This window comes from Phyllostomus discolor, chromosome 5 (assembly GCF_004126475.2).
Source record: "Phyllostomus discolor isolate MPI-MPIP mPhyDis1 chromosome 5, mPhyDis1.pri.v3, whole genome shotgun sequence".
Taxonomy (NCBI): Eukaryota; Metazoa; Chordata; class Mammalia; order Chiroptera; family Phyllostomidae; genus Phyllostomus; species Phyllostomus discolor.
Genome location: NC_040907.2, coordinates 25160713 through 25296272, shown reverse-complemented (window position 1 = coordinate 25296272; position 135560 = coordinate 25160713). Strand labels below are relative to the sequence as shown.

The following is a 135560-nucleotide window of genomic DNA, read 5'->3' as shown; positions in this document are numbered from 1 at the left end:
CATTCTGAAGGAATACCTCGCAGGGAGACGTGCACACCCAGAAGTGCACCAACATATGGGCACAGCCACCCACTGGCACATGTCCATGGACAGACGTACACATGTGCACGACACACAGGCAGGCACAGAGGCTCTGGAAAGAGCACATAGGCTGCACAGTGGTGCTGTGCGAGGCCAGCAGAAACATGTGGACCCAGGTCCACAGATGCAGAGATGTAAAGACATGCGCCAACATGGACGGGCCCATGCAGATATTGAGAGATGCATACGAATGGGCATCCGCAGAAACAGGCAGAAAGGTACCGACACGCATACATGGACACTGACAGATGTGTGCATGCAAGAAGTTCACTTATACACAGATGTGTGGGCACACACACATAGGTATACACTGACATACTTGCCCACAGCAGACATACCTTGGCACACAGATGTGCACAACTGCATGGATGCACCTATTCTTGTACTGATATGTGATGCATATACACACATTCATAAGGACGCATGTTCCCAGATGTACCCTCAGTCACACGCATGTGCACAGAAGCACATTCAGGCAGGCACGTGAACATGACTGGGCTCTCTCTGGACCTCAGGCTCCAGTTCTCAGCATCCCCTAGCTTGCTGCCCTCAAGCCAGGTCCTCTCCTGCCCTGCTCCTGCCAGCTGCCAGGCTTTGGCTAGCTCCCTGGTGCTCAGGCCCTCCCACCTTCCCTGTATCTGCCCACTGGCCCTGGCCCAGGCCCCAGGCTCTTAGGATGGCAATTGCCCCATTCTCCCAGGTGCTGACTCAGCCAAATTTGACACCCAGGAGTCGAGCCAGGCCAGCAGGGCTTGTTGCAGCCCGCTTGGGGCACCAGCAAGGGGGTGGCGTGGAGGGAGCCAGGATCCCGTAGTGGCAGAGAGAAGAGCAACCCCAGCTGCCGTGCAGGACTGCCTGGTAAGGCTGCAGGCTCCCTCTTCCCAAGTCCCCCACCCTCGGCATTCCTCAGGCCCCTCACCTCTGAAATGGGACCACATGCCTGCCCCGTGACGTGTCAATTCAATACACACATCATCTCCCAGATGACACAGGGATGTTGCCTAGCCTTCCCTTGCTTTATTTTTATTTTCCCCTGTTTTAGACTTACGCACCTGATTTCTGGAAGGGTAAGATGCTTACCTAAGGGAGCAGACATGACTGGAACCCAGGTCCTTGCTCCATCTTTCACGGTCAGCAAATACGTAGCACATAAGCTTCCTGGGTCCAATCACTTGCCCACAGCAGACATCACTAATCGATCATGGTCTCCTCTTTGGGGATCCAGACTTGGCCTCAGAATCCTTCTCAACATCGCGTTCCAGGCAGACACCGATAATTGGCCGGAGTTGGCACGCAGGATGAAGCCTGCTGCCATCTTTTCACTGCAACTAATTCATCTGATTCAGAGGGTGGATGTGACAATTCAGTGAAATCAAGGGCAGAAAGGACAAGTGATGTGCCTGTCGGAGGAATTTAGTACAGTTTCCAAAGGCTGTTCGCATCCAAGGCCTCCCGAGTCCCCACTACACTGGGGAGAAGATCAGGGACACGACAGTCACTTGTCATTGCTCCCTGTTGCAGAGGAAGAAAGAGACCGAGGGCTCGAGCAAGTGAGTCCAGAGCCACACAGCCAAGAGTCAGAGGTGGGGCCAGGATGCAGGCGCGGCTCCAGTTTCAGTGCTCCTCGAAAGTCCCCGACTGCAGCCAGACAGGCCAGGCCAGGCCAGAGCCTGTGGGCACGGGGAGCCAGGGCTGGGAGGGGAGCAGGAGGGTCCAGTCTCTTCCCAGCAGAAAGGAATTGACCCTACAACTAATTGGTTCAGAGTGCTTCTTTTGACCCTAATTAGCTATTTGTCATGTCTCCATTTGCATACCAGAAAAGATGTAAATTTGCATATTTGTAAATGAGGCCGGGCCTGGATGTGGGTTCTGGAAGAGCTTGGCAGTTGCTGGCAGGCAGGGAGGCAGCTGGCTCTTGCCACTGAAGCATGGGCCGCAGAACGAGATTTGGAAGACAGCTCCTTGGCTCAGAGCTGAAGGGGCTTTCAAAGGGGGTCAGACAAGACCGGCCTGCCTCCCCCGACTCCCCTGGGGCCGAGCGGTGGGCACGGAGGAAGGGTGAGCCTAATGCTGCTATTTTGATTAGATGAAACAAGGAGGGGGGAATATAAAGTAATTTCAGGACGCTCTGTGCTGGGAAGCCTTCTGTTCCCGTCCTTGGATAGAATCTGTAACACTTGCAAAGGAGGGGATGTCCCCCTCCACCTCGGAAGAGAGGAAAAGGTTTGGGAGTGAGTGAAGGTCAGGAGGAATTGCACCCTAACTCCCTCTCGCCCCCCCAGCATCTCAGAGGCACATACACGCTTTACACAAGTCAACTCACACATGCACAGTCACACACACACACACACACAGAGAAACCTTCACCCCCCCCCCCAAGGAGCACCCTCACTCACAGCACCCCCAGACCCACAGAGAGACACACACATGCAACTCTAACTGGAGAGGCGCATTCGCATATGCAGGCATTCCCAGACTTCCCGCCACATACACATTCACGCCCTTACACATGCAGACACACACTCAAACACTTGAACATAGATGTAGGCATACAGACTCACTTAAGCTGTGCGTAAATATTTACATACACACACACACATAAGCCATACACCAGCACATCCTTGCTAAGACCCAATTCCCAGGCAGATTCTGGAAATTCTGACCCCTCTGCCAGAGTTCCAGGTGCCTCTGTGGGAAGAGACAAAGGAAGTTAGGTAGTTGTCCTCTCTAGAAAGGGAGCGGGTGTCTCCCCAAGGGATGGGACCTCGAGTAAGGATTGGTTTCTTCTCTAGGAAAGCCATGACCGGGGAACGCCCCAGTGCCTTCTGGGCTTTGGTCTAGGGCTCGGAGCAGGGTCTGGTGGGCTTTGACAAACAGGAGAGCATGGGAGGCAGGGGGCAGGCGAGGGTGGCCCGGCCCAGGCATCGAGCAGGAAAGCCTCATCAGTGCCTCAGAATGTCCACATTGACCTCAGGGGCCAGACTGGAACGGGCGGCACTGGCTGCTGCGCCTTCAGGCATGAGGGCACCAACGTGACAAGCTCCAAGGGAGTCCCACACCCATGAGGCTTCCCGAGATGGGGGTCCAGGTGTTGACTCTGGGGCCTGGCCACTCAGGGTCAGGGACCACATGCCTGAGCCACTGTTCCCATCGCCAGCACCTCCTCCCCAATGCCTGCATCTCAAAAGGCAAGCTAAACAGCTCCGTATTTGTAAATTAAATATAGCTGCACTCCAGCTTTCCAAGGAGCTGGGAAGGAGAGAAGGAGAGAGAAAAAGAGAGGGAGGAAGAGAAGAAAAGCTGCCGCCCTCAGGAAAGTCTGGCCGCTACAGATTGCCTGAGTCATGAATATTCATCTGGTGAATAAGGAGAGCGGGAGTTTGCATAACAGCTCCACCCACCCAACTGAAAGAAATGTCACCGCCTTTGCCAATAAAGTGCCAAAGGAAGCCGGTGGAGGCTGCCAGCCAGACGGTGCCAAACTGCTGACTTCCACTCCCAGGCATGGAGAAAGCACATTGTTTCCGGCCCAGGGAGCCGCCACTTGGGGCTGAGGGAATGGAGCTGGCTGCTGGGAGGGAACCAGAAGGAAAAGTTTCACTCGCCACCCACGGGCAGCCTGGTGGTTAGGGCGCCTGGGCCACAGCCTCTCCAAAGAGAGCGCACACCCGACTGATCGAGGTCACCCACTCTGGCCAGCCCCCAAGCGCCTGGGTCCCAGTGGCAAGAGCTTGGGAGACCTTTAAAGAAACCTCAGGAGGGTCCTCGTGCGTCCTGAGCGGTTACTAGAGGCCCAGAGGCAAGGGAACACACTAGATGTCACTTTGGGGGCCTAGAGCTCCGCAGTAGCCTTGGCGCCGATCTGCAGAAGGGAATACCCCAACCGGAGAAGGCTCCTGCCTCTCTGGGTCACGGTCACTTCCAAGGCCCAGTCCTCCTGTGTCTTATTCCAGCGAGTGTCTGAGGACCTTCCCCAAGACAGGGTCCATCTCTCTGTCCTCAGTCCCTCTGTCCCCAAAGTTTGCCCTGACGTGAGTCCTTTCCCTGCCCGTGGCTGTGCCTGCCTCTGGGGGCTGTGAGGTGGAGAGCTGTGCCCAGCTCAAGATTCAGAGAAGGCAGTGTGTTTGATGGAGCGCTTCTCTCCCATTCGTTTCCATCCCCGTGCCTGTACCTGGTCCTGGGTCCTTCGCTGCCTTGAATCCTGTGTGCAAGTCCCTGGGCGGTGATAATCCTGACCCAGCAGCTCAGCCGGGGCCCCTTGGGATCAGGGCGGGTTCTCCGCAGCTGGCCTCCCGTCCTCAGGCCGCACTCCCCGTGAGGACAGCTGAGAGGTTCCAGCTCCCCGTGGCGTCCCTGCTCACGGTGGCACCCACTCGGTGGTGTTACAAACCCGCCTGCCCACCCGTCTGCCGCAGCTGGCTCCTTCCAGTAATTACCTAAATGAATGGAAGAAGCCGAGCTGGAGAGAGGATGTTCTCTTAGCACAGAAAAGCAATTAGGGCTGTGGGCGTCTCCAGCTGCTGCTCCTGTTATGTAAAGTTTGGGATGTGTATTTGGGACTTAATGAGGATATTTATGTGTTCACATCTTACCTTCACAGGCTGTTCATTTCAAGCATCCCAAGTATTCTTGGGCCAAGTACGCAGCAGTAGAAGCCATGCGACAGGCTCCAAGGAAACAGTTCCACCTCTGGGTAGCCAAAGAGCCCCCTCCCAGGGCTCACAGCACCCCAGCAAACAGTGGTGACACCCACGCAGAGCCTGGCCCCCTCTGCAGTACCCTGACAAGCCCACACTCTGCCTGAGGTCTCCAGGGCCTAGAAATCCTTCCCCTAAGGCACCTGCAACTGTTGCAAAGTCCCTTCTTGACCTGAGCCAAAATTTGACTCTTTGCAACATCCCACATCAGGGCAAACACTGCCTTTTGGGACCACATGGTACATGCCGCTCCCTCGGCCCCAGCTCAGCCAATAGCCCTGCAGGAGCTAAACTGGTATGAAATGGTAAAAGTTTCTGGGGCTAAGTTTGAAAAAACTCTATGTCAAATTTCCTCTGCTGCAGGACTTCTCAGAGCCTCTACTGAGCTCACGAGCACTGGGCTGCGGGTGCTACAGTTCATGCACGAATTTGCTCGCAGAACCCTCTTCTGTAGAACAACCTCAAGAAACTAGGATTCCACGGAGCTGCTTGAGGAAACATGGCTTCAGCAGGTTAAAAGCAAACGTCGAAACCTTGGCCTGAGCTGCTTCAAGCATCCCTCCCTCCTAGACCAGAGGGGATGCCTGGGCCCCTTTCCGTCTAGGCCACTTTCTGCAGGCGACCTCTGCCCACGTGTCAGTGCTGCTCCGCTGCTTCTGACGGGCGCTGGCTACCGGAGCGCAGAAGAGCCTTCACCTCCTCTACCCAGACCCCACGCTCCCACTGAGGCGATCAAAACACCAGAGGGGACACGGCAGCTGAATCACACTGAGTGTCTTTCCTGAAAGGCCTCCCAGCAGGCCACAGTGGAGCTTCAGTTCTTTACTCTGCTCTCCAGCCCGCCTCGGGACCCTCCAGCAGACCCCCTCTGTGCCAGGGGTTCCACACAATGGGGTTCCTGCTCGGCCTTCCCCGGGCAGCCAGATGGTGGGCCACACTGAGCCGCCAAATATCTGACCACCAACTAGAAACTGACACACAGTGGGGCTGTTTTCACAGCATTGCCTGAAGCATACATTTGTTCTTAACATCTCATCGCCTCAGACTCAGACAGAACACTCCAGTAATCCTGGGCTCTGGGCCCAGAAGTCTTCTGGGACCGAGGCCATTGTCCACACCTGCACCGGGAGGCCCCGGATCCACCAGGCCTCCTCTCTGCTGCGCCTGTAATCACCCCTCCATGCCTGCCTTCTCGTCATCCTTCAATTATGTGTTCAAGCCCAGGCATGGGAAGCAGGTTCATCTCCCTGGCCAAGTCCATCAGACTGCTGTGGCTCCCTGGCCTGGCTGTTGGGAAAAACGGTTTGAGGCTTCCTCTGGGCTTGGCAGAATGATTAGTGATGCCCGCCCGTGCTGGGGAGCGGGCAGGGTGCCTCCTGTGCCAGCTTTTGCCATCCCTGATCAGGGCTCAGTCCCTTTCCCTCAAATCGGCCCCCCAAGCTTGAACCCTCTTTTCTCCCATGACAAACTGTCCCCCACTTCTCCACACACACTCTCCCTCCAAAACTGCTCTCTCTGAAGTCACCAAACAAACTCCTATTTGTCAAGTCCTGTGCCCCCTCCTTGGTCTCCGTGCCTTGGCAGCATTAGCTATGGTTGACCTTTCTCTGGAAATTCGCCCCCGCCCCCACAGAATTCTGAGACGGGGGATTTCTATGTCCCTGGCTGTCCCTCGCCTTCCGACCCCTCATCCTGTTACTTCTCCCATCCCAAAAATGTGTCCGAGATCCAGGGCCCAGTTCAACCTACTCCTCAACCTACTCCTGCAGTCCGAAGCACTCCCGCCCTCCGAGGTCTCACCGCAGTGTGGTCTGTGGGAAAAGACCGCCCTGCCCCGAGCCTCTGTGCTCCGTCTCCTACGCGGCAACCCTGGCTGCCCGCAGGCCCGGCGGCCACAAGCCAACACCCTGAACACCCAGCGCCTCCCCGCTCCTCCAGGACCAGCTCCTGCTGGGCTTTCCACCACGCATAAGGATCAAACCCTCGGCTTTCCTCTCGGCTCCTTCTCCACGTCTATTAAATCACCACGTGCTGATTCCTCTTATTTAATATTTATCAGATTTCCAAAATGAAAAGGGCTTTATTATTTGTTCTGATTGAACAACACATCCTCATTATCTTAAGAAATCAAATCAATACTGAAAAAGAAAGTAAAAATCACCCCAAAACCCCCTCCCAGACAGAAGCACTGCGCGCATTTTGGTGCACAGCCCCCAGACATATCTGCATGCAGACATACGCACAGAAATCTATGTGTATAATTTTGTCGACGAGGGATCGTATTATACATACTGTTCTCACTGACACCTACTTTTCCTCTCAACAATATGTCATAGGCATCTTTCTATGTCAATAAATAGAGCTTTACAAAATTATTTTAATTCCTTCGTAGTATTTCATTGTATTTATGTATCATACTTGAACTGGGTCTTTATTGATCGTTTAGAATGTTGTCAAGATTTTATTCTCCTAAACGGCGTTGCGATAAACAGCCATGTGCACGTCTCCTTGCTCATTTTTGCAATTGTCTCCTTGGAATGAAGGCCCACCGGAGAGAAGACCGGGGTGAGGGTGTGCCGCTCCTCACGCTCCTCACTCGTGTCCGTCTGCCCTTCGGAAAACACACAGCAGCGTGCTTCCCACCGCGGTGGCCCGGCACCTGTCCGCCCACACCCTCGCCAACCCTGGGGGGGTGTTCGTGTTTGGGCCGATCGACAGAAGGCAAACGACACCCATGTTTATTGGCATTGCTGAGATCAGTGAGAGTAAAGGAATAGCTCTTCATGTGTCTGGGCCCCCTGTCGTGACTTTCTTTGTGAACGGCCCGTTCGTGTCCTTTACCCGTGTCTCTGGGATCATCACATTTTTCTGAATGAGCCATGAGAGGTCTCTGGACATTCCAGAGCAGAGTCAACATCTGCCTGCCATGTATGTTTCCTCTCTCTCTCTCTCTCTCTCTCTCTTTTTTACTTTCATTTTAATGGTCTTTCAAGCATTACATTTTTAATTTTGATATATCTGAATCTGTCAGTCTTTTATGGTTTCTAGATATCACATCATACTTAAAAGGACCTTTCCCATCTTAAGATGACCAGAATATTCACTCTTATTTATATCTCTGTGGTCTCTGTGGCTCAGTGTTACTGGATACGGTGGAAAACCAGCTTGTGTTGTGATGCGGGCCCATCCTCCCAACATCGTTTACAAAATAGGCCCTATTTCCCCAGCTCAACAGGAACCCCACTTTATCCTGTCTGAAGTTCCCTTAAATGCTTGGATCCATTTCCAGGACTCTGTTTTGTCCCAATGATCTGCCATTCTTACACAGAATTTTAATTAGTGTCCCTTTATAAAACATTTTACTATCTGATAGAGTAAATATTCATCACTTTTTTCAGAATTTTCCTGATTACTCTCATTTTTTATTCTTCCAGATTAGTTTTATAATAATTTTGTCAAATTCAAAAAAAAAAAAAAGAATCCTGTTGGGTCTTGATTGGATTGCTTAATTTTGTACATTCATTTAAGGAGAATTGACATACTTATAGTATTCAATCTTTCCACCCAAGAACTGGGTATGTGTCAGATTTATTCAAGTCCTTCACATACCTCAGAAAAACTTTCTGGTTTTCTTCATGCAAATTTTATACATTTATTATAAAATGTATTTCTGGGTATTTTGTGCTATTCATTGTTTTACTTTTGATATTATGGATGAAGCCCTTTATTCTACCATTTAGAGAATTGTTTTATAAATAAAAAAGCTATTTGTTTTTGTTCATTGCTTTGTTACTGGCCATTTTATAAAACTATTTTTTAATTGTTTTGGGGAAATTGGGTTTTCCAGGTAAATAACCACCTTATCAAAAACCTATGATTATTTGCTCTCCTCCCCCCAATATTTACACCTTCCATGTCATCCTCTTATCTAATTGCAACATCTACCCTTTAGGAAAAGTCTTTTTTAAGTATCGATAACAACAGTGACCCTGGTCTAGTTTCTTACTCTAATAATAACATATCTAGGGCTTCTCCAGCCTACTGTCTATTGTCCACCTTTCCATTCCTGTGACCGCTATTCTAACCTAGCCCATGACGGTTTGTCGCCTGTTTTATCACCGACGTGAGGAGTAGGAGTGCAGGCATTTGAGGTCAGAGGACCTGTGTTTACTGGTCCTGACTGGCATTTACTAATTGTGTGATCTAGTCACGTTACTCAAGGTCTTTGAAACACAGTTTTAAAAAATAAGAAGCAGAGTTGTTGTAAGGATTGAGATAATGCATACACTCTGCACAGTCTCAGTAAATGATAATATTTAAGTTTCAGCCCCCAATTCTCCTTCCAATCTAATCTATATCCTACTCCCAGGTTGATCTTCCCAAAATACCTCTGTTCACATTGCTCTATCACTCCCTCTCTGCTGCCCACCATCTTCGATTATCCCCCATGGCCAACAGAATCAAGTCCAAATTCTTAAACTTATGTCTGAGCCCTTCCATCACTCAACCACAAACTTCCTTTGACCCTTACTTCCTGTAGCCGCCTGCTGCCCCTGCCCATCACACACCCCTACCTGCCCCTTACTGTAGCCAAGATATTCTCTGCTCGCTAATGGCTGCCTGATACCATGCAGGTCTCCTCCCCAGCTCACGGTCACAGAGCCCTTCATCAGTCCTTTTACCAGCTTTTTATTGCAAAGAATACAAAAATGAAGTCCTAACTGGTTTTAAAACTAGATTCACTGACTCCCTTAACTAAATAGTCCAGATGCAACGGGCTTCAGGCACAGTTTGAACAGGGCTGGGATGCCATGTTTCTGTGGTTTTCCAGGCTCTTCCTGCCTCCCTGTGTTGACAATAATCTTCTGTTGCATCCTCGTCACCAAACACCTGCCGGGAATTAGGACCACATGCTCCTTCACTCAGCTATAGACAGAGATTGGATGTCTTTCTCCAGCCATCTAACGGAAGTTCTGAGGTTCTCTCTGATTGGGCCGATCTAAACCAATCCCTATGACCAAGGGAATATGCATGCTGATTGGTTTACAATCATGTGCCAAGGTGGAGGGGGGTGGATTATTTTGACAGGCTGAACCAATCAAGATTCCTCTCCAGAGCCACACACGCTCACAACTGGGGTTGGATGGGACACTGACAACCTCAGTTACACTACAGTCACTTCTGCTTCACTTTCCTGGGAGTGAGGCTTCCTCTAAGACCCAAGTCAGGCCCCACACCTCCAATAATGTATTTTCTCCCTTTAGCTCCAGAGATCTTACTCTCTGCTCAACACATGGTAACCTCGGCCATATGTAACTTCTTTACATAATAATTTGTCTATTCTGCCCAATTAGTAATCACAGAACTGACTAAAACACTTTACACAAGCCAGTCCTTTTGACCTTCACAACAATTGTCTGAGATTCAGAGAGGTTAAGTGACTCACCCTGTGTCACACAGCCAGAGACAACATGATGACTTTGCCCCAGAGGCCTCTACAAGTTCCCTCTAGTTCTCTCTCTCTCTCACACACACACACCTTACTCCTCCTCCACTCCCCAGCTCGGGCCTGACCTGAAGATGCAGAAACCCCCTGGCACCACCTCCTTTTTCCTACTTCACCTCAATTTCTAGAGCTCTGATACTTCCTCCAAAAAGTACAAAGTTTTCTTGCCAGACAGCAGTTTCTAAGATTTGTGTGACAAGGCCGGGTAAAATTCAAATGACTCTGGGTGATTTAATCTGCCTGGGGCTGGGGTGGTAAATCAGCTCGGCCCAGGCTGCCACCGCCGCCCCAGAAAGCCACAAGCCGAGCTGAGGAGAGGAGTCTATCTGCTGATCTGCAGGTGAACTGCGGCCTGGGGAGTTCCCCTCCACTGCACTCGGAATACATTTGGAGGGTCCTATAGCCCACAGCCTCTCCCGGCCTACATGTTCCACCAGGACGCATCTCTCCCAAGGATGCAGCCCTAATTTCTCCCTCCCCCGCACCCTCCCCACCGCCGCATTGCCAGAGCTGTCTCCCAAGTCCACACTGGACTTTTTAGGAGGAGGAGGCCAGCATTGGTCAAGCTTTCACTGAAACTGCCACCTCGATGCCAGGTCCTTGCCCACCCACACACCCATTACCTCATTTCACCTTCACAGCAACTTAATGAGAGAGGCATGGCCAGCCTCAGTTTACAGGTGGCTTAATTGAGGCTCAGAGTGATTAAATAACTTGCCCAGGGTTATTACATAGGTAGCAGGGAGCAGAGCCAAGATTCAAGCCAGCATTCGTAAGACTCCAAAATCCTCGTGCTTTTGACTTCAGCCCTCTGTGAAGGCCAAGGAAAGTGAGAAGATGGCAGCTTTCACTGGAACCACGTCATCTGAGAAAAGAGAGGGGACAGTCCCTGGCTGAAGGGAAGTTGTTACTCTGAACAAATGAAACAATAGTTTTTTGCATACAAGGGAAATGTCAAAGGAGAAGGTGGTCATACTATGATGTACCTACTGTGTGTGCATATGCAGGTGCCATCTGCCAGGCACTCAGCACCCGATGTGCTAACCTAGTTAAGGTGCACACGGCGGCATGCCGGCCAATGTTCACCAACCAGAATCTGGAGGAAGCAGCGGGCCCTGACGGACAGCACTTGCCGGCGTCTGTGGTGTCAATACTCCCACCTCGGCCAACCGTGAGCTACTGCTGGGATGTCACTGGACACGGAGTCGGGAAGGGATGCCCTCAGTCAGTTCCACAGGAGCACAGCGAGGGAGTGTAGTTAATAGCACAGTAATCGCGATGTACGGTGCCGGGTGGGTACGAGACTTAACAGGGAATCACCCTGTAGGCGATATCATGTCTAACCGCTATGCCGTATACCTGAAACTAATGTTAACATTGAATGTCCAAACAAAAAGCCAGTAGGAACCAACTCCAGCACACTACTGTCTGGAAGAGAGGTTTTATTAAGCCCACTTATAAATACGACCATACGGAAAGGCACTCGGGTGGAATTGCATTTCTTTATAATTTTCTAAAGCCCACATTCCCTCCAGAGCTCCACATTCCCTGAACCGGAGGCGATGTGGGGGGCCACGATCACTGATCTCTAATCTCTGAAGGCCGGTAGACTCCTGAGAGGTCCTAAAGGGCAGAAGAAAACCAGTGGGTAGGAATTCAGCAGACTGGGGTTCAGTTTAGGGAGACTTTCTGAACGCCCTCTAAATGGACAGCTCTAGGAGGGCAGGGTCCAGCTATGCATGGCACATAGTAGGTGCTCAATAAGTAATGAATAAATAAATGAAAGAAAAAAACCATTACATCCATGTTCCACTGATGCCTCAAACTCACCAAATCCATAACTGAATTCACCAGTTTGCTCCCCAAAAAACCTAGCCCTCCTCCTGTGTGTCTTGTCTTGGTGAATATCACCAAGCCAGGAACCTGGGAGTCCTTGACTCCCCCTGCCCCTCACCTCCCAAATGGACTCCATCACCAGGTGCTAGCTATCCCACTTCCTGGCTCCTCTGAACGGATGCTGTCCTCCGCATACCCGCTCTGCTGCCTGCCTCGGATGGTCACCAGCTCTCGCCGTGCTGACACCAGAGCTGCCTAACTGGCCTTCCCCTGGACGGGGACCCATCTCTAGCCCCTGTCAAGTTCATCATCAAGGATGCTGCCAAAGGCATCTTTCAAAACTGCCCCTCTGAGTGTGCCCCACCCCTTCAATGGCTTCCCATGCCCCAGAGGATGGCATCGAAGCCCCTTGGTCCTCCCAGGTCTGGCTGCACCTCCCTCGCCTGTTCGATCACCTAGCTCTTCCTCCACCCGCGTTATTTATTCTTCAGCACCAGCAAACAAGCATCTGGCCTCCACTTGTGCCTTTGCTCATGCTGTAGCCTTTGCCTGAAATGCCTTTCCTTCCCTCTCCCATCTCCCTTCCCTACATATCCTATAAGACGCCAATTAAGATGGTTCAATAGATGATTCCTTTTAGCACTAACATTTCATTGTTCTAATGCTAAGGCGGCCTTCTGGACTTGACAGTCACCTTCTCTCTTCATGGGACCCTGTAAGGATTATCAGGGATCCTCCAGTTCAAGTCCATCATTCTACAGACAGAAAATCTAAAGCCCAGAGAGGGAAAGGGACCTGCCCCAGATCGCGCAGCAAGTCAGCGGCAGAGCCAGGACAAGACCCAGACAGCTGCCTTCCAGCTCAGGGCTCTTTCTCTGCAACACACTCTCCAACCTGACCCCCCCTCCCGCCCACCCACTTCCACACTTACATCCTCACCGCAACCAGCCCTGCCCTCCCTGACTTATCTCCTCGCACGCAAGCCAGGCTCTCGCCTTTCCTGCCTTCGCCGCAGCTGCAGCAAGGCCATTCCCTCCCCTTCATTCGACTGCCAGGGCCCTCCGGCTCCAGAGAGCCCCTCCTGGTTATCAAACCAAACCCATCCACATCCCACACCTTCCCCCAAACCCCCCATGTTTATCAGAACCCAGCAACTGGGGCTCAGTTCACTCACAGGGTCAGGGCCTTGTTTCATCTCTCCAAGTAGAATGTCCACTCCTCAGAGCTGGCTGATGTCTCCGCATCTTCTTTCTTCTCCTCGGCTGCCTCCTCCTCCTTTCACGGCCCCAGCTCCATACACAACTGCTCAGGGTAACAAAGTATAGCGAAAAGAGGGTGACGTCTGAGGCCAGGTAGATAGATGGAGGTTCAAATCCCAGCCCTATACAGCCCAGACTGGTTGACCTGAATCCATTTGAGCCTCAACTTTCCTTATCTAGAAAAATGGGTCCTATCCCCTGCAGCGTTGTTATGGGGACTGAATGAGTTCACCTATATCACAGGCCCAGCACTTAGTAGGCTCTTGATAAACATATATCGTTCCCTTCCCAAGAGCACCCCCAACACGCTTGGAGGAGACAGCTGCTGTGGGCTGGGAGGTGACAGAGGCGTGACCACTGCCCTTACTCCCATCCCCGACGGGCTGTGAGCAGCCTGCGTGCAGAAACGGGGGGTCTATCCAACCCCACTCCCCACCCCCAGCAATATGCTTTAACCTTCCCATCACAAATGCCTCGCTTATTTCAATATCATCCGTTTACTTCTCTGTTCATGCAAAAAAAAAAAAATTGCGAAAACAGATTTAAGAGGAAAGGAAGTATTTAACGAGTAAAACTGTCTGCAGCCCTGCGTCTTTCTCGGGGAAAAAGTGGCTGTGATGCTGGCATGAGAGGGAAGCTCAACGGCATCACTTCACCGCAGCTGCCAGAAGTGCGTTTCAGAGGGAAGAGAACCTCCCAATTAAACAGCACACCTTTGAGCCGGGCGCTCGCTTCCTGTGCCGGATTCAGCTTGGCAGGTGACACCGCGGCTCCTGTGGGGATCCAGCCGCGCTGTGAGCAACTGCAAGGCTCTCTGTGCCTGCCGGCCTCCAACACAGGAGAAGCAGCCCTGCCAGGCCTTGGCGAACCACTGACCACCAGGATGAGGGCACCGAGATGGAGGGGGCGGGGGCGTGAGGCACACCCGGCCAGTGGCCAAGGGGACCAGGACCTCTCCAAGTTTCAGAATATTCAGGGACCAGGACTTCCATCTCCCCCAAATAAGGGCAGTGTGGCAAAGGTCAGATCCAGGACTTGCTACTCAAACAAGAGTTCAGAAGATGTGCAACCTCTTTCTCTCCTTCGATGATGTCATTTTAGAGGGCTGCTCTGGATGGAATCCAAGGGTCAAATTCCAGAAGGGCTCTGCTCCTCTAAGAACCACCCCCCCACCAAAAAGAGGGGAAAAAAAAACAGAGGAAGAACTGAAAAAAAAAAACATAAGTGCACATGACCTTTAAATACAAACAACATGGCAGAGAGCAGGCCATGGCAGAGAGCAGGCCAGGTCAGGATGGTGGCCTCCCCTCCTTTGTGGAAAACCTCATACCTCTATTGATGTATCCTGCTAACTCATGCTGAACTTGATGGGCCATGACTACTAAATCTTTTTCTTATGAGCTGCTGCTCCTCTGCACAATTTTTCCTGTAGCCGAGATGGGTCCCAGCATTTATCCCTGTGACATTTCAGCAACTTGTCACTCCAGCCCATTGAGATCCTTCTGGGTCCTCATTTTGCTCTTTGACCTTTTCTCTGTTCTTTTTCTCTGTTCTACCACATCCTACTATTATAGGCCTGCGCCCACCCCTTATGTCTTCTCCTGGACCCTTGGCACGTATTGGTCAGAGCAGGGTAGAAGGCAGAGCCCCACAGCAGCTGCTAAAGCCCTTCACAGACTGACCTGGCTCCACTTATATGAACACTCCGTGGCTACTGTTCAGCCAGATGGGAGGCCCCTCTGTGCCCTAACAGCCACTATCATGTCCTCAGGAGTCATGAGAGACCCTGTCCTGTGTCTTAGGAGGCAGTGTGGTATCACAGAGAGGACCCAATAGGTCCAGGCTCGAATCCCAGCTCCACTGGTCTTGGGCCAGTCACTTGACTCCCGGGAGATTCAGCGACTCATCTGCAAAATGAAGACAGTCAGGTCTAGTGCAAAAGTAGAAGATTAATCTTCACTTAATCTGTGAAGATTAAGACAGTGTATTACAGTATATCCAGCACACAGTAGGTGCTTAATAAATCAATTTTACGCCACTCCACTCAAGCTCAGTTTCTTCATCCACCACCCATGGCTGTTGGGGATGAAGGAAGGGTGCCTGGCCTGGTGAGCCCGTGCTGGCTCCAGGGGCCACTGCCTTCTCCTCTAAGTGACACGGATGCCACACGACTTCGACATCAGCCACAACCCTGGGTCCTTATTGTGTGAATTCCCGTCAAGGCAGTCTTCCCTCCCTGGATCAGTGCGGGTTTTTTTTTTTTTAAGTAAAATAATAACAATAGTAATAGCAATTCAATCCTTTCAGTCCCACTATGAAATAAAAAGTAGCCCCATTTTGCCTATGAGGACACTGGGATTCAAAGGCTAAATGGCCTTTCCAAGGTCACGCCGCTGGCAAGGTGAAAGCTAAGCAGAGCTCTGTCTGACCCTGAGCACCAGACTCTCAGCATTAAGCATCATTTCCTAAATATTGGCCTTGAGGGGCCTCTGTCTCTGGCCCTCCTGCACTTGCCTCACGGACCTCAGCCCGAAGTCCACTTGGTTGAGTGCCTTTTGGGTCCCGATACTGTGATCCGCAGGGATGGCCACTCCCCATCTCCCAGCAGCTCCGTGGCCACCACCTCCACATAGAAAGGGACTGGACTGAGGCACAGGCCCCACTGCTCCCTGAAGATTGGGATCAGTGGGTTGACCTCCACATGCACGTCCTAAGCTTCTTGACACCTGGGCCCTTGACTCCTGAGCACCAAGCCAGCCGGGACCCAGCCCTTCCTCAGGACCCAGGCACCTGCTGCAGGCCCTGATGCCTCTGAACCGCCCGCTGCCTCCTAGACCCCCAATTGCCAGGATCCCCACCCACCCAAGGGGCACCCCAAAGCCTCTTCTCCCAGTCAATGCTGTGTGTCCAAACTATTTGGAGTATGCGTCCAGCCACCCAGCATGGCTGCCCACCACTGACCACCGGTCTTCACCCTTGCCTAAGCCTGGGGCCCAGGTCTGCCCATGGGGTAAGGAGAGAGTGAACCCAGGAAGCTGCCAGGGCTGGGGCTCAGGCCCGTGGCCACCAAGGGGGCAGCCAGCCAAGGCAAGGATTCCTAACGACTCCGAAGGAAGCCCCCCGTGGATCTGTGTGCAAACCCTCAGCCATGTCCAGGCAGGGAGCCCCGTCCCTGAGGCCCCGAACAGAGGACTGCTCCCCAGGCCTCAGAGGACAGGGCTTCGGAGCACGCTCACTCTCTTCCCAAACGCGGTCGCCCCACCATCAAAACAGCCCTTGCCAGTCACACCACCACGAGCACTCGCTTTACGAGGCCGTTCATTAAAAAATAAAAACTTACTTACAAGTCCACTCATACCCTCACTCCGCAGACAGAAACCCATCCACTCATTCAGTAAATATTGATTAAGCACCTGGTACATGCCAGGCATGCTTCTAGGCAGGTGGGGCTCACCAGTGGCCAAACCAGACGATGGCTCGACCCCTGGTGAGGCCTTTCATTCCGACAGGGAGAACACAGCACAAAACAGACGTGAATTACTAAATCATTCAGTGCGCTGAGGGAGGTGAGGGCAAAAGGAACAATACAACAAAATAGGGGGACAGAGCGCATGGGAGCGGCAGGCAGCAATTTGAAGTGGGGCAGCTGGAGCCTCACTAAGTGTGTTGTGCACACTCAGGGTGTGCGACAGCCTCGGGGTCGTGGCCGACGGCCCCCGTGTGGGGCAGCCCAGCTCTAGACAACTTTCCACGAACACTGATTCCCACATCAAGTCAGATACTCCCTGTCGTAAACACCCAAACACCTACTGAAGATTCCGAATGCCGTGAACCCAGAACACTCCTGACAGGAAGGCTGATACATGGCACCAAGTCAGAGGAGTGATCGCGGGACCCCACCGCCTCTCCCAACCCGTGTGATTTTTCCTTCCTCCTGCTAGTACCGTCTGCCCCTCCAGGCTCTACTCCATCTTCTCCACCTCCCTTCCTGACACGCTGAAACCTGCCCCCATCCTCAGACCCCATCAGAGCGAATCAACACTCTCTTGCTTTAAAGGTCACTTTCCCTTTCGCCTTGCTTTCCATACTTCTGCACTCCGGTGGTACCGGCTCCCGCTGATCCACAAATGGTGTTTTATGAGTAACCGCATTTTTTTAGGGGGAAAAAGTGGCACTTAGGGGAACTCTTAAAGAAGGTGCTAAAGTTACTCACTCATTCATTCATTCGCTCACTCACTCAGTATTTCTTGAACACCCACAATGCCACTGTGTGCCGGAGATGGTTCCCATGGCGAGGGCCAGGCACGAGCAACACAGCCGCAGGTCCTGCCTGCACAGAGCTCACCTCCTGGCAGGGAGAAGAGAAACCATGAACAAAATAAATACAGCAGCCCCCCTTAGCTGAGGTTTTCCTTTCCACAGGTTCAGTTATCCGTGGTCAATCATGGCCTGAAAATATGTAACGGAAAATTCCGGAACTAAACAACTTATACGTTTCAAATTGCGTGCTGTTTGGAATCACCCCTTGCTCTGTCCAGCATGCCCACACTGCACACAACCGCTGCCAGCAGCTGCGGCCAGCAGACCGACGGTCGCGGTTACCGCAGTGCTTGTGTTCGTGCAACCCTCATTTTACCTACTGGCGGTCCCAAAGCGGAAGAGTGGCGATGCTGGCAGTTCAGACAGGCCAAGGAGAAGCCATAATAATGTGCATGCACGTGTAGGGAAAGACACAGTACACACAGGCTTCGGTACTATCCCGGGCGTCGGGTGCCCACTGGGGACCTTGGAATGTGTCCCCCATGGATAAGGGGGTCTACTCTGAGTAAATACAGTGTGTTCCATGGTGGTCAATGTTATGGAGAAGGTTAAAGCAGAGAAGGAGTAAGAACGGGGGAGGGGTGCAATTTTAAGCAAGGATGGCCTCCTGCCTTCACCTCAAATGTTGCCACTAAGCAAACACACACACAGGGTGTTCCCCACACATTCCCTCACACACTCACACTGGACTCAACACCAACCTCGGCACAACCATGTGTGTGCACGTGGACATCCTCTCTGCTATGAAGAGTGCACTCACACAAACACACCCATACCTGTGCGCACAAATACACACACCACGCCTCGGCAGGAACATGTGCGTAGGCACACTCGGCACAAACACACACATACACATACACACCCCCAAGCCCAGCTCACTCAGACGTAAGAGAAACACACCCTCCAGATCACACAAAGAGACTGGAGAGTCAGAACTGGCAGGACCCCTGGAAGCAAGCCAGAAGGAACTGTACCGGAGAGACACCAGCTCCCCCAAGGCCAGTGGCAGGCCACTGACACAGTGGGCATGACTCCAGGCCTACCCTGGCCACACACCATCACCCTTGGCACCCAGCAAAGGCACCTACACTTGTGAACACCCACAGATAAGCACACAGCCTTGTGCACAGGAACACGCATGCAGACACACACATTCGCTCATTCACTCATTCCCCTCTTCCAGGCAACACAGAGGGGTGAGATTTGGAGATCTTCTTCAAATTTCGGCATTGCTTGTCCACGTCGCCCTCCCCGACCCATCCCGCAGATCCCAGCTGCTCCGGCCACCACCACGTTTTCCTCCTGCCCTAACCTGCGGCCAGGAGCTCCTTGGATGGCATGTGCACGCACGCAAAAAGATCATATGTGTACACATGTGGTTTGCAGATGGGGCGGACGCGCTCGTGTGTGAGTATTCACACAGGGGACTTTGCCATGTGTGAGCACCTCCACGTGTGTATGCAGGTGTGTGTCTGCGCGTGTGTGTGCGTGCTCCCAGGAAGACAGAGAAATTTATAATCTAAATCTGGCTTCTCCAGGGGATGAAAGCAAAGTTCTGGTTTAAATCACGCCAGCACGGGCAGGAGGGGTTCCCTGGCCTTACATGATTATCTGCGGTGTGCAGCCAGCAGCCCGTCAGCGGGGAGTCGTTTGCTGTCTCCGGGCCCCTGGGACCCACGATGACTGCTCCAGGAGCTGGAGACCTCGGAGTGCAGCGGCGGCGGCAGTCACATGCGCCTCCCAGCACTGGGGGGCGGGGGCAGGGGCAGGGAGGGGGCTGGCATCCAGCTCGGCTTCCTTGTCTATAGACAAGCAGAGGAACCCACAGGCCAGAAAGGAGCCCAAGCACTTCTCGGCCTGGATAGAGACAGAGGGTCCAGGCAAGAGGCAGCCCTGGCCCCGAGGCAGACCCTGCCCTGCCAAGCTATTCAGTGACCAGGGGAAAATCCTCAGGACTCAGGAAGTCAGAGCCTTTGGCTCCCCGAGTTTGCCTGACTCCTCTCCCTGCGACAGTTACCTCCGCCCTCCTCTCCGTCTCTCTTCCTTTCTTCCTTTCTCTGTGTGTTTGCTCTTTGTCTCTCCCTATCCCTCTGTCTGGGGTTCTTTTGTGTCTTTGTGTCTGACTGTCTGGCCTTCTCTCTCCATCTGTCTGTCTTGCACTCTTCAAGTTCCTTTATCCACCCTAACCTCAAGACTTCCCTTTGCCGCCCCGTCACCTGTAACCTTGCTTGTAACACATCACACACCTCCCAGACACGTTATCACCTCTGAGCCTCTCATCATTTTGAGAGGGAGGGGAGAGCCTGGGAGAGCAGGGAACAGAAATCCCATTTTACAGATGAGGAAACTGAGCCCCTAGGAGAGTTGCACAAGTCTACACAGCTGGCATGGAATTAAAACTCTGGGTGTGTTTCCCCTGCAATGACCAGCCTCCCACAACTCCATGTCACCTAGAAGCAGGAGCAGTTCTCCCCAGGACCCCCTTCCAAAGGGAAGAGAATGGAAGAACCCAGTGCCACAAAACAGCGCATCCCATTCCCACCACTAAAACTGCCTTCAATTCAAGGTCCTAGAAAACACAAGGACTGAGACAGGACTCGGTATGTCCTCCTAAGGATGCCCCGTCCCAACCCCACCCTCCCCCAAGTCTGAAGCATCTACACATTCCACATGCCCCAGGTCCACTGGGCGAGTGGGCTTCCTGCTTCCTCAGTAGTTGCCTCTTGAGGTCTCAGTCTTCCCATCTGCACAATGGGGATGAGAAGGTTACAATGCTCACACTGCTGAGCTAGGCTCCTGCTCCAACAAACACAGCAGCTCCTCTCCCTCCCTAGGACCCTGACCCCTAAAAGACCTCTGGCTTCAGCCACTAAGAGCCCTTGGCCACCTCTGGAGATGCCTGTGGTTCCCTGGGCCCAAACCGGCTTTGCCCATGTGCACTGCCGGGCAGCAGCTGGGAAGCCACAGGCCCAGAGACGGAGCCCCACCTGCAGCAAGGTCCCACAGCGTCCCAAAGCCCCCACGGCTGCCTCCAGCCCCCGCGCGAGAGGCGTCAGCACCAACGACCCGCCAGGGCCTGCCCATTTTCCTTTCTTTTCATTGCCGGCTCCGCACAGTTATAGAACCAGGTCTCCACAGAGTAATTTACTGGCAGAATCTCTCCCAGAATCCAGCTTGAAACCAAGCTGTAAAAACAGCTTCGAGTGTAAATAATTCATGCAGACAATATGACTTTTTTATGTAAATTCGGTGCATTAACCCTCTATTATAATGATGGACGACAGATAGGGGCGACGTTGCCTTGGTAAGAGCTAATGGATGGCCGCCATAAATTCACTGCACATTTTATTGTGTTGCTGGAAATTGTGCCTTCAGGCAATGCTGTTTACTTTTATGTAAAACTCTAGGTTCCCTAAATATTACAAATATTTTACATCCAGCTCCTCAGCATTTGGGCTCGGCCCACAAATCAAGCTTTCTCCATGTGAGTTGTAATTAAAGGTTTGTTGTTTTTTTTTTTTTTCCTGGGACAATTATCTCCTACTATAAAGAGAAATATTTTTCCCCTTTAGATGTTCCGTCATTGACTTATTAACAAACCCTTTGAAGGAGGAGGCTGTGAGCGACTCGCCGCAGCACTTGGGACGAGCGGGTCGGCAGGAGAAGGGGCGCTGTGGGCACGGGAGCTTGGTGGCTGGCTGCTGTGTCTGGCCGCCACTCCGGTTTATTTACACATATGATATTCTGGGCCTTCCTCCCCCCTCTCCCTTTCTATAATTCATGACCACTTTAGCAGGGTAATTCCTCCAGCCACCTTTGCGGGAGATTGGCCCCTTGCAAGCCCCCTCCACACTCCATTGGGGATGTAAACGGCTGGGCCTTATGCCCAAGAGGGAGGGTCAGAAGTGGAGTCTTCACAGCTGGCTGCCCATACACAAGCCGATTCATCCCTCCTTGCGCCCTACCGCTCACAGGGCCCAGAGCACCTTGCACGGGTCGGGGTCTTCTGCACTGATTCTCCGTCAATCCAAAGTGCCGGAAGTGCCCTTTGGTGCAGTCCCTGCCCAAGCGGAGGTCACGAAGATGCCACTGAGTCTTGCACACGGTCTGGGGAGAGGAAGGCAGAGAACCTCAGAAGCTTTTTAATGAAGGGAGGCAACAGCTGGAGCAGCAGCCCTCTTTAAAAATAATCCTCACACTTGTTTATTATTGTCATTAATATTAATGGCTGTGCTGTTAATATTCATATAGCCGCATTAATATCGTCCAGGAGCACCTGGGATCTCTAAACACCCCTAATGGCATGTGGATTCTGCTTCCAGGGCCCCCACCTCTCCGTAGGTCCTTCCCCACAGGCAGGACGCCCATCTTACACAGATTGTTAAGCCACCGGACTTGCTGATTGGCAGCTGCCTTCGGAGACCCAGAGCCGTGCAGGATTAGGAGCCACCTCTAAGTCCCAGGGCTTTTGCTGGGCGGATGGGACCGCCAGTGAGGGACGCTGGACATTTCCTCCCTCTGCAAGGGGCACAGGAAGGCGTCTGACAAAGGCGACTTAAGAAAGAAAGATGGGCAGTTCATTTCCCCGCAACAGCTCAATTTCCTGCAGAGTCGAAAAGAGACACGCTGGTTAAAAACAAAGATGAGATATCATTTTTCACCAATTAGATTGGCAAAGATAATTATAATAATAATGGCAACAGCAGCGACCAGCCCTCCGCACGACTCTTACTGAATCTTCGAGACAACCCCCCATCCATCCCTTATGGAATCGTAAATTCATAAAACATTTCTGGAGAGCAATTTACAATACATGACTGAGTGCGAACTCTGCTTACCCTGGCCCAACAATTTCATTTTTAGGAATTTTCTGTATGTTCGTAATCGAAATACTTCTCCCTCTAAGTGAAATCCACTTTCAGTCCCTCTTTGTGCCTGCCCCCTCTTTCCCCCTCCATCCCCTGCCTCTGGTACACCCACCTGTCAACCCGAGTGTCACCTCCTGGGGGAAGTCCTCCTTGCCTCCCAAGTCTAAGATACCTTCCCTTTTCTTACTCTCATAGCCTATACATGTCTTTCATACCGTGGGTAGTTTTCCTTTGGTGTCCATGTCCCTGTTCATTGGATGGTTATTTGGGTAAATGCTTCAGCCATAAACCCACTGCATAAAGTTGCTGTCTGCCCTGCTGGCGGGGGCTGGATGTCCTGTCTTCCCACTACATCATAAACTCCATAAAAGCAGGGACCGACCATGTTGTTTTATTCATCATTTCTATCGCCAGCCTGGCAATGGGCTGGTGTGTAGAATACACTCTGTAAGCATTTGTCACATGAAGGAAGGAAGGAAGGAAGGAAGGAAGGAAGGAAGGAAGGAAGGAAGGAAGGAATGTACAAAGATATATGTACACTGACATTGACCGCAGGGATGTTTACAAGAGCAAAGCAATTAGGAAAACATGCACTGCCATCAGCGGGGGACTGGGCAGGTAAAGTGAGGGTCCGCCACACGTGTACCACGGGCATTAAAACCACAAGGTGGGTCTATGTGCATTGACAGAAGGGGGCCCGTGACACACTGCTGAGGAGGGGAAAGACAGGTGACGGCGCAGCAGGGGCCGGCTGCCCCCGCTCAGGGGGGCGTTGCGTGCATGGAGTCTGTCTGTGCATCTTTACACATGGAGAGGAGTCTGGAAGGACGTTCACCAAAGTGGTACGTGGTTAGCTCTGGATGCACAATCTGAGGTGATTTTCACATTTTTCTTTGAACTTTTCCACATTGTCTGAATTTTTTGCAATGAGCATATGTATCCTTTTCGACAAAATGGTAAAGCTGCTTTCAAAAGAAAAAAAAATAGACGTACATTGGGAAAAGATGGGGATGCCAGATGACCAGGACAGAAGCTGAGCTCCGGGGGCTGCAGGGCCCTCTCCCCTCTGCATGGGCTGGGAACCCCTCCCCCCACACACACAACAGGGAAGGGACATTCCGGGCTGTGGCCCCGTCTCATCCTTTCTCCAGGCACCTCATGCCCTGTCCAGAGTGCAGCTTCTAAACAGGGATTTCCGCATTTGATTCTTCTGACAAGTTTTACCGCCTCTGAGCTGTTTTGCAAAATTCATAGCAGTTTTCGCAGGCTCCAAGCTTCCTGGGACCAATTCCATTTTGAACAATAGCGGAGTGTCTGCTTGCGGGCGAGGTCAGCCCACCCCAGAGCAGCCTCCCAGCCTCTGTGAGCTGGGACTGTGGGGCCGAGCATGAAAATACATGAGCTCGTCCTTGTCCTCGTCCTCACCCTCCCAACAAGGAGAGGGAAGGAGGGAGGATGTTGCCCCCCTTCCTGGCCCTCCCGTGCCCTGAGGGGACTCTCCCCCACAGAGGTGAGTGAAGCAAAGTCCTTCCCAACATCCCCCTTTCCTTTCTGGATCACATCCTGCGGGTCTCCTTGCCCAAGCACCACCTAAAGCCCTGGAAACTCACTGACTTGGCCAAGCCAAGGTCACAGAGCAAGATACAGCAGGGCACAGGGTGGAATCCAGGGCCCCTGCTGCCTGCTCTGTGCATGCCTGAGTTTAAAAAGGCTCGGTACCCCTTCCTTAAGATACATCGGAGAGGTATCTGCGGCACAGTCGCTACCCCAGACTGAGCCACAAGAGACCACATCCCTGGCCTCTCTTAGCCCTGGCCTCCCTTGGTCAGGATCCAGTATTCAGCACCCAGGGGGATTTCTATAAAACACAAAATTCACAGCCGTGCCTCTGCTTAAAAGCCATATTCTGTGGCTCCATGTCACCTCTGGGGGAATCTGTGCTCCTGAGCCTGACACTCAGAGTCTTCTGTGATGCAGCCTCTGTCCAGCCTCCGTCCCTCGTCCTCCCTCCCTGCAGGAGACAGAGTGATGCTTCTGCTCTGACGCTGACCCTCCCCTCCGTAAGGGCCTTCACTGGCTCCCCACTGCCCTGGGTACACACAGACGACCCACTCCAGCTCCCCGCTTCCCAGCAGCTCCCTCCCGGTCTCCTGCCACTTCGCACGGGCCGTGTCACAACTCCATGTCTGCGCCCCCTCGCTGGCTCACTCTCCTCGGCTTCTCATCTGCTCAACTGCCCTACTCATCCTCCAAGACTCCGTTCAAACTTCACCTCCTTAGAGACACTGTCCCTAGCTCCTCCCCCCTCCATCAACTCCTCGGAGCTGAACGACAGTCCCCGAAACACCCTGTGCTTTTGCCCTGTTAACCTTGCTGTCCACTGCCTGTCTGTGGGTCCATCTCTCCCCCCGCACTGGGAGCTCCTCAAGCACAGGGCATCCAGTGCCCAGTGAACATTTATATTGTCATTACAGGAAAGGCAGGTTTCACCAGTCCCATCTCACAGATGGGTGAACTGAGGGGCCGAGACGTAGAGAGATTGTCCCAAGGTCGCAGAGCTGGCAAAGGGTGGAGGCAAGGTTTAACCCGGATGTCACTGATGTCACTGTTTCCAGCGGGCTGTTCTTTCCACTGCGTCACAACTTCATTTCAGAACCACCTGAGCAAGCACTTCATACAACACACACACACACACACACACACACACACACACTTCAACATCTGTAAGAATAAGCATGAAAATATCCAAACCTGTATAGAAACGAATATCACCCCACTAACACACAGATGCACACACACAAATAGCTGACCCCACAGGGCACCTAATGACTCACATGTAAACGCTTACATATGAGCGTCCATGGGGTACACATATGAGCATGAACTTAAATAATTGTGTGTGCACACACGTGCATAACCCATGTGGGGGCACACCAACACACATGAACATGTACCCAGGCATGCATACGCAAGTGTATACAGGCATGCACAGACACATAGATCCATGCACACGCCCCAGTCACAAATACACACATCCACCCACATGCACGCAGACACACAGAAATGCACACACGCACAGCGCAGAGATGTACGTGTACAAAACCACGCTCCTACGCAGCCGCACCCAGACTAACACGCAGGAACGCAGGCGCAGGCACGCACTCATCTGAACACAGGCAGCACATGGGTGTGAACACACAAGGACACAGAGGCATACCCACCGACCCTCACAAGCAGCACACGCACCGGCCGGCGTGCACAGGCACACACATGCAGACGCCTTCCCCGAGACATGCTAGAGAACGGAGCAGGTCAAACGGAGCTGTCTGCTAGGGGCGGGGGCTTGTCTGAGGTACCTTGGGGCGCTCACATTTTTGCAGCTCAGGAAGGCAGCTGACATACCAGCCCGGCTGTGATGGTATTTTGCATAAATGCTAATGTATTAATTACCATGTACAGTACACAGAGCTGCCATTTAAAAGAAAAAGTTAAGACTTTCTAATTCAAAAGCCCCATGTGGGGTGGGGGTGGGGGGCCTGCCCTGCACTGGTGAGAGCTGGCAGGGCAGCCAGGCCCACGCCCACTGTCCCTGCGCTCGGGCCCCTACCTGCGGGCTTCCAGCCCAGCCTGCCTGGGTCAGCCAGCAGGACCTCGGCCTCAGGGGTCTGGGTGCTCTCTGGGGGCCGCAGTGCACAGGAACCCCTGGCCTGGTCGAGGGATGGGGCACATGGAGAGCAGGTAATGCCTAAGCTGATGAGGGGTGGTCCCCAGGGCGATGGTGGGAGTGGTAACTGGGGCAGAAGTGGGAGCCGGGGTGGATGGACAGCCACCGCGATTCTTTTCCCCATTCAGTCCATTCTCTGCACGCAGCTCAGTAACCTTTTAAACCAGCGCACCGGATTATGTCATGCCCTGACTTTAATCCTTTCAAAGGCTTCCCATCGCTCTTAAAGTAAAGTTCACACTCCTTAAAAGGGCCTGCAAAGCCCAACAAGAGCTGGCCTTCCTCCCACCTCTCCCTGCCTCTGCTACCACACTCCACCTTCCCCGAGAGCCACCTCCGCTGGCCAGTGGTCCCTCAGCTTCTCTAGGCTGGCTTCTTCTCATCGGCCAGGTCTCACCTGTCGCGGTGTTTAGGGGGACCCCCTGGACTGCCCTGGACACCCCATCTAAAGAAGCCCCCTCCCCATCACTCTCTCACGTCACTGGGGGTTTTGTCTCCATAGCACACCTTGCCACAGCCTTCTTTGTTAATTCATGTTACTTGGTACTACACCCTCAGCCCCCACTGTGAAGTGAGCTTTGGGGGGACTTTGCAGACCTTGTTCCATCACTATATTGCAGCCCCCCGGCAGGGTCTGGCACTTAGTAGATGTTCAGTTAAACATTTGTTAAGTGAGAGAGAGAACTGGAATGAACAAGAGATGCCCTTTCTGGCCAGCTCCACCCCAGGTGCCAACTTCAGGCAGCAGTGCTCTCTCCGCCTGCCTGGCAGGGTGGCCCCAGCTCTCCCATCTCCCTTGGGGGCACACAGCCTGGAGCAGGAGATGGAGGCCCCGTGCAGAAGGCTTGTCCAGCATCACATGACATCTTAGAGACTCATGTCCTCCCCATCACGTGAAAGGGAGCCTCAAGTGATGTCACACAACAGCAGCAAGAACTGCTCCTCGGCCCTTTCCCTTTGCAGGCGACTTCCACATCCCCGTCTTACACGGGCCCTTCGAGGGAGGCACCATTTCCCCAGTCTCAGAAGACACTGGGGTTCTGAGACACAGGTGATTCTCCCGAAGTCACACAGCCTATCAGAGGAGGAGCCAGGATCTACACCGTGTTTGATGCCAATTCCGGGCTCGCTGCACTGAACCACTGACCTTCTCTCCCCCTGAACCTCAGGGCTGCTCCTGGCAGCTGGAGCACAGCAGCGGTGGAAGGTCCAAAGCATGCCCCACGGGCCACCCCCCGTCCCAAGGCAGGAGAGACAAGGTGGTCCTGCCAGGCAGGTGAAGAGGGCACCTAGGACCAAACCAGCTCACTCCCCAAACACAGGATATAGTCCTCAACTCGACCTTTACCCTCGCCCTGACCCCTACACCCACTCCTCTGACTGGGACCACTGTTCTCCCAAACCCGTCCTCTTCCCCCCATGCGCACTGCCCTGCCCTAACCGAGGCCACATTGCTGTCATCTCTCTGTGTGAAGGCCTCTAGTCTACACCCTCAGATCTGCCCTCCACCCACAGCCAAAGCGGTCTTCCTAAGCTCAACTCCTATGCCATGACATCCCCACTCCCCACTCCGACTCCTGTCACTGCCCTTGTAGTGATTTGTAAATATGCGTCATTGTCGAGAATGCACACTGCCAGAGCTCAAATTCTGGCTCTGCCACTTCCGAGCTCTGTGACCTTGGGCAAGTTACTTAGCCTCTCAGTGCCTCAGCTGTCTAATCTGTAAGATGGGAATAATAACAGTGCCTCCCTCATAGGGCTGTTAATAAGGATGAAATTAGTTAAAATGTGAAAAGCTCCAAAAAATGGGGCCTGGAACCTGAAAAACACGATGCGAGAGTTTGTTGCTAATCACGAGCGGTTCTCATGATTATTCGATTTGTACCTTTCTCCTCCACGGAGCTATAAGCTCCATATGGATAAGGGTGAGGCTGGGATGGCGGCTCAGAGGCCCTGTGCCCGCAACCCGATCCCTTTCTGCCTGCAGCCTGTGGTCTCTTCTCCCCTGGCCTGGCTGGATGCTGGCCTGAGAGGGAGGAGAAGGGCATGACCCAAGCAGGAAATGCTGGCAGCATCAGAGTTCCAGTCCCAATGAGAATGACAGGCGGCAGCCAGAGAGGGCTGCTCCCCGTGGAGGGCTGGACAGGAGTGGTACCCTCTCGAGCCCCAAGTTCCCTGGGAGCCCCCACAGGGCCAAAGCCCCCTTTGTCCAGAAGGTCAGGAGCGGCTGGCCAGCTGCGGGGAGTTCCGCTGCTCTGCTCCGGCCAGCAGCCCAGATGTGCGTGTTTGCACAGCCGAGCCCGGGCTCTGAGGCAGCCTTGTTGAGCACCATGAAAGGGGGCTTGTGAAGAGGCAGCCGGCCTCCACAGCCCGGCCCGCCTGCCTCCAGGACAGCAACCAGGAATGCAGCCTGCAGGAAGCCCTTCCTCCCGGGCCTGCCAAGTACCCCTCTCCTGCCTGCAGAGTCAGGGCCACCGGCGTGAGCAGGGTCCACCGGCCAGCGGCAGACTGAGTGTCTGGGTCTGCTCCTTCTCCGGTTCCTCTTCTGTAAGATGGGAGAGGCCTCCATTTCTCCCTCCTCTCCGGGCGCGATGTGATCAATGGGAAGCCCACAGCCTTATGGGCAGAATAGCGGCATGGCTGAGAGTTCTGGAGTCAGAGACCAGAAAAGAACTTCCCCCTCCTCGAAACTCCATCCCCACTGTCGTCTGGGAGGTGAAATGGCATAATGAGAAGGAAGGACGCAGCACGTGCTGACACATAATAGGTGCTCAGTAGCTCTGTGTCCTCCCCTTCTCTAATCCCCACCAAATGGGGACCCCAGGCATGGTGCCATGCAGCCGGGCAGCACTCCACTTCCACACAGAAGAGTCTCTGCCCCTCCCTACAGTCCCTGGGCACAGCTCGTTTCCTGACACAGCTGGTACCTGGGCACGGTGGGGCTTAGAACTCCAAATTCAGTTAGTTCTTCGTTGGGTCTAGTCCAGCCCTGGGCAGGGCCAGTCCCTGGGCTCAGCTGGTTCACCAGGTACAGCTGCCCTTGAACATGGCCGGTCACTGGGCAATGCTAGTCTCTGGACACAGCTGGTCCCTGAAGCAGTCTCTGAGCACAGTCAGGCCACATGCAGTCACCTCTGGGCAGAACTGTTCCACGGCATAATCAGTCCCAGGTCACAGTAAGCAAAGTCGCTCCCTGGGTACAGATGGGCCCCCTGCAAACACAGCGTGGCTTCACGGGGTCTCTGAGAACAGGTGTCCGTGGGCACAGTCAGCTCTTGGGCACAGCAGATCCCCGGGCCCTGTCACTCCACAGGCACAGCCATGCCTTGGACGGCTGGTTCCTGCGCACACTTGGTCCCTGGGCATGGTCAGCACTCACTGCACACCGCCGTTTCTGGGCTCACTTGGGTCCCTGGGCACCTAAGGTCAGCCTTGGCCTCAGGACAAAGTAGACCCCTGACACAGTTCATTCAGATCCTCCCCTTGATTAACATGCATGAACCCATCACCCCCTTCTCTGTGGCCCCCCATCCATCCTCAAAGGACCTGGAGAACTGGAACCCAAAGAAGGGACAGGAAGTGTCCTCTGGGGTCCCAAGAGCCCTGGCATGACCTGCCTCACGACAAGTGGAGGGGGCGGCGCGCAGCCGTGGGGGAGTGAACTGCAGGACCGCTTCTCAGGAGCAGGGCCCGCCCTCAATGCGGGGAGCGGCGTGCAAAGCATGACAGAGAAGCCCTGGCCTGGAGGCAGAAGGCCCTCCCTCTCCCTACCCTACTCCCTCTCTGCACACAGAATGGGCCCCACAGGTCTGTGGGAGGAGCACGGGCTGGCTCCTCCGTGTGACCATGGGTAAGTGTGTTAGACAAGTTCCTTTTAATTCTGAGGATACAAATTCCCAGCCAGGTGGCCGTCCCTGTTCTCCAACCAACACACTCACAGCCTGAGGCACGGCACTCACAGGATAGGCCTGGTGGCCAGTCCCAGGGGAGCTGGATTTCCAGCTCTTCCTGAGCCTGACGGGTCCCTCGGCTCCATCACCACCCAGTGCAGCAGGGAACAGAGCAGCAAGCCCAGGACTGGGGTCCAGCCTGCCTGGAGGCCCCATGCCCCAGGCCTGTTTGGTGCTCAGTCCCTGAAGGGGCACGGTTCCTGCGGGATGATAATGCAATGTGGCATCCCATTAGCCAGCACCTGCCCTTGCTGCCCACCTTCCTCCCCCCGGCCCCGTGCACATCAATGCTTAATTGAATTGCCAGTGTAGTGGCGCAAGTCACATCTGCTTCAGGGTCTGAGAATGAAGTAACACTCTCAGTCACCCAGTACAGGGGGCTCCGCCCACACACGATAAGCCCCACCGCTCAGGGACATTCGGATCCCCTGGGTCTGCACCTTCAAAACGAAACAGAAGGAAAAGTCAACGTCTAGGACAGGACAGTGTGGGGAGAGCATGCGGGAAGGGGATTCCACGGGGACAGGGTGGGAAGAGAGATTGAAGAGGGGGTGCTCTGGCCGAGTTGGCCAAGCCAGAGCCCACAGGCTGAGGTCTTCCAGCTGCAGACCCCCAGGAGGCCAAGAGCTGGCCCCTGTAAGGTTAACAGTTTACTTACACTTTCTCTCTCACTGGTGTCCCAACCAACGCCATCCAACCAGGGAGTCCAAGAGAAGAACGTCCACAGGGAGTCAGAACTCTCAGGCTGAACGGGAAGTCAACCTGAAGAGACAAACAGGCTTAAACTAGGTCAATCCAGTTCAGGCCGATCCCGAACGGCTGCCACTAGATCTAACTGATTCAAGCTGGCTCAGATCAGGCCAGGCCTGTTGGGACCAGCTCAAACGTATGGAGCTGGCCAAGGCTGGATGGAGCTGAATCAAACTGGTTGTGACCTGCTCAAACCACCTGGAGCCATTGGAAGGCCAGCAATTCACCACCTGCCTCTTTTGCATTGGCCTTTGCCTAATAACATCCTTATGTACCCCTTCCTCGTAAAACTCCCTGAGTCCTTTTGTTTCCAGCATGCATTTTGCAGTTTGTAATCCAAGTAACACAATGGAGTTGCAGGACTTCCAATACCCACATCTTCCCAGACATTAAGGCAATTACATGGCTGAGTGCAGGGGTTTCAACGGCCTGGGCTCAGGTCCCCACGCTGCAGCTTCCTGGCGTTGAGATCTTGAGTATATTACCTACTTATATTTACTCTAATTCTCGTGTGTGCAAAATCCAGCTCCTTGTAGAACTTCTGAAGACCGAGACTGTACACACATTAGCCCTGCGACTGGCATGTGATGACCACGTGAACGTTATCCCTATGTTCCTATCATTCCTTGCTCTGACCTCACTCGGTGCAGCCTCAGACGACCAGGAATCAGACTCCCGCGCTGCTGCTTCCTCAGTGTGTGAACGTGGATAACTCATTTAACTTCTCTTAAGCCTCCATTTCCCCAACAGAAACTGAGGGTACTGACACCTGTCCCAAGGGTCATGTCCCAAGGGTCATGTCGAAAGTGCGATAAAATGCAGCAAGCACTTAGCATCATACCTGGGATGTAGTAAACATTGTACTCCGTATATGTTAGCTAGTATTATTTATATTAGTGACTGATACTTCAATAATGCTCACTTGGTGCTAAACGGTCTATGTATGTCAACCCAATTAATCCTCAGAACAACCCTGAGAGGTAGGTGCTATTATTATCCCCATTTTCAGGACAGGAAACTGAGGATCAGAACATACTACAGTGCCAGGTGATTCTGAACTCTTTCAGGGAGCAAAGGAAATTGTCCATTTGTCAAGGTGACGGGCAGGAAAAGACTGAGCAGAGGACAAGTCTTGGAAGGTAGTTGGTGATTAAAAAGAGGACAGGCTTTGAAGTCAAGCAAACCTGGACTCCGTCCCCAGCTGAAACACATACTAAGCCTCACTTTCCCTCTCTCTCAGATATGAATAATAATCCTTACCGAATAGAATTGTGAGGGTTACATTAGGTATCAGTTAAAGCTTGGACATGTGACTCAAAAATATAATCTCCCTCTCTCCCCTTCACCCACAAGGCCATTGGGCTTTCAAAATGATGTGCATGTACAGTGACACTTGTCTGGGGTCACCTGTGTGTGTGGCACACCAACATCATCTTTAGATGACATCTGCCCACACGTGCAGTCCATCTCTAATGTGGCATCTGTCCAGAGGCCACCCGCCCTCCCCTGCACCCTCAGAACCTGCTAGAAGAGAGACATGGCTCTTCACTGTCCCCTCACCCAGGTTTCAGCCAGAACCAAAGACAATTGTCCTAGAGGAACCAACCAGAGAGACGTGACAAGCTGCACCTCAGGGCAAACATATCTGTTGAGTGAAAGTCCAGTGAGGAAGGGGAGGGGGGCGTGTGAGCATCTGCAGAGGGATGTCTGGCCCTGAACCCACGAGGGTCTCCTTGATCCTGCATCTGCAAAATCTCCACCTATTACCACCTCAGGCTAAGACCCTTCGTGGATGACCCTCCTCTCTGCTTCCCACCTGGATGCATGGGGCTACAACTTCCCCTGATCCCACTGACAATGACAATGATGATGATGGTGATGATGACTTCTGGCACTTAAAACTCACACTGAGTGCCAGGCATGGTTAATAAAATATAGCATTGCATACTCAAATTCTGAAAGACTGGGACTACTTCCTCTATCTGATAGATCTGCATAGAGAATCAGTAACTAGTTAAGAGGCACACAGCTGGTCAACGGGGCGAGTAGAGATTTCATTCTGCACTGTCTCATTCCAAAGAGGATATTTTCTGCCTCCATCTTGATGGGCTCAGAATTCCTTTTCTTACTCTCTTCCTTCTGCAAAGATTAATGCCCTCCATGTGGCCAGCTAGCCCTAAGAGAGACACAAAGAATAAAACATGCTCTCTAACCGGAAGGAGCTCAAAGTGGATAGATACAAATCACTGCGAGGTCTGGATGAAGAAGGACAGGTTTCTCCTGCTGTGTTACATAGGCGATGAGGGAGACTTAAGGCCCAATGGGAGCGAGCAGCACGGTGGGCCTGTTAGTCAGGTTTGGCTAGGCGGTGCTACAGTAACAACAACCACTACAGCAAAAATGTCAGTGACTGAACACATGAAAGTTTATTCCCTCTCATACGAAGTCCACTGTGGGTCCAGCAACTCTTCAGGGCAGCTCCCCTTCTGGTGGTGGCTCAGAGACCCAGGCTGCTTGTCTTAGAGCAACACTGTCTGAAGCACGTAGCTTCCAGGTCATCATGGCAAGCAAAAAGAGCTGGAATGTCACTCAGCAGCTCTTCAGCATTTCACTCCAGGGTGTCACATATAGATGCAAGTCACAGACCACTGGCCAGATCCATCACATGGCCCTGCACAGCCACAAGGAAGCTGGGAAATATGAGCACATGAATTCAGTAAGAAGTAAATGTGTCTGCTATAGAATGAAGCTATTCACTCCTGTCTGGGCTACATCATTAAAGATCTAGTATCCAACCTGAAGAAGGTGATGTTTCTGTTTAGTTCTACCATTCTCAAGCCACGTCTGGAGGGCTGTATCAGTTCTAGGTACTGCACTTTCAGATACTCCCAAATGTATTGAATTCCCAACAAAAGAGAAGACCAAGTTGAAGAGGGGACTTGAAATCTAGACTTACAAGGAAGAGTTGAAAAGATGTTTGGCCTAGAAGAGAAGAGGCCTCAGATGTCTAATTTCGGATTCTTAAAGGACTGTCATGGGACGAGAAGAACAAAACCGCTCCATGGGGCTCCATGGGGCAGACAGAGCCCAGACCAGTGGACAAGTACATAGATGTTTCCAAGGGTAAAGGTCAAAGCCAAGCACTTTTTAAAAGACTGCCTCAGGACTGACTGATTTTCCTGTTGAAAGAATATGCAAGCAGAGTCCAAACGGCCCTTGGTTTGGATGTTGTAGGAGAATTCAGGTACCTGACAGCACTGAAATAGACACCCGATAAGAATACTCACAGTTAGAGTGTAAATGGCAGGGGGAGAGAACGCAGCTCATTCAGGCTATAAACTTGGTGCCATGAGGTATCAGGCAGGACTTCAACCCTCAGGACCCGGATTAGCCAGGTTAGGCTAGGCTTTACTACAGTAACAGCAGCAAAAACAAAACCCAAAACCCACTGCTTTAACAAACGCAGACTTACTTATCTGGGGCAGGACGGACAGTTCGGACCTGTCCTCTCTGCACTCGGTCTCCTCGCCCCCGTCCCGCCCCTCTGGTAGGAAACCCGGCAGAGACGGCGGGTGCCTCGCACTCTCAGGGACACTTATGAAGGACACCCAACATGAAAACAAATAAAAAGGAAATCACCCCATCAGAGCTATAAGTAATAATCAATAATTCAAAGCCTTGATAAAGTCTTGCTGGAGAGCGCTTCAGAGAGAAGACACGGGCTGAGTTTCATGGTTAATTCAATGTCAATTAGCTGATTGCTAACTTCCCTCCAGCGAAATCGCATGCAGCGCAGGAGAGAGAAATCAAATGTGCTCTCGCTTTAACAAGCCTGGTGTTTCAATCATTCATCTCTGGCCGCAGGCTCAGAACCAATGCCAACAGACGTTCCTTCACAGTTTTACCAACCATTTCTGCATGTCACTGTTTCCTCAGCTGCCCTTAATCGTCCCAGGACCATCCCTGGGAACCAGGGCTGCTTGAAACCCAAAGTCAGAAAAGAGCAGCCTTCTGCTTCCTGGAAGGTGTGGGGCCCACAGCTCCTGAAACTCAGTTTCCCCATGATCATCCCTTTCTCTGTAGTCGGTCACTGTGACAATGCATGTAACGGGAACAGCAGGAAACTTGGTACACAGCACATGTTCAGCTAGGGTCGTTTTTCTCTGCCATCGCAAATCCTGAGGTGGGTACGTGGCTCACCTCCGGGGCTCCCAGCCCCGTGGAGGCCTTGGACACCTTCAGCACCATGGCCAGAGTCTCTGCCGGAAGGTTGGAGACGGGAGGGGAGGGGCAGGATGAGAAGATGCCGCCTGGCTCCGAACTGGAGGGCAAGTGGGAAAGCCAGTGTGAAGGGTCCCAGGCATCTCTGAGGCCCGCTGCTTCCCTTTGCACAGGAGGAAGCGGGCCCGGAGAGGGCAAGGGGCTTCCCAGAATCACAAAGATGCCAGGTCTCTGGGCTCAGCGTCTCCACCTCTCAGGCTGTCCTACAGATGCAAAGGTGAGGATTTTGAGGAGTCCCCTTCTCCTTTCCGGAAACCTCCAGGGCAAGGGACATGAGAAGAGAATTATAGACGTACAGGGAGACCCAGGAAGGAGCTGCCTGGGGGAATGGATGCTGCAGGAGACCTGGGCTCTCCCTGCGGGGCTCAGCCCTAGCCCAAAATTCCTGAAAGTGCCCTTTGCCTCCCTCTTATCCCCAGTTCGGAGCTGGGGCTTTCGTCGATCATTCATGTGCCCAGCACTGTGCATAGCACTGGGAGGGCAGGGAGAGGCTCCTTATACACACCCGGCACCTTCTCACAGGCGTGTCCACTGGACTGGGCTTAGGGATGCCTAGGTAGCTGGCAAAACATTATTTCTAGGTATGTCTCTGAGGGCATTTCCGGAGAGATTAGCATTCGAGTCAGCGGACAGAGTAATGAGGGTGACCCTCACCAACACAAGTGGGCATCACCCGATCCACTAAGGCTCTGGATAGAACGAAGGGGCAGAGGAAGGGTGAGGCTGCTCTCTGCTAGAGCTCAGACATCCACCTCTCCTGCCCTCAGACCCCGCCACTCCTGGCTCCTGGGCCTTCAGACTCCCACCGGGACCGCACCACAGGCTCCCCTGGGCCTCCAGCATGCAGACGGCACGTCATGGGGCTTTTCAGCCTCCGTAATCACATGAGCCAGTACCTCGGCGTGAGTCTGATTCCATATTGTTTTGTTTTTCTGCAGAACCCTGACTGATATGAGGGGGGACCCAAAAAATGGAATTTATTTATTAAAAATTGTGTGCTTATTCTTACATGTTTAAACTTCAGTCATCTTCCAAGTACTCTCCATATGATATAATACACCTATCTAGATGTTTTCTCTGCTGCTCAAAACAGTTTTTTTAAATGATTATTTTATTGTTGTTCAGTTACAGTTGTCTGCATTTCCCTCCCACCACTCCCCTCCCCTTGAAACAGTTTTTGAACTTGTCGATTTTGATACCTTTTAGTGTTTCTGCCCTTTTTTATTTCACCTCTTCGGCATCAACAAAATGTTTCCCTTTGAGGACTTTCTTCATCTGAGGAAATAAAAAAAAAAGTTGCTCAGAGAGAAATCAGGTGAATAGGGAGGGTGGAGCATGAGAGTCATGTACGTTGTTTTGGGTCAAAATCTGCTGGACACTCAGCAAGGCATGAGCAGGTGCACTCATAAATCACCATTGTGAAATAGACAAACGCTTTGAAAAAGTCTTCAAACAAAAATTCACTGAAGAAGAACGCAGCCTCTCACAACAACACCAGCTGGTACACTGATACAGGTGGGTTCCTAGAACACTCACCTAGCAGGAGAAGCCTGAACTACAGGGGCCCACTCTCCAGAAGATAATTCTAGGTTTCTGGGGTCCCGCATTGCACACATGGCCGTAGGCGGTGGACTGTGCCCAGTTACATAATGACTACAGATATCTTGTCCTGTGTAAGGCTGGGAATGTTCCTTCCATGACCCACAGGTCCTCTGCGTCCCTCTCCTTCCCCTGGGGGTCGAGGAAGGCCATGGTCTCCAGTCTGTTCTATCACAGGCCACAGCTGGGATTTGCCAGATGTGGCCCAGGCCAGGGCAGAAGACCTGGGAGCTGGGCCCTCTAAGCCGACCTGTGACCCCTCCTAGTTGGAGATCTGTAGAGTGTTTGTTGTTTAAAGAAGAGGGAAGAACCACAAATGGTGCTCTCTGTTAGGCAGTGCAGCATAACCCTGGAAACCTACAGAGTCAGGGAGACCTGGGTTTGAATTTGGGCTCCGCCACGTACTGGCTGGGGGACACTGTAAAAGCTGTTTAACCCCTCAGACCCAGCCCCTCCGTTTACGAGGTGAGGAGGAAGACGGGACGGAACACATAAGTTGTCGAGGGGCTTCAACAAGACAATTCACGCCAAGGGCTTCACGTGGTGCCCAGAGCAGAACAAGCGTTTCAGGAAGAAGCAGCTTCATACATCTTCCTTTAATAAACGTTTCTTTAGGAAAAATTCCAAGCCTCAAGGGTGTTCGAGGAGTCAGTCCACGGCAGCATGACTGCGGAAGTACTCGAGGGCAGCCTCTGACCTGGGCCCCTCCGACCTCCCGGCCCAGGTACTGCGAGGCTCAGTCGGAGGCCATGTCCAGGGCCAGCCTGGGACTGGGGTGGGGCGCCATGTGAGGTCAAGCTCAGCCTGGGCCCAATCAGAGCTCGACTACTGACTCAGAACCCAGCCTTGGGAAAGTCCTTCCCTATCAGTCTCCGTTTCCTCGCCTATAACAGGGAACAGCAGTGCCGCCCAGCATGCCTCCGGGAGGTGCTGGGAGGGCGCCATCAAGCCGTGCGTGTGAAGACTTGTGTCGGCCTCGGAGGCCAGCTTCACTTCTCAGAGTTACTTGTATTCCCCTGGACCTCGGGCCTGCCCTGGACCTCGGGCCTGCCCGGGCACAAGTTTCCATGTGCCCGTGGTGGAGGCCACCCCCCAGGGTCGCAGCAGTGAGACTGGCCGAGAGGGGAGAGGGAGGACACCCGAGGCCCCGCTGCTCCTCCCAGGTGCTGGGAGCAGAGGCTTGGGATCCACCGCGCACGTACTTGCTGACTGCTCTGCACTCTGCCAGCTCCGGGCATCCGCTTCCCAGAAGTTTATTTGAGCAGATGCCGACGAGCAGGATTTGGGTTCAGCAGACCTGCCCAGACAGACAGGCCGAGCCCTTTCTCACCGCCTCTCTCACACTCTCCTCCTCTCTCCGTTCCCCTTTGTCCCCCGCTCCTTGACCACCTGCTCCTCGGTCTCCTGTCCCCTCGTGCTGTCTGTTCCCTACTTGATCAATCCCCTGCTGCCGAGTCCCTGCCTGTCTCAGCCCTGCTCTGTGCCCTGGGAGGCTGACCCCAGAGGACCGCAGGCCCTGCGTGCGGGGTCGGGTTCAGCAGGTGGCGGGCACTGGGGGAGACTGCAGGAAGGGAGGGGTGGGAGGCCAGGGATTGCTTCCCCGCTCCATCTCTCCTGGGCAACATTTCTAGCCGCGGCTGTGTTTCTCCATGACTCATCTTGCACCGGCATCCCTAGTCCTCCCCGGCACCAGCCCTCACTGTGCTGCAATAACACCCTCTCTGCCCCCTGCCTGTCGGCCCTAGAGTGTGGTAAGGGCTTCCAGCCACTGCCAGGCAGCCTCTCTGGTTGCTCCCCAGACTCCACCCACGCCTTGTAAGTCACAGATCCATTACAGTCTCTGCAGGTAAACCATCTGAGGTGAACTCTGTTTCCTGCCAAGACCCTAATCCCTAACTCCTCAACCCCACCCACACTCTGGCATCCTCATCTCTCTCACCTTCTCTTCCTTTCAGGTTCTTCTGAACTCAGGGTCAGAAACACTGAGATTGCTTCTGACACGTCCCTTAGCGGAGACCTCCCTAGGGTGCTGGGGGGCAGTAGTAGGGGTCTGCTGCTGTCACACACAAACTCACCACCGAACCAGGAGCCCTCGCCTCTTCCTTGCAAGTCTGGAAGAACGAGGATAGCTTGGAACTCAGAGTCAGAAGAGCTGGGTTATAGCACCCCCTCTGCCACGAACCAGCTAAAGCATTAAGTCACCTCCATTTCCTCCTCTATAACTTAAGGAAACGCATACATCTTGCCAAGCCGCTAGAGGAGCTGGGGGCTGGTGGACGGGGATGTGGTTTGCAAACTGTAACCATGATACACGTGTGAGAAGTGGTTACTGAGGTCCCACAGGGAGCCGGCAGCACCCCTGCCTTTCTAAGGCGGGGAGGGGAGGGATGGCAGGCCTGCAGGACAGCCAACACCTGTGACGGTGGCCGCGCCCTGCCCCACACGTGAGAGGAGCCGGTGCTTTCCAAAGGACGGGTTAGAGCTACTGAGGGAAAGGTTGGAGCGAGAACTGAGCTGAAACTGGCCCTGAGAGAGTGGCTGAAACTCACGCTGAGATCAGACTTAGAATGGGGCCGAGGCTGGGGTTGGTGCTCAAGTTCAATTGAGGTCTGGTATGGAGGCTAAGGTGGGAGCTGGATCTGCGTTCAAGTTGGGGCTGAGGCTGACACCAATTTCGAGATGGAAGTAGGGTTGGGGCGAAGACGAAGGTGGAGCCTGCGGTGGGTTGGAACTGAGGCTGAGGTCGGAGATGGCAGGAGCTGAAATTGGCATTAGAAGTGGGTGAAGAGGTTGAGGCTGGGGGTGGGGTTTGGGTTGGGTCTGGGGTTACGGGTTGAGGTCAGGATGGAAGCTGAGACCAGCGCTGACTCCGAGCCCAAACGTGAGGCTCCAGAACCCTCCCCGCCCGCTCAGGCCTCCCCCAGCCTTTGGGAGGCCAACCGACCTGCATGGGGGAGGTGCGGACCCACGGACACCTCCTCCAGCTCCTCCCCACTCTGGCCTGACTACTTCAACTCATTTACTATTTCATTCATCCGCTCGATAAAAAAAACTATCAATCGCCTACCACGTGCTGTGTACTGTACCAGGCACTGGGAACGCCCTGGTAAGCCCAGGGGATGTGGCTGCTCCTCTCACGGAGCTTATGTTTTTAACAGGGAAGAAAGAATAACCCCACAATCACAGAACTAGATGCATCATCACAAGCGTGCAAAGGGCCATGACTGGAAGGCCCAGGAAGCCACATGTGAGGGAGCACAGCTGACAGAGAGTCACAGAAGGCCACTGGATGACAGAGGGGCTGACTGCAGCCAGCGACCCAGGAGTGCTTCACAGAAGGGTGGCACTGAGCTAAGTCCTCCAGGGCCTCCTTCACCCTTGAAGCTGGGAGACAGCGAATGCAGTACATTCGGAGTCAGGTAGACCTGGGCTCAAAGCCAAAGGAGCCCATTACAAACCAGCTGAGCTGTGTAGCCTTGGGCAAGCAACTTTCTCTCTCTGAGCCTCAGTCCCATTCTTTAAGACAGAGACAGGAACTCCCACTTTGTGGGGCTTGTGTGAAGATCCCAAATGGGTGTCAGTTCCTGGCACACGCGAGGTGCTCCGTTAATGTTAGCTTCGTTCCCTTTTCCAGGGCGAGGGGCAGAGCAGGAGCTCCGTGCAAGCAGCCGACACCCCATAGGCGACCACTCGGGGGCCAGCTCTTCAGGCTCAAGCTGTCACCCCGACAGCCCAGGCGTGATTTCTCCCTGGAGTTCACGCTCCCCAAAGCACAGGCATGATTTACACAGTCATCAGGACAACTCCAAATTGGACTAAAACCTAGTGACTAGAAACGAGACGAGTAATGAAATTCTACGCACAAAATTTACAGGGGAGATTTATTAGGTGGGTTTTATTTATGATGCTGAGCACTTAGGGCTCCAGGGTAGGGTGCAGCTCTGGACAAATAAATCCAGTCCACGTCACCTGCACAGGCGCTACCTCCACGGGGGCGTCCCAGACTCCTGATCGGCGGGAGGCCCCTGCGGCCTCCCCTGTTCTCACTGAACCCACAGCCCCACTACCACCCTCTCGGCCAGGATCCCTCTTTCTTGGCCGCCTCATGCCGTACTGCCAGCCTCTCCAGACCCCGGGTCTCTCACTGCCTTTGGGAAGGCGGCTGCATCGTTCTTGGGCAGGCTGTGGCTGGAAGCTGGACCTCAGGAATAGAGAGGGGGACAGCCGGAAAGCGGGAGCTTCGGGGTGGCCCATTCAGGAGCTGGCACCTAATGAACCTGAGCCCACGGAGCAAGTGGCCGCTGCGGTGCAGGGCGGCAGGCAGAGAGGGCAGCAGAAACCCAGCCCAGCAGTACCCTGAGCTCAAGACCTTCTCGTGGTCAGGACAGGAGGGCAGCTAATAGGAGCCTAGAGGAGAAATCGAGGCAATTGTTTCACCTGGGTGCACAGGGGGCCAAGGACACAGTCAAGAGCTGCAAGGGTGTTTTTAGCTACAGAAAGCAGAGCCTTCTTCAGCTCCTTCCCCTCACAGCTGGGCCTCCCCTGGGCAGAGGGAAAGCTGCTGACCCGCATAACCCTCCCAGTGCCTCTTCCCCCACTGCTCCCCTAACCCTTTCTTTTCCTCCACCTGCTTCTCTTGACCCCAATAACTCTTTGACCTATTTTTCCCTCCATTCACCCCACTCCTAGCACACTGGCCTCCTGTTGTTGCTCCAACATGCCCAGCAAGTCCCCACCTCAGGACCTTTGCACGGCCTAGAAGCCTCTTCCCCAATAAGCAGCACAGCTTGCTCCCTCACTTCCTTAAATGTTACCTTCTCGGAGAAGTCTGACAGGTTCCCCACCCAGTGAAATTTCAACCTCCCCTGGAGACTTCTTCACCCCCTTCCCTGCTTTACTTGTTTCTCCTTAATGCAAATCACTAAGTGCTTTATATTTTGTTTATCTTGTTGTATGAATCCCCCACTAGAACATAAGCTCCAAAAGGGCAAAGATTGGGGTCTGTTTTGTTTGTGACTGTGACCCACAGCTCCCAGCACAGGGCCTGGCACACAGAAGGCACTGATGCACTTTGTGGTGACTGTGCTCATCCCTAACAACCATACCGCCCCTTATGAAGCAGCGTCCACATGAGCATGCGCAATGCGCCAGCCACTGCTCGAAAGGCTTCCCTTGATGACCTCTGGGAGCGGTGCCCTCAGTGCTTGCTCCGGGGCGATCAGACCCAGACCCTGCACTCAAGGAGCCCCCAGGCCAGAAGCCGGAGAAGCCCAGACTTGGGAAGAAGAATTTCATGTGTTGAGTGCATAGCCCCTGGGAGATGATAGCGGAAGTCAGCCAGGAAGGCTGGGGTGCTGCAGGCGGCACCCCACAAGCGGCCCTTGTGCAGCCACACAAAGGCAATACAGGAGCTGGCAGCAGAGGTCCACGGAGCCACTTACCAGCCATGTGGCCTCAGATGTTCCTCAACCTCTCTGTGCCTCAGTTACTTCATCTGTAAAATGGAAATAATATAGTCTACTTGTCAGATGGCTGTGAGACGACATAAATTGAATTTGCAAAGCTCTTCCAATTGACCCGGAACAGAATCAATAAACATATGTTAGCCATTATTACTATTGCTTTTATTATTGTTGATGAAAATTGACGGGCAAAGGGGAAAAGACTTCCAGGGCACAGCCTGGGCCACGGTTAAGGCAGAATACATACAGGCATGTTCAAGGTGAGAGCGCAGCAGTCTCCGGACTGTGCTAGTGAAACTCGAATAATGGGCTCTGTGGTGGGGGGACCCCGATTTGCAGCATCTGCCAGTTTCTGTGAAGCGAAGACTCCCACAAAGGCCAATTTCGAACAACCGCAGTGACACCACTGAACAAGACCTTGGGAAGAGATGCACACCTGGCACTTGCAGCCCATACGAGTGTCTTCCGGCCTGTAGATTGGCTCCAAAGGGGTGGCCTCCATCCATCCCAAACCACCCCAATCCCTGAGAGGGACAGCTCCATCTCTACCCCACCCTGGGCCCTCAAACTGGGCCCTAGATGGGGGAAAAGATCAGGCATGGGGTAGGGACCGGGGAGGGACTAGCTCAGATGTCCATGTGTGGCTGGACCCCAGAGGCCCCTGTCCCAGGGGTCCTTAGAAGCCAACCTCTCTCTCTCTCTCCCTCTCTCTCTCTCTCCCCGCCCCACTCTCTCTCTCTCTCTCTCTCTCTCTCTCACACACACACACACACACACACACCAGTCCTGATTCCTAAGGCCTTCAGGGCACATCTGCCTCTGGGGAGGCCAGGGTGATCTGGGCCCTTGGTATCCTAGAAGGAGAAGGGAGGGGAGGGTTCTTCCCAGAGCCCCGTGTTCCAACCTCCCACATGAATTCCCTTCTGAGGGCCCTGACCCCCTCCTGTGGGCTCAGATGAGGGAAGCTCCAGAAACCAACTTCAGAGACTTGGGGCTGGGCCAGCCCCCGCAGAGCCGCTCTGCTAAGGGGGGAGGGGCGCTCGGAGCTCCAGGGTTTGCCACCTTGCTCCCTCCCTCCCACCTGCCCTCCCCAGCAGGTTATCAGCGTGAAAACAGGAAGGCTGGCAGTGCTATTAATAATACATGAAGCCAGCTCTGCCCCTGATCTGGCGGGCAGGCAGAGGCGGGGAGGCAGCTCCAGCCCCCAGGGAGGGAGAAAGCCAGGCTGCCGGGGGCCTGCCTGGCTAGGTGGTAGGGCAGGTATTAGGGGGCCCCTCTCTTCCTTCTCCCATTCGCTTCGTGCACACCTGACACTCAAGGCCAGACCCTGGTGCTCCCTCCATTTCACTCACTGTCATTTCCCTCCGCCACCACTGCCTGGGTCCTGCAGAAGCTGTGGCCAGCACAGAAAACCTGACCCGGGATGCAAGAGACCTGGGGGTTTGGGAGGCCACAGAAGGCAGAGGAACCACCCCAGCTTTGGTGTCAAACAGATTTGGGTCTGAATCCTGTCCCAGGCCCCTCTACTGTGTGACTTCAGACAAATCACTTTACCCCTCTGAATCTCTGAGTCTTCATCTGCAAAATCAGAGACTACTAAAGTAATGATGGGAATAAACAACAACAACAACAAAAAAATAGATGTGAAATTCCTGGCATATAGTAGGTGCAGGGTAAATGGTAGCTGGGTATTATTCTTCAAGTTTCCTCCTTCCCTGGGCCTGTTTTCCCATCTGTAAAACAAGGGGCTGAACCAGGTGGTCTCCAAGAGCCTGCTAAGTGCCTGCAGGATTTCCAGGCCAGAAGTGGGATCTCAGAAGCCTCCAAGACACCCCTCTAGTAGCCCCTCATCTGGAAATGCTGTCCCTGCCCTGGAGTGCACCTGCACTGAGATCCAGGCTGCCTGTGTGGCTCTGGTCCTCTCTGCCTCGGTTGCCCTGATAATAGGTTGTGGTGATGGTGGTGGTGGTGGTGGTGGTGGTGGTGGTGATGGTGGTGGTAGTGGTGGTGGTAGTGGTGGGGGGGGGATGGTGGAGATGGTGGTGGTAGTGATGGTGGTAGTGGTGGTGGGGGGGATGGTGGAGATGGTGGTGGTAGTGATGGTGGTGGGGATGGTGGTGGTGGTGGTGGGGATGGTGGTGACAGTGGTGGTGGTGATGGTGGTTAAGATGATGATGGCGGTGAAAGGTCTATTCACTACTGAGCCTCAAGCTGGAAACACAGACATGAGTAAGACAGATCTGCCCTAGAGGAGTTTGCAGTCTAGTAAGAGAGGCTGTGAGACAATAACTATAAAGCCAGCAATAAATGCTTATACACTTGTAGAAACAGCGGGGCCTTTGGGTGTTCATAGGAGGGAGGGACTAACGCCACCAGAGAGTCCGAGGGCTCTGGGCAAGGGAGAGGACACCTGAGCTGAGAGGTGCATAGGAGTTTGCCAAGCGGAGAAAAGACAGACGAGCATCGCGGACCCGAAAGCCCTGCTCGTTCTGAACAAGGCGGCTCATCTGAGGACTACGGTGGAGAGGGAACCTGGTGAGAGCCCAGAAAGCACGCCTGCCCCCATCGGGGTGGGCAAGTGGGCGGACACGTGGGTGAAAGGCAAAGTCGACAAAGCCGGAGCTGCCCCACGTGCCAAGCAGCAGAGACCCTTAGGTGGCTCTCTCTGGGCAGAGGACTCTGCCATTTGCTCCAGATCCCACATGAGGTTTCCAGGGTTCTTGTCTCTCCCTTTTATTGTCTCTGTGAAGTTCTGTCTCCTTACTCATGGCCATGACCTCCCCTCTGTGCCCTAAACTCAACATTAGGCAGAGAGTGTCCTTGCCTGAGCCTGAGACAACCACATGCCTTTTCTCCTGCAATTGCCCTGTTCCCATACACCCCCGTCCCGGGTCCCCCTCTGGCTGGTGAGTCGGGGTGCACAGAGGGATGAAGAACCAGCTGGCATGTGGCTCCCTCTGCACGGAAGGCTCCAGCACTCAGAAAATCAGAGATGCCAGAAAAAACAGAGACAACGGCCTCTTCACAGCCAGGTCCCCTCTGCCCGAGGTGACACCCGTGTTGCCCGAGTGATGGGACCAAGAGGAAGGAGAGCGGCTGCAGACAGCACCTACAGTGGCAGATACCTATTCTGGCCTGAGACAGAGCTGAGCTATTTCCAGCCCCGCCCCTGCCCAGCTGTGTAACCCCAGGCACAAGTTCATCTTTCTGGACCTCAGTTTTGTCGTCTGTAAGATTCAGTCACTGGACCAATATTTACTGACCACCTATTCTATCCCAGTTCGAGTCCTAGGCACCAGGACTATTTCAGTGAACAAGACAGACCAAGTCTTGGCCTCCTGAAGTTTACATGCTAATGTGGGATACAATCGAAACTTGAACAATTGATAGATAATGTAATGTTACATGAGGACAAATGCTGTCTGCCCCAGAGAGTGACAGGAAGGGAAGGCATAGAAGTGAGGCTTCTGTTTTAGCGAGACAGACAGAAAAGGGCCCCCTGTGCAGGGGGCATTTCAGAAGAAGTCTGAGTCGTATGAGGCAGTGAGCATGCAGAGAGGTGGGGGAACCACTCCTGGCAGACAGAGCAGCAAGTGCAAAGTCCCTGAGGTAGGGATGACCTTAGCAAGCTGAAAGAGTTACGGGGCAGTCAGTATGGCTGGAGCAAGGGGACAAGGGAGAGGGTGGCAGGAGGGGAGATCAGCAAGAAAACGAGAGAGCGGATCACGCGGGGCCTTAGAAGCCATGGGAGGCCTTGGCTCTTCCCCCGTGTGAGACGGGGGCAGTGAAAGGACAGCGGGCCGAAGAGACGCATGATCCAATCAAGACTTCGTGGGCTCCCGCCGGCCGCTGGGTGAACAGTGGGCCCCAGAGCAGCAGTGTCCAGAGGAAATGTGATGTAAGCCACACGTGCAATTTCATTTGAAAGCTCTCCAGTGGTCACATCAAAAAAGGTAAAGGGCCCTGGCCAGGTGGCTCAGTTAGTTGGAGTGTCATCTGTACGCGAAAAGGTTGCAGGTTCAATCCACAGTCAGAGCACATGCCTGGGTTGTGGGTTCGATCCCTGGGCGGGATACATATGGGAGGCAGCTGATCCTTGTTTCTCTCTCACATCAACATTTCTCTCTCTCTCTTCTCCCTTCCTCTCTCTCTAAAATCAATAAACATATCCTGGGGTGAGGATTCTTTTTCAAGGTAAAGAAATCATTTAAATTAATCTTAATAATGTATTTTATTTCACCCAATATATTATCATTTCAATATGCCATCTATATAAAATATATTAGACGTATTTTACATTCTTTTTTTCACACCAAGTCTTCGAAACCCAGTGCCTGTGTTATACCTGCAGCTCGTCCCAGTTTGGACCAGTCACAGCTCAAGTGCCCACTGGCTACACGTGGTTACCGTATTGGACCGCACAGCGCTGAGGGGCAGGAGGGAGAACAGGAAGCTGGGGAAGAGACAGTTGCCAGGTGCAGGAAAAAGAGGCTTAGAGTTAAAGATGGGGATGAGGCTTAGGGAGAAAACAGGGATGGAGGTGGCGGAAGCTGCCCTGAACCCCAGCTGGGGCCAGATGGCTGGAGTCGGCATCACAGGTCAGACTCCCCGGAAACACCCGGGACGTGAGACTTGCGTGGAGGAGGGTTACTGGGGAGTGCTTTCCGAAACGGCAGCCAAGCGAGGGAGGCAACACTGGGTGCCGGAGGAGCTGACGGGCAATGCGGCCACACCGAACGCCCCCCTGGGTGCAGGCTGCCCTCAGGAAGCGGGCACAACACTGGGCGGGGCTTCCACCCTCCTTCTACAGCTCCTGGACATGGATTAAACTATGCGCTGTCAACAGCCCACACTCCTGCGATCAGGCAGCCAGGGGACAGGAGAAGGGGGACTGCGCTCTTCCTCCCAGGAAGAGGAGCAGTAATGCCCCCGCGGCAGGCGCATCAAGCGCAGGCGGGTGGGGGGAGTTTCCATCCCCGGAGGAGCTCAGGTCCGGCTGGGGGCTCTGTCTCTAAAGCACTCTCCGCCCACACAAGGTGGGACCCATCTCTCAGCCAGCCCTCCGCTGCCAGTGCCAGCTTTGCAGCTCTCCCTCCCCCCACGGCTCCTCACGAAGGGGCCCATCCCCACCCCCATCCTGCTGGAGGACTCCAATCCCAGCTCAGCCGGGCTATTGTGAGGTTTGAATGAGCCTAAGCAAGTGGAAAAGTTTTGTTCACTGTGGGGTGCCATCCACATAGAAGGGGGCTGTTAGTAAGCTCCAGACTTCCTGCCTTTGGAAGAGCTGTTCCCCTGAGCCCACCGCTTTCTCCCCTTGCCTGGACTTCCCCCGCAAACCCCTTCTCTTCTCAGCCCTTCGAATCGAATCTTCCTTCTCTCACCTCCCTCCTTCTGTGTGTGTGTGTGTGTGTGTGTGTGTGAGAGAGAGAGAGAGAGAGAGAGGGAGAGAGGGAGAGAGTCTCTCTCCTTACCCCCACCCCCTCTTTCTGGGTCTTTGTTTCCGGCCCCTGCTTCTGAGTTTCACCTCCAGCCTCCAACCAGGGCAGCTCAGAGCCACCTCAGATCTGTCCTGGGCAGGGTGGAGGGCAGAAAGAGTGACCACAGCAGCGGCTCTGCTCCAAGTCTGCCCAGCCACCCCCCTGAGCCCCCCAGGAGGCTGCTGCTGTTGCCAACACAGCAGCCCCCTTGACCCCGGCTCCCAGCCGGTTTGTTTACTACAGCAGCAAGGGGAGGCTCTGCAGTGACTCGACTCCACCGCTCCAGAGCTCGGTGCTGGCGAGGGGCCAGGAGCCCCTGCAGGCGTGCAGGCAGGCTGCCAGGCCCTGCCCCTGCAGCAGTGGGGCATCCTCCTGGCTGGGTCACTGGGAGGGTTCCCGGCTGGGCCCAGCAGGGGTGGGAGCAGCAGCAGGCCACATCCCCATGACCCTGGCCCACCGGGGTGCCCAAGCAGGGCAACTGCTGACAACCCCACAGCAAAGTCAGAACCTTAGCTCTATAGGGAGGGGTCCCCACTTCTGGAGAGCTTCTCTAAGAACCCGGTGGAGAGAGGAAATACGTAAATGAGAGAGTTACAAATGCATAAACACTGACCAGCTCTTCAACATACACCTTCCGTAAGTATAACTGAACTGGTGGTCCTGCTAAGCATTCAGTCAGCAAACAGGAGGAAGGGAGGGAGGGAGGGAGGGAGGGAGGGAGGAAGGAAGGAAGGAAGGAAGGAAGGAAGGAAGGAAGGAGGGAAAGAGGGAGGGAGAGGGAGGAAGGATGGAGTCACAGTTTCCAGGTTAGCACAGCCCATCAGTACAGGATCTTCCTTTTCGTTCATCCCACCCAGAAATCACCCTTTGCTGGGTTTCTTTATTCACCAAAGACTGACTGAAGAGCCAGACTCCTTCCTTGGCCCCTGAATTTTTAACAACTTTTCTGTTTCCTCTTCTCTGTCCCTTTTTCTTCAGGACAAAGTGGGAAGTCCAGGTCACGGGCATGGCTGGGCGGTCTAAACGCAGCAGCCCACCCCGGCTGAAACTTGTGCACTGATGTTCTTAGAAAGGTCAGGGGCAGCCAGGCAGCGGAAATGCCGGCCCTGCTGCCTCCCGCAGGTACAAAGCACAGGGAGTGTGTTGAGACAGTCTCATCAGACAACAAGTCCAGACCCTCCTTTTCCCCTTGCTAGGAGCCTCCGCCCTGAGCTGTGACTAGACACTCTGAACAGAGCCCTGAGGACTGAGCTATGCGGAGGCCACAGCTAAATGGAAGAGAGGGGATAGGGAAGCTGTAGCTAGGAACGCACCCCCCCTACCCCCACCCCGGCAGGAGAGGAAGCTTTGAGGCAGGCATAGCTGGATGGGATTAACTTGGGCACACCACCCTCTCCAGCTTCAGTCTACTGGTGGCTTCTGAGAGGCTCAGGGCCTAACCCTGGGCAAAGCCGAGACAGGACATGAAAGACACTGGAACTGTGATATCCTTGGGACCACCCCACCTCCCCCATTGTGGGGATCCTGGTCTTTGTGGGTGGCAAGCACTGAGTGTCCCAAGGTGGCTAGGAAATAGAAAGAGACTGGAGGAATCAAAGGGGATCCCGCTGTCTACCCACGCTTCCCAACCCCTTGTATTGTTGTGAAGATTAAATGAAGTAATGAATGTGTTTAGATACCTAGTAAGCATTAGCCATCAGCACCTAGGATCATGTCCAGCATGACTGGGCACTGAATACTTGTTGAAGTGATGTATGAATGACTGGCTGACTGAATGAATGAATCCTGCACCCACTTAGCTCTTTTACTTCAAACACTACAAGACACAAATCAATATTAGCTCTATTAAGACAATATTGACGTTAAGTTTATTCCTACCCCAGGGCCTTTGCACTTGCTGTTCCCTCCGACAGGAGTGATTTCCCTCACATTTTCACATGGTTCACTCCCTTACTTGATTCAGATCTCTGCCACTGGACATGAGAAAGGGCCCTGACCACTACCTACTGACGGAGCAACCCCCACCCCCAAGGCTGTCTCTCCTTCCCCAGTCAAAGACCCTTACCAAGTATGTACACACACACACGACAGTTCTAACTAGACCACCCAGGGCTAGCACTTGAGCCAACAGGGCTCTGGCCTGGCAAGTGGTTCCTCCCACATGCTCACGGCCATCTGTATCCACGCACAACAAGGGCTGGCCCAGTCTACATAGGATGTCCCGCCCTGTCCCCAACCCTCCCCTCAGCACTAGCATGGAGTCCACTGGATGAGGATTTAAGAGTCTCAGCTCTAACACTTAAGGAGGAAAAAACTTTTTATTGAGCATTTGCTGTGTGCCAGCCACTGTGCCAAGCTGCCTACATTCTTGGGCTCATTTAACCCTCACAACAAACAAGCAAGGTAGGTATTATCCTTATTTCACCCCTGGCCAGGGCAGAACAAACTGGCCAAGTGCTTAGGTTATGGAATGAGATAGAGTTGCATTGAAATTTGGACTCTTCCACTCACTTGCTGTGTGACCTTGGGCAAGTCACTGCAGCTCTCGGAGTCTCTGATGCCTTCTCTGTAACGAGAAGATAAGACAGCCGCTGCCTTTGATCCTTGAGAGGATCAAAGGAGATTATGGATGAAAGTGCTGTGTGGTGCCAGGCATGCAGTCTTCAATCAAGGAGCCTGCCCCTCCCTCCTTATCTCACCAGGGCCCCTGCCAAAGTTTGCAGGCTGGGACTGGTCTCCCCATGGTGCCAGGCACAGGGCTGGGCACAGCCAGCACACACAGAATATTCTTGCTGATTGGCAAATTTTCCCAAGGCCTTAATTGCAGAGAGCACGCCCTCTCCCAGAGCACCCAAGCAGGGGGTTCCTGCCCTGGGCAGCACCAGGGGGAGGGGCTCTGGAGGGCAGCCCCTTCCAGCCTCCGAGCTCCTCCTTTGTTGGCAGGCCCTCACCACCTCCGCGTGCCCTGCCCTGGACCCCAGGTCCTGCGCTGGTTCGTGGGGTCTGAGCTCCTACATTGAAAGCTTGATCGGCATCCTGGTTTCTCCAAGACCATGCCACTTAGTGGCTGCCCAGTCACTAGCCCGGTGCCTGCAGCTCTGACCCTGTCCCAGCCATGTAGCTGGCCCATGTGATATGCTGACAGACACCCCTCTCTCACACCGGCTGCCCAAATCACCCACTCCAGAGTGCCAGGCTCCAGTCGGCCCACTACTCAACCCCCTGGCCACCATCCACCTACCCACCGCTGTCACATGCACCCCACCCAACAGTCCCCACACATGCACACTCAGGACCTGCAGCCGTCTGCCCAAGCCATGCCCTCTGCAGGGCCCTGTAGCCTGGCAGAAAAATCACCAAGGTGCTTTGACATTAATCAGGGACACACATAAATAAATACATGTAAATCACATACAAACCAAGGTAGGAATTTACATCTTTCACTGCTGAGTTAGCATCTCCAGGCACTCACTGGGGTGGCTGCCTATAGCTCGGCAGGTTTGGGACAAGAACCCCAACCCCATCTAGGGGCCACTGAATGATCACAGATCCAGCATCTGAGATTCCCAAACTTCCAAGCTGGGAGTCCCAGTCACCACTTATTGACAGCCTACTACATGCCGAGCATCCTCTTACCTACTAGTTTCTACAGGCATTAAAGGAAATAGCAAGTCAAGTACTTAGAATGGTACCTGGCACATAGTAAGCACCCCATATATGTGGGCTATTATTAGTAGTATCATCTCTGAGCCTCGGGTTTTCATGTGTAAAAGGGGAATAATATTTCCATCCAACTGCTCAGTTTTGGTGAGGATGCAATGTGTAAACCCAGGTAGAAGCACTTAGCACAATTCCTGCACATAGTAAACACTCAACAAACCTTGGCCATTATTATTAAATTGTGTGTTTCCATACAAACCAGTTCTGGAACAACACGGCCAATAGGAGGAAGTTGGGTGGGGTGAGGCAGGGAGGTCAGCAAGCACTTCCCCTTTCTGTTCCTAAGATAAAGGCTTATCTAAGATGCATTTCTAAGGTAAGGAATTTGGACATAGGAATTTGTATTGCTTTTATCATCAGCAAAAACAATAAAGCTGTTTCTGTTTGGGGAATAAACACCAGCATTCCTGCCTCGGCTACCCCCTGCAGTTCGGCACCCTCCCCTACTCGGCGTCTCTCCCCATGTGCTCTCCTGGGGAGCTGTGTTCCTCTGAACCTGGCCAAGGGCCCGGCAGGCCTGATCGGGGACAGCAGTTTTCTCTGGACATGACATTTATATGAATAACAACCTATATGATTCTCCTCCTCTGGCAGGGAGAGCAAACCTAGGAACCCTGGAACGTTTCCACACCAGCTAAGCCAGGCTTCAGTTCTCACACTCACCCTCCAGGAGCTGAGCTGGGACCCAGGTGGAAGTTCTCTTGCCTACATTTAGTCCCATCCCCACAGCCCGCAGAGAGGCTGTTATGTCTGAATTCAATGCTGCCCCTGACCTTCCCTGCTCTTCCCTGCTCCTGTCAGCAACAAATGTATTGAATCTCTGGCTCCTGGACATCTCCATCCGGGTCATGGATAAAGAACATGGGCAGGACCCGCTCCAAAGGGCCCTTGTCCAGGACGCTCTGGGCCCATTGCCCAGCTCCCTTTGGCTTCTGTCAACCCACCAGGTATGAATAAGAAGACACGCCCTCTTCTCTGAAGCTCCCTTCTTCTGAGACTGAAAGCCAGTACTGCCCCCAAGGCATTCCAAAAAAAGAAGGAAATGAGATCACAGTGGCACAACCATAAGGTCAATCAACAGGTATTCTTTATCGGTACCACTATAGACCAGGAGTCGGGCTGGGTGCTAGGAGGTGGACGAGACAGAGCCCGCTGCCCCCAAGAGCTCACAGTGCCATGGGAGAGACAGACACACAAAGGGCAATGACAACCCAGGCCTATAAATGGCAACACTGAGGTGTCTTCACAGTACAGCGTGAAAGCAGGCCAGAGGTCATGGCTTAGTCCAGACAGGGAGCAAGAGGACTTCCCAGAGCAGGTGACCCTTGAACTAGGACTTAAAGGATGTGATGGGGAGAGAAAGGGCATTCCGAGGAGAGGGAACTGCATGTGCAAAGGCAGGGAGTCTTGAGGGCCTGGAGTGTTCACGGGAATAAGAGCTCCGTGCTGCTGGCTTCCAAGAGTAGACACGGGCAGAAACACCGGGGGCTTTGGACTGATGATGTACACAATAGCGAGCAATGGGAGGCTTCCGAGGAGGCAAGTGACATGTCTCAGTTGTGTCTTAGGGGAGCATTCAGGCTTGACTCAACGAAGAAACTGGAAAAAGGGAGAGCTGTCCTAAACCAGCCCCTAGATTTCGTGAACCATTTGCTCCTCTGACACACTCTTTTAGCTTTGGTTTCCTGGGGCTGATGGAATGTAGGCTCTGGCTGTCCCTTGAGGTGCCCAAAGCAAGCAGGCCAAGGGGCCTACCACTAGAGGTAAACTGAGGCACTCTACCTAAAAGCCCTCCCCTGGTAGAAAGGAGGGCAGGGATGTGAGTGTGGCACATGCTCCGGTCTCAGCCACAAACCGAAGTTGAGACTCAAGGGTGATTTTATCTGCAGTGACAAGTCCACCCCCAGGCTCAGACAGGTATTGTTCCAGGCTCCGCAGACACCCCCAAGTCAGACAGATGTCCAGGGCTCAGGCAGACATTGCCCCCGAGCCAGGAAGACGTTGCACCAGGCCCGGACAGATGCTGTGTCAGGTTCAGACACATGTGCTGGGCCCAGACAGAAGCTGTCCCGGAGCCAGCTAATGCGCTGGGCTCAGCCAGGTGTCCCAGCCTCCAACAGATGTTGTCTCCAGCCCAGGCAGATGCTACCCTAAGCTCAGACAGATGTCTGCCACCAGAGATACATAAAGATGCTAAGAGGTCCCTGGGAAAACATAATTCCTAAATCTTCCTTTTCCACTTTCACCTTCCACCTGCTTCCCAAGAAAGCTGAGGAAAGCAAGCATGGAGCCCAGCCAACTCTCTCCTGACTCTCCCAACTGGTGACGATTGAGGAGCTGTATCTTCTCCCCGACTCCAGGCTACCGCGTGAAGGGGAAGAAGGCACATGCTGTGGGGCAGTGAGTGAGGCACGTGAACAGGAGAACCAGGCATCTGCACCATCTGCAGAGTGGTTAACAATGCCACCCAGGCTACCCGAACTGACTCTGCCTGAGGCCAGGGGATGTGGGGAGTAGGGGGCGCTGTTAAGAGAAAGGAGCAGTTTGATGTAAGGACCAGGTCCACTAAGTCCTACCTGAAACCCTGTCCTCTGGGACTGGACAGGAGTCATACCTCTGGTCAGTAACCTAAGAGTGTCATCATTGGCACAGTTGAAGGTAATTGCTGCTCCAAAGCTGGGCTGCATTAAGCTAGAGAGAAAGGGGAATAAGGAGGCTGGTCCTGGGTGGCCCTGGCTGGAAGAATGACCTTCCTTTCCCATGAGCCCTCATAGGGTCGGCCTGAACATGGAAGGAAAAGGAACTTTCCCCTCATGGCTACACAGCTCCTATCAGGAACTATGCAGAAACTGGGGTTCGGAAACTGTGGGCTACTGGGTATTCTGGCTTATAGAGGAGGCAACCATTAGACCTGGGATCCGAGATTGAGAGGTGGTACCGTGAGAGCCTCCACTAGACTCAGTCTCTTCTGGAGGGGAGCTGGGAGGCATGGCTCATGAATATGTAAATTAACCTTGAGCCACTCCCCACCCCTCCCTAGCAGGTCCTATTGGAATTTCCCTCTATTTCTACCTACTATTCCTCAAGAGCTACATGGAGGCTGAAGGAGGTGAGGTGTGGTCTTTAAAACCACTCTCAAAAGGAAGCACTGTCTGGCACAGCTACAAACATTAATACAAACGAAGCACACCTTGACACAAGCACACAATTCTTATGGGCATCTGTAAAGCACAAACACAGGAACCCATGCAAGCATGCTAACATACAGTCACCATATATGCACCTCAAGCCCTCAACACACTACTATAAACACTGTACCACACACAAAAGCGAGAGAACTCCCCCTCCCACCATCCCACCCCACCCAAGCTGCCCGGTCTGCCCCCAGTCATCAGAACGCAAAGTCAAGATCAGCCCAGGAAGGCACCTCACTCTTCTAACGTTGGTGATGAGGACTTAAATTACCACTTGCTGCTCCCACCCCACCCTGTGGTGGTGAATTTTGCAGCCATCTAGAAAAAAAGTGTTAAAAAAAAAAAAAAACCCTCAAGCCTAGCCCCAGCCTTTCAGAGTGATTAATCCCACTAATGATTTACCGATTTGCAGAGAGCGTGTTCTGCATAACCGGATTGTGCGCATTAACACCAGCTCAGAGGCTGCCACTCTGCTAGAAATGAAAGTAAATTTCAAGAGCAATTGGCCACCCCTCAATAGAATATTCTACTGATGCACTGGGAGGACCCCCACCTCCACCCATAGCCTAGGGACAGAGGCAGGGGAGGAGAAATGCAAGGAATGGTTCATCCCTAAGAGATATTTCACCTTCCAGCTCACCTTGCCTTCAGCAAGACTGAGAGATAGGGAACTTTAGATTAAAGGAGGGAGACAGCTTCTTTCTCCTCTGCCAAAGGCAGCACTGCCCTTCCTCCCGCTCTGCTCCTCTCTTACGGGCTCGCTCTATTGAGCACAGGAAGGACGGAAGAGGTACAGACACCACCTGGGGGGTCTGAGTTCAGAGGTAGAGTAGGTGGGCACTTGAGAGCTCAGAACAGCAATCACATCCCACATGGAAGAACTTTCTGGATGGTGGTGAGTACTACGAATCTGTTTAGCCGACACCAACCTGCACCAAGGCAGCCGATGGACAAGACGACCCTGGTGCTGCCCCACGTGGGAATCTGTGACAGCCAGGACCCTGCCAGGCTCTTGCAGTCAAAAACACATTCCAGTCCAAACAACAGGGCATAGGCGTGGTCACCCCTGACATCGCTCAGCAAGAACTGGTCGGGGGAGCAGGCAGGTTCTGATCCTGCTCACATAGCCTCTTACTCACCCCAGGCACCTGGGGAGAAAAACCAAGCCACACTTTCCCCTTCCAAGTTTCCATCTGGGCAGTGATCTCACCCCGCCTTCACAAGAAACCAACAGAAGCCATCCTGCCCAGCTTACAGATGAGGATGTTGAGGTTCACTGTGATTATGAGGCTGAGACAGGTTCAATGCCACCCAGCAGGGCTGAGTCTGAGCCAGGATGGAACCCAGATCCCTTGACAGTCTGAAAATTCGGGATCTAGGGCATGAGGAGAAGACGGGCAGAAGGGAAAGGCAGTTAGCTTCAAGTGTCGCCATCCTGTCCCCACCTGAGCCTGGTCCACCCCAGCCAAAGACACAGGCACACAGGACATCCTGAAGACACCAGCTCCTCCAGCAGCCTTCCCCACAGGCCCCAATCTCCCTCTCTTGAGTTCTTCTCAGCACTCCTGACTTCAAAGAGTCCAGGAGGAGTGTGCTGGAGCCTGTCTCTCCCCAGAACTACAAAGCCCTTTGGTCTGCAATTGCATCTGCTCTCAGCGATTTCTGGACTCTGAGTCCCCACTGACCAACTGACAAGACACAGCACAGGGGCTCACAGTCCAAAGGGGAAAGGCAGCCAAACCCAGCTGCCCCCTGTTCCCTCCCAAATCTTGCTCAGTGTGCCATTGTGCGGGCTCGCCTGTCTGGGGTGTGGGTCTGGAATATCACAGTGCACGTGTGGCCGAAGGGTGTTGATGGGGAGTGTGGTTGTATTCTAGAGGCCAGGTCTGAATCTCCCAGGAGGGAGTGCGAACATAGATGGCAGAGGTTTGCGTCTGTAACTCAGGGCTGTGCAGGGAGAGGGTGTGAGGCTGGAGCTCATGCAGTTGCCATCGTCCCTGCAGAGCCTCTCCTGGCAGCCCCTCTCGCCTGGAGACCCCCCACAGTGAGGGCCCCATCTGCTGGAGGCTCGGTGACCTGTGTCAAATGAGCAGGCGCTCGGTCACACTCCAGAGCCTGGGGGAGGCCGAGCCACTCTGGGAAAACCCTGGAAACTCCTGGCCTGGGGGTGGGCTGGGCAGGGGCCCCGCAGGGGAGAGAAGCCTGGGAGCCTCTGAGACTGGCGGCAGCCTGGCTGGGAGCTGCCCTCCACAGACAAGGGGAGTGAAAAAAAACAGGAAAAGAAAGGGCTTTCCTGCTTCCTTGGGACTAGCACTGCTGCCGAACCACATGGCCCAAACTCTGCTTCCGATCCCCCCGCCCCTCCCCGTTCAGATGAATTCGTTCCCACAGGGTGTAGGTGCATGTGTGTGTGTCTACGGGATGTGTGAAGTGGGCCGCTTTGTATCTGTCTGATGGGGGGGATGATTGTACGTGGCTGGCTCTGTGCTCATGTGTGTGAACATGAGGGTGTGCCTATTTATGTGAACTGGCACGCTATTGAGGGGCTCCATGCTTGTGACCCCAAAGGGCCTGTAGGTCGTGTGTATTTCTGTGTCGTTGCTGAAGGAATGCCTACTGGAGCCTACTTCAGCCTATACGTAGGTTCCGCATATGTTCCTGTTTAGACACATGCCTATATTTATCACTGGGTGTTGGTCTGTGTGAATACGAATATCTGTGAGTGCCCAGCCTAATGTGCAAGTCTGTGTCCCTGCTGTTTGTCCCTGGGCGAAAATGCACGTGTGTATCTGAATGTGTGTGTGCACATACATCTGTTCACGTGTCTAAACCATTCTGTGTCCGTGTGGGTCAGCTGGGTGTCCGACTTTTGTGTGCCAAATTCTCCCCAGGGTCTGTGAGGCCGGGGCTCTGGGAGGGAAGGGCTGTCCTGCAGCAGGGGTCTCTGCCAGTGGCCACGCCACAGTCCCCACTGTGTCCCACACAGAATTTTTGAAGCAAGAGCCAAGAGGATGTGGTGACATCCTGGGGAATAAAACTCTCAAATACAAGAAAATTTTGACTCAATACCAAATCCTCATCATTGTAGAGGGTCTAAAACTCCCAAAGCAGAGAAAGGGGTGTCATCCTTTCCTAGGTCACACTGCTGCTCACCCCAGGGGCAGCACCTAACATCAAGAGGACAGCTAAATGACAGGCTTTGCTTCATCTCTGGAGATTCAGAGCAATCCTGAGAAGCGGGTATTACTGTTCCCATCTGATGATGAAGAAACTGAGGCTCCGAAAGGCAAAGCAACCAGCACAAAGTCACAGGGCTGCTAACGGGAGTAAAGGGATTGGGACTGAGATTTGCTGGCTGACAAGCTGGTGGCAGCCTAGGAGCCTGGCTTTGCTGCAGACACCCCTTAATTCAGCACAGACCTGGGAACCCAGCTTCGGGGCTCCAGCTGCCTCTGGCTTTCTCCCAGAGAGCTACCAGAGATAGGGCGTGGGCTACCCCTGCTTCAATGGCCAAGGCCACAGCCTCCACAGGCACCCTGGCCCACCCCACTGGGAGAATGACGAGGAGTGGGGCCTTCGAGGGTCCTGTGCCCGTGGACGAGCCTCAGTTCTCCCAGCTATGCGGTGGCAACAGCCTCAGTGTGCTCTCACAGCGCTGAGAGGCACAGGCACAACGATGGTGAAAAGCACTTGGTGAAGCACTGTGCCATCGTCATTCAAGTCCCAGGGACAGTTCTAAAGACTGGCCCTCACAACACCCGTCCACTGTCCAGACATTTCCCTTCCTCCAACAGAAACTGAGGCCGGCTCATAGAATCACAGACCATCAGAGCTGGAAGGGCCTTGAGAGGTCAGCAGGCCCAAACCTCCATAGCCCCCTCTAAAAACGAGGAAACTGAGATTTAGTTAGAGCAGGGGAGCAACTTGCCTATTCATTGAGTACTAAGAACAGAAACAAGCAAAGTAAATGCCCTTTCTGGGACTCTTTCACCCCCATTGTCTTGAACCACCTTCCAACTTACTTTAGTGAAACAGGTAGGCTGCCTACGGTACTATTATTCCCAATTTACAGGTAAAAAAAGCAAGAGCTAGAGAGACTGGACCAAAGTTATTCTTGCCCAGGACAGTGGCAGGTCCAGGTTGAAAGCCCAAGCTTCAAGGTCATGCAGGTCTAGTTAGAGCTGGCATGAAATGAGCCTTCATTACAGGATTCCCAGCCTTGGACCTACCTCCTGGGCTCAGGGGAGCAGCCAGGAAGGCAAGTGGACCAGGAGGTATGCTGCTTTATGATCTTAAGAAGGAAAGGTGATTCAAGGTAACCACTTCTTGGACCAGAGTCCAAGGAAGCTCACCATCCCTAGCTAGATTCAGACACAGCACTTGCAGCAAGGCTGATCCCTAAAGAGCCTGCTCAGGACAGTGGCAACTGACCAGACAAGGGCCTTGCCCTGTCCCACTCTATCCCTTGGGAACCAGCCAGAGGTTAGTCCTAGGTTTCAGAGCCTGGATGAGCAGAACCTGTGTCCAGGATGACCCCTGTCACTGTGGACTGTGCCCCAGCCACCCCTGGGACCACCCCCACAGCAGCCACCACTAAATCTCCTATCACCCTTCTTCCCACTCTGAGGCTTTATTCCACAGTCCTGACTTGTGCAGTAGAGCCCCTGCTGGTCCCCCAGCTCAGTCCTGTGACCTGGGACCCCAGAGCCCTAGAATCTATGAATCCATCGGAGACAGCATCAGGGACAGAAAAGAGGTGGGCTAGCGCTGGGTGCCTGTGCCAGCCAAACCTCAATGTGAAAAAGAGGTGGAGGCCGCAGTTCACTCTGCTCAGCCTCTAACCCAATGTGGGGTTTAGAGGCATAGACCAGTTAATGCTGAGGTCCGAGTCCACTCAGGATCCTTCAGAGTCCTCAAGTGGGGAGGGATGAGGAGGTACCCGAACTGCATTCCTCGCCCTGCCAATAAGGCCTACTCTGTCTCAATTCATTTTTCAGTAGCCCCAAGCAAACCGGGATAGATCCATCCCAAGGCTTCATTGTAGGCTGGACAGCTCCCGGACCGCAGGCATGCTAGATTTCTGAAGTAGCCGACGCCTTTCCCCAAGTCCCTGCCACTCCTCACCCACAGCAAGCTTCCAGGGGCGTGACCCCGTCCTGACCCCGGCCAGTGAGCCGGTCAGGCTGGGAGGAAAAGGAGAGAGAAGGTGACGAGGGACAAATACCGATGACCCCAGCGTATCCACCACCCCAGTCCGCGGTGTTTTCCTGGAAGCTACAATCGAATACCTCTCACTCCAAAACCAGAAAACCCCGCGCAGCCCGATCACATCGCTGCCAGCGGCCGTTCCACCCCGAGCCGTCCACATGGTACTCACCTGTGCCACGGTGCCCCGGAGAAGGGGAGTCCGCGCAAGGCGTGAAGCCGCCTCGGGTCCGACTTTGCTCGCGCTGGACGTGCTGTCAGGACAACTGAGGTCGGCGCGGTTGCGGCGATGACTCTACAAGGAGAAGGGAAAGGAGACGCGCGGGGAGGTGCACAGATGGCAGCTCTACGCCCGCTGTAAACCGCGGGAGCAAGACGGGCAAGGTGAGCAGCGGTGGCGTAACCGAGTTGGGGACTCACGCCGCCTCCCGCTCGCAGCCGCCAAGACACGCGGGAATCCTAGCCCGCCGACTGAGGCACAGCGGAGGCGAGAGCGAGGGGCTGAACTGCTTCTCAGAGGCCGAGCGCCTCCCGGAGCCCTCAGTCATTGCCGCCGCCTCCGGACGCTCGGGTAGGAGACGGACGGGAATTCAGCTCGCATGTAGAGTGGGACCCTAAGGGCTCCGAGCCTCCAGCGCAAGGGGAAAGAGGGGCCCACGCAGCCAGGACTAGAGGGGGCGCGGTCCCAGTGCCACCCCCGCGCCACTCCCCACGTGGCAGCCGCGCCCCCAGGGCGTGAGTGTGTACGCAGACGGTGGGGGTCCCTGAATGAAGTCCCAGCTGCCAATCAGCACGGCCGGCGTGCGGGACCCCGGGAGCGAAACCCAATGGCGAGCTCTGGGCGGCCAGGCCGAGCGGCAGGCAGGGGCGGGGGGGCGGGGGGCCGGGCTGGGGGGTGGGAGGTGGCTCTGCGTGCAGCCAATGGGCGGCGGGCGGGGTGGAGCTCCGGAGCGCTGAGCGGGTCTAGGCTTTAAGCCGGCGGAGCGCGGCAGCAGGGCCCGCAGACGGAGCGGAGCGGCGGCGTGGTGCAGCGCAGGGCGCGGGGCGGTATGGCCACCACCGCTCAGTACCTGCCGCGGGGCCCTGGCGGCGGAGCGGGGGGCACGGGACCGCTTATGCACCCAGACGCGGCGGCAGCAGCGGCAGCGGCGGCCGCCGCTGAGCGGCTGCACGCGGGGGCCGCGTACCGCGAAGTGCAGAAGCTAATGCACCACGAGTGGCTGGGCGCGGGCGCGGGCCACCCCGTGGGCCTAGCGCACCCCCAGTGGCTACCCACAGGAGGAGGCGGCGGCGGTGACTGGGCTGGCGGCCCGCACCTGGAACACGGCAAGGCAGGAGGCGGCGGAACTGGTCGAGCCGACGACGGCGGCGGCGGCGGTTTCCACGCACGCCTGGTGCACCAGGGGGCGGCCCACGCGAGCGCAGCATGGGCGCAGGGCGGCACGGCGCACCACTTGGGCCCGGCTATGTCGCCGTCCCCAGGGGCCGGCGGGGGCCACCAACCCCAGCCGCTCGGGCTGTACGCTCAAGCGGCCTACCCGGGGGGCGGCGGCAGCGGCCTGGCGGGGATGCTAGCGGCGGGCGGCGGAGGCGCAGGGCCGGGCCTGCACCATGCGCTGCATGAGGATGGTCACGAGGCACAGCTGGAGCCGTCGCCTCCACCGCACCTGGGTGCCCACGGACACGCACACGGACATGCACACGCCGGCGGCCTGCACGCGGCAGCAGCGCACCTGCACCCAGGCGCTGGCGGTGGTGGCTCGTCAGTGGGCGAGCATTCGGACGAGGATGCGCCGAGCTCCGACGACCTGGAGCAGTTCGCCAAGCAATTCAAGCAGCGGCGCATCAAGCTGGGCTTCACGCAGGCCGACGTGGGGCTGGCACTGGGCACGCTGTACGGTAACGTGTTCTCGCAGACCACCATCTGCCGCTTCGAGGCCCTGCAGCTGAGCTTCAAAAACATGTGCAAGCTCAAACCTCTGCTCAACAAGTGGCTGGAGGAGACCGACTCGTCCAGCGGCAGCCCCACCAACCTGGACAAAATCGCGGCTCAGGGCCGCAAGCGCAAGAAGCGCACATCCATCGAGGTGGGAGTCAAAGGCGCGCTCGAGAGCCACTTTCTCAAGTGCCCCAAGCCCTCGGCGCACGAGATCACCGGCCTGGCCGACAGCCTGCAGCTGGAAAAGGAGGTGGTGCGCGTCTGGTTCTGCAACCGGCGGCAGAAGGAGAAGCGCATGACCCCCGCTGCCGGCGCGGGCCACCCACCCATGGACGACGTTTACGCACCGGGAGAGCTAGGGCCGGGCGGGGGAGGTGCGTCGCCTCCCTCCGCGCCCCCGCCTCCCCCGTCAGCCGCGCTGCACCACCACCACCATCACACACTGCCCGGCTCAGTGCAGTGACCCCGCGGGCCGGGACCCCGCCGGCGCGCGCGGCGAGGCGCCTCGCGGCCTGTACTCTTTTTGTTCGGTTGCTTTGGATTTTACAAAAAGCGCAGAAACTTTAGAACAAAACCAAACACCCGGACGACCTTCTCCAACCAGCGGCGAAGACGACGGATAGGCTGCGTCGCCCGAACCCCGGGGGAAAGAAGGGAAGATCCGGACAGCGCCAACTCACCCTGGGCATCCTGCCCGCCGCCTGCTCCCTGCCCCCATTCCCTCGACGACCCCCGCCCCTGACCCCCGGGCTGTTCGGGCCGGATCCCGGCAGCGGCCTCCCCACAGCGACAGGTAACGCGGTACGGGGTTAGGAATCCCCCGGGAGAAAGGGAGAGAGGACGAAGAGAGAAGGGTTCCCCGTCCCCTCTCCCCCGCGCGGATGCTAGAGCCTGCGGATCGAGAGTGGGGGACTGTCACTTTATTCGCTCCATGCCTCTTCTCTCCCATAAGGTTGCGCCCCATCCCCCTTACCCTTCCTCCGGGCTTGGTTTTTTACGGTTTTTATTTATTCATGGAGCCTCTCGGTTCCTGGGGTCCTTCTAACTCCGCCCGCGCCCTTAATTTAAATCGCTGTATACTGTATTTATCGGGGCCCCGGAGGGGAGGCCGCGAGAGCCGCGTCTGTGTATAAAAGCAGGAAATAGCCAAAGCTTTAATCTAGCCTAATTTATTTTTTCCTCTTACCTTCCCTACCCTACCCCAAAAAGAGCAAAACAAACAAACAAAAAAAAAACAACAACAAAAAAAAATCCTAAAAAAAATTTTGAGTGCTCATTTTCGTTTCGTTTTATCCGAGCTTCAGCCCGGTTCCAGCCGCGCTGTAGGGGTCTGTGCTCCCACCCACACCCCAAGGGGAAGGGGCTTCTGCTCCACTGCAGACCGACCACCGCAAAGCAGGGCCCCTGCTCCCCGCGGGGCCCTGCCCTCTTGGCCACAAACAAACGAAACTTGGAAAAGTTGGAGGTGTTTTTTAACCAGCTGTAGAAATAAGCCGTTCCCTGAGAGCCTTCTGCCTGAGTCCCCGCAGCTTCTGTCTGCTCCCTCTGCAGCCCCCTGGGATGCGGGAGACTGGGAGAGAAATCACCCAAGTTTGGGGTGAGGTGGGAACCGTGTAAATATGTGAGATATGTACACACTGGCGGGGGAAAGAAACATTTTGTGCTTGATTTTTATTTTTGGTTTTCCGGGTTGCCCTCTGTCCCCATCCTAAAGGATTTTGTACACCGACTAATCCGAAAAAGATATTTTAATATGATTTCCAGATTTCTGACCCATCTCTATTTATTTCTGGATGTGTTTGGAGCTTCCCCCTTCTCCATTTCTTGTTTTGTTTATTACAGTTTGAATTTAAATTTTGTTATTTTTATTATTTTTGGAACAATGATTTGGTGCATTCTCTTTGTATCTTTATTGCAAAAAAAATAATAATAACGTAGACTGGGAAGTTCCCTTTATATTTATGTTATAGTAAATATTTTATTACTCACATAAACATGTACCCCAGGGCTGTCTCCTGTCCTCTTTACTACCAGGGCTGGGTGGATTGTGGGTAAAGTGACGGGACACCCTGGCTCCCCTCCCCTAGCCTCACTGTTTGAGAGAAAGGTGACCACACAAACCTCCTTCCAGGCCAGGATCAGGACAGCCTGTTCACTTGGGCAACAGCCGAGCCCTTGCCTCTGTTGGGCGAGTTTAGGGAAGATCAAGCTGCCTCGTGTCCACTCCCATAAACAGATTATCCTCGGACCAGACCAGGGCCGGGACAGTGACCTGCAGGCGCCACCCTGAACATGGGTCAGCCATTCCTCAGGCACAGCCCCACTGCTGAGCCTGCCTTGACCTGGACCTCTAGCTTGGCATCTTGGTATCCCCCACCCGCCACCCCAGCCCTTGCCTTTGGTTTCACTTTGCACTCCCCGTGTGGGGTCTGGGCCAGTTTTCACCATTCCAGGTCCTAGGGAAGCCGGGTTAGGCCCCACCAGCCCGTCCCAGCTAGTTCTCCAACCTCAAGCAAGTGGTGCTAAACCTCCCTGAATCCACTGGCAGTTCTCACCGTGGTCCTTCGGGAGGTGAGTGGGTTTAGCGAGGGAACCGTATCTGTTTGCTTCAGCTACGGCTGTCCTACTTCTCAGCCAAAAAACCCCGCCTGCCTCAACTTCTCCTGTGGAAGAGCGGGGGGTGTAAACAACTGTACCATCAAAAGCTCTGCCATCTCCTCTCTAGGGATGATACCCAAGACCACGTTCCCCCAGAGAGTGAAGCTTGTGCCTGAGGGAGGGCCCCACAGCTGTGTAGTCACCCGGGTGGAGGATGCAGACCCCTCAGACACCCCCATCTCGAGCCTTCCGCAGCCACATACGCCCTCCCCAGAGTCAGCATGGTGGAGGCAGATCAGCGTTGTTCCAGGCCCGCAGCTCAGACCACCTGTGTCCCAGCCAAGATTGGCCTTTAAAACAACTCTCCTTAAAAATACTATGAAAACAGCCCTGTTTATTCTATAGATTCATTCTTTTCCCTTCTCAAGAGAAACCACATGAGGTTCCTTTTACTCTGCATGGGGACAAAGCATGAAGGCACCATTGCATGACTGGGGAGAAAGTTGTGTCTGGCGAGGGTGTAGGTGTGGCCCCACTGCCACCAGGGAAGCTGCCCACACCCACGCCTGTGAGAGGCCTTGGCTCCAGCCCACGGCATCTAGGATGCTCAGAGGGGTGTTCCCAGGCCCCCACATTGGCAGTCCCTGGCCGGGCTGGGGCCTCAGGGTGATTGTACCATGTTGAGAGTTCCGGTGACTTTCTGGGCTCTGCCCTTCAGTCTTGGGAGAATTCTGTCTGCCAGTACAAAAGCCACCACGGTTCTCAGATGCTCAGCCTCTCACTCACTGCTCCTTTTTTTTTTTTTTTGTCTCTCTCTCTCTCCTTCACTCCAGCCTAGTGAGCAATTAGCCCTGTAATTGGCACCCGCGTCCCAGCCAGTCCCCATACTGGCAGGCCAGTGAGCCTCTCCATGCTCCTTACAGAGGAAGCCAGAAATTTACGGGCCAGCAGGGTGACACCGTGTCCTAGAGCATCAGGCCACCTTACCTTGGCCTCTCATTTCCTGCTCCACGACGTACAGAACTTTGTTCAAAGCAGTCCCACGCTCCCTCCTTAGATCCCCATTCCTGGGGATTTGGCCCAGCCTCGGGGCCCCGAAATGAAAGCACATGAAGCTCAGAGCAGCTCCCCATGGCCCGCGCCTCCCTGAGCCTCAGCAGGTTTGGAGGTTGGAAAGGGCGACTAGGAAGACGGGGCCTTTCACTGGCCTCTGCCTGCAGCTGACACCAATTGATTGATTGATTTCCTAATTATCTGCTTAATCCCGTACAAGAGGGTGGATTTATTATTTAAGCAAGTCAACTCAAAAACAGCAAAACAATGTGGCCTCCCAAGAACCAGCAGCAGCTGACGAGTAGAACAAAAAGATTTTTAAAAAGTAGAAAAGGGGACGGAAGAAAATCTCCCACTTTGTGAGGATTTTGCTTAATGAGACACCGGCCAGGGACAGCTACCCAGTAACCAACCTCTGGTCACCGAAGGCCCCTCAGGCTCCTTCCCCCGACTCCAGCTGGGACTGAGGGTAGGAACCGCAGCACATTTGACCATATAAGGAGAAGCCATAGGGAGAGAAATATTTTACCCTGAAATCTTACTCCCTGAATAGAGTTTAGAAAAAGCACAGTCAGCTGTGAGCTTGACAGAGCCGTTCCCCCGCCCAGTGTATGTGTGGATCTGCCCGCTCCCTCCTGAGAGCCTCAGACTTCCTTTCGTTGGAGAGAGGAAGAAGTCCCCAGCATCGTCCTTGGAGGAAGCCCAAGCTTTCCCTAGCTAATTTGGAATTTTCTGATCCCATCTTCCTTCCTCATTTGAACAAAATCACTTTCTATGATTGTGTGGCCACACGTCCTGTTAGAGCTCCACTCTCCCCGTGTGAACTTCCACGTGTCGGTGTATGAATTTGTGTGTGCCACGCGCCTGCAAATCCATAACTGCTCCCAGAGGTAGGAGAGGGGGAAGCAGGCCTGTACCACGCTGCCGATGCTTTCGGCTGGGAGAACATTTGCAGGGTGGGAGTTGGCCGACAACAGGAGGAAGGCAGGTAGCCGTTGTGGTCACCTGGGGTCATCCCGGCAAACCCAGGAGGTGCCCTGTGCGGTACCTCAAGGACACCCACCTCCTGCACAAGGAATTTGCACTAGCTTATCTGTTGCCTGGCTTCGGTCTGGTGCAATCATCCCTTGACCCCAGGACTCAACTGCATGTCCACTGGACAAGCTGACCCACAACCACAGCTACCCACTTAGAGCTGTTTGGACTGGAGCCTCCTCCAGAGAGGCTCTGGGCCTGTGTGTGGGAGCGTCCAGCCCGCAGTGATGATGTACCCAGGCCCAAGCTTTCCCCAGCAGAGCTTGAGCTCCAGAAAGGAGACCCACCTGAGTGGAGGAAGGAGTGAGAGGAGGTTTGTTATCTGGGCCCAGCTGCTCCTCCTAAGCTTAACTAGAAGATTCACTCAGACCTCCCGCTTAGCGACTGAAGCCAGAGTAGCTGTCAATCTTGTCCTTGCCTGACATATTTGAAAACCTTGCCCTTAGTGTTTGGCCAGCCGATCGGGGCTCTTCATGCTGCCTGGGAGGCCTCCGTGTGGGAGGACTGCCCTCTATTGGTCCCTGAGCTGGGACATAGCAACAGTCACCAGGGCCACCTCACAGCTGAGCGTCCCCTCAAAAAGTCGGCTTCGAGTTGCCTACTCTTTGGGAGCACCAGGTGGAGCAGAGGCAGTTGTCACTTCCAAGGGTACAGGCACACTTCGCTCACACACAGGCCTGCCGGAGACCCCTCTCGCTCCACCTATGACCCCAGCCGTTCCCACGGCCACTCTCGGGAATATGCCTTCACAGCCGCCTCCTCTGTCTGTCTCCCACTCACACCCATGCCCACCACTTCTGTCAACCAGCTAAAACCCCAGTGCATGCTCTCACCAGCTTGCTCAGTTACTCAGGCTAACACACTCGTGGTCACACCCGTACCACCATTTGTTTGGCTGTCCAGTACCAGCTTTGTGGGCTTTGGTGCTGAGCTCTCCAGGGTCACCGGGTACCTGGCACCTGTAATATTCGATGAAGCACGCACAGTCCTCCTTTGCAGCGTTCGTCGAGGTTCCCCTACTCCCAGGATTTCCAAGCACTTACCCCACAAACCGCTTTCCAGACACATCTCTGCCCGTCATTGTTCCCAGCTCCTCCCAGCTCCTCCCAGCTCGCTCCTGCTCCCTTCAGATAATTAAAGTTGGGCTGTGTGTTTGTATGTATGTGTGATCTTATTTTTTAAACACACACCCCCACACATACATATGCGTGTATATATACAAACACACACAGCAATTAGATCTCTCCGTTCCTGCCATCATTCCTCTTGTGCAGTAAAACCTCAGCTACTCACATGTCCCCACTACACCACGTGATGAACCCAGCATCATCTAGTCACGGGCTCCCGATGTTTGTCTGTCTCTCTCTGTCTCTCTCACACACTCATACATTGACACTTCACACAGCCACACCCACCTCCAGCTCCCTGGTGTTTTTCCAGGGGCACGACCCGCCTCCAGGTCATCTGAGAGGACTCCCCTCAGATGAGCTTAGTACCAGGAGGGCTGTGTTTCAAGGCCCCCCCCCACGCACACACACCCAGTGGACGTGTCTCTGGCTGAGCCTGACCAGGGTGGGTCTGGGTATTATTAGGCTGCAGAGACAGCACGGAGGCATATGGTCTCGTACACAAGAAATAATGTTCATGTTAAATCAGACCTCATGCATAATGCATGGTGCCTGATCTCACATTATTTTGGGTGTTCGTCAAAATCAGTGTTCTTTCTTGTGAGGGCTTCTGAAAAGAAGGGGGGAAAGCGTTTGCTAATTGCACCTGCAGCCTGGACCCGGGGAGCCTCCCACTGGAGGGTCTCACCCACCAGTGGGTCTCATCCCTCTGTCCCCTCTGTCTTTCCACCTGGAAGGAGGGGCTGACTCAGGTTTGTAGCAGGCGGAAGGCCCGCGTTATTTTTATTTCTTTTCTCTCGGCTCTCTGTCCCCAGAGGGTTCTGGGGAATAGCAGTGGCTCTGTCGCTCTCACACCCGATTCATTTGCCGTTTTATGAACTCCCCGTTGATTCATCGCCTCCCTGAGTCAATGATTCACTCCTGATGGCTTTTCAGAAATCCTTCTTCAAAGGCTCCAGATTATTCAGCCCTGAACAGGAGCAGACCGGAACCCTGCACTGCTACTGCTGCCCTGGCTTAGGATGGGAAATGGTCCCTGTCCTCGGCCTTTCCCTGGGGCCGGCTGGCCTGGGGCGGACGGAGAGCTCCCTCCATGCAAAAGCTGCTACAGTTGACCCCAGTGGCTCATAGACAGACCTGACCCTCCAACAAGACCCCCTCCAGCCACTGTGGGTCACCTGCCTTCTCCCATTGTCACCGAAGTCCCTGGGGAAGGTCTTGCTGTCTCAGGGGGAGACAGAGAGCTGAACAGTGACATGCAGGAGCTGTGAGACCAGGCAGACCCGGGTGCAAATCCTGGCTCCACACCCTGTGCACTATACGACTCCAGGCAGATGCGCTTTCCTGCCTCAGTTCCCTAATGCAGTGGCCACAGCCATTCCTAGACCGTAGAGCTATTTTGAGAGTTAAGTGGGAGGATGTGCAGAGAATGCTTAGCATAGGTAGGTGATGAATGAGTGAAAGCTGTTTGGTTGTGGGCCTTGGGCAGGGCATCGTATGAAAACAGGTGGACAGGGAAGAAAACCAAAATATAATGCACTTTTACCACAGACCCCACTCTGTCCCGGTCATGCAGACGTCATACTTCTCCACCACTTATTTTATTCTTTAGTTTCATTAACTCACATTAGTTACTCCTACTTTGCAAATAAGGACACGGGTGTGTAGAGCATTTTAGTGACCTGTGCAGAGCCGCAAAACTAGATGATGATAGAACCTGGGATGAAACCAGCTTTACCTGGTACCCAAAACAGTGTTCTTTTTATACTCCCCCCTCACCGCTCCTCCAACCCCCCCAGGCAGGCAGCAGTGCCCAGTGCCTGGGGGATGTGCACAAAGCAGAGGCGGTCTCAGAACTCAGGACTGGGCCAGGGAGGGAAGCTGCAGACCAAGGGTGTTGGGCTAATTGGCTAGGATCTGTCCCCCTCCCCACCATGCTGCCATCAGGTGAATCCCATGAGGCTCAAGGAAGTTGATGGCTTGCTTGGGGTCATTAAGGCCAGTAGCCCTGGCTGGTGTAGCTCAGTGGATTGAGTGCAGGCCTGCAAACTAAAAGGTCACTGGTTTGATTCCCGGTCAGAGCACATGCCTGGGTTGTAGACCAGGTCTCCAGTATCGGGTGCGTGAGAGGCAATCACACATTGATGTTTCTCTCCCTCTCATTCTCCCTCCCTTCCCCTCTCTAAAAGAATAAATAACTATGTATATATTTTTAAAAGTCAGTAAACCCTCCTGATGCCTCTATTCAGAGTGCTGCACACTGAATAGCCCATACATTCGCCAAGAATGTGGGTCCTGGCCCCTGCCCAGGCTTTCGTCATTGCTGCACCGCCTACTACTCATGGGACTTTGGGCAAGCTACTTAATGCTTGCCATACCTCAGTTTCCTCTTCTGTCAAAGTAGAGTAAAGATAGTACCTGGTAGGACTGCTGTGAGGATTAGACGAGAGATGATGTATATAAACACTTACAGGAGAGTCTGGTAGACTGTAATTACACATTAAATGTTAGCTATAAAATTATTTTTACATGTATAATATATATTATTACATTTTTGCCAGGCTGCAGCGGTACAGAAAAACAATACCTAGTGCTTTTCCCCCGCTGGATTGCTCCTCATCATTCTCGAAACCACTCTGGAAAGTCCAAGCTGTCCATCCCCAGATCACAGAGGACGGAATGGAGGCCCCAGGGTGTCGAGGGACTCGCCCAGAATGACCCAGAAAGTCAGTGATAGGTGCAGTTTTCCAACCCCTTCCTTACTCCCGCCTCTTTGGGGCAATCCTGTGTCCCCATAATGTCCACTGAGCCTCTCCCAAGGCTCTGTGCTGGATGCTGGGGAAACAGGACCCAGAGGGCCGAGGAGGGCCTCACACATAGATGGTGGTACCAAGCTGGGTCATGAAGAATGAGTAGGAGTTTGCCTCAGGGGTCCCAGCTCAGGGCCTGATCCCAAGGAGGCAAAATCACACAGCCCCAGTGCTCTCAGACCCCATTCACTCCCCCTTCCGGAACCTTCACACCTCTTCCTGCCCTGCGCAGGACCTTCCGCCAGTGGGCTTCTCCCCCTTCCTTTGACCTCAGCACAGAAGATTCAACTCAGGATCAAGGCTCCAGGCCCCATGGAGCCACCTAATGTGAGACAAAGTCTGACTATAGATTCCTGCAGGTACCTACTCCTGGTTCTACTGCGCCCTCACCCGGGACTGACCACCAAACCATGCTACAGGGCACTCTGACTTCAAGGGGTGGAGTGGTCAGTTACCTGGGTCCAGGCCTCACTCCGCTGTCCATTCTTAGTATGACCCAAGTTGGCTCATCTGTCATCAGACCTCGATATATGAAATGGCCTTTCCCTCATTTAAAAATCCGTCTGTCCATCTTACATCCAGCCATTTATCCATTCATCAACTCACCCACCCATCCATACAACCATTCATTCATCCATCTGCTCACCCATCCACTCATCCATTCATCCATGCAACCCTCAACTACCTCTTCGGCCACCCACCACCCGCCTCCCATCCAGCCATCCAGTGTGTCAGTCCCTATGTCGAGCAGTGGGGACACAGGCATAAAAACTATTAGTCCCCCATTCTTAAAACCCTCCTAGATTAGCTTCCTCCCCTTCCTACCTCTCAGTCACGTAGGGTGGGCATGTGAGGGCCCAAGTGAGACCATTGTTTGGGAGGAAACAATGAAGTCTATTGTCGACTCTATGACTCTGGTGGGTCAGAGCACTGGGGACTTCCATGCCCCGCTCGTTTCTCCAGGGCCTTCCGGAGGACGTAGTCAGTGTGGCCCCTGCGTGGCCTAGGACTGCCCTTAACTCTAGTTTCTCACTCCAGAGATGCCAGGTGCTGCCCTGAACCAGAGGGACTTTGAAAGGAAGTGGGGGAAAGGAAAGAGCGTTCAAGCCCAACTTCTGCCGAGACTGAAGAGCCCCACCGGGGCTCGGTTTTCCTGCCAGAAATGGCAGCGGCATCTCAGCACGAGGGAGGTGTGGTGAAAGGTTTGGTCCCAGGCCTATCACCACCAGCTACGTGACCTTGAGCACATCCCCACCATTCTCTGGACCTCAGTCTCCCCCCCAGTGCGGTGTGAGTGGTGGTCTGTGGGTCCTCCCAGCACTGAGATAACCCCTCTTGATTCTCAAATCCCTTCCAGCCTGGGTGGGCCTGCCCCTCTGACAATGGAGCCTCTCTGACCAGCCCACACACAAGGAGGGGTAGGAGATGACGTGGTTGGTGTCCAGGGCCCTGAGTCCTCTGGCTATTCAACCCTCCCTCCCCTGACACAAACAACCCTCAGTCACCTCCCCCTCCCGCCCCCCAGAATCTGGGCACAGCTGGGGCTTGCTTTGCCCTAGCCACCCCATGAATCACCCCTCTATGGTCCCCTGGGGGAGTGGTCCAGGGAGCATCCTACGCCCCCTGCGGGGTGAGGGCCAGAATCACTGCCCTCAAGCAGGCAGTGTCCACAGGAACAATGGGGGCCTGTGGCTGACAGCCGGAATGCAGCCATTGTCCTGCCCTGGCCCCCAACCCCAAGGCCTCAGGTCCCCAGGCCGGGCAGGCTGGCGTGGGTCGGTGCGTCAGGCACTCGTGTGCCAGGGCCAGGACACATGGCCTGCCGTTTCCCTTCCCTGGGCGGGAAGGCTGGTGGGCCGATGGGCCAGACCCCACCTCCACCACACAGCCTCACGAAGGACCCGTGCGCAGGGTGAGAAGAAGCAAGGCAGGACCCAAGGAAGCCAAGCTGGCCTCCAACCCACCCATCCCTGGGGTACTGAGAGCAGACTCAGAGAAGGGGCCTTGAAGCTCTGAGACCCAAGCTATACATCACAGTGGGGAGGGGGACCACATTAGAATAATGCAGGATTAGAATGGGGTTGCTATAGCGACGTATTAGGGCAATACATCTAGGGAGTCCCGGCCCCTTGGTGATGTATGACTCCTCTCAGCTGAGGGGAGCAGGGGGAGGGGACCTGTCCTGCTGCTTCCAGGCGAGAGCAGACACCAAACATTCTCTTTATGGGGCTCCAAAAATAGGCTCCTCAGGATCCTGTCAAGACTGAGAGATGCCCTGCCAACCCAACCTCCAACAACCCCTCTTCAGTCCATGCTCACCTCGGCTGCAACTTCAGACCTCACCTCCAACCCCAGCTCCAGCCCCCCCGCCCGCCCCAGCTGTCCTCAGCCCCAGTCTCCAGCCCAGCCCCTCCAGGCTCCGTCCTTCTGCTTCAGCACTGAGGACCATTCCCGTACTTCCTCCCAGCATCCCAGTATGTGGGGAGGGAGGGGTATTGTCCAGAAATACCCCAAGGTCAAATCACTCCAAGCTGTTAACTTGAGAGACACCTGGAGAGTAAGTCTGAGGGCACACGTGCGGTCCCCTTCTCACCCACAGGCCTCCCCAGGCCGGCAGCTGGGCACCCCACCCCATCCAGTCCCAGGTCTGGGAATTTAACTTCCCTCCACATACTCCCAGCGCCACCAAGGGTTGTATGGGTGACTGGCCCTCGTGAAAAACTCATACAGGCTCCCAAGGAAAAGTTCATTGAAAATCTTCAGGTCACGTTTGCCGTGTTAGGCAACAAAGTCAGGCCACAGGCTCGCTTTCAACGTGCTGTATCATTTGTGCCAGCCCGCCCCATCTCAGAGGCCCGGGTCCTCAACCCCCAAGGCACGTTAGGGAAAGATTCCCTTGAGATAACGCCCTTGGCTATTTAGTTTCTTGGTGAGGAATAGGAGGAAGGACCAGTTAGCCCCTTTAAGAATCCTCAAGCCCTGGCCAGGTAGCCCAGTTGGTTCGAGCATCTTCCCAATAGGCCAAAGTTGCAGGTTCAAGCCCTGGTCAGGGCACATACAGGAAGCAACCAATGAATGCAGGAATAAGTGGAACACCAAATCGATGTTCCCTCTCCAACTCTAAATCAGTAAATTTTTAACAATTTTTTTAAAAGAATCGTTGGTGTGCCGTGAGTATGTATCCCTGTCTCCATCTTGACTGGCCCTCTTTGTACCCGTGTTTGTACATAACTCTCATGTGCGTGTGCACGTGCATGCACCTTGCTTCCTCGCTGAATGGTAATTTTTCGTTAATTCAACTGATCACAATAATAACACAACCCAAAAAAGTTGTCCTTTTTTCTTTTGAAAGCGACACTCTGGCCCTGTGCCAGAGAGGGGGCGTGGCTCCAGGCCAAGCTGGAAGAGGCTGGCCGTGGAAGTCACCCCCTCCCACCGGAGGAGAACACAGGTCATAGGTCAAGGCACTGTAGGAGGCAGAGCTCTCTACTGTGCACACATACACATACTCACTCCTGCCCGTGAACACACATACACACACATATACTGTGGCCCTGCCCTGGTGGTGTCCCTACAATGGAAGAAGCTAGGTTCATCCTTGAGTGGAAAGAACCGATGAAGGGAGTTTCTTCTCTCATGGTCCTCATCCTCTGGGCGCCTCCTTTCTGACACTCACACAGACACACATATAAACACACAACATACACACGTATTCACACACGGCAGAGGGAAGGGAAGGACTAGAAGAAGGTGGGGGAAGACAGAGTATCTGTGCCCAGGGGCAGTTCCTCGGGTGGGGGTGGCAGGGTGCCCAGGGCACTGAGTGGGCAGGAGACTCCATGGCTTCCTCTCTTCCCTAGCCAGCAACCAAAGGTCAGCCCAGGCGGCTCAGCCACGTGCAATCCATCCACCCCCGTCGGGTCATGTGAGACCAGGACCAAAGCCTCATCAACACACCATTGTCCTCCAGGGCCCAGCCTTGTGCTGCAGGGAACAAGCCCCCTCCAGCCCAGGGCTAGTCAGTGCCCCTGAGGTCCCTGGGCCTTAAGGGACCTTCTGAGGGGGTCTCTCAGCCCCACCTTGAGGACAAGCTGGGTGATGCTCAGCTGGACCCTATCCCTCATCGGGACTTTCCACCCCCTTCTGAAAAATGGGAAAGAGCAGCTTTCCCCTCATGTTGGAAGTGCCTGGAGTGAGAGCAGGGAGCGGAAGGACCCACTTTTTCATGTTCTCTCTGAGGGGCACACACACCATCTCATGCCAGCCGCCCCTGCCCATTCCCCAAATGCTCCGGAGGGGAAGAGAGCAAAGCAGAGGGGGTCGAGGATTTGCCCTGAAGGTCACCTTCCACGTCAGCACTGGGATGGGCCCCAGAGCCCCTTGCACCCTGGCTCCCAGCCTGGGCCACAACACAGGCTCCATTGACTCCTGGACACCCTCTTTTCCAAGATGCACGCGAAGCCGTGGGCTCATGGCTCCTGCCCACAGGGCCCACCCAGGGAAGGAGGCCAGAGCTGGTTGGATGGGTGGCCATGGGTGTACACAGTTTCCCAGGGGCGGCACAAGGGAGGAAGAAGGAAGGGACGGATGCTGCCCCTACCCCACTGTCTCTTGAATCTGGGCTGATGGCTGCCATGGCCAGTCTCTAGGCCCTGTCCTACCCGGCCTAGAGTCGAGTCAAGGAGCTTGGGGACCCAGCTAGGACAGATTCTCTGCCGGTGCCACTTCTACCCATCCCTAATCCATACTTATTCCTTTCCAAAGCAGGGACTCCCCCACCCCCGCCACCGACACTAAACCTGGGGCACAGCCAGCCTGGCCCACCCTCCGTCTCCCACAGGAGAAGTCAGGTGGGGAAAGATAGCTGTGTCTGGGGGAGGAGGATTGGAGGAAAGCCGGGGCTCCGGTAGGGGGAGGGCTGCCCCAGCAGGATGACAGAGAGATGATTAAACCCACAGAGAAGATTGATAAGGGAGCTAAGCAGCTGCAGCTCTGCAAGGTGGGCTGGGGACAAATCTCATCTTGTCCCGGCGGCACTCAGAGCACTGGGGGGCTAGGCCAGCAAGACAGCTCATGACCCACACAAGCTCCCAGCAGGGGTGGGGGGGGGGAGGGCCTGCTCCCACCCTCTTCCCCCAAGGCCTCCGAGGGTGGCTTCCAGAGCCCAGCCCTCATGCCTGCCAACCTGGAGCTCCCACCCCGCCTCACACCCCTCTGCACCTGGGCACATGCCCCTTCTCACCAGTGCCCCCTTCACCCACAGCATCTCTGCCACAGCTCTCACTCTCGTTATTATTAGATGTGATTTGCAGCGGAAACGCTTAGTCAGACAAACCAAGACTCCCCAGGCAGAGGGAGTGGGAGAGGAGAGGAGAGTCCGCCGAAGGCGGCCCTCTCTAGGCAGCAGGGTCATCAGAAGAGAGGCAGGAGATGGGGCTCCGGGGTGAGCAGGAGGCTCCTCTCTCCCGTTCCTCCTGTCCGACCCAGGCCCAGGAGTCTCACCAGGGTCTCTGGGACACCCCGGCCCCTTTTCTGGCCCCACCCAGCCTCTGGGCTTTATCCTATCAGTCTCTTATCTCCCTTGGCAAGGGAACAGCCCAGAGACCTGGAAGTCTGGAAATCAGGGTGGATCCCCTGGGCTGCTTCCTCATACCAGGGCTCCTAGTTCAGAAGGCAGCCCCTGACTCCCAGAGATGGAGAGAGGCAGGAAAAGCGCGTTGCCGGGGCCCTGGCCCCCACTCTGCAGGCAGAGAACACGGGCCCTGTGCGTCCATGCGGATGTCCAAAGGCGCAAGGATCTGTGGGGAACACACACACTCGTTCCTGCTTCCACCTTGCTTGGAGGAACTCAGCAGGCAGGTCCGTCTCTGCTCCCCGGGTCTCTGACTCCCTGGCAGGGAGGAACTGGGCATTGTTGCCAAAAATAAACGTTCCCTCTCCCGCTCGCTCCCTGGCTCCCGGCTCCCGCTCATTAGGATGCGTGGCGTTTGGCTGCGGTCCCACACCTTGCAGCTCATTATAAATATGCAGTCGCTGCTGGCGCTACCCCAATCATCTCTGCAATCAGAGCTTTTAATTAGGTTAATTAAATTGTATCAAATCTCGCAGGGACGCAGTTCACTGATGCTGATGAGGCAGCCAAAACAGACCCCAGCTCCTCCGCTAATGAAGGCCGCTGCCTGCCTGCGCAGCGAGGGAGCCCGAGCGCATAATAAACGCAGCGTCCTCTGGGAGGAGCTGCTGTCCAGGCCCCCTGAGCTCCCCACACAGGGCAGGGGGTCTGTGTCAAGCCCACCAGGCTCCAGCTTGGGCAGAGACCCCCAGCCCGGGGACTGTCCCCTTCACTGGAGAACAAACTGGGGCAGCTTCAGGAGCCCAGGCAGGTGGGCAGTGCCTGGCCCTGAGCACCCGCCACTCCTGTGCGGCAAACTTACATGTGCCCCCAAGCTCCAATGTCTCCCTCGGGGGTTCCTTCTTTACTACCCCCCCAAAATGGCACAATGGGGCCAGCACTCGGTCTCCTGCTCACATGTGCGCACACACACGGCCCTGTCACTGTCCCTCTGGATCGTCTTATTAGCCAGGGAGGCCAGCATGAGACCAGAAAGCTCAACCAGCCGCTGGCGGCCTAGTCTCCATCTGCCATGGAGGCCATCTGCCCCTGTGGGAAGCGGGGGTGGTTTGTAATGCTACCACCAGCCAGTAACAGGAGGGGGTGGCACCCCATCTCCATGTGCCAGATGGACCCCGCACCTTCCCACCTACCACTCCACCTAAAGAGCCCTCTCTAAGGGACACTTGCCCCCCGACCTCCTGGGATCAAACTGGTTTCTTCCCCAGCCCCTGCCTATCCTGAGCTGTCTGTCCCAGGCCACTGGCAACCCGTGGCCGGCCACTGAGGGCCACAGACTCCAGAGCTAGAAGGCCCTGCAAAGGTCCTCCCCTGCCTTTAAGCAGGAAGGCGAGTACTGCCACCTCCAAAGGGGCTGTCCCCAACACTCTGCTCAGCCTGGCTCCAACCCCCTCCTCCGAACCCCTCCAGCACTGGTCTGTCGGGTCTGTGGCAGAGCAGCTGAGGAGGGAGGATGGGGAAATTTTCAGTGCTCTCGGGACATGCTCTTTCTGCTGTAGAAGCTTTTTTTTTTTTTTTTTTTTTTTTTTGTTTGGAAAGGTTTTTTTTCCACCCAGTAATGTGAAAACATGAAACCTGAAACCAACCCCCCCACATTTGTCACCTCAGAGCCTTTGGGGTAACTAGGAGAAAGCTGTAAATGAGTCAGGCTGATTCTGGTTGGGGGGGGGGTGCGGCCCAGGTGCCTCCGGGGCACCGCAATTTCATTAACACTTCTGATCTGAGCATGGCTGTCAGGTGACAGACGACAGGAGGAAAGGAAAGGGCTTCCTCCCCACCCTCCTTTTCACCCCAAACAGTCCCCAGGTACACTCCTCTCGGCTAGAAATAGCCAGGCCCTTGGCTCTGTTTGGACCAGCCCAGAAGCAAGGGGCCCGGGGCTGATCTCCTGCCCCACCTCCCAGCAGTTTGCTCCCCTCCCGCTGGAGAGACGGGGCAGGGAGAAGCAGCCACACGCTTTGGTTAGGAGACAAGCAGGCAGACAGCACTTCCCAAAGGTGATGATGATGGAACCAGGAAGAAGAACAAGGACATGACTTCTACGGAGTCCGAAGAAGCAGGAGGGGTGTCTTTCCTTTGACCAGAGCGCTTTAGGAAAGACCAAGGGGAAGCGTGAACTGCGCGGTCTCTCAGCCTCCCAACTCCAAGCGGTGGTGGGCTTGGGAAAGGAAGCCCCGCCCTTGTGGAGTTTCACAACTTCTCTCTGATCCTTCCCAGCACTTTCTGCTGAGACAGACCCATGCTGCTGGGAGGGAGCCTGCCAGCAGGGAGGCCCCGTGACATGACTGGCAAGAGAGAGTGCACCCTGTGACCCCAGGAGGCAGCTGCACAAGCCCTAGAAACCTGCCCGCTCAGCTCCAGCATGGTATTTCAGGTCCGCCCCCAATCCCTCCACTCACCTGGGGCTCCGGGCCAGGACTCCCACCCAAGCTCTGGCCTGCCCTCCCCCGACACCCTGGGCACAAGGCTCCGTGAACTGACACCCTGGGAGAGCTCGAGGAGGAAGGGAGGCCAGCACCATACACCCGCTTGCCTCACTCTTTCAAGTCCCAACTGGCCCGGGCCTCACCAGCCCCCACAAGTCTGCTGGCTGCCTTCCCTGCTGGGAGACGTGCAGTTCTAAGTGCTCGCTGCCCCGCAGCCAGCTACTCACACGCACTCGGCATTGCTCATGGGGAGACCCCTGCCCGGTCTTGGTGGAACCACCCACTGGACCCCTGGGGACTCCAGGACAGTCCCTCTGTGATCCTGGCTAGAAACCAGGGGAAAGCCCTTTCCTGCCCAGTCCTTGTCTTGGGGCCAAACCAACCTCCAGGTAGGGGAGCAAGGGCAGGGAAAAGTCTTTTTAACAAGAGCTTTCCCCGTGGCACTAAACCTAATGAACGAATATACAGTAAGCGCCAGTGGAATACAGGATGCGCCCGACAGAAGCAGTGTGCTAGTGCTACGTTGGGTGGACCTCAGCAGCCTGAGAACTAACCCCAGAGAAGGGGCAGCAGCTCCACCTACTGGGCCCTTTCCCACCCTGTCACCAGCAATCAGTTCTCCAGTCAGATTTTACTCAGGAATAAAACTAGGGCTCAACCCTCTCCTGTTTTGGTCGGCAGGGGCTTAAACTGTGGTAATGGAGCAGGTCTCTGCTGGGTGGGGGCGGTGCGCGGCCGAGGGGTAGGTTCCATGTCATCCAGTTAGTTGCTGCTTTGGAGTCTAGGGTTGCACAAGAGACTTGAACCACACAAGCTCTGACTCACGGAAAGGCTCCCCATCCCTGTAGGCTGCCCACATTCCCCTTGGCACACACAGCCAGAGCGGGAGGCCAAGAGCCCAAACCACCCCTGCGCCTGGAGGGCAGATCCTAAGGAACCAAGCAAGGAGCCAGGAGTCTGAGGTCCCACTAAACAACAAGGCCATGGAGGCCCTGGCCTATTTTCAGGACTCCAGCCTCCTTGAAGCTGGAGCCCACGTCTCAAGCTGTTCACGGGGGACAGCCAATCTCTTCCCTTACAAGGCTTGGGCCTCAGAGACAGCCTTCAGTGTGACCCCAATTCCAGACACCTAGCTTATCCCTGTGGTTCTATCGCCAGCCTGGAACTTACGCTACTCCACGAGGATGGACTTGCCAGCCCCCTTCAGCCGGTGCACAAGCCTCTTCAAGCAGAACGGGCACCTACAGACCACGTGAGGACTTGTATGAGTATGTGAAACCCCGGCATGTTCGCTCACCAGAGGGTATGCAGATGTGCACGCACCTGTGTTTGAGGCCTGAGTAGCATGTGCCTTCTGCCATCTATTAATGTGAAAGCCTAGGAAGTGTACCTTCATGTGGGTGTGTGCTTAAGAAGCACCTAGACAAACGCCCTACCGCCTGTCACCTTCCTACCCAGCAGAGGCAAGGGACAGTTGGAGCAGAGATCAAGCCGCTTTGTCCCAGGAAAAGAATGCAGATTGGTCTGCTCACTCCTCTATCAACACCTATGTGGGGAGTTCCTCCCCTGGCTAGGACTCAAGTTCCTTCTAATACCTATCGCCATGTACTTAGCACCTTCCCAGAAGGGAGCTCACAAGTGGGCTGGAAGCACTGAGGGCAAATGCTGCGAGCTTCCATTCCCCTGGCCCCCATTCCTATTTTCCACAGCCTCCAGATCTCAATGCCACTGGGTATAACAGGAGGTGACAGGCTTTCATTTCAGGCTTTGTACCTAGCCATCAGGGAACTTAAGTTTTAACAACTATTAAAATCCATGCCCTGGTTGGTGTGACTCAGTGGATTGAGTGCTGGCCTGCAAACCAAAGGGTCGTAGTTCAATTCCCAGTCAGAGCACATGCCTGGGTTGCAGGCCAGGTCCCCAGTAGAGGGTGTGCAAGAAGCAACCACACATTGATGTTTTTCTCCTTCTATTTCCTTTCCCCTCTAAAAATAAATAAAAATCTCTAAAAAAAAAAATCTATGTATAGCAGTTCCCCCTCCAAGGGTCAAGGTGTAAACAACTCTGCTCCTCCCACATTTGCTGAGCACGCCCAGTTCTGCCCTAACGGCCTTGGCCTACCGTCCCTCTGCGGGCAAGTAAGGGAAGGGTGGGGCTCTGAGAAGAGAGCTGCCACACACACACTCTCGGGTCCACCTCTCCAAGGTGGAGGGCTGTCCCAAGCCATTTATAGCCTTGGATTTACGAGTTGGCCAGGAGTGCAGAGGCCCTGAGCAGAAAGCACGGTCTGTTCAGATTGGAGCTTCAATAGAGAAGAGGTGGGTGGGTTCCCAAGGGCTTCTATCTGCAGCTGTAGTGTGTAGGAGAAAAAAATTCCTCCTTGGCTAACTTATGAAGCCACCTGCACATCCAATAATGTAGAATGAGTGAGGGTAAAATCAGACTATCCACTGGATAAAACATGATGCAAACATTAGAAATAGTATTTTATTTTTTACTATGAACATATATCACTTTTTTAAAATTTAGTGATGTAACAAATGGGTAAGAGCAAATGATTTAAGTGAAAAAATGAAAATATAAAATTGTTTACTATATTTCCAACTACAGAACACAAAAACATGCACAAAATCCAGTGCATGCCTCTACGACATGGAGGAGACAAGCCGGAAGGCTCACGTCCTGCTCACCCCACTGCCCCGGCGCCCAGAACTGTAGGTACTCAACAGCTACTCGCTGTTCTCGAATAAGCACTGGGATTAGGAATGAACGCATTTATTTCCCAAATTTGTTGTGATGAGATTATGTAACTTTCGTAATGAAAAAAAAATAAGCATATAAAAATAAGACTAATTTCATCACCCAAAAGCAGTAAGAGGGGAGAAGGGGCTTTAATGTTGTTTATATCAAATGTCAGATCTGCAATAAATTATAATTACAAACAAGAAAACTATGTCATTTACACTAATGGAATTTGAAATCACTGTGAGGGAAAAAAAGAACACAGAATTCTTTCCCGTGTGGAATGACAAGGCTTATAGAACACTCAGCGTTTCCGACGACTCTGAAATTTGTAAATAGCTGGGGAGTTCACCGTTTCTTTCTTTACCTTCACCTTCTGAGTTTTATCCTAGAAAAGAATAAAAAAGGTTACCAGTAAATAGTAGAAGAAAGTTTTGTAAAATAGGGGAGTTCAGAAACTATTTTACTTATTAGGAAACCGCTACTTCGGCCCTTCTCAGAGTGCAGGAGACAAAGCCCAACCACCCTGAGGCAACCCCAGGACACACGGAATCAGCTTCTCCCCTGGGCATGGACAATGGTGTTCGTGTACACAGGTTCCTGAGAAAACTAAGAAACATACTCAAATCTTCTTCTTTTTTTTTGTAGAGTTGATTCTCTCACAAACCCTAGTTGAGTAAGGCACAACTAAATGATGTGCAAAGCCAAAGAATTTGACATTTAGAGGAATCATAATATGAAAGGGGCACGTATATTCCTCAGCTCTGTTATTTATCTGCACATTGTTGCCTATTTTTAAACACCAATGAGTGACACGCACTGTTTTGTTAACCTGTTTAAATGTTAAAGATAGCTGCTCATAAGCTATAAAGTTCATATGCTACCCGATCCTACCCTCTGCTGTTCCAAAGCACTGACTAATAAGACTCTTATTACCTTCTTAATCAAGGCACATTTCAACAATGCCAGAGTAACAGACACTGGCTCAAACCACTGCCCCTGAGGAGCAGACATTTTCGCTGGGGTTGATTTACACACAGCTGAAATCCAGCCTCAGTGAAGACCTTTCCAAGGGGCGGAATGAAAGCCTCAGGCTCTCCCTCCTTACCAGAAGGTCTTTGCGCGTTTGAATTTTCTGTGCAATAACGAACAATTTCTTCTCACGTTCAATCCGCTGTGTCAGGCAGTCATACTGCTTTTGCCTTTCTTTAGCTATCCGCTGCAGAGGAGACACATTTTCATAAAACACTTAACGGGATAAAAAAGGAGTGACCAACTGTTTCTTAACCCACTTAAGCCCCAATGCATAAATGGCTTAACGCCCATCTCAGTCCAGAATCAAAGGTACTGTAAATTACTATTAAGTAATGATATTATAAAGTTGTCCACTTTAGGCGCTGACATTCTAGAGCTGAACAAAACCTTGGAGACTTGCCCTGGACACTCGGTTCTCCTGGAGCAGAGTCAGAGCTGTCCCGAGTCTCGAGGCCCTCAGGAATCTTTCCACTACTGCGCTAAGCTGCTTTAACCTTCACGCGAGCGAGCGTACGGCTACCTAAGGGGGTGCGGAAATGAACCAGCCCTGGAAACCCTGCACGCGGTGAGGAGGGAAGCAGAGCGGCGCACCAGGCAGAGTGCGGGCCTCCGAGAACCGCAGGTTCCGACTGCAGGCAGACTTCCTCAGTGGAAGCTGACCTGAGGGTTCTCACTGCTCACAGCTCCTCAGAGGCCCTGGTCCTTCAATCTGGGGGAATCATAAACCTCTGAGAAACTGATGAAAGCTCTGGATTATTTCTTGAAAAAAAAAAATGTACAGATGTGTGTACAAATTTGTAGAACTTACTCTCTCATAGAACCTCAGCTGAGAAAGGCAAAACTAAATGATCTAAATTTGTATATACACATACCTATTTACTCAAAATTCCAGTGTGGGAAGAGGGCATTCACAGACTTCCTAAAGCCCGTTTAGGGACTGCCCACCCACCTCCAATTTACACACTGATCGTTCCTTGGCAATCCACCCACCCGCAGTCTCTTAATAAAAATAATTTTGCCTTAAACACAACCATCGAAACAAACAACACTAGCAGGCAAAAACAGCAAGATGCAAACTCTTCCAGTTTCTCAAAAGGTATGTTAGTGAATTCTTCCTTCTACACAGGAATTTGGAACACCAATCTCCTTAGGGACTACCACAATACTTGAAAAGCACCAGTGACTCAGCTGACTGAAAACACAACTGATTGGCAAACAGAGTTGTCACAAGAACACGAGTCAGCCGGCTCCTCAGCTGGAAGTGTTATCTGCAGAGAGGGGAGTATTACTGGGCCTCACACTCCAACAATTCCCTAATTCTAGCACAGTCTCACAGCAGTGGTTTCAGACAGCTTTTGTTTTCACTTTATTGCACAGACTGTCAAATTTATGGGATTTCCCAATATAGTCAAACTAATTAGGGGTATTTATATTACTAAAGCAAGTTTAGCTGCCTCTGAGCTAGAGAAACTGCTGTGAAATTAAACATTGGAAGCAAAGCTGATGCAGTGTAAATGATTCAAATCAAAATAGAACAGCTGTCTGACTGAAACACATTCACGGTAGGTTTTTTTTTTTTTTTTTCAATGAATCAGTCAGAAGTGAGAGTTCAACTCCAGACGGCTTTGAGAAAAAGCATGTCTTCCGTACAAACCCAGTTATAGTGATGGAAAACACCATAAGGAAGTCAATTCAAAATTCTGGCACAGCCACGACAGGTGGCTCAATTGGTTGGAGCGTCATCCCGTACACCAAAAGGTTGCGGAGTGATCTCCAGTAGGAGCACATACAGGAGGCAGACAATCAATGTTTTTTTCTCTCTCTCCCCTTTCCTCTCTCTCTAAGCCTGGCTGGTATAGCTCAGTGGATTGAGCGCAGGCCTGTGAAACAAAGGGTCACGGCTCGATTCCCAGTCAGGGCACATGCCGGGTTGCAGGCCAGGTCCCCAGCAAGCGACATTGGAAAGGCAACCACACAGTGATTATTTCTCTCCCTCTCTTTCTCCTTCCTGTCTCCTCTGTCTAAAAATAAATAAGTAAATAAAGTCTTTAAAAAAAATAAAGTCAATAAACATATCATCAGATATGGATTAAAAATAAGATAAAATTTTTTGGTGCAAATTCACATTAAAGACTTTTTGATATGTGTTTTCACTGCTAAAGGTTCAGTATCAAAGTACCCCAGATCCGTTAATCTCCAGTGCCCCCTCCTTTCTCAGTGTTTTAAAACTGTTGTCACCTGGCCCTCGTCGGGCTGCTCAACTGTTTCGAGCATCATCCCAATACACCAAGGCTGTGGATTCAGTGCCCAGTCAGGGCACATGCAAGAAGCAACCCGTGAATGGGTAAGTAAGTGGAATAACAAAATCGATGTTTCTCTCTCCCCACCCCCTAAAATTAATTTTTAAAAAATGAAAAGGAAAAATCTGTTGGCACTTGTTACAAGCATTAAAAGCACAAAGCCCAGGACCAGAGTTTGGATTCTAATGCAGGACAAAAGGCCAAAACCTGAGCTCCTGACCACTATGCTACCCACCCTCCAAACCTAGAAACCAAGAAACTCCTCCACTCCCGTTCCTACCATCAAACCCTCCTTCTAAGGGAATTTAATGAGTTTTCCAGGAAAAAAAAAAGGATACAAAATTCAGTGGCAAAAAAGAAAAACAGTAAATTACCTTAAGCCGAGTCTGATCAGTAACTCCTTTCACTTTCTCCTTCTGCAAGGTCTCTATCGTGGGTCTGTTGAAGACCCTGTCCACTAATTCCGGGGCTGTTCGCAGGTGCGTTGCGATATCAAACTGTTCAACTGAAAGTCAAAACGATCCATGAGGCACCGTCTCGGACACCAGACCACACAGACAAGTGTGCCCGACTGTCCCAGGAACCTTCAACCAGCCCATACCTTCCTTTTTCGTGTCGAAAAAGAACACATGCTTATTCTGCTGCTTCCCCTGGAAATCCAGCAGGTGGAGCTCTGACTTCAGTCTTTCAATTTTCTAGAACACAGAATATGGTCTCATTCTATATCGGGTTCTTGTAGGGTTCACATAAGAATTTGCAAAACTTAAACCATTTCACATCATTCTCACCAGCCAGCAAAGAAATTGCTTCATTGTTTTAAAGGAAAGAACCAGTAAAATGTATCAAGCACCAAACGTGTGTCAGACTTGGCATAATCCAAAACTTGTTTAATCCTTACAACAATCCAATGAGACAGAAATGAGGAAAGAGCTTCAGAGATTAATTTGCCCATAATTTGGGGGCTAATTATTGGCAGAGCCAGAATTCAAATTAAGTCTGTCTCATTCGCCACATTAAACTCTTTCCGTTCTACCATGCTTCTAAATCACTTTCACAATGAAGCATACTTCAAGACTATAAATGCCAGAAGAAATCAACGTATAATTTCAGATTCATGAATCTATATCTCTTCCTAACCGACAAAAATACATACACCAGAACAAAGAGTTTCAGTTGTTACCTTAGCTTCTGCAACCCTTTTCATTTCTACATATTTGACATCTTGAGTTCTCATCAGTTTCAGCTGTTCTGGAGTTACTTCTTCCTTAGTCTCCTTAATAACATGAACTCCATCCTGAAATCCAAATTTAAAAGATACATTCTCTATTAGATTAAAACCATTACTAAGTTGTTGACATAGTTCATGGTCGGAACAAAGGCAACCAAAGGCTTTATACAACAGCCGTTCAATGCACTGGACCTCAAGGTGCACCGTCAATTGAGCACCTCCAGCCACCCATTCTTAGAAGAGCTCCAGGCAGAAGACAACTCAGGGTCGGGGGCAGAAACCCATGCTACACTGAAGGGGCAGTTTTGCCCAGAATACTGGTCACGAGCACCAGGACCAACTGGAGAGAGGCTAAATACAGGCCAATGCTCTTTCCCTCCATCTCCTCCCCCATCTTTACTTTACGTATTATGTTGAAGCTCAAAAACACAACTGATCCATTAGACACCCACCTGGAGTTTAACACGAGTCATTTTATAATAAAATTCATCTGGATTTTTTTCAAGAGCTTTCTTCCGGAGAGCTCTGAGGTACTCTTGCTTTTTCCGGTAGTCACTAAAAGGCAGGTTAAACAAAGTTCATAGCAAAGAAGAAAAAAAAAAACACAACAAGCAAACTTCACAACCACCTAAAGTTAGCACAAAATGAAACTCAAAAAGGCCAAAGCAATGACGATTTGATCCACACGCCACCGTCACTGATGTTGAGCTCCTGTCTCTGCGGGTCCTCTCCTGGCCCAATCCTACTTGAAATTAACTGTTCCTATCTCACATGTGTTTCAGCGCCCTTTCTGTCATTACAAGGCAAAACCAAACAAAGCACAAACTAAAACTGGGTTCTGATGGGAGCCTGGGCACCAAGTGCCCCGGTGAGATTCAGAAATCACACAGTGCAGTCACACCCCAGTGGCTAGAATTGTAGACTCTGGAGCCAGACACCCTGTGTTCAAACCTTGACTCCACCACCTCCGGCTGAGTAACCTTGGGTAGGTTAGGTAACCACTCTGGATCCTCGTTTAATCTGTACAGTGGGTGTGTTAACAGCAGTATCCCAGAAGGTTGTTGGGAAGAATAAATGAGCATAAAACCTATAACTCTCCTAGAACATTGTCTGGCCCAGTAAACAGCCTGCGGCTATTATTATTAGCCTTAAAAACTCTGGGACTCAGAGCGACCCATCGCCCACCATCTGTACCATGGGCACGGAAAGGACTTCAGCTGACATGCACAGCTAACACATAATTATAAAGTATTTTGAGTATTTTGCAAATGAAATATGAAGGAAAGAATGGGAATAATTGTTTTATAAAATGTTTTCAGAGTTCATTATCACCCACGCTCAGTCTCATGAATCCATCTTTCACTTCACTTCATTCCACACTCAACAACTGGAATTTTAGATTATATCTTGTACTTCAAGAAAAGGGAGAGAAAAAAGCCTCAGCTTTTGGCTCAAACACCAAGACAGGGGCAAATCAAAGCCACTGCAAGAACATGATCTGTAGCAATATAATAAAAAATTTCACAATGCAACTATAGTTAAATAAATAATGGTCTGCCTAAATAAAGAGAGAAGTTTAGGGTCACAGACAAGTATCTGACAGGCTGCCAGAGCTGGCCGTTTTATCAATGGCAGGAAATTATCCCCTGCTGGACACTCAGGCAGTTCAGCTGCAGCGCAGGGAGGCTGTAAGCTGCCTTGGCAGCGTCTCCACCAGAAAGACTGAACTCACTTTGCACGAAGTTTGTAATCTTTCTTTTTTTCCAGCAGGCCCAGATGTTTTCGAAAGCCAGGCTAGAAGACAAAAAAAGAAGTTAAGTTTCCATACAATATGAAGGGAATAGGCATCACTGGAGTGCTCAATAAACCCATGTCCTTGGAGCCAACTCAATACCCTGTTCCCTCCCTCCCCCACCTGGGCACTGCCCAAGGATGAGAGGAACAGTGCAGGTGCCAGAGAGGTCACAAGCACTGCCATAGTAGGTTTCTTGGCCTATTAAGGACAGAGAGAAGCCACAATGACTCGGCACTAAGCAAGCAGTTGCCAGTTGTACTAAAATTACTACAGACTTAATCCAAGGGTTTATAAAATACTATGAAGGGAAAACATAGTAACAGGGAGGCAACTGTGCTAAGAGAGCTAAATTGGGCTCTGGAGAATTGGGCTGAAATCCAAGCTTTACCTCGTAACAATCTGTGACCTTGGACAAGTCACTTAACTTCTCTGAGCTGCTGTTCCCTAACTACAAAATAAGAACAGTATCTAATCCTCGTGGTTAATGCGAGGATGAAATGAGTCTCTGGAAGTGGTAGTGGCAGCACGCAGCTTGGCCCATAGCAAGTGTCTGTCATATGTTTACTGTTATTTTTGTACCTTTGGTACAAAGTATGAGAGGGAAACAAATATGACAGAACACACTTTCTGTGGCACTTGGATAGCACGAAGGGTGCAAGGATTATATCTGTTATCTTTCTACAAGCTGCCATTTGTTGAACATCTGATATATGTCAGGGTCTGTGCTACATGTCTGTGCCTGCATCATCATAATAGGCCACTTTGATTAAGTACTCACTCTGCTACAAAGCAATCCGCTACGCTCGTCACATACGATCTCATTTAACCCCCACAACAACCATGGAAAGTAGGCAGCGCAGACAAAGAAATGGTTATCCCAGTATTCCGAAGGGGAATAAGGTTTAGAGAATGACTTGGCCAAGAACACAGAACTAGTAAGTGGAAAGCTAGAAGCGGAGCCCACTCTATCTGGGGCCAGTCTGCGCTCTTCCCCTCCCCACTGCACTGCATCCTCTTCCGCTCTGAATGATGTCGACTTTTGAGGAAGTGCATCCACTTCTCCATTGTTCACACTTGTATAGTAATTTTGGTGGAATTTTTAATAGTCATCCTTCTCATCGTTTATCCTTGCAGTAATGCAATAAATAATTCAATATTTAAAAATAATACCCCAAACCTCTCCTGATCATGTTTATTTTAATTATAGCAGACTGAGGGAAGCTGACAGAGAGTGGAGAAAGAAAACTCAAGGGCAACACCACGGGGCACAGATCCTGAAAGCTGCCACGTCCACTTGAATGTACATCGGCGTTAAAAAAAAAACTTAGCATGTATCTGAAATTGTTCACATAATTACACACCCCTCTCCATGCAGAATACCTTCGACAGCTCCCTGCTGCCTCAGTGAAGGACCTATGGAATAAAGTCCAAACTTGACCCAAACAGGAGTGCTCTTATCAATGTGCTTACCATCCTTCCCAGCGTGGCCTTCTCCACACCGCTCCCACAGACCCTCTACTCCTCCTCCTCTCCAGCCATGGCCTTGGCTTGTTCATGACCAGCCTCGAAAGCCCTCTGTCTTCTCTGCTAACCCAAATCTGCTAGTTTGGACACACAGTTCAATCTCTTTCAGCAGCAGATGCCTCATTTGTAGAATGAGGATAGCATCCACCTCATAGTGATGCTGTAGGATTGTATGAGATAATCCTTGTACAGCACGCTGGGCTGTACCTAACAAACAGCCAGTGCTAGAAGCGTGGCAGCCATTATCACGGCCTTCCGAGTCCAACGATGCTTTCGCTCATCATCTCTACTCTTCCCACCTACACTCCTCTCTTGGCATATTTTACCTGCCACCTCTCATAAAGTTGCCTCTTTATTCATCTTCTAGTAGCCTCTGGGTCCAAAACACTTGGTCCGATTCCTGGCTTTGCCACTTACCAAGTAGAGCTGTATGTCTTTGGGCAAATTACTTTACCCATCGGAACCTTGGTTTCCCCACCTGCAAATGAGAGAAGGCAATTGTACCTACTCCCACACACTGCTGAGAGTTAAGTGAGACGATGAGAGGGCAGCATTTTGCACGTTGTCTGGCTCTGGCACACAGTAAGTGAGCACTTCCAGCTCCTAATACTTTTAGATAGATCCACACATAGGTAGGTCCAAACAAGGTGGCAAATTACACTATCGCTCCCAGCACACCACGGAGCACACAGTAAATAAGCAGTAAATGTCTCATAAACGCTATTAAGTAGGAAGGCTGAACTGTGATTAAGAGGCCTTAGGCCCACCCCATCAGCTGGCACCACGACTTTAGCCACATTCCTCTCCCTTTCTTTCCCATCTGTAAAAGGAAGCTAGACCAGATAGCTCCAAGAGCCTTTCCGGATCGGATATTAAGGGATTCCCATCATTTGTCTTGCAGACGTAGGAGTGGAATAAATTGATTCTGCATACGTTACGCGAATTCCTACTCAACCTTCGCCCACACACCCCCTCCAGAGAAGACCTACAACTGTTTACTGGGCCTGAATTTGGTGTTTGTGACTGGGTAAGTCACTTTGGCCCTCTGGACCTCAGTTTCCTCATTTGTATAATGGGGATGGAAAACACCAACATTACAGGATGAGACATACACAAAAATTTCATGGGGCAGATCTTCGTGGTCCAAAAAGCCCGCGATGACACCGTATTTGTAATTCCCGCCTCTTCAGGCAGAGCTTCTTTAGATGTGGTTGCTACTTCCAAGCGGCGCTCTTACTGGCTGTGAGCTTTGACTTCAACTTCCACAGAGGTCTAGCCCTTTACACACAGTATACCATTTAATTGCCTCATTGAAAATTTGCAAGATAGCTTTGATTATACCCGTGCCCTTCCCAGAGAGAACAAGGCACTGTTTTCTAAAGAACGTGGCTCCGCCCCAGGCACGCGGGCGCCATTACCATATATTTGCATTCACTTCAACGCAGTATCTGGGTACAAAACAGACCGATACTCGCAGGCAGAGAGGGGGATGGGGCGAGAGAAGGACATGTGGCAAAGAGCCGGCGCTCGTGGAGCCTATGCGGTCCTACCTGGCTTCGCTCTCGGTGTTCCCGCTGACGGGACTTAGCTGCCTTCCGAAAAGCCGCCGCCATGCCTGCTCACGCGTGGGAAAGCTCAGTAGACAACGCCGGTTCCACACCACCTCAGTCGCCCAGTCCACCGATCCTACGGGAAACAGGCCCAGCCGCTGGAGGCTTAGAACCGCCCCCTTCCTTTCCGCAGCCTATGCGGCGCCTGCTGTTCCGGAAGTACGTCATCTAGCAAAGGCGTCCACCACTGGCTACCCTGGGAAGTGTAGTTCTCTAAATCTAGTCTCCTGACTCTACAGGAGCCAGTTCTCATTCGCCAGAGCTTGTCTACGTGTACCTCGCCTTCGCGCTCTGCTCGCGTTGGCACCTGGGAACACGTGGCTAACGCTGTCTCCGCTGAGCTGAACTTGAGTGTGCGCATGCGCAGTCACCTCTGGCTGCGTTCCACTTGCGGTATTTAGGCGGTGCATTTGAAGCCCGGAGTTGTGTGAATTTTAGCATACACCGAAAAAAGCGCCCTATAGAGCAGCGGTCCCTAACCTTTTTAGCACTAGGGACCGGTTTTTCAATGGACTGGGGTGGGGTGCGGGGGGGGGGGGGTTCCGGAGTGGAGTGGAATAGGAGACGGAGCTCAGGCGGCGGGGGGAGGGGGCGTCAGGAGGCGGAGCTAGACGATGCTTCACTTGCTTGCTGTCGCGCACCTCCCGCAGTGAACTGCGGGCGGGCGGGGGCGTCAACGGGGGCAGAGACTGGAGACGGAGATCAGGCGAGCTTCTTTCGGGTCCCGGTTTGCGGCCTGGGGATTGGGAACCTCTGCTATAGAGAAACAACATCTTAAAATCATGTCTGGCTGTGTCACCTACTGCCTTTCTGACTTCTGACAAGTCACTTGACTTTAATGAGCATCATTTTTCTCATCCATAAAACAGTAATACAGGCATGCATTGCTTGCTTTATAAGTCCATCAAGGGGCTCACAGTTAAATGAAGGGGTTGCATCAAGGCAGTAGCTTTACAGTTGAGTCTTACATGCTCAAGAGAACGGCTGGTTGACAGAATGAGTGTCAGAGGCAGTACAATGTAAATGATTGGGACCTTAAACCATAGAGGTGTGTTCTGATCCTACCTGCTACCAGCCAAGACAAAGTTAGCTTCACTCGACTTTGGTCTCCCCATCTGTAAAATTAAGGCAATAATGCTAGACCTAGAATGGTTGTGAGCATTAAATGAAACAGTATGTTTAAAATGCTGTGTTCACAATCAAACGGAGCTATTACTGTTATTATTACTAAACCTGACTAAGGACAGAGAGAGGGTTGGGTGCAGCAGAGAGCTCCAGAGGCACTTCGTTTCTTTCCCATCACATAAAGCTGGCCGCCATCGAGTTCTGTAATTGTTCCCATATCACACAACAGGGCTCACTCCTCCAGCTGAGGAGCTGTGGGGAAACCCCTCTGTCCCTGGTGCAAGTCCAGTAGACCAGTGGGCATGAAAGAGCTGAGAGTAGCTGGGATCTGCGGTGTTAAAAAAAAATTCTTTTTCTGCCTCTGAGTCTGAACCTTTCCCAACTAGGGCTATATGCACTAACAACATTCCATCTCATTTGTTACTTAACCATGGAAAGATAAGGCCCTTCGTGATCTGGCCCATACCCACATTTCCAGCCTCATTTTGATTAAGAAGCCCAGCCTTCAGGCAGAGTGAGGAGGTGGCAGCCCCAGTCATGCCTGCCATTCACTCTGAAGAAGGCACTGAGTGACTGGTATACCCAGGAGAAGACAGCTCTGTACACTGGGAAGGGGGAAGGAACCCTAGGCAGCCCAAGGGGTAAGAGTGAGCAATACACCCAAAGAAGGAAAGAAGTTTTCTCATTGTGAGGAGGGCTTGTGGTTACAAGCATCAGAGTGATTCAGCACCCAGAGGAAACCATGAGAAGCCTCTCAGTCACCACCCAAGGCCTCCTTTTGAAAACCCAAGGTGAGAGAACAGTTGGGAGACCCTGAGCAAGCCCCCTTTCGCCACAAGATAAGGGTGTGTGGGGACCTCCTGAGTGAGCGAAGGGACAACCAGATCTCACTTCCAAAAGGCTAGTCACCCGGCACTCAGGCTCTGCTTCCAGCCCCGGGCTCAGACACACCTGTTCCCTGGAGAGGGGGGGAAGACTGATGGGAAACAGGAACAGGGAGTCCATGTGGCTGATCCCTGGACCTCCCTGGGGCACGTCCTCCTGAGTCACTGGAAATAGAGCAGGCAGGGAAATGTGAGCCCACTGGGGAGCTGGAAATGGAGAGGGGAACCGGAGGGGGCACTTACAGTTTAGGCATCAGGAACAACAACGATAAACAGCCCCTGCCCTTCACCAGTTCCCCTTCCCCAGGCTGGGCCAAGTCAGAAATCTCCCAACTTTTTCTGGCCTTCAGACTCCAGGTCCACTAGCAGAACCTAACACTTGACCATGAAAGGGAGTGTGTGTGGCAGGCAGGGAGAGGTCCCACATATTGAATGCCTACTGTGTGTTCTCACCCAACACTCACAAGAATGCTGTGAGACAGGAAGTCATCCGCTCTTCACAGATGAGGAGACTGAGGCTTAAAGAGGTGAAATATGCCCTGGCTGACGTAGCTCAGTGGATTGAGCGCGGGCTGGGAACCAAAGTGTCCCAGGTTCAATTCCCAGCCAGGGTACATGCATGGGTTGCAGGCCATGACCCCCAGCAACCACACATTGATGTTTCTCTCTCTCTCTCTCTTTCTCCCTCCCTTCCCTCTCTAAAAATAAATAAATAAAATCTTTTTAAAAAAAAGAGGTGAAATAACTACAGAGACTGTTGAGTCTAACAGTTAAACTCTTGAAGAGAACAAGTTTTGCTACCCTGAAGCTGCCATTTGGGATATTGATTTTAAGCTGTTAATTAAGAAACAAGCCCTGGCTGGCGTAGCTCAGTAGATTGAGCGTGGGCTGCAAACCAGGCATCGCAGGTTCGATTCCCAGCCAGGGCACATGCCTAGGTTGCGGGCCATGACCCCCAGCAACCGCACATTGATGTTTCCTTCTCTCTCTCTTTCTCCCTCCCTTCCCTCTCTAAAAATAAATAAATAAAATCTTAAAAAAAAAAAAGAAACAAAACACTCAGAAATCTAATACCCCATTCCCTTCACTTTCTCCTCTGTCCAAAAAAGTCTGTACCCCTTGTTGCCTTGCTGTCTTTAGAATTTTCATGCCTACGTGGATTCCCCATGCAGATGTATTAAAATCTTTGATTTTCTCCTGTTAATCTTCTCTGTTAATTTGATGATTGGCCCAGCCAGAAGAACTTAAAAAGGTGAGAGAAAAACTATTAATATTTTTAGCCCCCACATTCTTTTTTGTCATTAGGAGTTTTGACACTTGATTGAATTTGAATCCAGCCTGCCAGTATTAGCTCTGTCATCATTGACAGGTTACTTACTTTCTCTATGCCTCTATTTCCTCATCGTTAAAACAGAGAAAAAAATACGTATTGCAAAGGTTGTTGGGCCCTGGCTGGTATGGCTCAGTGGATTGAGTGCTGGCCTGGGAACCAAAATGTTGCCAGTTCGATTCCCAGTCAGGACACATGCCTGGGTTGTGGGCCAGGTCCTCAGTTGGGGGCGTCCAACAGGTAACCACGCCTTGATGTTTCCCTCTCTTTCTCCCTCCCTTCTCCTCTCTCTAAAAATAAGTAAATTAAAATCTTTAAGAAAAGAAAATCCTTTATCAAAAAAAGTTGTTGGGAAACAAAGTACATTAATACATGTAAAGCACCCAGACAAGGCTGGTGCAAAGTAGAAACACAGGAAAGATGGGCTCTTATTAAGGCTGTTCAAACCATGAGTAAATACCAGAGACCCCAACTCTACCTTTGATCCAGCACCATCCTTATTCACTCATTCACTAGTAGCCCCCCCCCCCCTTTCGGAAGGCTGCTCACCGGTTCCCTTCCCCTAGAGGATACTTTTTTTTAAAGATTTTATTCATTTATTTTTAGAGAGAGGGGAAAGGAAGGAGAAAGAAAGGGAGAGAAACATTGATGTGTGAGAAAAACATCAATTGGTTACCTCTCACAGGTGCCCCAACCAGGGACCAGGCCTGCAACTCATGTGCTCTGACCAGGAATTAAACCGGTGACCTTTCCCTTTGTGGAAGGACGCCCAACTGAGTCACACCGGTCAGGGACAGAGGAGACTTCTTTGCCATCCACTCCAAACAGGCAGTCCTCCCTGCACTCTCTAGGGCTGGGAGTCTCCTACACCTGCAAGACAAATCCCAGAGAAAGGACCCACCCATGGGCTGGCTGCTCACTCCCTGGATTCCAGATAGCTGGTGCCTGTGGTCCAGACTAAGGGAAAAGGAGGGACCCACACTGAAGCACATCTGTTATTCGTGCACTCACCAAATATTTGTTACCTGAACATTAGAGTAGGTATTGGGGACAGGGTGGTGATCAGGAAGGACCCATTCCCTGCCCTCCTGACTTACAGTTTAGGCATCAAGAACAACAATAATAAACAAGCAATTAGTTAATTTTGAAAGGAAACCTGGCCTCAGGGGTGACTTGGGGCCCAGGAAGGCAAGCAATTGATTCAGAGACAGCAGAGGAGGATACTCAGGAGCCCCAGCCTGGGTGGAAATGAGTCTCTGCCCTGACAGCTCGGCTGGACCCAGCTTCTGTGCCCACCTGAATCTCCACCCTAGATGCTGAGGTGTTTCCAAAGTTGGTTTGTTGTCTTGTTTTGTAAACGGCACAGCAGAGTCTCCTCCTCCCCCTCCCCTTCCAGATTGAGGCTATTTATTCCTAGTGACAAGCCTGAGGATCCCAGGGGAGGTGGCCTCAAAGACCTGGTAGGGCTTTGTGTCCCTGGTAGGCGCCAGTCCACCCTCCAGGCACAGCGAGGAAGCCAGAGGGTTGGAAACTGTAGAGGTGAGAAAGGAGGGGTTCCCTCCACTTCCCTCCGCCTCTGCTGGAGTGCCCTGACCGTGCACACTCCTCACACGCCTCCCAGAGAAGCCCCAACTTCGTGAGGCCAAGGATTAGGGTCTCCCCTGGGCTTCAAAGGTCAAAATTATTCCTGGGCACTGTGGAAACCTAGGCCAGACTTCTCAGTCCCAGGATGCAGCTGGAGGTGAGGAGGTGGCTGTTTTTGTTTTTGCCACTCAGAATTGTGAAATAAAACTCTTTGAAAGTCAAGGCCCTAAGGTTGCGGGGCTGGGGTGGGGGTCCTCCGTTCACTCCATGTTCCCAGAGATCACCTGGGTCACTGACAGGGCCGAGAGAGCAGGGTAAAAAAAAACCACCCTCTCCTCCAGGCTGGATTAAGGCCTCTTTCACAAACTCAGGCTGAGTGTGACTCCTGGGGGTAATTTGGGGGCGGAGGGAGGACACGAAAAGGGCATAAAGACTCTTGGTCCCCAATGGACCTCGGTTGGCTGTGTCCTGTACCCTTGCTTGAGATTGAATACAGCAATCTCCTGCTTGCAGCTGGGGGGCGGGGGAAGAAGAGAGGGGGAGCAGGGAGGGAGGACAGCAGAAGCTGCAGGGAGGGGACAGGGGCGGGGTCCTGGCCGCCCAGGAAGGTTGGGAAAACCAGGTTAGGCTGGGCCTGAGGAAGGGGGGGCCGGGGTGGGCTCCAGTCTAAAAGGAAAGTGGGGGCGGGGTCTGCACCCCCCAACGCCTCGGGGACCAGGGGCCGGAGGCGGGGTCCGCACCCAGCGGGCAGGGGCGGCTGGGGGCGGGGTCCGGGCGGGGCGGGTCCCGGCGCTCACTTCCTCGGGGAGGGGTTGGGGCCGCGCTCCCACTCGCCCACACAGTCCGGGCCAGAGTCCGGGTGCAGCCGGCAGCCTCGCCGGCAGCTCTCTTAGTCCTCGCGCGGCCCGGCCCGCAGGTAGAAGCCGCCGAGGGAAGCGGGCCCGGTTTCTGGCACCACCACCCCGCCGCCGCCACGAGCACCGCGCCCCGCTGCGGCCACCGGCTTCGAGGTGAGATCCCCGCCGAGCCCGGCTCAGATCCCAGCTCCCGGCCCCAGCCCTCGAGCCGCGAAAGGAGCGGTGGCGGCCCGCCCACTGCCTCAGCCTGGGTCCCGCCGCGGGTGCCAAGGGCGCTAAGCCCCAAAGGGCGTCCTCCGGACCGCGAGGCTCCCGGCAGCCGGGAGGGGCGGGGATTGCTGCGGGAATTAGGCGGGGGAGGGGGCCAAGTTTGAAATAGAAAAGCCCGGAGTCTCGAAATAGAGATCGGGAGGGTTTGAGAAACTGAGGTTCCCAAAAAGCCTCGTGGAGCGGGACCCAAGCGGGACCCCAGCGACAGGCTTAGAGAGGAGGCTGCGGAGTTATTCGAAACAGGGACAGAGACTTGGGCGTAGAGTCACTGAGAGACAGACCTGACGCATAGGGACAGACCCAGGTTTTGTGGAGCATTTTAGGAAAAAGCGGACAATGACTCCAGCGAACACTCCATAGGGCCCTTCCCAGGGCCTTGAAGGGTCCTGGACGAGTAAGCCTCCTTAGCGTGTGGTGAATCAGCCTCTGTGAGGCCTGTAGGACATTCAGAGACTGGAGACCGAGACTCTCAGGCACACAGAGATGCTAAGAGGTAGAGAATTAGGGTGGGGTGGGGACCAAGACATTCCTCCCAATAGTGACGCTAAGAGACCAGACCTGAGTGTTCAGAGGTAGAATTCACAGAGGCTGGCAGTTGGGAAATAGCCAGTCAGAGACATGGAGACTCCCACAACTTACAGACGGCTGTGAAGTGTGCACAGACAGGCAGAAGCTGAGTGGAACAGCGCTAGACACCGAGAGACTGAGATTTAATGGAGGCACACTGACAGCTTCCAAGACAGACCCTGAGAGACTCTGGCGAGGAAGACTGGGGCGCAAGAATGTGGGGAAACACAAACTCTGGGCTGACTGAGTCCCCATGAGGACAAGACCTGAGACAGTAAGATTGAGATCAAGAAAGAGCCCCAGGCATACACCAAGACAGCCCCAACTTATTTTTAAACTCAGATCTTGGACGGACTGCTTCAGCCCTGGGGGACCTGGGGTGAATGAACTGTTCCTCTCTTGTCCCCAGAGCAGCTGCTGGATCCCGCTTCCCACCCCCGCCCCTCCTTCCCCTAAACTGCTGTGACTCCCAGGCTCCGTAGGGGGTAGGGGGGAAGGGAGAGCCGAGAGTTTGGGGTGGGTGCCTGGGAGCAGCGGGTAGGGTAGGGGGGAATTAGATTTCTCGCCTTTAGTCTCCTGTCAACTCCAGGGAGCTGGGGGAGGGGTCTTTTCTGATTCTGACTCACAGCTGTGGGGCCTGGCCAGGGTTCTGGACAGAGGGGGCTGGAGGGGGGCAAAAGGGTTGAGTGGTTGGCATGGGTAATTGGAAAGGCTCCTGGGTGTCTTCCAATTGAAGCGCTGGCAGCTGGGGAGAAGAACCAGGCTCCTGTACTACTGATGTCACCCAGCATCTCATGTACCCCTGCCCTTCAACGCCAACCACCCCCTCCACCAGCACTGCAGCACTTCCAGGGAAACAGAAACAGAAAGGGCTCCTGGGCTCTTCCCATACCTGAATGACCTGGAGCATGCCCCTCCCCTCTCCCTGGCCTCTGTGCTCAGCTGTAAAGTGGGGATGACCCATTGCCCTGCCTGCCTTTTGTGAGATCTGATGAAATAGTGGGTGGGTGGGTGGGAATGCACCTTGTGAGAGGCAAAGCAGCATGCAGATTTGTGCACCTGTGTACCTGTGTGAGGGGTCTCAGAATCATGCTCGCTGGAGTCAGGCTGGCCCCATAGCCTGGGCCTCTTTGGTGCTCCCAGTAGAACTAAGGGTTGCCCCTTTGTTCTTTCCCTGGGCCCACCCTGAGAATGCCCAGGTCAAATCCCAGGCCAGCTCCCTGACTCTGGTGGGGTGAGAAACTATTGTCTGACCCCAGTATGAGGGAGGGGCTAACAATCAAAACACTAATATTCTCCATTTAGTGACAACTAACTAACTGCGAGGTGCTTTTCAAGTATCATCACATTTTAGCCCAGAAACAACCCCAGGAGGCAGGAGGTGCTATTAGGGAAAACAGGATCAGAGAGCTAGAGTGACTTGCCCAAGATCTCCAAGGTGTATATTTCACAGCTCAAGCCTCTGCACACCACAGGCCACACCATTTATGCAGCCACTCTGAGCTCTGAGAGGTGCCATATGTGTGTGTTTGAGTCAGGTGTGTGTGTAAGGGCGGGTGTTAGTGGGGGCAGGGGCTGAGAGCCATCTGGCCGATGGAGCAGTCTCCCTTGCATAGCCCTCCCCGCCCAGAAGAAACACAAGACTGGCTCCGTCAGTCCCCTGGACCTGCCAGAGAAAGGGGAGGAGGGAATGGGCAGGGACAGGTGGGCCTTGATAGTGCCCTTCACCCTGTCCTCACTGGAGCCCAGCTGGACAGACTGGGGGATTCTGGGAAGGGGAACAGAAGCCATGCCCATACCCTATTTGGGGTGCCCCATCTCAGAGTGATTACTGCCTCCCAGGGGACGGGCCCAGGGATAGCATGGGCCTGGAAGGTGGTAGCTGCTCAGAGCCAAGCCAGGAAGGAAGGAAAAGGTCTAGCACACTCCTGAACAGAGGCATGGCCACACTGCACCTGGGTGGCCCCCTGCTGCCCAGTGGCTGATGGCCCAGGCAATCCTCAGATGTAGGGCCAGAGGAAACCCAGGCCTGGGTGGTGGGGAGTGGAGTGAGAAGGGGGGAGGGTACCCTCCACCCTGTAGCATAGCTCCTACCCCAGAATTCCCTGCTGTGAAGACCCCAGCTTCTGGTTGCCTCGTGCCCTGGCCTGGGCTGTCAACTGAATGTCCTCCCATGGTACCGAAAGACAGTCGTGAGCTCACACCCTTCAAAAGAGCCAGACTCTACAGGCTTGGGGAGTCTGCTGGCGCCTGGAGTCTGAACTCCAAGCCAGAGCAATGCTTGATTGGGAGAATTTCCCACTAGGGGTGGCTTAGAGAAGGAGGGCTTTTCCTTCAACTTGAGCCAGGACAGGCTCTGGGGACTGCCAGTTCCTGAGGCCTAATGCGGAGGGAGTGGGTTGGTGGGTTCCTTTGTACTCCCCAGGCTCATCTGCAGCTGTGAGAACATCCCCTCCCTGTGGGTCCTGGTGGTTCCTCTCCACCCACCCCGGGATCCCAGTCCTCAGCAGGCTTCATGATGGAGCAGCCTGGAGGTGGGGAGCTCTGAATTAGGGGCTAGAGACTGGAATCGGGCAGCAGAAGGGACCAGGAACCCCACTTTCCTACCCGCTCCACTCCCCATGCTCCTGTTCCAGAGGCAGCTGTGTGGATGACCTCATCCCACAAATATGCTTTGTTCCTGAGAAAATGGAAAGTGTCTGAGGTTTGGTTGGGGGGTGGGTATCTGCAGAACAGCTCTTAGGGCTCCCCCTTGCCGGACTCCCCATCTGGGAGGGGGCCTGATTGGGGAGAAAATATCTTCAGTGGCTTCCACTCTCACCCTTGACTCCCCCTGCCCCAAACCCTCAGAGATCACAAAGGCTGGGGAAAGACTGTTTCTCCCAGAGGCAGGAGGGAAATCATGACCCACGGGATGGAAAGATACTGGGGCTTTGCCAGATGCTGCCAGGGGTGATGGCCCCCAGCAGGAGAGGGCAGGGAGGCACACTGCATAATCTTTCTCCCGTTCCCCTCTCTCTCTCTTTTCCCTCCCCTGTTGCTGGCAAAACCTGACATCTGGCCATCTGGGCTGCCCCAGCTGCTGCAGATGTTTCAGGCCAAGGCTGCCCAGGCTGGTGTGACCAGAGACTCAGTAGGGGGTGAGGGCATAGGGTCCAGCTGGGGAAGCTTAGCTGGGTCCAGCTTGCAGGATTTCCTTCCTGCTTTAACCTAAGCTGAGCCTCTGAAGTCCTTGTTGCTGAGCTGATTCTCCTGGGAGGTGAGGCTCAATGACATCGCCTCCTCCACCTCCACCATTCATCCGCCCAGCATCCCCCTAACATTCCACTGTTTCCTGGATGGGGATGGGGGTGGGAACAGCCCAGTCCCATCCCTAAACTCCCCACTCCAGCCCCCTGCATGCATAGGGGTTCCTTTATTCATACCTCAAGTCCCTGCCTAGGAGTCAGGAGAGGGTGGGAGTGCTATTTGTATGGGACCAGACAGGGTAGCTCTCTGCCCCTGCCCTTGCCCCCTTGGGGACAGTAGTGACCGTGGAGGCTAAACTAGGGCTGGGGCAGGAAATGAGTCACTGACCCAGGAAAAGCCCCCTCCCCCCAGATCTGCCAGGGCCCTGATAAGAAAACAACTTCTGCTTCCTGATTTTTTCCTGACCCCCTTCCACCCTGAAGTTAAATACGGAAATAAACATGCCGGGTTCCTGGGTTCCCAGAGGCATCCCTTCCCCATCTACTCTGACCTAGAATTTTCTGCACCTGTTCTCTTGCTCTTTATCATGCGAAGGGCTCTTGCAAGGGGCCAAACCACAGCCTCTCTTGGTGACCCCACTGCACTTTGTGTCCCTGACAGGGCTCACTCACAGCCACCATGAGCGAGGCCTTTGACTGTGCAAAATGCAGTGAATCCCTGTATGGCCGCAAATACATCCAGACAGACAATGGCCCCTACTGTGTACCCTGCTACGACAACACCTTTGCCAACACCTGTGCTGAGTGCCAACAGCTGATCGGGCATGACTCGAGGGTAAGGACCAGACTGGGCAGGGCAGGGAGTGGGTGGAGGCTGGCGGGAAGGGGTAGAGGTGCCAGTGCCGCTGTCATGTTCCGGCAGGAGCTGTTCTACGAAGACCGCCACTTCCATGAGGGCTGCTTCCGCTGCTGCCGCTGCCAGCGCTCCCTAGCCGATGAGCCTTTCACCTGCCAGGACAATGAGCTGCTCTGCAACGACTGCTACTGCAGTGCCTTCTCCTCACAGTGCTCCGCCTGTGGGGAGACCGTCATGCCGGGTACGTCCCCAAGGGCTTATTGTACGTGGGACCGGCATGCCTGGCATCTTGGGACACAGGGTTCATGCACATGCAAGTGACTGGCGCACCTGTCTGATACATACATGGAGGCGTGTACAGCAAAGACCTGCGCAGACAGCAGGTTCCTGGAATCTTAGTGTGTGCAGGATCTGTTGCGCTTGTGCGCTCTGGGGGATTTAGCAGAGGGACTGGCACTCTCCAGTATGCACACGGAAGCCCACGTGTACAGGAACTGCCAAGCTTGGTATGTTCCAGAGGGTTTAATATGTGCTGGTCCAGTGGGCCTGGTGTATACCTATGGTCTTACCATGTGTAGGCAGACCAACGCACCTGGGGGCTTGGCATGTCTGAAGAGCTATATGTTTGGTACATGTAGGAGCTAAGAGGATGCTGAGACTGTCATGCTTGGTACACTGGGGCTTGGTGTGTGCAGGGACAGATAAACAGGGAGTTTAACGTGTGCACTGAGCCGCATGCCTCATAGATATATGTGAGGATTTAGAATATGTAGAGAATGGCATGATTAAGATACGCAACGGTTTAGCATGTACCAAACTTATGTCTGAAACATTAGAACTTTGTGTGGGCAGAGACACCTGCTAGGCTAGTATAAGTGGGGTATTTGTGTGTGCACTGAAACCATCATATGTGGTGTGTAAGGGCTGAGCATATACTGAGTCATCATGTCTGTGACATGAGACAGTCATGTCTGGTCCATATGGGAACTTCACATATGTCAAACCCTAACGTCTAGTTTATGGGGGCTTAGCAGGTACCTGGCCAGCAAGTCCAGTGTGGGGGGGAGGTTAGCACGTGCAGTATACGTGGTGGGGGCCCTGCTGCGTGTGCACGGGCACCGCCCTGCTCAGGCTATGGAAGCAGTGGGGATTCTCCTTGGTGAGGGTTGGGAAGCAGAGGGTGGCACTCAGGAGCTTGGGACACAGGTTCTGAGTGGGGCCCCTGTTCCCCACAGGGTCCCGGAAGCTGGAGTACGGCGGCCAGACGTGGCATGAGCACTGCTTCCTGTGCAGCGGATGTGAGCAGCCGCTGGGCTCCCGTTCCTTCGTGCCCGACAAGGGTGCTCACTACTGCGTGCCCTGCTATGAGAACAAGTTTGCTCCTCGCTGCGCCCGCTGCAGCAAGGTGGGGGCTGGACCAGCAGGGCGGGGACACTGCTCTCCACTGCACGCATGGGTGGGGGTAAGCCAGACTCTGTTGTGGGGTGGGAATACCCACTCCCCCCTACTGACAGATGCTGCCCCCACAGACGCTGACACAGGGTGGCGTGACATACCGAGACCAGCCCTGGCATCGAGAATGCCTGGTCTGCACCGGGTGCCAGACACCCCTGGCAGGGCAGCAGTTCACCTCCCGGGATGATGATCCCTACTGTGTGGCCTGTTTTGGAGAACTCTTTGCACCCAAGTGCAGCAGCTGCAAGCGCCCCATCACAGGTGGGATAAGGGTCAAGTACCTGAGTGGGTAGGGTGCAGGCCAGGGAGTGGGACCTCGGATGGGGTGAGACTGAGGGCCAGAACCGCCCTCTAGATCTGCAGAGCTAACCTCCAGCCTCCCTCCAGGACTCGGTGGAGGCAAGTACGTGTCCTTTGAAGACCGCCACTGGCACCACAGCTGCTTCGCCTGCGCCCGCTGCTCCATCTCCCTGGTGGGCCAAGGCTTCGTGCCAGATGGAGACCAAGTACTGTGCCAGGGCTGCAGCCAGGCAGGGCCCTGAGCCAGGGCTCCTGGGCCCAGGACCTCCCAAACCAGGGCTCGAGGACTAAGGCTCCATTTCCAAACCACCTCTGGGTCCCAGCCTCTCCCCAAATTGGGGCTCCCCCTGGGCTCCAGGATTCAGCCTCCCCACTGCAACATCCACAAACTGGTACTCCTTGACCCAGGGCCCCCAAACCTGGGCTGTTACAGAACCTCTCATTCAGATCCCCTCCCAAGCCTGAACTCTAGAACTCAGCCCTGTCTGCTAGTGTCATGGTTCCCAGACCAATCCCCCTCCCCAAATCAGGGCTCTAGACCCCAACCCTCCAAAGCGGGACTCTGGGACCCAGGCCCCTTCAATCTAGGCTTCTCTACAGAGACTTTAGGTCTCTGATGGGTGCCTGAGAAGTGCTGTACTCAGGCTTGACCCTCCCGCCTCTATTCCACTCCTGTCCCCAGGGCTGAGGCTGTTTGGGCAGCAGATCAGAGGTTCACTGGTTAGGGGGTCCTAGGGTACAGGGTTTTGCCCAGCCCACGTTCGTTGAGTGTTCTCTCATTTCAGCTCCATTTCGCCCTGAGATGGGCGGAAGGGTGGAATTGTTTCAGCCACTTCCAGATTCTGCAATAAAGCAGTGTGAGGTAGCACAGGCCTCTGTGTGTTTGTCTGGGGGTGGAGGGGGAAGAAAGGTTTCTTTGCAGACCGGAGACTCTGAGGCTATTCCAAACCTTCTCAGTGCAGGGCAGAGGGGGAGCTGCGGGCCACAGGATGGGAAATCTCTCTGGAGAAAGGGGATCCCCGCCGCTGCTACCGTCCCTCTAGGGCTTAGCCTGCCTCCCTCCTGCTGGCTAAGGGCATTTTCCTCCTGTGGAGAAGGGAGGGATTTGGGACAGATTCTGAACGGAAGCAGGGGTGCCAGTGGGTTACCCCGTCTGATACAAATCCCGCCCCACCTCCCTTAACAGTCCTTTCCAAATCCCGCAGAGCTCCCGGTGCGGATCCCCAGTCTGGGCCCAGACCCTCAGCCCCCTTCCCCCTCTTCCCGAGGATTAGCCGAGGCGGCCCGGGATCCGCTCGCGGCCACACGTTTTTTGCCAAAAAAGGCAAGGATGCAGCTGCACGCGCCGCGGGAACATCTGGATCCGATTCCCGGCATGAATGGGTCATGGCCCCGCCCCCGCCCCTTTCTCCCTCCCCGCCTCCAGTGCTTCAGGGGCGGGGGCGGGAATGAGCCAGTGAGCGAGGGGGGCTGGCCCCCAAAGTGGGGAGATGGGGTGGAGCGCTACCCGCCTTGCCCGGCGTCCGACGCCTCGGTCCGTGCCTGAGCCGTGGCCTGCGGTTTGGGCTCAGTCTTCAGGGAGGAAGGCGGAGGGCTCGGCACTCCCTGCACGCCCCAGCTCAGGCGCTCACGGTCTCGCCTGCAACCTCCTGGGGTGGGGGCTGGTGTTGCGGGGCAGGCGGACCCTGGCGCCCGGTGGAGGAGGGGCCCTTGGGGACTGCAGAACCGCGTGATTATATGTATCTCATATGAAATCCTCCCAGAAATACAATGGGGCGGGCATTTTTCTATTTCACAGAGGTGGAGACTCCACTTGCCAAGTTCCCCAAAGTTACATAGGTAGCCACTGGTAGATACGGGACTTGAACCCTCTTCAAACTGCTTCCCTGGCCCTATTCTGATTCTAAATTGAGGCCGTGGTTGGCATTTTCAACAAACCTTAACGAATGCCCACTTATAATTAATGATGATATGTTTCTATTTTTGTCTCTTCCACCAGCCTCTGTGAGGACTGGGCTCCTACGAGCCGTGCTGGTCCCTCCGTTTTCAGCTCCCAGCACTTGCTACACGTTCAACAGTAGTTGAGAAGAGTAGTCCAAGCCTAGAAAACAGCTGAGGCCAAGGCCTGGAGACCTAAAAAAAACATGTGCTTTAGGGAAGCAGCAAGTAATTTTATTTGGAGGAAGTGCCAAGAGACTAAAACGAAGGCAGAGGCCAGGTCGTGAAAAGTCAAATGTAAAGCAGTGGAAATGTTTAAGCAGGGACATGAGATGGCCACTCTGGCTGCAGTATGAATAATAGATTGGGAGGTAAGATGATCAGACTGGCTAGGAGGCTAGTGCAGTGGTCCAGGGGAGAGATAATGAGACAGGTGGCAGCAGGGGTGGAAAAGACTGGACTTCGTGATTGGTTGGGCAGAGTGGGGAAGGAGAAGGTTTTAGGGAAAGGAAGGCATCAGGTGAATGGTGTTGCTTAGGTGACCTACCCACCAGGAGGAAGAGATGTGCACATACAATACTGTGTCATTGATTTCAAGATAAAGTTTTCAGATTTAACATAGCAGAAACCCAGATGCAGTGTATATTCAAAGGTGTGACATAGTTTAATTGGCAATTTCCCCTTCCTTCCTTCCTTCCTTCCTTCCTTCCTTCCTTCCTTCCTGGAATATAAAATAATGGTAAGGTTAACATTTGACAGGATCTCATATTCAGTAAAATATGGTAGATCTCAAACCTTACCTAAATAAATAAATAAGAAAGAAAGATACTAGCTGAGTCTCTGCAGTCCTCAATGGAGATTTCTGACCTCTTTCCTAGTGGTACAGGAAAAGCCTCTGGTAGGGAGTTGTACCTGGAGTCCTCTCCCTATTGTTGAGGCCTTGCTTACATTTTTGGTCATAAATATAACCCTCACAACATCATTTGATGTGAACCCCAGAATTTACTTGATAAGATGGACTCCATGGTCAACTGAAGACTCAAATTTTACAAATAGAGAGAGTCTAGCAGCCACCTACTGGCCCGGGCTTCTCGCATGCTCTGTATACCATGAAAAATCTCTGGCTGAACTCCATTTCCCACACTGCCCTCCTTGTTTATGGCATCTGAGTCAACTATTACACATGAGTTCCTGGTTTCAACCACTGGGCTGAGACCTGCCCCCAGTGATCAGACCTGTGTGATTCAGACCAATCAGAACCATGTGAATTTGGATATCTCATTTACATAAAATGGACCTAATGAGGAACCTGGGTGAGAACTTTTGGTATAAAGAACAGCCTCCCAAGACTATACTTTCAGGGATCATTTCTAGAGTTTGTTACTAGAGAAGTTTCTGAATGTGTAGAGCACCTGAAACCCCGAGGAGGGGGCGCAGCATTCTCTCCTAAGCGTGAAGCCAGCTCTTGGTGTTGTTTTGTTTTTTTTTAGAGAGAGAGGAAGGGAGGGAGAAAGAGAGGGAGGGAAACATTGATGTGAGAGAGAAACATTGATCGGTTGCCTCTCATAGGTACCCACCAGTGGGGACCAAACCTGCAACCTAGGCATGTGCCCTGATCAGGAATCGAACCAGCGACCTTTCACTTTTGGAGACGATGCCTAACCAACTGAGCCACATTGGCCAGGGTCTTAGTGTTGTTTTTGCATTTATCGTTGGTCATTGATGATCCTTCTCTTCCTTAGGAAGAGGAAGAGGACGAGGACGTGGTCTAAGTGATTTTCAGAGGGTGGGGGGAGCCTCCCTCTTGTCTCAGGTGGAGCACACTTTCACTTGTTTACCAAAGTCTGTGTCTCCCCAGTTTGCCTGAATGAAGCCTATCCTTTTTTCATCCCAATACTTTTCTTTTTTTTTTAAGAATTTTTTAAAAGATTTTATTTTATTTTATTTTTTAGAGAGGGAAGGGAGGGAGAAAGAGAGAGAGAGAAACATCAATGTGGGGTTGCTGGGGGTCATGGCCTGCAACCCAGGCATGTACCCTGACTGGGAATCGAACCTGTGACACTTTGGTTCACAGCCCACGCTCAATCCACTGAGCTATGCCAGCCAGGGCTTCATCCCAATACTTTTCAAATGCGTTTATATTTTGGTGGCAGCGCTGGGATCTGACACAGCACCCAGGCTGTCTTCCCAATGCCATCTCAGAGTCAATGCCCTGGTACCCGCAAGAGCCCTTTGTGCCCAGTTGTTTCCTAGTGTGCACACAGAGAGACCTCGGGGGATTCAAACCGCCCACGCTTCCAGTTGAGATCTCCGGGACTCTATTCCCTTCAGGGAAGGGACCCTTCATAAAGTTTGATTCAGACTTGGTCATTATGGCTCTTAGAACCTCATCCCTAAGGCTGAGACTCCATACAGTCTTTGGACCTCGTCCATAAAGTTTTTGGGGGGACAGTTGGGCTTAAGGGGCACTCAAAGGGATGAAGGGACACCTTAATTGGGAGAGTGTACATGGGGAGCCCATGTTCTGAGTTCTCTTTCAGTGAGAACCTAGCACCCTCTGGTACCCCAGCTGACTTGATGCACAAGACCTATGGCTCAGAAAGTTGTAACTGGCTAGGTCTTTGGACAAAAATCACTGAGACCCAGAATGGTCTTAAAATTTGCTGACCCAGATGGGTTCTTTTGAGATTTCAAAACTCGCTAATTCGTGTGCACGATGGCAACTGAGAACATACTAAACCTCCCGCAGACCATGGGAGGCTTTCTTTAACTGGTACCTTGAGAACGCTAAACAAAACCTGTTCTCATCTCCCGTAAAGAGAATAATTCTAAATCGAATAAACATCTTCATTATTAGAAAAAGGACTTTGCATCTGTAAAATTGAAGTTGAAGAGGAACCATTTGGAAACACTTCCTCTGATTTTTGCACGTGTTATTCGGAAGCTAACGAGCCTCCAGAGGAACCGCCGTCGTCACCTCTTCTGCCACTCCCACGCCACCCACTTTCTCCTTCCTTGTCTGCTTTTTCTGAACTTCCCTTTTTCTCCTCTCCTGATATTTTCTCCTCTCCTTCCCTTTTTCTCCTCTACTTCTCTCTTTTTTTAAGATTTTTTAAAAGATTTTATTTATTTATTTTTAGAGAGGGAAGGGAGGGAGGGAGGGAGGGAGGGAAAGGGAGGGGGAGAGAGAGAGAGAGAGAGAGAGGGAGGGAGGGAGACACAGAGACATCAATGTGCGGTTGCTGGGGGTTATGGCCTGCAACCCAGGAATGTACCCTGGCTGGGAATTGAACCTGGGACACTTTGGTTCCCAGCCCGCGCTCAATCCACTGAGCTACACCAGCCAGGGCTCTACTTCTCTTAATGCACCAGACCTTCCATCTCTGTCCTTAACGGCTCCTTTTAAGGTTGAATCAGGTGATGGAGACAACCCAAATTCTTATACAGCTCGGACTAAATCCAAATTTATGACCCTACTAGAGAATTTCCCTGACCTTAAGCTTAATTTCCTTGAATTTGAATGGCATTTAGATCTAATTATTAGCCTGGCTTTCCTGATCTTTATCAACTTATTCATGTGGTTGTAGAAAATGTTTAGCCTGGAAATTTTTGTTGGCTACTAAACGGAATAAACCTCCGGAGGACGTTAACTGGTGCCCAGGGCTTTGAGAAGGCTCAACAACAGGTCACTAAATTATGGAGTTGTCTCCTAAACCTTTCCTTGCCAAGTTATTTGGAAAGCCATACACCATCACATACCCACAAAAAGGACAAATCTGTTCTTGCCTATTTTGATAGATTTGAACAGACTTTCCAACAAAATTCAGGGATAAAAAAATGTGAATGATGAAGCTCTCAGGCCGTTCAATTCCACACTTGTGGCCAGCCTTCCTGAAGCCTTTGGTACCTTAGTGGAACAAATGATGGTAGTTGGACCACAAGACAACCACACGAGATAGCCTCTTTGGCTAACCAGCTAAGACTTTGGAGAAAGACAGGGAACCTAGGGCTACATGAGCCCCAGGTTGTCAGGAAAAGGCTGCTAAGCTCTGGCACTCCAACTCCAACAATTAAAAAGACATGCCCCACTCTTCCCTAAAGCAGCCAGCAGTAACCTCTAAAAATGGTTCAATATTCAGTTGACCTACAAAACCCCACAAAATCATGCAAATTGAGTTTCAAATCTTGTCCTGGATGGTGTTGCCAGGGATTTGAGCACTGGCTTTGAACTGAAAGGTAACTGGTTCAGTTCCTGGTCAGGGCACATGCTTGGGTTGAGGACCAGGTCCCCAGCTGAGGGCCTGTGAGAGGCAACCTATTGATGTGTCTCTTGTGATTTAATGTTTCTTTCCCTCTCTTTCTCCCTCCCTTCCTCTCTCTCTAAACAAATAAAATCGTTTTTTATTTCTATGTATTTATTTATTTATTTTTAGAGAGAGGGGAAGAGGGGGAGAAAGAGAAGGGGAGAAACATTGATACAAGGGAGAAATATTGATCAGTTGTTTCTCATACACACCCCAACTGGGGACCAAACCCTGCAAGCCAGACATGTGCCCCGACTGGGAATCAAACTGGTGACCCTTGCCTTGTAGTACAACACCCAGCCAACTGAGCCACACCAATCAGGGCTAAAATATTTTTAAAAAATTAAAAATAAAGAGGTTCAAATCTTTGTGTTTATTTTAAGAACACTCATGAAACTGCCCAGGCCATCAAGGGTGTGCATATTCAAAAAGCCACCAGGTATTCAGAGGATACCATTTTACATGGTGGAGTTGGTAGGTGTGCCCAGGCCAAACAGTGGAGCTGGACACAGGGTTGGTGGCCCAAAGAGAGTGCCGAATTATGTGCTGCACATGCTTAAAAATGCAGAGAGTAATGCTGAACTTGAGGGTTTACAGTAGTTTTTTTTTTTCATTGATTTTACAGATATATAGAAAAACATCTATTCGTTGTCCCACTTATTTATGCATTCATTGGTTGCTTCTTGTATGCACCCTGACCAGGGATCAAACCTGCAACGTTGGTGTCTTAGGTTGATGCTCCAACCAACTGAGCTGCCCGACCAGGGCCAAACTTTAGAGTTTAGGTATAGATTCTCTGGTCATTGAGCACATCCAGGTGAACAAAGATCCCAAGATGCCACATAGAAGTTACACAGCTCATGGACGGATTAACCCATACTCAGCCTCTCCCTGCCACATTGAGATGATCCTTGGTGAAAAAGTAGATTGTTCCTAAACAAGAAAATAAGGTTGCTCAGAAGACAAAGATATCCCAGGAGAAACTTCAGAAGCAAACTTATGGCCCAAAAGTAAATTCAGCATAAAATAAACACTAATAAAAGAAAAAAGAGAGAGAGATGCCCCAGAATTGCTAGCCCCTCAAAATCAAAATCAGAAACTTCTTTTTTCTGTAAATACTCTGGACAATTTAGAAAGGACTCTCATGTTCTGGCCAGTGTGGCTCAGTTGGTTGGGTGTTGTCCTGTAAACTGAAAGGTCACCAGTTTGATTCCTGGTCAGGGCATGTGCCTGGGTTTTGGGTTCGGTCCCCAGTCGGGGTGTGTGCAAGAAGCAACTGATCAGTGTTTCTCTCTCCCATCAATGTTTCTCTCCCTCTCTTTCTCACTTCCTTTCCCTCTCTAGAAACAATAAAGAAAAAAATTAATTAAAAGGGACTGTCTCAAATATGAATGATGGCTATAGCTAAACCCTGACAAAGTTTACCAACCCTCATTCTCTAAGCAGGACTAGGGATGCTCCAGGGACATTAAGGGGACATTCCCCCACTTAAAACAAACCATTTGGAGGAATTAGATATAAAAACCAGGGACGAATTCTGCTTGACACTGGAGCCCTGTTGGTCATCAACCCCAGCATGCTTTCAGCACTCCCCCCAGTTCTGAATTTACCCAGATGTTCAGTGTAGCTAACCAGCCTATGACAGTCCCTAAATCCTTACCCATGCCTGTTCACTGGCAGTCATCATTTCTCACTCATTCCATCAGCTCCCTTACACCTCCTGGGAAGAGAGATTTTAGAAACCTACCAAGCCCATATTCCCTTTTCTCACCAGGGCATCCTATCTCTGGGTTGGCTCTCACCCCCATCCCCATTCATTCTACCAGCCTCATCAACTATATACATTAACTGTATACATCCTGTTCTCCAAGTGCTGCCCAAAAGCCTTTGGGAACAGTCCAACACTGGTGTGGGCCATATCCATTCAGAAACCTCAATTAAAATACAGGGAGGCCCCAATAAACTCCTTCTTAATATTAACAATGCCCCCTAAGCCCTGAGACCTTAGCCAGCATACAACCTATAGTAGATGACTCTGTGTGTGTGTGTGTGTGTGTGTGTGTGTGTGTGTGTGTATGAAGGTATCTAGTCATGTAATATGAAAAATAGGGACATTTATTGAAGAAGATACAAGAAACATTGTACATAGGACAATGACGCCTCAGTCCCCTTCAAAATATGCACCTTGGGAACTACACAGTTCTCCCTATCACCACCAGCTGCCCCATTGTATTTTCCTGAATCTCACTGACAGTCTGAAATCTCTCCCTTTTTAAAGGTGATTTTAGTTTAGGGAAAAGCCAGAAGTCACAGGGCGCCAAATCTCGGCTGTAGGAGGGCTGATTCACCTGGGTGATTCGATGTTTCTCCAAAAAACTCTGCACGAGACATGATGCATGAGTGGGTGTGTTGCTGTGATGAAGCTGCCAACCACCAGGTGCCCATAGCTGTGGCCTTCTGAATCATCCGACTAGTTTCCGCAGATGAATGTTCAAGCTGAACACAAAATTTGATGTAGATTTGTCACTTTACTTGCTCAGTCATTTTGAATATGATGGCCACACAGCACACATGCTCACTCAATGGCATCCACCACCCCCACTGACTAGTACAGCAAAGTCGTTGGTGTTCACAAACGTGCATCACAGTCCATTCTCCTTGGCTGCCAGGTTACGTTGATGTTGCCCAAACCATTCTCATTATAATAACAATGGCTGGACTTTTCCCGGACAGACTATATATGTGCCCCCTTGAAATACCCCCATCTTACCCCTCTGCAAGTAGCATTTTGTTCAAAACCTCAGAGCCATAAATAACAGTCATTCCTTGACATTCCGTGGTTTCCAACACCCACACCCTGTTCTCTAATGTTCCCTCTGAAAGCAATGGAGCTCTGCAGTGCGTTTGTCAGTAGATTCAGACAGCCAGTCTCTTCCTACCTTTATGTGGAAAGGCCAACAATTTACTTGAACTGTTCTTCCTCAAGGATCACAGAAAGCCCGGCCTATTTCTCCCGAATCCTTAAGGCCAACCTAGCCACTATTTCTTTCCTGCATTGATGGTTTAGTTTTTTAAAGACTTCATTTATTTATTTATTTATTTTAGAGTGAGGGGAAGGAAGACAGAGAGAGAGGAAGAGAAACATCAACCGGTTGTCTCTCACACGCCCCCAACTGGGGACCTGGCCGGCAATTCAGGAATGGGCCTTGAGGAGGGAGGGGGCACGAACCAGCGACCTTTTGCTGCTGCACAGGACTGCACTCAATCCACTGAGCCACACCAGCCAGGGCAATGGTTCGCCTTCTGAAGAGGCTTGCCTCCCTGACAGCCTCCATGTACTTCATAACCTGGTTTCCAAAGGACACAAAAGAAACACTAATTTTGTCAAATCTCCATTCAAATCTTAGGACACCTCCTAACTCCAGAAGGGTTAAATCTTGATCCATCGTGCCTACATGGCATTTTAGGCTACCCCCTCCCTCAAAGGAAAAGACAACTTTAGGGGTCCATAGCACCTGCAGGTCATTGTCAGAACTGGCTTCTTAATTTTCCCTTAATGTCTCAACCACTTTATGAACTACCCAAGAATCCCTCTCCACCTTGGCTGGATAGTTCAGTTGGTTAGAGCATTGTCGTAATATGCCAAGGTTGTGGATTCAATCTCTGGTCAGGGCACATATAAGAATCAATCAATGAATGCATAAAAAAGTGGAACAACAAATCAATATTTCTCTTTGTCTTTCTCCCTCTTCCTCTCTCTCCAAAAAAGAATTCCTCTCCTGCTCCTCTACAATGGACCTCTGATGCCCAATAATCTTTTGAAAGAATGAAAACTGGGGTTATCTTAGCTCCCCCTTTAGAGCATCCAAATTATAACCTCCCTTTCTACCTCTCCACCCAAAACCTTGAAGAGAATGCCCTAGGGGCTCTTACTCAACCTCCTGTGGGGCAGAATAGGCCTATAGGATATTCTAGTCAGCAGTTAGATCCAATTGCTCAAGGACTTCCCCTTGCCTCAGGGCAATTGCTGCTGTTCCCACCCTTATAAGGCTACTGAGAAGATGACTATGAGATCTACTCTTACTGTCTATGTTCCACACTCTGTTGAAATGCTCCTTAATTCCCATCATACTCAGTATCTTTCTGCTCCTCGTCTAGCCAACTATATAACATCCCCCTTCTGCCTTCACCCCACCTAACTATCGCCTGACGCAACTTCTCTGCTACCCTACTTCCTCTTCCAGAGGATAACATTCCCCGTGACTGTATCATGTTCAGTGGCCAACTCCTTACCCCACTACTGGATCTACAAGAAAGTCCATTTCCAGTGCAGACCAGGAATGGCTCACCAATGGATGCTATTTAAGGGGACCTAATGGAAATTACCAAGTGAATATGCCATTAATAAAATCATAGAACTCAGACTTCTACCTGATGCCAAACCTGCCCAACAGGCAGAACTATATCCTTGTACTAATAGGAGAACTCAAGAGTTAAAGAGTTTAGCTTTAGCTATAGTTGATAGGCTTAAATGATTAATGCACACAGAAAGCTATTATTCCAGGAACTAGCATTCATGACTCAGATGACTTCAAGATGTGAAAAGCAATTCAACCTTTGTGCCCCAGAGTGTCTGCATATGGTATCAGATGAGGCATTGTGTTCCAGGGAGGGAACACAGATAAAGAATTATTGATCACCAGATAAAGAAATACTAGAAAAACTTTGCAGGACTATAACTTTTATCCCATTAACCTTTTTCCAAACCCTTTACCTTCCCTCTCTTTTCCTTATAAAAAGCATAGCTTGAGCCCTGGCTGATACAGCTCAGTAGATTGAGCACTGGCTGAAACGTAGCCAGTTTGATTCGAGGTCGGGGCACATGTCTGGGTTGCAGGCCAGGTCCCCAGCTGGGGGTCATGCAAGAGGCTACCGGCCAAATATTTCTCTCCCTCTCTTTCTCCCTCCCTTCCCTTCTCTCTAAAAATAAATAAATAAAATCTTAAAAGAAAAAAAAAGTCAGCCTGAGATGAAATGTTAAGTTGGTTTTTGAAGGTACACAACCCACTGTCTTCTCAGATCACCAGCATCTAAATAAAGTGCCCATAAAGATTCAATCCTTGTCTCTACTTATTGCTTCTGGTAGCAACAGGCAGCACAAACACCAGCTTTTCCGGTTTCATCACTAAGGCATGCTTAGTAGCCAAAGAGAAAACAGCCAGTATCTACACTGACAGCAGATAGGCTCTTGGAGTGACTCGTGACTTTGCCATGCTCTGGAAACAACCAGGTTTCGCTACCTCATTCAGACAGAAAATTAAAAACAAAGACTTTGTCCTGGCACTCCCAGATGCCATGCTGACTTTCCGAGCTTTTGCTGTTATTAACATGCAAGGACATTCTTCTGCCCAGGATATGGAGGCACAAGGAAATGAAAGGGCTGATACAGCTGTGCCAAACTGGCTACTTTATATGAGGTAACCACAGCCCTGCCTATAAAAACCTCATCTACTCCTGCCTTACCTCTGGATTCTCATCTATACCAAAGACTGGTTAAACCTCATGCCATTTCTCTGGAAGAGGAAAGGGGGAAATGGATTGAACAAAAAGTTGGTTGTTCCTTTGATTCTTCTTAAAGCTTATGGATAGGTCCTACTAACTGCCCCATCTTCCCCAACAGTTTCCAAAAGGAGATTTTTAACCTTCATCCATGATTCAACTCCTTGAAACAATGAGAAAATGATTCAATGAGGAGCAATATTATTGGGGCCCTTCATCCAGTCTTGCCCATCAGACATATCAGATGGGCAAAGTATGCCCAAAATGTAATCCTGGGAAACTGTTGCATGCTTCTCTGGGCACTTTGCATTACCAATGGGTCCTTTAGAGGTAAGGCAGTTAGACTGTACCCAACTCCCCCTCTCACACGGTCATGGATATGTGCTGGTCACGACCTGTGTGTTTTCACTTGGGTTGCATCTTTCCCTTGCCATAGCCCTGGCAGCAGCTAAGGCCTTATTTAAAAAATTATTCCAACCTCAGGAATCCCAAGGGAACTTAGTGATTGAGGAACTCATTTTATAGGACAAACTGTTCAAACATTTATAAAATTTGGCCTATCTGTCAGCATTTCCATTATGCTTATCATCGTCAACCCTCGGGATTGGTCGAACAAACCAACAGAACAATAAATACCCAATTGGAAAAAATTTGCACGGCATTTAGTCTGTCATGGCCCACAGTCCTCCTTAACCCTCCTGAACCTTTGCTCCCCCTCAACTGGAAAACATAAATTTTAGCCTTTTAACATTATCACAGGCTGTCCCATGCACCTAGAAGAAGAGCTGCACTAACCAGTGCTTGTCCAAGGAGATCTCCTGTGTCACTGCGAGGAGTTTATCAACACCCTACAACATAACACTAACCTTTTAAAGATTCCTTCAACAGTGCGCTCCTGGGAGACAAGGAATGTCCTCACAGCCTCAAACCCAGAGATACTGTGTACTGGAAAAGACGCCAACTCAAAGACTCTTTTCAGCCCCTTGGAAAGGGCCTTATCAGGGGCTCCTGACCAATCCGTGTGCTGCTAAATTCCACGCTGTTGACTCAGGGATTCACGTTTCCCATTTTGAAAAGTTCCCAGACCCTGTTGCCGAATGGGTTTCCCAGCCCATCACCACCACCAAACTCTGACCAAAATCTAGGCAACAGGATGAAAGACGGCAGATGAAGAAGACAACTTTTCCCAAGGAACTGGACCAGGACTGCATCACACCAGTCCTTACAGAGATTCTTAACTTGAATTTCTGGTCTTTATCTCTTGCTGATTTTTGTTTATAAGGTTACCTTGTGTTTTAGAGAAGATTATTCATATTATAGCAAACCCAATTGTTCTCCCTTTTCTTACTCTCCTCATTTCTCTCTCTAATGCTTGAAAAGATAATATTTCAGTAAAACTCCGAGAGTGCTGCCGAGGGAAGAAATTTAATTGATTGTCAGTCAAGTCACCAAAACCCTAAATCAATAAAAGACAAATACCTGCCACTTGTTGCTCCAGTTACCAATTTTAATACGGTGTCCAATGTCACTGTCTTCCCAGACCAACCCATATCCAACTTGACCTTTCAGGTAGACATGATTCAAAAACCAGAGACATCTGCCCCCACTTATCATTACTCATTGTCCCTGTCATCTCCACTGAATTTAAATTTAAATCTTCCCCCATCTCTTCCTTACCTGATCTCTAAATGTCTACATGACAAAACTAAAAAGAAAGATATAACCAAATTGTATAGACTTGTTCCTTCAATTGGATACCACCCTGATGGATTTTGAAAAGCATGTAAATGGTTTCACCCTTGGTTGGGAAAAATTCTCTCAGTCATACCTATGAATAAATCCATAAACTAGAATACTTGGGAGAGAGGGGATGGTTTATGCACCTCCCAGGTTCATTTTATTTTTGGCATAGAAGATACCTCGACTAAAGGATGGGCACATCAACGTTTAGCCAGTTGCTTGCTGGGACAACTTATCATGTCTTTATTTATTCATAAGGATCCCTGCCTTTCCAAAAGTTCTCTCTTCTTTTTTCAAAGATGTTATTTATTCATTTTTAGAGAGAGGGGAAGGGAAGGAGAAAGAGAGGGAGAGAAATATCAGTGCGAGAGAGAAACATCAATCGGTTGCCTCTCATATGCACCTCAACCAGGACTGAACCTGCAACCTAGACATATGCCGTGACCGAGAATCGAACCTGTGACTCTTCATCCTGCAGGGATGACACCCAACCAACTGAGCCACAGCCCACCAGTCAGGGCTCCATACATTCTTTTAACAAAGAACCACTTCCACAGGACTAAAGGCAGATAATGAAACCCAAAAGGGAAATGCTAGCAATTTATGATGACAATATAGGACGAAGTGTACTCGACATACTAATCCCAAGTGCCAGAATAGATGTCAATAAGAATATAATTAGGAATTTATCCACCACCATTGGACAAACAGCTGAAGAAGTGGCCCAGACTGTTGCTGCTCAACAAAAAGTCCCTAGAGCCCTTTGCTCTGGTGGCCCTTGACAAGCCCATAGCTCTTGAATCTTGCTGGCCAAGAGGGACCTGGAAAAGAGGATTACTCTGGTATTTCAAAGGTGTGTTAACCTGCACGCACAAGAACAACGAACAGGGCTTGCTTAAACTCTTTACTAAAAAGGTTATATGCCTGTGGCATGACTACTCACCATGACCTATCCAGTCAGGAATTCATGATCTGATCACCCTGTGAGGTTACATTTCATCACTATGCTTATGGGTTTTATTATATGATCCCTTTTTCGTTCACAAAAGAAACAATATAAAACTACTATCATCCCCATTTTACTGGCAGGGACACTGAGTCCAGAGAAGGGGCAAATGTCAAAAGTCACCCATCCATGCACTTCAGTACTCCTCAGTCTACGCAGTCTCCCCCGGTCCGCCTGGCGGGCCCCAGGAAGGAGCCGCAAAACGACAGGTTCCTGGAGTTTTGTCTGCCCCCTAGAGGAAACCTGCAAACTCTACCACACCCCCGGCCAGCAGAGGGCACTGCTACCACCTCGACAGCACAGGTTGGATCTCCTTGTGGTGCTCACTTTTCCTCCATTCCCCGGGGTACTTCCGGCACGGCGGAACTTCGGTGCAGCCGGACGCGCCACGGTAGGGACGCTGGCGAGCAAGGCGGCAGCAGTTGTTTCCGGCCCTGTCGGTGGTCTGAATTAAGTGGCGGTGGCGGGGTGAAGATGGAGACAATTCTGGAACAGCAGCGGCGCTATCATGAGGAAAAGGAGCGGCTCATGGATGTCATGGCCAAAGAGATGCTCACTAAGAAGTCCACAGTGAGTGGGGCCTGGGTAGGGGCTCCGTCTGCGGCTGGGCCGCCTCCCCGTGTGTACCCCCTGAGAGCTTTCCTTAACTCTCAGGCCTGCCCCGCTCCCCGCCCACTCCCAGGGCTTCCTCTCCGAGGTCCGCCCTTGGTAACCTCCTCCCGGGGCCCGGCGCCCCCGGGGGTCCCTGCTTTAGCCACTGAGACCTGAGCGCGTAAGTTCCGCCCTCGGGCGGCCTTTTCAACTCCAGAACTCGAACTAACGGCGTCTGTGTCACCCTCTGCTTTTCTTCAGCTCCGGGACCAGATCAACTCTGACCACCGCACACGGGCCATGCAAGATGTGAGTACCCCGCTATCCGCTTCTCTTTGGGTCAGAGCGAGCTGGGAAAGAGAGGCAAGGCGGGCGCGGGGCCTAAGATAACTAGCCAGGTTGGCCAGTCGCGGGTTGTCTGCTTGGAGTTGTCCACGCGGCTGCTGAGCTTGAGGGTGCTGGGTTGTCCTTCCTCACTTCTCTGAATGGGGAACTCTTATTCATTCTTCATTACGCGGGAAGACTCCCCTAGTAGCGTCCTGTATCCCATCGATGTACAAAGAATAGTTATGAGAAGTAGATTACGCAGGCGCAGAAGGTATGATCTCTTCTCTTCAAAACAGAACGCATCTTTTAATTACTTGTGCCTGCATTGCCTGTATTTATCTAGAAATAATTCAATTTATTACTTTCAGAAAACTAATCAAAATGTTGATTCTCATTAAACCTGAGTAATAGGTAAATGGAGGTTCATACGGTGCTCTTTCTTGCATTTGCTCGAAATCAGTTAAGAAAGGCATGAAAGACCTAATCAGAGTTTCTGATTTTTAAGGAGATCATTAATATTACAAATTTCTAATCCCATATATAAATTCCCAAATCTGAAATACTCTGAAAACAAAAGGCTCTTTTTTTGTTTGTTTGTTTGCTTTGGTAATTGTTTGGTGGCAAAATCTTTATCCCACTTAGTAAGTAATGCATAAGTTTTACTGCAGAATTACTAATATTTGTTCCAGGTTCCACTAGGTATCTTCCGTAGCATATAGTACCTTTCCAAACCTTAAAAATCCCAAATTTTAAAATAGATTTGTCCCCAAAAGTTTTGGAGATGACACCATGTACCTATTCCATCCTGAGTTGGAATCTGAAGGAACCTATGTGATGTTTTATTTAGCCTGTGATGCTTTATTTAGATGTTTTATTTATTTATTCAGTCAGACTTTTTTAAACTTTATTGTTATTGTTGATACTATTACAGATATCCCCATTTTCCCCCCGTTTGCCCACCTCTACACAGCCCCTGCCCCCTCCTTCCCTCCACTCAGTCAAGCTTTCTGAGGAAGTGCAAATCGTCTTGGATAACTCTTTTGTCTTTGAGAGTCTTAGGTAGGAACTGTAGTTTAGCGTATGGCTCTGTGTTACGACTCTTTTAGGGAAAGTAAAACATCAGTAGCATGTAAGTAGAGGAACCCTGTGTCACCCCTTTATTGATCTGTTTCAAAAGCTAACCAGGAATCAGTGCTCTCTACTAAAGGTACCAGAAAGCACAGGAACTTTTTACACCACATCCCTGGAGTTTTCCCTGGGCCTTGACTAGACAGCCCTTCTTGGGTGCTTAGCTCTTTAGTTGTACAGAGTGCTTCGTTCTGATGGGTTTATGTTTGTCTTTCAGAGGTATATGGAAGTCAGTGGGAACCTGAGGGACTTGTATGACGATAAGGATGGGTAAGTGACGGTCACAGCCAACCCAGGGGTTAGTGCTTCTGAGGAGCCATAGTGAAAGGGCTGATTTTATGCTCTGTGTTCTGTGAATTTTTCACGAAATTGCAGGTTACGAAAGGAGGAGCTCAATGCCATTTCAGGACCTAATGAATTTGCTGAATTCTATAACAGACTCAAGCAAATAAAAGAATTCCACCGGAAGCACCCAAATGAGGTATGGCCTCAAAAAGTATATTCTGTAAACCTGCTCGCAGCTAAATAACATATTCTTTTTCTTTTTTTAAGATGTTATTTGTTTATTTTTAGAGAGAGGAAGGGAGAGAGAAAGAGATGGAGAGAAACTCAATGTGTGGCTGCCTCTCACGTATCCCACTGGGGACCTGGCCAGCAACCCAGGCATATGCCTTGACTGGGAATTGAACCAGTGACCCTTTGGTTCACAGGCCAGCACTCAACTCACTGAGCCACGCCAGCCAGGGCACACATTCTTTTTTGAAGGAATATCTTAGTGGCACATCTCCATTTTCCTTACACCTTCTCTCTAGTAGGCTCTTACAGTTGTTCGTATGGGAAATAGTAAATTAATAAATAATGCAAGAGTAAATTCTGTGTTTCATGTACTTAGAATTGTGAACCTACTTTTCCCCCACTCTGTGTATTTAAATACATAGAGCAGTGGTTTCCAAATATTGCTGCTCATTTAAATCACCTGGAGATCTTTAACGAGTACCAGTAGCGCCCCCTCCCCTTCTGATTTAATTGGTGTCAGGTGTATCAGGGTCTTTTAATGCCCTTTTAGGTGTTTCTGTTGTGCAGCAAACTTTGGAAGTGGCTGGCATTGAAAAAAAGTCTGTTGATAGTGTTAGCTATTTGCAGGAGAATTAATAAAGGAAGACTTTGAATTTTCATTTTATCTTTTTTTATATTATTTGCGTTTTTGTGAGCGTGTGTTACTTCAGCAGTATTTAGTCAAACGATACAAAAAAGAAAAGAAAAAGGTAAATGGAAAACAGTAGTAGGCTCCTAAGAAAAATCCAGACTGCCCTGACCGGTGTGGCTTGCTTGGTTGGTGCGTTGTCCTGAATACCAAAAGGTCATGGGTTCGATTCCTGGTCAGGCGCATGCTAGGTTGCGGGTTTGATCTTTGGTCGGATTAGTAACCAACCAATCAGTTTTTCTCTCTCTTTCCTCTCTATAAAATCAATAAATATATATTTAAAAAAAAAAAACAACAAAGAAAAAATAAAGACCAAAGTGTCAGGAGTCCCACTTTCTACACAGCCCATTTTTGTGATATTGCAACTTTTTTTATGTTAAAAAATCCACCTGAGCCTTTCCCTTCTTTTCATCAGATCTGTGTGCCCATGTCAGTGGAATTTGAGGAGCTCCTAAAGGCTCGAGAGAATCCAAGTGAAGAGGCACAAAGTAAGTGGGATTTAACTTCTCTATCCAGTACTCGAGCAGAAGTATGAGTTGATAACGGAACTCAGTTTGCCCTCTGAGCCCTAGAAAGCAGGGCCCCAGAGAAATTTGTAGCCAGGCTCTCTTAGTGGTTTTCTCTTTGCTGGTTTCTCTGGGCTGGATTAACCTCCTAAATTGGCCTTGGACAAAATACTGAATTTTGTGCTAGCCTAGCTTAGATTTACTGGCCTGGAAAGCTGGGGTCTTGAGCACAGGGAGAACACTTCGGTGAAGGGCTGCTTCATGAAACAAGGAACTAGCAGCGCATTTGAAAAGCCGAGTCCAAGGACATGGTCTTTAGTATTTGAATCGTTGGTATCTGATTCCTTCAGATCTGGTGGAGTTCACAGATGAAGAGGGATATGGTCGTTACCTGGATCTCCACGACTGTTACCTCAAGTACATTAACCTGAAGGCCTCTGAGGTAAGACCCAGGAGAGGAGAACGTGGTTTTCATACTAGGGGTGAGTCAGGATGCTGGGCTGGGGCTACTGGGCATGAAGCAATTAGAGTGTCTTCCTTGGGTTTTATAACTGTTATATAAATACTAAAGAGGTAATGTGTTTTTCTTAGAATGAAACAGCATTCAAAATGAACGTCAGGTTTCTACAGTGACTACAATAATCATTGTTAACGTTTATTAATACAAGCATACTTTGCTTTTGTAAAAACAAATGTTTTTAAAAACTCACAAACAGCCCTGGCTGATGTGGCTCAGTGGATTGAGCACAGGCCTGCGAACCAAAGCATCGCTGGTTTGATTCCCAGTCAGGGCACATGCCTGGGTTGCAGGCCAGGTCCCCAGTAGGGGGCGTGCAAGAGGCAACCGCCCAATGATGTTTCTCTCCCTCTCTCCTTCCCTTCTTTTCTCTCTAAAAATAAATAAATAAAAATATTTAAATAAATAAAAACTCACAAACACATATGCTCCTGTGTTAGGCACACATGGTACCTGGTACCTGGAAGAAACAAAACAATCTCACCAGCAAAGGGCTATTTGATATCTTTTTTTTTTTTTTTTAATATTTTATTTATTTATTTTTAGAGAGGGAAGGGAGGGGGGAGAGAGAGGGAGGGAGAGAGAGAGGGAGAGAGCGAGAGAGGGAGAGAGAGAGAGAGAGAGAGGGAGAGAGAGAGAAAGAAACATCAATGTGAGGTTGCTGGGGGTTATGGCCTGCAACCTAGGAATGTACCCTGGCTGGGAATTGAACCTGGGACACTTTGGTTCCCAGCCCGCGCTCAATCCACTGAGCTACGCCAGCCAGGGCACTATTTGATATCTTAAAAGATATTTGAAAAATAACTTACTGCAGGAGATGCGATTTAATGTGACAGTCTCAGAAAGATCTCAAGAAAATGTATGATTAAGTTCCTCCTGGAGTTGTGAGGAAATGTCCCAAAAGTTCAGTGACTGAACTTTAAGCTCCATGAGGGCAGATTCCAGGTGTGTCTTGTTCTCACCTGTATCCATGTACTTGGTCCAAAGATGCACAATAAGTGACTGAATGAGGGATTGAATGGCACCTTCCAGCTTGTTATGTTAGGATACAGTGGGTGTCAGAGTCGTTAACCAAGTGCCTGGCAGGGAATGTTCAGCAAGTATTCCTTTCAGTTTACCATTTACTAACTTGATCTCGATTTTGCAGCATTGATTGTATGCCTGCTATTCTCCCCAGTGAGTGTGGGAATTAAATGACAGAACAGAAAAAGGCTAAAATGCTCGTTAGGCAACATTCAATTTTGATTTTATTTACTGGAGAGTATATTGTAACCTGGTGGAAACACCTAACCGAAGCTCTCGTCACCTTTCTTCTCTTTCCAGAAGCTGGATTATATCACATACCTGTCCATCTTTGACCAGTTGTTTGACATTCCTAAAGAAAGGAAGAATGCAGAGTACAAGCGGTAAGCAGCACTAGCCCCTGGGCCTCTGCTGGGTTTGAGTGGACTACTTGGTGTGAAGGACTGAGAGCGGAGTTCTGGATTTTGTCGTGTGGAAGGCGTTGGTGGTAACTTCCAGGCTTAGTGAAGGATAGGGGTTTTGAGTGACACGGTTTTAAAACCTTGGTAATGCTCTGGCTCTGGAAGAATGCGTGTCCATGAGCCCATCTGCAGTCTTACACCCGCACTGTTCCTAATTTTCCCTCAGCGTAGAAGGAAGTCTCCCATCCAGGGACCTCTCTCTTTGGAGTTTAATGGGGAAACATTAAACTTTCTCAGGTTGTGACTGAAGTGAGGTGCCTGGGTCTCATGTATAGATGTTAACTTTTTGTGTTATACCCCTGGTTAGTGATAAAATAAAATTTTGTTTTTACCTGAAATAAATTTTAAAAGGTTTTTCTCCCCCTTGTATTGCACATATTGTGGTGACACTGGTAACAGAATTACACAGGTTTCAGGTGCCCGGTTCCACAGCACATCATCTGTACACTGTGGTGTTCGTCCACCAGCCCCAGTCAGGATAACCTGAAATCTTTTATGTGTGAGTCAGGACTTGAGTATTCAGGCCCTGGCCGGTGACTCAGTGGGTTGGAGCATCATCCCCGAGCACCAAAAGGTTGTGGGGGTTCAATCCCTGGTCAGGGCACACGGAAGGCAACCAGTTAATGTTTCTCTCTGTCTCTTTACCACCCCCACTCCCCACACTTCCTCTTTCTCTAAAATCAATGAAAGGTGTGTCCTCAGGCGAGGATTAAAAAAATAAAAGACTTTAGTATCTGGAATTAACGTGTGAGGATGAAAGAAGATAGGAAAGGTCAGAATCAAGATGTCAGGTTAGGAAGCAAGTCAACTGTAAGCTCATTTTTAAAAGTAGTAGTATTACTTTTAAAATTTCATATCATTAGAACTATAAGTATAGCCCTGGCTGGTGTGGCTCAGTGGGTTGAGCACCAGCCTGCGAACCCAAAGGTTGCCAGTTCAATCCCCAGTCAGGGCACATGCCTGGGTTGTGGGCTGGGTCCCCTTTTGGGTGCATGTGAGAGGTAACCAATCAATGTTTCTCACACACATTGATGTTTCTCTCCCTCCCTTCCCCTCTCTCTCTGAAAAATACATAAAATCTTAAAAACAAAAACAAAAACAAAAACAAAACAGTTCTAAGTACACATGTATTTTACAGGGCGTAACAGTTTGTCAAAATAGAGACCCTCTTTGCTTTTTCTGAATTGCTTGCTCCTCTAGATACCTGGAGATGCTGCTTGAGTACCTCCAGGATTACACAGATAGAGTGAAGCCCCTTCAAGATCAGAATGAACTTTTTGGGAAGATTCAAAATGACTTTGAGAAGAAGTGGGAGAACGGTACCTTTCCTGGATGGCCGGTGAGCTTCAGTGGAGGTGTGGGCGGAGGACATGCCAGGGAACTTAAGTGACTATTTTACTTTAAACTTAGCCTCTGCTTTGGGGCTTGTATGTGCTGATCCTGAGATCGGCATGGCCATGAGGGAGCTCTGCCCACTGTGCTGGGTTTTCTCTGTGTACTTGGAAAGGAGCTTTGTCAGGGCCCACTCGCCATTGGCTAAGCCCAGGCTTTTCATCAGCCATGTCATCACTGCTGTATGCCTTCCCACTAACCAGAAATGGATGGATTATGTGCTACGAATCATTGCTATATATTCTTACAAATCCTGCGGATAAACTTGAGTCTTCCTGAACTCTCAGGAAGAGGGTGTACCGTCTCTTGTTTTAGGTTTTGCTCTGCTCGTGTAGGACTTTGATTCTTATTCATACAGGTATATAACAACAGAGCCAGCTGGCACCTGATAGTGGAGGTGGCTCCCATGCCTTCTTTCTAAACCTCAGTCTTAACAAACATTGTATTCTTCTTGCCAGAAAGAGACAAGCAGTGCCCTGACGCATGCTGGAGCCCACCTTGACCTCTCTGCTTTTTCCTCCTGGGAGGTATGTTTTCTTTAGCCAGTCTACTTGTCTTGCTTGTTCCCTCCTCAAAGAGACCACTCATTTTTCCTGTTTTAATGTTACGGACTTACCTTGGTAAGTTTCTGGAACCAGACATCTACAGAAAATACAGAGAAAGGAAAAGAAAAAAAAAGTATAGTACTTTAAAAACTATGAAATAATAATTTGAACTATATTCAGCTATAGTGGAGATCATGGGACACTACCAGTATGGTTATTTGTGAACTTGACCACAGCGTCAGCCAGTCCTTCGGAGGGTGTGAACTGAATGCCGGGAGGTGGGCTGTGGAATGTGTGGGCATGCCACAGCTTCGGGAGCACCCGCACCGCCGGCCTGCAGCGATCTACATTTGAGCATTTGTTGTTTGTCAGAATCCGTTTAAATAAAACTGTCGTAACTTGTCTTGTTTTATATAGGAGTTGGCCTCCCTGGGTCTGGACAGATTGAAGTCTGCACTCTTAGCTTTAGGCTTAAAGTGTGGCGGGTAAGAGACTGTTTTTTTTTCTGTCATGACTGTCCCATTTATTGTGTTTGTAGTCTATGTGGCTCTGTTACCATTTTTTCTGTGCCTGCCCCCGCCCCCACCACCACCACCACTGCAAAAGTAAGCAAGTCTGTATGATAAAGTAATCCTGAAATGCTTTTCCCCTCCTGTCTCCTTAGGACCCTAGAAGAGCGAGCCCAGAGACTATTCAGCACCAAAGGGAAGTCCCTGGAGTCACTCGACACCTCCCTGTTTGCGAAGAATCCCAAGTCAAAGGGTACCAAGCGGTGAGTGGTTGGGGAAGCGCCTCTGCTTGCAGTTTTAAAATGTTATTCTAGTGCAGAATTTTCTTCAAAACAGATTTTGTCACCATTGCTGATCCATAGAGGTCCGGTCTGCTCTTTTTCTCTGCTAACGGCAGAAGGTGCTTTGTTCTCGCAAACCAGGCACAGTTGGTACTTGGGTGACTGAGAGTGGCTGAAGTCTCCGCTGTTGAAACTGCTCTAGGGAGCCTGTGTTACCTTGATAGCCTAGAGATAGTTTCAAACAATATTTTCCTAAGTTTATTTTGGACATCGACTCCGTTCTTGAGCCACATGCATACAGGGTACTTTCTATATGTGTTCTGATTCTTACAACAGCCCTGAAAAGGACTTGTTATCCTGATTTTTTTTTTTTTAAGATTTTATTTATTTATTTTTAGGGAGGGAAGGGGGGAGAGAGAGAGATTGAGAGAGAGAGAGAGAGAGACATCAATGTGCGGTTGCTGGGGGTTATAGCCTGCAACCCAAGAATGTCCTGGCTGGGAATCGAACCTGGGACACTTTGGTTCCCAGCCCGAGTTCAATCCACTGAGCTATGCCAGCCAGGGCCTGGTTTTTTTTTAAATTAAGGACTCAGAAAAGTTATAAGAAGTATCCACTTTCTTTTTTTTTTCTTTTTTTTAATATATATTTTTTCTTTTTTAATATATTTTATTGATTATGCTATTACAGTTGTCCCATTTCCCCCCTTCTCTCCCCTCCACCCTGTACCCCCTCTCCCACCCACATTCCTCCCCTTTAGTTCATGTCCATGTGTCATACTTGTGAGTTCTTTAGCTTCTACATTTCCCGTACTATTCTTGCCCTCCCCCTATCTATTTTCAACCTACATTCTATGCTACTTATTCTCTATACCTTTTCCCCCTCTCTCCTCCTCCCACCCCCCTGCTGCTAGCCCTCCATGTGCCCACCATTTCTGTGGTTCTGTTCCTGTTCTAGTTGTTTACTTAGTTTTTTTGGTTTTGCTTTAGGTGTGGTTGTTAATAATTGTGAGTTTGCTGTCCTTTTACTATACATGTCTTTTCTTTATCTTCTTTTCTTAGATAAGTCCCTTTAGCATTTCATAAAATAAGGGCTTGGTGATGATGAACTCCTTTAACTTGACCTTATCTGAAAAGCACTTTATCTTCCCTTCCATTCTAAATGAGAGCTTTGCTGGATAGAGCAATCTGGGATGTAGGTCCTTGTCTTTCATGACTTGGAATATTTCTTTCCAGCCCCTTCTTGCCTGTAAGGTCTCTTTGGAGAAATCAGCTGACAGTCTGATGGGAACTCCTTTGTAGGTGACTGTCCCCTTATCTCTTGCTGCTTCTAGGATTCTCTCCTTCGTTTTTACCTTGGCTAATGTAATTATGATGTGCCTTGGTGTGTTTCTTCTTGGGTCCAACTTCTTTGGGGCTCTCTGAGCTTCTTGGATTTCTTGGAAGACTGTTCCCTTTGCCAGATTGGGGAAGTTCTCCTTTATTATTTGTTCAAATAACTTTTCCACTTGTTGCTCCTCCCCTTCTAGTACCCCTATAATTCGGATGTTGAAATGTTTAAAGGTGTCCTGGATGCTCTTAAGCTTTTCCTCGTTTTTTGAATTCTTATTTCATCATGCTTTCCTACTTGGTTGATTCTATCTTCCTTCTGGTCCACTGTATTGTTTGGAGACTCAGATTCCTTCCTTTCACTATTGGCTCTCCTCCGTGTATCTTCCTGCATCTCTTTTATCGTAACCTGCATCCTTTCATCTAATTTGCACCCAAAAATCAACCAATTCCGTGAGCTTTCTGATCACCAGTGTTTTGAACTGCGCATCTGATAGATTGGCTATTTCTTAGTCGCTCAAAAGGATGAGTCCTGGGGGACTGATCTGTTCTGTTGGAAATATGTCTTATGTCTTTCCCTATCTCTCCTTTTTTTTTTTTCCCCCCTGGTCTGGTCGCTCTTGTTACGGTGTGGGGGCGGAGCCTTAGGTGCTCACCGGGGCTGGGCACCCCAGTCGCTAGATTGTGACGTTATATGTGGGGGCGGGAGCGGGGACGGGAGGGAACAATGGCAGTAGTTCCATTCTCCTGGGCTCAGACCCTTCTCTGTGATCCTGGGCTGCGAGCTCTGCCCTGGTCCACAATCGCTGCCTCACTGGGTCTGCCAGCCGCAGCTTGCGTACTCAGGGATCACCGCTGCGTTCTTGCGCCCCAGATGGCTGTCGCACTGATTTTGCGCAAAATTTTCCCCAACCTCCGCACGCCGCCAACCCGTGCCAGCCCCGCACCCGCCCAGCTCGTCGTCCCCTACCAGTCTGGATGTACGGGTCTACTTCAACTTCTTGGCTGTCCGACTTCCATTCAGATAAATCCTCTGTCAGTTCTGAGTGTTATTCTGTCTGTAAATTATTGTTGTTCTAATCTTGGTTGTGCGAGGAGGTACGGTGCGTCCACCTATTCCTCCATCTTGCCGGAAGTCCCCACTTTCTTTTTTTTAATTGTATTTTTTCTCCATTACCATCTATCCCCCTTATTACCCTCTCCCACCCCCACCCAGAAATGTATCCACCCTCTCAGTTACTAAGTAGCAGGGTCAGGGATCAGGCCCAGACCCTGGAGCTGGCTCTTTGCATTGCATCTCCTTGCAGGTTTCAGTGTGGGGATTTACACATCTGGGCACGCCTCCCGCCTCATGGAAGGAGGTCGAAGGGAGCTTCCACGCATTCCCAGAAATAACCTCAGTACTTCATCAGCGAGCCGTGGGCTGAACAGAGCCTTTGCTTTCACAACATCTTTCCCATGAACTTAGAATTTTTAATGCATCTGTTGGATAAGTGTCCGACACAGGAAATAAGGCATTGGTTAAAAGAACCCTTAAGTGATACATACAACTTTTTTCTTCCTAGAGACACGGAGAGGAACAAAGATATTGCTTTCCTCGAAGCCCAGATCTACGAATATGTAGAGATTCTCGGGGTGAGTCACTGACTCTGGTGAGGACTATAAATGCTACAAGGTATGGAAGTAAGAGAAATTGGAATTCAAAGAGGAAGAGCAGGTGTTAAACTAGTTCAGCAGAAGACAGAGTTTTCTCGGGGTGCTTGGCCCTTCGGCGAGGACCTGTTCTCTTCTTGGGTGTCTGCTGTCAGGTGATACTCCCAGGGCTGCCCGGTTCCCCGGGGCCTAGGCAGAGAGAACAGGCTCCCTCTCAGGACAGTATTCAGAATGGTGTGGGTTTGTTGCCTGAGCTCCAGAATACACCCAGCAGGTAACCCAAGAATCAGATGCTCAAAAAGCAAGTAAGAGAAAGGCTACTCACGGCAGCTTTTAGCCATGACTTAACATGAAAAGGCATTACTTACATGTTTACGAGATGGTGAGAAACTTATTGGGGCTGGAATGTTCGTGGCACAAAGCTGCCTGAGCTGCTCCTTGAGTATTCTCTCAGGAAGGAGGGTTAGTTGGGGTGGAAAAGGCCTAAGCTGACAAGGATGTTTAATTCAGAAAGTAGGGGAAGGAGTAGGAGGAGAATAGTTGTCTTTCAGGGACTAGGGCAGCACTCACCCGGAGAAGACGGCCAGCGTCCCAGCAGTAGGCCGGCTGGCCCAGCAGTGTCGGCTTTGCGCAGGTCTCACTGGCTCTCAGAGGCTGTCCCTTTGCACATGCTCAGACGGTGCTGTGAGTGGATGGCTCTGGGTCAGAGAGCTTATTTCTGGGCCTTCGTCTGTTGCCATGAATATCCTCACTCTGCCCCTGTTTGAGGACTGCATATAGTAGTGATAAGTCTGGAGTCACCTGTTGGTTCCCTTTGTTACACTGCTTTCAACAGAAGGAGGCTAGCCAGACGCTGGACACTGGGGACCTGGTATTCTCCACAGTATACTTGGGCTTTGCTACTATAGGCAGCAGTCCACGGTGCCAGTCCTCTGAAGCTGTCCAGAGGCCAGTTTGCCCTTGACTTAAGGTGTACTCACTACTTTCCCCTCCTTTGAGAGCATTTTGCTTGCCCTGCCAGGAGGTGGCACCATTCTCTTAGGAGTTCCGGACAGAGTGGTTGCCAGTGGTCACTCTGGTGGTGCACTGATGCGATTCGAATCGTTATTTCACCCTTTATTGCCCTCTGTTGGTTTCCAGACGTTGTGTTAAATCTTTGGATACAGTGGTGAATATGATGCGGCCTTCTGCCCCTAAAAGACCCACTTTGTGGTGAGAGGAGACGGGGATGCGGTGGAATGAGATATACACTGTGATACGTTGAGGTTGACTGTTCTGAGTAGAAAGAGGGAGGGAAAATGTTTCGGGTAGAGGAAACAGTGAGCATGAAAAATTTTGTGAGCTATGCCAGGAATTTCGACTTTGTCCTTCAAACAGTAAAAACCCAACGCAAGTTTTTTATGCAAAGTGTACCGTTAGATTGGTTTTCTTTTAAGCAGATAAATCTGAAAACAAAGTGGACTCAGAGCAAGTTAGAAGGCTCTCATCTGGGTGAGGGCATTAAGGTGGAAGGAGAAGAAGGACCAGTTCAGGAAACACTGTAGATACGGCTTTGTTCCCTGTTGTTCTGTGGTAGTCTGTGGCCTCATGAGTCATTTAGGCCAGTGACATAAAACCTTTGACTTCCCTCTGGGGTCAGGGAGGGCCACTGACGGGATTTGTGACAGGAAATTAGACTCTCCCTTCATTATCTTGTCAGAAGGGAAGCCTTGTCCTTGGCAGTGAGGGTCAGCAAGGGTCGCGGGAAAATAGGAAATTTCCTTTCTTGCTTTTCACTACTTTTCTCTGACTTCCCTTTTCATTTACGAACCTGCCTTAGGAACAGCGACATCTCACTCACGAAAACGTCCAGCGCAAGCAGGCACGGACGGGAGAGGAGCGAGAAGAGGAGGAGGAAGAGCAGATCAGTGAGAGCGAAAGCGAGGACGAGGAGAACGAGATCATTTACAACCCCAAAAACCTGCCCCTCGGCTGGGACGGCAAAGTGAGTCCCCGCGCCACTGTCCATGCCCCCCGGTCCCCGCTCTGGGAGCAGGTGCAGCTGTTCCTCTAATGCTGTGTGTCTCCTGGTTTCTTTCAGCCCATCCCCTACTGGCTGTACAAGCTTCACGGCCTAAACATCAACTACAACTGTGAGATCTGCGGAAATTACACCTACCGAGGTCCCAAGGCCTTCCAGCGGCACTTTGCTGTAAGGAACTCAGAGCTGTTGCTCCTGGAAGGGGATGTGTAAAACACGAGTCCTTCCGCGAAGAGGGTGGGAGCCGCCCGAGAGGGCCGCCAGTGCCCAGGGCTTAAGAGACTCAGAGCAGGAAGGACTGGGTCTGAAGGCAGGCGTGCGGCCTCAGCGCCAGTGCTGGCCTCGTGCAGTTAGTGCCTACCGCAGCCTGTGGGGCGTCCTCCCACTGCTGTTTGAGCCTCATTTCCGTTTTCTCTCGCTTATACTTTTCTCTGTCTTGTCAGCATCTTACCAATGAAACCAATGATTTTCAACCAGTGTGTCGCAAGAATTTTTAAAACATGGCGACACCTGACTATTTAGTCGGGGGCACCGACCCCTTAGAGTGTCAAATAAGAAAATGACAACACCCTGGCTGGTGTGACTGGGTCGAGGGCCAGCCTGTAAACTGGAGGGTCACTGCATCGGCGTCTCTCCCTGTCCTCTCTCATGTCCTCGCTTGTCCCTGTCAAACAGTCTTCGTGCTTACAAAGGTGGCGCTGTCCTGCCACCAGGGACCCTTCTCATACGGGTGGTGGGGACTGCATGTGAGGTGGCCAGTTAGAGTTGTGATGAGTTTCTGTGGGCTTCACACACACGTTTTGTCTGAAAGGCTGCTGGACCTAGGGTCTAGGTTTCATAACCCAGCCCGGTGAGGTACAAGCACAGTGCAGTGCTGCTTGGAAGGATCTGCCTCTTGTCCGTCCCAGCCAGCTGTTCACACACATGAACCACGAAAGAAGTGCTGCCTTTAGGTGGAGTCCTTTGAAAAGGGTCAGGTTAGCGCTCATGAGGGGAATGGAGTTAATGCTCTGTGTTCAGCTGTTTCCATTTCGCATTGTTCTTTGTTTCTCTCTCCTCCAGGAGTGGCGTCACGCACACGGCATGAGGTGTCTGGGCATCCCAAACACTGCCCACTTTGCCAACGTGACACAGATTGAAGATGCTGTCTCTTGTAAGTGAGCTTTCTCCTTTGGTAGGCCAAGGGCCTCTCCCACAATGCACTATCCCAATGCCCTGGTGTGTCCAGGCTGAAGGGCAGCTTCTGGATATGTGGAAGCTTCAACAGTCACACATTACTGTAGTTTTGAGGGTCAGCAGTACCATTTCTCCTTTGGGAAGAGCCCAATGCTGAGTATAAAATAGGGCTTTTAGCCCTGACTGGTATGGTTCAGTGGGTTGGGCGTCATCCCACAAAGCTGACGGTCGCTGGTTTGATTCCCAGTCAGGGCACATCCCTGGGTTGTGGACCACGTCCCCTGTTGGGGGCGTGCGAGAGGCAACCGATTGATGTCTCTCACATGCATCGATGTTTCTCTCCCTTTCTTTCTCCCCCCTCCTCTCTCTAAAAACAAATAAAATCTTTAAAGTGGAGCTTTTAACTATATGCAAGATTTTGAGCCTCTTCCCCCACAGCCGTGCATCTCCTAAACAATAAGAGACCTTACAAGACTTGCAACCAGGGGAGCAGTGGGCAGCAGCAGCTCGTTCTGGACTAAACCCCTGAACCTGTCTCCAAGGCCCCCTTTTCATTGACTTCCCAGTGAGCCAAAGCAGACCTGCCCAGGCTCTCCCGTTGCTTCCTCTATGCTGAGCCCTTCCTTGTGTCACAGTCCCCAGCTTTAATAAACGTACTCTCAAAACACACACACACACAGAAACAGGTCACTTTCTCCGATAATTCCCATGGGTTGTACACATTTACTTCTTTCTCCAAGAGTATCAATTCTCTATTTTAAGAGGTCTTTGGTTATATTTAATGCAACTTTTCTTTTACAGAAAAGATTATGGTAAGTGTTGCAATGGAGTTGTTATCTACAAGTGGTCCAGAACCAAAATTCCAGTTTGGGGCAAGCCAGCGCTTCAAAAGCAGGGTCACCCTGGGGAGTCCTAATTGGGTGGGGGGCAGGGATGTTGTTAACACTGTGTCACCAAAGGATGCTCATCCTGTTCATTGTCGTCCTGCAGTGTGGGCCAAGCTGAAGCTGCAGAAGGCGTCAGAACGGTGGCAGCCCGACACCGAGGTGGGTGCCGTGTGCCGTCCGGAATGGCGTCAGACGACGGGCCCCTCGCCGTGTGGAGGGGGGTGGGAGGTGGTCCCTGGCCCACCGCAGTGTGGAGCAGCAGCGTTCGGCCTGTCTCATCTCACTGCACCCATAAGACTAATCACCAAAATTCTGTGGCACGCCAAAAATACACTTTTTGCCAATCTGACAAAAAAAATTTTTTTTGATTCATTCACACTGGATGGCTGTTGTTGTGTTGGCTGTTGTCATTTTCTTAATCTGACACAATCTAAGGGAAAAGAGGTCAGTGCCCCCAACTAAATAGTCAGATATTGCATGTTTTAAAAATTCTTGCAGCGCACCGGTTGAGAACCACTGGTGTAGAGTATGATGTAACAGTATCTAAAAATTGACTCTTGGCGTGTAAGCCTAACTTATTTGTAATAACTAAGTGTGTCAGACTTTAAATCTGCGTCTTTAGACAGGTGGTATTCCCTCCTGAAATTCTGAAGTGGCGAGCAGGAGCACCCAGCGTCTTGTCCTGCCGCGGGGCTGCGTAAGCCGAGAGGCTGAGTCCATGTCTCATACATTAGATGTACTTAGAGGATAGCATCTCGTGAGAGGTGGTCCTCGCATGAGGTGGGGAGGCGTCCTTTTTGGTCTTGAGATCGTCACCCCAAGCAGCAGATTTCAGAGATAAGGGCGCCATGTGTATGAGGGACGGGAGCAGCTTTTTCTTTCAGATCAGTGGTTGTCGGTGTTCAGTAGCGACGCCCTCTTCACACTGGCATGCAGAGCTGCAGTGCACAGGAGCCAATAAAGCAGGACTGCGGGAGTCGGGAAGCTTGGCCTGCTTGGTCTCCTTCCACCCTCCTTGCCTGCAGTGGCTTCGGGGGCAGAAACCAGGGTTCTTGGGAACTTTTGAACTGTTGTCGTAGGTCAGCCTTTCTCAGTTGGGGTTCCTCATCTGAAACATAGGAAGTGATTGGAGTGAATGATTTTCTCATCTCTCTCAAGGATGGGTCACGATCAGTACCATTCTGGATCCCTAGGAGAGAAGTTGGTTCAGTACACACAGGGATGTCTTGGGGCAGTGGGCTGGCTTGTCATCCGGAGCACCAGCTGAGAAGGGCTGTCTTGGGTGAATGCCATGGGACCCGGCCGGGGTGCTCTTGGGCACCAGACATTGTTTCCAGCCGTTTCTTCCAGGAGGCCTAGCTAACAGTGTGCTCATCTTTTCCAGGAAGAGTATGAAGACTCCAGTGGGAATGTTGTGAATAAGAAGACATACGAGGATCTGAAAAGACAAGGGCTGCTCTAGTGTTCAGGAGCGAACCTCAGCTCTCGGACTTGCCCAGGCTTCCCCCAGATTTGCTTTTTCTATTCTCCCAACCAAGTGCGCCTGAAGACTCTGCTAGTCTTACAGTCTGGCGTGATCCTGTAGAGACAAGGCATGCTGGCAGATTGTGGGGTTGAAATGTGTTTATCTTTGTTTTATATTAAAAAATTTCAGAAAATAAAACCAGCCCTTCTTCTGAATGTGTCTTGGTCTGAAGTCCTGGATCACAGACTAACTCAGTCCTTTAGCTCCTAACTCCTCCCTACACCTTCCTCATCAACTTCAGTAGCAACTAAGGTTTAATGAGCACCTGTCAGGTACAGATGCTGTCAGTGTATCTGACCTGACCTCTTCCTCACTTCCTCAAAGGAGCATCACCCCAGGATACGCCCTGCCCTTATGAGTCAGCCATTCGTGCACACGCTGGGGGAAGAGGGGGAGGGTGAGCCAGGGCCTCCGCTAAGGACAATGATGTTGGCCCTGAGGTTTCCTTTTTTATTTACCTAGAGGAGTGGGGCTGCTGGGGAACGGGCCTGCAGCCCTGCCCTTCCCCACACCTCAGCGGCCTGGCATACCGTGGAACTGGGACAGCAGTGACTTCACCTGCTTGCTGGTTCAAAACACGAGTCTGGTGACCCTGTTTCTTCTGCAAGATCCCTATTAATATTCTTGTGTTCTCCAAGCCCAGGAAGCCAAGATTTGGGTGGAGTTGAGCCCCTGCCACAGGAGGTGAGTCTGGTGTCCCCAATGGAGAGAATGAGGGGAGCCGTGGGAGCTCCAGTCTGC

At 51.8% G+C, this 135560-nt stretch overlaps 4 protein-coding genes and 1 pseudogene across 4 annotated transcripts; 4 read left to right on the top strand and 1 right to left on the bottom strand.

The window, feature by feature from the left end:
• Positions 1 to 60929: 60929 nt before the first annotated feature.
• On the top strand, positions 60930 to 63970 carry POU3F1 (POU class 3 homeobox 1). Its single transcript, XM_028513764.2, has one exon. It carries the CDS (start codon positions 60979 to 60981, stop codon positions 62329 to 62331), a length of 1353 nt encoding a protein of 450 aa, XP_028369565.1. The 5' UTR covers positions 60930 to 60978; the 3' UTR covers positions 62332 to 63970.
• Positions 63971 to 81298: 17328 nt separating this feature from the next.
• UTP11 (UTP11 small subunit processome component) lies at positions 81299 to 90909 on the bottom strand. Its single transcript, XM_028513891.2, has 8 exons — positions 90724 to 90909; positions 87587 to 87648; positions 86307 to 86409; positions 85807 to 85920; positions 85228 to 85321; positions 85001 to 85131; positions 82400 to 82510; positions 81299 to 81679 (listed from the first exon to the last, which is right to left on the bottom strand). The coding sequence occupies exons 1-8, from the start codon at positions 90784 to 90786 to the stop codon at positions 81596 to 81598; spliced, it is 762 nt and encodes a 253-aa protein (XP_028369692.1). The 5' UTR covers positions 90787 to 90909; the 3' UTR covers positions 81299 to 81595.
• Positions 90910 to 96513: 5604 nt separating this feature from the next.
• FHL3 (four and a half LIM domains 3) lies at positions 96514 to 104067 on the top strand. The gene is made up of 6 exons (XM_036025808.1): positions 96514 to 96716; positions 101250 to 101423; positions 101511 to 101685; positions 102680 to 102849; positions 102974 to 103160; positions 103287 to 104067. The coding sequence occupies exons 2-6, from the start codon at positions 101268 to 101270 to the stop codon at positions 103439 to 103441; spliced, it is 843 nt and encodes a 280-aa protein (XP_035881701.1). The 5' UTR covers positions 96514 to 96716; positions 101250 to 101267; the 3' UTR covers positions 103442 to 104067.
• A 2415-nt stretch (positions 104068 to 106482) lies between these two features.
• On the top strand, positions 106483 to 106657 carry LOC114498170 (annotated as a pseudogene).
• An 11457-nt stretch (positions 106658 to 118114) lies between these two features.
• Positions 118115 to 134971, top strand: SF3A3 (splicing factor 3a subunit 3). The gene is made up of 17 exons (XM_028513703.2): positions 118115 to 118316; positions 118599 to 118646; positions 120010 to 120062; positions 120168 to 120273; positions 121412 to 121484; positions 121853 to 121944; positions 123343 to 123425; positions 124704 to 124842; positions 125354 to 125422; positions 125858 to 125925; positions 126105 to 126212; positions 129124 to 129193; positions 131031 to 131195; positions 131292 to 131402; positions 132294 to 132384; positions 133398 to 133453; positions 134679 to 134971. The coding sequence occupies exons 1-17, from the start codon at positions 118221 to 118223 to the stop codon at positions 134754 to 134756; spliced, it is 1506 nt and encodes a 501-aa protein (XP_028369504.1). The 5' UTR covers positions 118115 to 118220; the 3' UTR covers positions 134757 to 134971.
• Positions 134972 to 135560: the final 589 nt, after the last annotated feature.

What these genes read in the sequence shown, in the direction of transcription:
- POU3F1 (XM_028513764.2), top strand. Translation starts at nt 60,979, where the DNA reads ATGGCCACCACCGCTCAGTACCTGCCGCGGGGCCCTGGCGGCGGAGCG.
- UTP11 (XM_028513891.2), bottom strand. Translation starts at nt 90,786, where the DNA reads ATGGCGGCGGCTTTTCGGAAGGCAGCTAAGTCCCGTCAGCGGGAACAC. An exon ending in TGACTCGTGTTAAACTCCAG is followed by an intron (nt 85,921 to 86,306) that starts GTGGGTGTCTAA and finishes TTTGGATTTCAG; the next exon opens with GATGGAGTTCATGTTATTAA. An exon ending in AAACGCGCAAAGACCTTCTG is followed by an intron (nt 81,680 to 82,399) that starts GTAAGGAGGGAG and finishes ATTCTTTTCTAG; the next exon opens with GATAAAACTCAGAAGGTGAA.
- FHL3 (XM_036025808.1), top strand. Translation starts at nt 101,268, where the DNA reads ATGAGCGAGGCCTTTGACTGTGCAAAATGCAGTGAATCCCTGTATGGC. An exon ending in TGATCGGGCATGACTCGAGG is followed by an intron (nt 101,424 to 101,510) that starts GTAAGGACCAGA and finishes ATGTTCCGGCAG; the next exon opens with GAGCTGTTCTACGAAGACCG. An exon ending in TGGGGAGACCGTCATGCCGG is followed by an intron (nt 101,686 to 102,679) that starts GTACGTCCCCAA and finishes TGTTCCCCACAG; the next exon opens with GGTCCCGGAAGCTGGAGTAC.
- SF3A3 (XM_028513703.2), top strand. Translation starts at nt 118,221, where the DNA reads ATGGAGACAATTCTGGAACAGCAGCGGCGCTATCATGAGGAAAAGGAG. An exon ending in TCCAAGTGAAGAGGCACAAA is followed by an intron (nt 121,485 to 121,852) that starts GTAAGTGGGATT and finishes TGATTCCTTCAG; the next exon opens with ATCTGGTGGAGTTCACAGAT. An exon ending in AAGTCAAAGGGTACCAAGCG is followed by an intron (nt 126,213 to 129,123) that starts GTGAGTGGTTGG and finishes TTTTCTTCCTAG; the next exon opens with AGACACGGAGAGGAACAAAG.